The sequence below is a fragment of the Eucalyptus grandis genome, chromosome 8 (genome assembly GCF_016545825.1).
Source record: "Eucalyptus grandis isolate ANBG69807.140 chromosome 8, ASM1654582v1, whole genome shotgun sequence".
Lineage (NCBI taxonomy): Eukaryota > Viridiplantae > Streptophyta > Magnoliopsida > Myrtales > Myrtaceae > Eucalyptus > Eucalyptus grandis.
This window is the reverse complement of record NC_052619.1, coordinates 38045994-38190172: the sequence shown is the minus strand read 5'-3', so window position 1 is coordinate 38190172 and position 144179 is coordinate 38045994. Positions and strand designations below refer to the sequence as shown.

At 38.9% G+C, this 144179-nt stretch overlaps 3 protein-coding genes and 4 long non-coding RNA genes across 19 annotated transcripts; 2 read left to right on the top strand and 5 right to left on the bottom strand.

Moving 5' to 3' along the window:
* The first annotated feature begins 7045 nt into the window (after positions 1-7045).
* Positions 7046-9519, top strand: LOC120285845 (UPF0481 protein At3g47200-like). Its single transcript, XM_010025418.3, has 2 exons — positions 7046-7105; positions 8209-9519. Exons 1-2 carry the CDS (start codon positions 7082-7084, stop codon positions 9487-9489), a joined length of 1305 nt encoding a protein of 434 aa, XP_010023720.2. The 5' UTR covers positions 7046-7081; the 3' UTR covers positions 9490-9519.
* A 119-nt stretch (positions 9520-9638) lies between these two features.
* On the bottom strand, positions 9639-15397 carry LOC104414346. Of its 4 annotated transcripts, none has more exons than XR_005545896.1 (3): positions 15293-15397; positions 11006-14237; positions 9639-10068 (listed from the first exon to the last, which is right to left on the bottom strand). It is a non-coding gene; the product is annotated as an uncharacterized LOC104414346 (long non-coding RNA). The 4 variants fall into 4 exon arrangements; XR_005545895.1 differs by adding an exon at positions 15115-15149 and having other exon boundaries at positions 9672-14237; positions 15293-15384; XR_001980335.2 differs by having other exon boundaries at positions 9672-14237.
* Positions 15398-35295: 19898 nt separating this feature from the next.
* Positions 35296-83053, top strand: LOC104417119 (UPF0481 protein At3g47200). 7 transcript variants are annotated; one of them, XM_039301056.1, is made up of 2 exons: positions 35296-35457; positions 81781-83053. In XM_039301056.1, exons 1-2 carry the CDS (start codon positions 35434-35436, stop codon positions 83035-83037), a joined length of 1281 nt encoding a protein of 426 aa, XP_039156990.1. In that variant the 5' UTR covers positions 35296-35433; the 3' UTR covers positions 83038-83053. The 7 variants fall into 7 exon arrangements, 6 of the variants coding, with proteins under 6 accessions (XP_039156990.1, XP_039156987.1, XP_039156985.1 ...); XM_039301053.1 differs by lacking the exon at positions 81781-83053 and adding an exon at positions 37491-38932 and having other exon boundaries at positions 35299-35457; XM_039301051.1 differs by lacking the exon at positions 81781-83053 and adding an exon at positions 37482-38932 and having other exon boundaries at positions 35299-35457.
* Positions 61453-130648, bottom strand: LOC120287733. Its single transcript, XR_005545998.1, has 2 exons — positions 130592-130648; positions 61453-61721 (listed from the first exon to the last, which is right to left on the bottom strand). It is a non-coding gene; the product is annotated as an uncharacterized LOC120287733 (long non-coding RNA).
* On the bottom strand, positions 83290-87235 carry LOC120287734. Its single transcript, XR_005545999.1, has 2 exons — positions 86664-87235; positions 83290-83612 (listed from the first exon to the last, which is right to left on the bottom strand). It is a non-coding gene; the product is annotated as an uncharacterized LOC120287734 (long non-coding RNA).
* On the bottom strand, positions 123659-129425 carry LOC120287732. 3 transcript variants are annotated; one of them, XR_005545995.1, is made up of 5 exons: positions 129356-129425; positions 128254-128354; positions 127715-127886; positions 125693-125912; positions 123659-124096 (listed from the first exon to the last, which is right to left on the bottom strand). It is a non-coding gene; the product is annotated as an uncharacterized LOC120287732 (long non-coding RNA). The 3 variants fall into 3 exon arrangements; XR_005545997.1 differs by lacking the exon at positions 129356-129425 and adding an exon at positions 129277-129306; XR_005545996.1 differs by lacking the exon at positions 129356-129425 and adding an exon at positions 129063-129256.
* Positions 130649-132748: 2100 nt separating the features above from the next.
* Positions 132749-138280, bottom strand: LOC104414338 (purple acid phosphatase 23). 2 transcript variants are annotated; one of them, XM_010025410.3, is made up of 8 exons: positions 137716-138280; positions 137168-137359; positions 135901-136237; positions 135262-135479; positions 134941-135131; positions 134146-134427; positions 133497-133619; positions 132749-133190 (listed from the first exon to the last, which is right to left on the bottom strand). In XM_010025410.3, the coding sequence occupies exons 1-8, from the start codon at positions 137999-138001 to the stop codon at positions 133059-133061; spliced, it is 1761 nt and encodes a 586-aa protein (XP_010023712.2). In that variant the 5' UTR covers positions 138002-138280; the 3' UTR covers positions 132749-133058. The 2 variants fall into 2 exon arrangements, with proteins under 2 accessions (XP_010023712.2, XP_039156984.1); XM_039301050.1 differs by having other exon boundaries at positions 137168-137348; positions 137716-137851.
* Positions 138281-144179: the final 5899 nt, after the last annotated feature.

Below are 144179 nucleotides of genomic sequence, written 5' to 3'. Positions count from 1 at the left end.
TTTAAATTACCCTGTCAAGAACCACCCCACATTGGGGCAAGCTGGAGGTAAGACGACATCATGAGGTGAGGAAATTGATAGGAATATTCTTGCTCTCACTTGCATCAATCTTCAGGTATTGCTATTACATTGAATTTATACGGTAATTTAAGTGCCTTAGGATGATGAAGAGCAGTTCTTTCTCTATCCAACACACTTTATCCATTGCGTAGCCCCTTGAGACTGTAAATTCGTTTCATTTAAACCCAATTGGTGATCATCCCCCACACCGGGGCAATGCAAACAGCAAATGTTCAAGTAGCAGAATCCTGAGTGCCGACAAAAAATGAAAACTCCTCAAGAACCCAAATGTTAAAGCATTACGTGGTTATTCAAAAAAAAAAAAAAAAAAAAAAAAGGGGCATGAAAAAGCAGTGTGCCTGGTAAAAGCAAGGCCAATGCCCATAGAAAATGAAAGAAAGAGTCAAGATAAATGATTATCAATTGTAAAAGGGTGTATTCCCAATGGAGTGGTACTCAAAGAACTCAAATGCCAAGTTTTTATAGTACCTATGAGGAAAATCCCAATGGTGAAGAAGAAGACCGGTGACAATGCCAAGATGATCACCAATTCTCATCCCCCTATACACATGTTGAGCCTAATGATTCATTCACTTCTCAACCCATGAACTCAACCTACGTTACGTCCCTTACAAAGTCTCTTCAGATTAGGGCACCGAAATTAACGTAGGAATTCACATGCTTAAAAGCATCGCTCGAAGAAGTGTGAGCAAGGCCATTTCTATCTCATTCCGCAGGTTCCTTGACTTGTAAACCCGAAGGTGATTGCAAAGTATTGTTCTTTCATTAGCCTTGACTCGAAGAGTCCCACTTTGTTGAGCCATTGACCAAGCCTACGTTACAGTTCTGATAAAGACCTCTCAGATTGATAAAGTCGTACCGCTTGCGAGAATACTCGAACCCTTATTGACATGATGAAAGTAGGATGGAGTGATTCCTGTGATCCCACATTAATGGTCGGGACAAAATAGCCTTCTTAATGAGAGTGAGTGAAAGTCCTTTCTAACTGAAAGTCTCTCATTTGGTATTCTTGAAAATCCATGTCAGGAGTGAAAATTGTCTTAAATGATGATTCTCCCCAGTGGAAATTTGGTGGTGCAAATATGGTAAAACCATCATGCATAAATCTTGATGGAATTGATAAAAGCTTCAGTGGATTTTGGAGTGTGCTGAATTGCTTACTTCTTTGGCAAATGCATGTATTTTTGCTCTAATCATGTCTGACAGGTAACGTTTCCTTGAAGACCCAAGAGCTCTTGACATTTATGTGGCCTTTCAGAAGCCTCGAGGTGAGAAACCTCCATGAATACTTGAAGTACATCCTCGATGTTCCAAAATTTCTGTCTACTAAGAGGTAAGTGACCTTCACGAATATCCCAGGTTTGTCTTAGGTATTCCCAAATTCTTGATATATGCCTCAAAACTCTTGTCGTTAAACATTTCACTCTGGATGTGAATGCTTTCCGATCTTTTTCGTTATACCTTAGTCTGGATCTAGGTATTTCGAATCTTCTTAATCCAATATTCATCTCACCTAACATTGAGTGTCTATTGGTTAAGCCCCAAAATTCTTGACATCTCAGTCTGGATCTGGATGTCTCGAAACTCTTCGTTAAACATTTCACTTTGGATGTGAATATTTTTCGATCTTTTTCGTTATACCTTAGTCTGGATCTAGGTATTTCGAATCTTCTTAATCCAATATTCATCTCACCTAACATTGAGTGTCTATTGGTTAAGTCCCAAAATTCTTGACATCTCAGTCTGGATCTGGATGTCTCAAAACTCTTCGTTAAACATTTCACTGTGTATGTGAATGTTTTTCGATCTTTTTCGTTATACCTTAGTCTGGATCTAGGTATTTCGAATCTTCTTAATCCAATATTCATCTCACCTAACATTGAGTGTCTATTGGTTAAGCCCCAAAATTCTTGACATCTCAGTCTGGATCTGGATATCTCAAAACTCTTCGTTAAACATTTCACTCTGGATGTGAATGTTTTTCGATCTTTTTCGTTATACCTTAGTCTTGATGTAGGTATTTCGAATCTTCTTAATCCAATATTCATCTCACCTAACATTGAGTGTCTATTGGTTAAGTCCCAAAATTCTTGACATCTCAGTCTGGATCTGGATGTCTCAAAACTCTTCGTTAAACATTTCACTCTGTATGTGAATGCTTTTCGATCTTTTTCGTTATACCTTAGTCTAGATCTAGGTATTTCGAATCCTCTTAATCCAATATTCATCTCACCTAACATTGAGTGTTTATTGGTTAAGTCCCAAATTTTTTGACATCTCAGTCTGGATCTGGATGTCTCAAAACTGTTCGTTAAGCATTTCATTCTGGATATGAATGCTTTCTGATCCTTCTCGTTATACCTTAGTCTGGATCTAGGTATTCCGAACCCTCTTAATCTAATATTCATCTCACCTAACATTGAGTGTCTATTGGTTAAGTTCTCAAATTCTTGACATTTCAAGCTAGATCTGGATGTCTCAAATTTTTTCTCCGTTTAGGCGATCGTAGAATGGTACGGGTCCTAGACACAACCAAGTAATGCCATACTGGGCGACCGTAGAATGGTACGGGTCCTGGGAAAGCAGTCTCTTTGTAAAGTCATGTTACTATTCTAGGCGACCGTAGAATGGTACGGGTCCTGGACATGTAACACCAACTATCTCGAGTTACTCTATCCTCCCCGAAGGTAAGTTACTCCAGGTAAGTTCCTTTTATCATTTGGCATTAGCATTTCCATGCATCATATAAATTGCATTTCAAAAAAAAAAAAAAAAAAAAAAAAAAAAAAAAAAGGGGGGGATCCATAGTCTCGCCAAAATATCATCCATTGCATGTTCATGGTCAAAATTTAGGTATCATATTGTCTTTGAATGCAACCTCTGCGAGCTCACCTTCAAAGAGGGGCAGCTGTTGACACCTAAATTTTGACTAATCATGTAGTAATTAATTGCATAGAAAATTAGGGAGTAAAAATTGCATATAGTAAAATTGCATTTCATGTAGTCGCATTTGCATTGGTACTAAGAGGACAACAAGAAGCAAGGGCTCGCGGTCGATTGCATGCACAAAAGGATGGTCTCTCTTTCGCTGGTCTGAACACGCATAAGAAAAAAATGAGGAAAGAAGCTCTCGCACGTCCATTGTCTATTCCTCATCAATGCATGCACATGCATACACAAATTCGATGGACGTGCGGATTCGGCAGAAATCTTCAAAGAAGCAAAAGCAGCTCACAACATATTATATAATATGCCCATATTGTGTTATTATAATATGCCCATAATATTATATAATATGTCAGCTTTGATGGCGCAATGAAAATTCACCGTAGAAGAAACCTCCTCATTAATGCATGTACATACACGCACGAAATGGGGGATGTAAGAAAATCCTACAGGCGCACCGCAAGAAGATTTCCTTGCTGAAGAGCGGAGTGGTGGCCGAAAGAAAGGTCTGGAAAAGAAGATAAAAAATGGCAAAGTTCAGCTTAAATTCAGGAAAAGTTGCGGCTGCATCTTGTCACAATAAAGTTGGCAATGGACGGCCTATAAATAAGACCACAGAAGCCGCGTCAAGGGGGAGGAAAACGAGAAAATTGAGACGAGAGGTCTGTGAGGGGGCAGAACGAAAAATTTCCTTGAGAGAATTGTGAGAGCTATTTAAAAAGAGAGCCAGGAGAGAACCTGCAAAAAGAAAATATGAAGTCAGGGGGAAGAGATTAAAAAAGAAAGGAAAAAAGCAGAGAGAGAGACTGCAGAGAGTGAGACGTGAGAGAGAGGAGATTAAAAAAGAAAGAAAAAAGCAAAGACAAGACCCCTACTGTTCATCTTCTCCAGGAGTTCTTCGCTGCTAAATTTCCACCGGTTTCTGCTCCTACGCCCGCGCCCGCGCAGCAAAACTCCGCTCGCCGGAGCACCACCAGCAGCCGAGCCACCGCACCGCCATCGCCCGTGCGAGCACCACCCACGAGCTCGCGCCGCCCTCGTCGCTCCTGTTGTGGTCGTGACAACCCGACAGCTCCAACCGCTCGAAGTTCCCCCATTCCGTGACCGTCTCCCGCACAGGATCTCCACCGCGAGCCTCCTCGCCGCACCACCGAGCCCGATCCGCCCCGCACCACACAGATAGCGCTCCCTGCTCCTGCTGCCGTGACCATCCCCCCTGACCATCATCGCCTGCACCACCGGAGTCGCCCCTCGCCGCGACACGAGCTCTGCCCACCGCTGCTCCGCCAACTGCGACGCCTTGCTCGACTCCGCGACGCTCGTCGCTCCGCGGACCACCGCGCCACTCCGCCTCTCCCCGCTACCACGCCCGAGCCGAGTCGACGCCCCTCCGAGTCGCCCTGCCGTTGCCGAGCCGCTCCATCCTCTGCCCCAGCGCCTCCGTCCCCCTCATTGCGACCCAACGCCAACGACCACCGTGCTCGCCTTTCTCCGAGCACCACCGCGCCGCAACCCGACCGCCCGAACCAGATCTGACCGCTCGCGCCGCCACCCAGCCTGGCCCACTGCTCTCTCCCCGACGAAGCCGCTGTTGTGCAGATCCGAGTCTCATCCGAGACTTCCGCCCAAGTGTCGCTACTGTTTCGTCCGAGTCCGCTGCTTGCCAACGCCGCCGGTCCGCCCTCGCCGGAACTCCGACGTCTTCCCCTTGCCAAAGCTCCGACCGGTGTTGCCCCTCTCAATTGATTGTAGCAGCCAAGCCGTGCGTGAAACAAAAAAAAAAAAAAAAAGCAAAAAACAAAAGGGGACATTAGGTAGTTTTTTATTATTATTATTATCTTATTATTATTATTTTTATACAGTTTATAGTTCGTTTTTATATATTTTTAGTGTGATTATTCATTAATGCATGATTGAAGTCCCAATGTGAAATAACCCATCAAATTAGGGATTAGGAGTCCGATTTTCGCGCCCGAAATCCGACTCATAATCTCTTGCAAAATCGACAATTCAATCTCATGCCCGAGATTCGATTCGCGATTTAATTTAAAATTGACCGACCCGATCTCATGCGCGAGATATGGTTCGTCAATTTTGGGTGTTAATCTTATCTTTGATTGAATTGGATATCGGGTTATTTGAATTAACTTTTGTTTTTGCATAAAAAAATTCAAAAAAATGCGAGCTAGATTAGGGCTAGGGTTAGCATATTTAGTTATTCCGTTTTTTTTTAAAAATAAAAATCCAAAAAAATGCATTCATGATATTAGTTTTTTAAGAATTGCACGTGTCAATTTAGGATAGGATTTTTTTTTTTTTTTAAATTTTCATAACAAAAAATCCCCCAAAAAAATTAATTAATTTAGGATGCTAGTTTTTAGGTTGCATGTTTAATTGTGTGCAAATTTTTAAAATTTCGAATTTTACATATATAAAAAAAAACAAACAAAAATCATCATGCATATTAGAATAGAATTGCATGTCTCACTTTAAGTTTTTTAGGATAAATTGCATTTTTAGGAATAGCAATATCATGTGCACGTCATGTAGAATTGGGCTCATTTAATTAGAAATTGCCCGTCATTATAATTAGGCCATTTTGATTTGCATATTTAATTATTGCATGTTCATTAAGAAAACACAAAAAAATTATTTTACTCATGTCGTGTAGTTTAGAACACATTGTCATGCCATTCCATGTTAGATTAGTAGCATGCATTGCATATTGCATGATTCTCATCAAACAAGTAAAAAACCAAAAGAAAAAGAAGAAATTGCCTGTTAATTAAAAATCATATCGAGGTCTGTTGATGTGAATTTTGATCTAACAATGCAGATGCTTTCGTTGCTATGAGGTAAGTCCTGCAATTTATTCATCGCTTTCTCGGGTGTTAAATTGGTGGATTGTGCACCCGCATGATCATATCACATGTTAGGAAAATAGATTTAAAATCAATCCAAAACTGCCTGCAAAAAACATTTTTGAAAATAAAAGAATGGTACCGAAAGGGCATTAGAGAAATCTAGTGTAACCAAGTCCCCGAACTCACAATCTCTGGTTCGTAGGAGTGAAGTAATTCTCCCATTACTTTACTTGGGTTTCTAATCGACCCACCAAAAAGATTAGTGGCGACTCCATGATAAACATCATTTGCATATTAAGAACTTGAACCTAAGTCGCGAATTGGTATGGGCTTGGGAGAGCTCGAGTTAAGTCTAGGTTTAACAATCCATTAGCCGAACCCTTAGGTGGTCCCACCCGCTTCGGGGAGGTCGCGACAACTTGATATTAATAATGCAACTTGTGTAAAGACTTGCCAAGTTATTTGAAAGTCAATTTTTGACGTTTTCCAAGTCTTCTTAGTCTTCTCCACTCTTTTTATTTTCCTTGGTCTTCTCCACTCTTCAACTTCCATGAATACGCACTGGCACTCGTCTCAACGGGTAATTCAAATATAAGCCAACGCTACCCATTCCATCGTTCCTACCAATTGGAAATAACCCTCCCTTTAATTCCTGATGCGCAAACCAATTGCACTCGGTTTCACATGGCACAACGCAACTTGTGGAGGACTTCATATGCCGATCGAAAGGAATATGCCGATACTTAATATTTAAATCCATTATGGGTGTACAAGTTGTCTCCATGATGAATATAATTATAATATCAAACCAATAGCTATAATGTAGGACTCTTTCCAAAAGTTGAGAGAGTTCATGAAGTTTATTTAAAATGGTTCAATTTTTGTATAGGATGATGTAACTTGTGGAAGACTTTATAAGTCGTTCTCATAAAGTCCATTTTTGACATTTCCTTGTAAGACTTTATCAGCCCTTGCCTCTTCATCAACTTCGAAGAACCTTCGATTTATTGTAGTACCTTCCATCTTCAAAAGTCTTAACAATGAAGGTTCTTAAAACGTGTTTGAGTTTGGTATAAAAGGGTTTGTGTTTGCAGCAGTCTCATTTTATCTCTCCTTCACTGAAAAACAATCCGACAAGAAGAGAAGAACTCGACTTGCGTGATACGGGCTGGTCTAGCTTGGCAAGAAGAATGAGCAACCACCAACTTAATCAAGTAAGTTGAAGGATTAGACCAGTCTTTTGCATTCCATATAATGGTCCATTCAATTAACATGATTATGGAAAGTTTGTGAGCAGCACTTCATTTACTCATTTACTCATTTACATACAAATACTAATTTGTTAGGGACCAAATTGGTTATTTAAAAAAAAAAAGTACATTATGGAGGAAAATTAAGGAGAGGCAATACTTCATGGATCATTTTTTGTAATTTTTTCCCGACTATCGGTGTGCTATGTTCAATGTCATCAACGTGTGTTCAACTATGGTGCTTAGTCAACCTTTTCCACCGGTATTTCATACGGAAACACGGAATTTGTCATGAAATTGCGTTGGGAGATTAGTTTTTTGTTTACCAATTTTTTAAGAGCTTTTTCTTTTTTTGTTTTTTTTCAAAATGTTCGGAGAGTTTAGAAATCAAACAAGTCACAAAAAAAAGTATGATGACCAAATTTGACAATCGGCAATATTACACACAGGGAGAGTTTTTGTACGTTGCCTATGCTTTATTATGGAAAACTTTGCTTGCATGTAAAGACAATTATCATAATGAGATATAAATATTTTTAAGCATACTGAGAGTGAGGGGAGGAAAACCTAAATACTAGTGGGATCATTAAGGTGGTTAGAGAGAATAGCTCTTACATTACTCACTAAGCAGAATAGCTAAAAATTTCTCAGGATTACTCTTTTTACATCCATGTATTTAATATATATGTATGTATCTATGTTGTATGAATGTACATATGCAATTCTAAACTCTTCCTTGGGATATGCTAAATAAATTACTGCATAGTTATTGATTAGTGCTCCTCCATTTTTTATTTACTGTTTTTGCAAATTCACTGATAATGGTCCAGTGTTCAATATGTGATCTTGACGAAATCTCTTGCCAGCAACATGTAGAAGCACCAGTTACATACACGACATAAGCTTGTTATAACGATCATAAGGTTATATCAACATACTAAGCTGTATAGCAAGCCACAACGCAGCTTAATGAAAGGGAAGCACATGAAAATTTAAGAACACGGAAAACTATCTTCTTGCTTTATGACATGCTTATTATCACATTAATTGTGTTGTAACCAATACAGTATGCTAGAAACAATGGGCGATCTGGGATACAAGATCATGCCTTAATCTACATCGAGGATATGCTCTGTGGCGTGCCTCCAACCCTGCCAGAGCATAGTATATTTAGGGTTCGTCCTCAACTGCGCAGAGTAAACAACAAAGCCTATGAACCAGAGATTCTGGTCGTCGGCCCTCATCACTATGGAAATGACAAATTCAAATCCATGGAGGAGCAAAAAATGCGGTACGTGCAGCAGTTGCTTCAGAGGAGAAAAGAGGAAAGCATTGACCGGTATATGCCGACTCTAAGAGAACTGGAACAGCTGGTGCGTAATTGCTACGCGGAAACCATCAACCTCTCCCAAGAAAAGTTCCTAGCGATGATGTTTATTGATGGTTGTTTCATCGTTGAGTTGTTCCGTAAGTACAATATGGAGAAACTGAGAAACAAAGACGGCCCGCTTATGGAGGCAGATTGGATTCGATACTGCCTCCAGCGCGATTTGTTGCTGCTCGAGAACCAACTCCCGCTTTTCTTCTTGAACAAGCTATATGACCTGACTAAACGTTCGGACGAGCCTCGTGAGCTCATCGATATAGCCACCACGTATTTCGATTTTAAACTAGGAGACTCGGGCCAATGTCCGACACTTCGCGAGAGCAAACATCTTCTTCATCTAATGCACACATGCTGGACTTCTGGCTTGCCTAATGTGCCCCGGCTATCTGGCAGAGCCCCGCCAACGAAAGAGAAACTCATGTTCATGTCCTCAGCAACGGAGCTCAGGGAATCCGGAGTCAAGTTGAGGGCAGTGCGAGGGCGACACATGAAAGACATCAGATTCGAGAATGGCAAACTCGAGATACCGGTCTTGATTGTACAGGACCACACAGAGTCACAATTTCGAAACCTAATTGCGTATGAGCAGCATCGTCAAGGTGGAGGCATCAGCTACTTTACAGATTATGTGACCCTCATGGATTGCCTCATAAACTCTTCAAAGGATGTTGAGGTGCTTCGCCGTGCAGGGATTATTAAGAACTACTTGGGTGATGACGAGGTAATTGCACAGATGTTCAACAGGATGGGTGACTACGTCACTCTACCCAATTTCTATTACTCCGAGATCTTCAAGACTGTGAATGCGTATTGTAACAAGAGAAGGAACGTTTGGATGGCAAAACTAAGGAGGGAATATTTCCATAGTCCTTGGGCTTTCTTATCCGTTCTTGCAGCCATCGTGTTGCTCCTTCTCGCGGCAGCACAAACAGTATTTACTATTCTTTCTTACACAAAGTAAAGTTAAAGGTGATTAATGCCGGTTCATATATTTCCCCTGGACCATCTACTTGTGTTCTATAGCCAATAGTATTATCTTGGTTTTCCGATGAGGACGAACCACATGTACCTAAAGAAAGATAATGAAAAGTCTATATGCTTTTAATGAGGTCCACAAATCTCTCTTCATTTGGAACTAGATGATTACAACAGAAAACAAAACATGACATTAGCAACCAAGTTGGTATATGGTTCAAAAAGAAAAGAAAAAAGAGGTACAACCAACTTAGATGATTATCATAGATATGGTAGGATCGCCCTACGAAGTCTCTTCTTCCAACAAAAATATCCAGCTGGTTCTCTGATCATGCTTGACCTAAAAAAAGAGTTGCAATTCAACTTAGACTACAGCTAAGAAGAACACGCAGCAGCTTCGTATCTCTGAACGATTTGATGGAATCCACATCAATAGTAGGAGAAGTTCTCCAAATGATATTATCAGCAACCTCTGAATCAGGATGGATACTCCCATAAACAAAATCAGCCTTTGGACTGTCTCCTGATCAAGCTATACTTGCATTAATAGAAAGGCCATGCTACTCTGTAAGAAAACATCAAATCAATGAGCTTCATAACATCAGCCTTATTTTGCTGATAAATTTGTCTAAAACAGCCCAAGTGAGGGAAGCAATTGTTCCATGGGAAGCCTTATCAACCAAAATTTAATAACAGAAATGCAGGTATAATTCCTATTGGGATGGTCTAAAGCACATTCATTCATGTCGGCCAACAAAATATGCAATTAGCAAGGACGTAAGTTTATTCACTCCTTTCTCTGCACATTTGATTTCATGCATTTAATAACAAAACTAGAATTAGCTTAAAGTCTCTAAACACACTCAATAAATAGTACCTCCACCAAGCACTCATCCTTGTAACATCATTTTCCAAATTGCACGACACATCTCTCCTTCCTACCAAACCAACCACAATATACCCAATGACACAACAACATCACATGACCAGCATATTGTACATCCATCACAGGTTAGAAGCCACAGGTTAGCAGGTCCAATAAGTCTTAAAAGCAAACATGTACATGAAATATGTATAATAACCCCATGTGGCAATTCTCATGTGATTAGTATGCTCATAGGAGTTATTGAATCTTCATTCATATCTGACCTAGAAGACACTTCCTCCCTTGCCGCTTTTGGCATTTGTTTTTCATTTGGTGTTTGACCATTTGTTTTGGTTGTCAAAGCAAAATATAATCCATCTCTTCCGATGAGCATGTAAGAAGAAGAACCACAATTTGTAAAGGTAAGAAATGCAATATTGAAGGGTAATAAAATACAAATCACAAACCAAAACCTCTTCACAGGAATCTTGATGAGGCAAAAAGGCACTCACTCTTGTAAGGGCAAAACCAAAGAGCAAGAAAAACACCAGAAAGGCGGGGTGGACAGAATCAGAAAAAACAACAGACAGCATAAACAACAATGTATTTGGAACAATTAGAACTCGTACTCACTCACCTAAGTCAAAGCAAAGCTCCATTTGGATCAATCCTGGTCAACAATTGCGGATTTGGCAAGGAACTGAGAGAGAAAAAAACACAAACAAAGAATCCTAAAATTTTGTCCAATTTGACTTAAGCAACCAAGAGAAAGCCCAAAACAGCACCACTGTGGACCTGTGGTCCAGGTAAGCTATCAAAATGAATAGCTACTAAAGACACGGTTACTCACAGTGGTTTAAGTATATGCTTTTACCAATTGGGCATTGTAAGCAAAATATTAGTGTAATTAAACCAAGGATCCAAGGAAAACAACAAAGATGGAAAGGGGGGCATATCATGGGTACAAAGCTAATTTTCAACTTAACCGAGGATGTTAAGGATTCTTGCTAATGTGTAAGACTTCAAGTATCAGGAAGAAGCGATGCAATCACAAAGTTGAAAGGGAAAAGTTATTCATATAATATACTACATGACATAGTATATTAATTAGTTGAGTACCCTCACTAGATAAAAGGGACAACTTGAAGCCTCAAGAGAATATAATCTGTTGGAGAACAAATACCAGCTATTCATTCCATCTGAAGAAAAGGAGGCCGCAGCATTCCATAATAGAAGCAAACAAAGAAAAATTTTCCACTCTTTCGCTGAAATTAAAGAGGCTGGTCCTACACTCAAGGCTCTTAGGCCCATTATGCTTCAGAAATCAATCTTACACCAAACTGATGAGGAACTGTAAAATTGCCCTTACTCTTTCTTAATGTTCTGCAGTCAGTCTCCATCCATGCAAGATGAGCACAAATACTAGATATTCATTCGATCTGAAGAAAAGGAGGCCACAGAATTCCATAATAGAAACAAAGAAAGACAAACTTTCCATGCTCTTTGGCTGAAATTAAAGAGGCTGATCCTACATGCAAGACTCTTGGGCCCATTACGCTTCAGAGATCAATCTTACACCAAATTGATGAGGAAACTGTAAAATTGCCCTTACACTTTCTTAATGTTCTGCAGTCAGTCTCCATCCATGCAATATGAGCACAGGGACAAGATGACCACTGACATAGAGAAGAAAACCTCCATGTGAAAGCTGCTTACCAATAGAAAAGCAGTTTCACTCTGGAGTCACCCATTAGAAATTTTACAACTGGATCCATATTTCTCCTGTCAAATGAATAACTAAGACCAAATAAATTAACAATAAATATTAAAGCTGGGCAACCTTTGTCACACACGCACACACAAAAAGGTTATCAGGATCAAGATGCTAAGTAGGATCCTTTCGAAGTCTTCGAGATCAGATCAAGATCATAAGATCCTACATATTTGAAGTGCTAAATTCTTGCTTAAATCATTGCAATTAGATGCATATTAACCTTAAAAAGAGGGATAGTGAAGCTTAAAGGTAGCATTCTCATGTGAGAGATTACTCTGGTTTAAATTTTTGGTTGCCAGTTTTTCAACTAACAATTAAAGCACCATGTCAAAGATGGAAAAGCATAAAATCTCCTCGCCCAAGTTTTTAAGGTGTATTAAATAGGATCACAATAAAATAATCACCATAATAATCAAGAACAAGACTGCCAAGAAATTACTTTCCTGCCTTTTCCTAATTTCTAATCCTTTATTTTGTCCTTCTCTCTCTCGGAATACATACTGTCTCTTTCTTTATTTCAAAGGATAAAATATTATTTACCTCAATCTGGGACACACACTCCAATTTAACACCCCCACCACATCTCTCTAACGAACCTCACTTTCACTGGCTATTCTAGGTTTTTCAACTGTTTAAAGTTTAAGGTAAGTTCTAATCAATATACATCCAAAGATATTATGCTACTAGGCCAAGTCAAATCGTGCACCAATTTCTCAAGGATGTTAGAGGTCTCTCTCATCTGGTTGCAGAAGGACAGAGCTTTGTCTCTCTCATCTCCAAAGGACGGCACAGTTCAAAAAGCCAACAGTGGTCAATGCCCATCTCATAATTTATTCAAGACTGAAGAAGATGAAGAAATGGTGTCTCTGCACTTCTTTGCTTTCTACTGTTCATTCATCTTCATCCCTTTTTCTTAATTCTCCAAGCCTTATATTTTCCAAATGGAGCCTGAACATGATTAAGAAGAAAGTGGCACATGTGCTAGGCAACGGAGGCCCAATTTCATATTTGCTCCAGCTAAAAAGGCAGAATTGCCTTCTAAAGCTTGAATAGTGGAATCGTAGTTGGGATGGCCATCCTAAGATACAGATCACAACCCCCACAGACTACCATTTTTCTTAGAATCCAAATTGTTCAAAGTTTTTGAGTCGTTGGAACGAATGATCGTGATCCTAACAACCATGCACATACACACGCATGTGCACACAGAAAAGAGTCTTGTGATGGTGTGAAAGAAAGTGCAAGAAAGGAGGAGACTGCAGGTCAGATTGAACAACATACGTGGCCCCAAACCCCCACAGCCAATTTCTCAGAGCAAAACAGTGAAAAATCATCAACAAAGGGCCTTTTGAATACTGTAAGAAAAGTGGATGACAAGTTAGAACAATGTTCTTAGATTACATAAGAAACATCAACTACCTTTCACCAATTCTCAACTCTTTACCTGCTTTCCTCAGCACAATTAAGTCTGCTTTACATGGCTGGCTATTATATGGAATTATCTCTGCCAGGAGTCCGTTCAGATAGCTTCTTTTGGGAAGGTTCAACACTAGCCCTCTTCAACGATATATCCGGAATTTGCATAGGCACCATGCAAAAGCTGAGGAGACAAACTGTTTGACCATGTCGAGAAAGGCAAAGGAGAAGAAAAGGAGGAGGAGGAACAAAAAAGAGGCCAAAGCTGAGAAAAAATGCGATATGCCCAACAAAATCACAAAATGTTTCACATGGCCAAATTGCATGAAAATATTATAGAGTAATTTTCCTCAACTTGTGTTAAGCAAGGTGACAATGAGAAGAATGTGTTATGAGCATTCAAAAAGAAATGCTGTGAAAGTAAATAGGCATTCAATGATGTAAATCCTTTGTCAAAGCTGTTGGTGGCCAAAGGTGATGTTAAATTAAATATCCATATCAACACTGAAAAAATCCTTCATAATATTTCCGTGTAATTCAGCCACTTTTGAAACATTAATTGGGATTTTGTTGACATTTTGCTCAGTTCTGCCTCTTTTTCCTTCCTCCTCTTCCACATTTTCTTCTCCTTTCTCTTCTCTTTCTCTTTTGCTGCACCATCCTGTGAAGTGGAAAAATCCTGTGAAGTAGAAAGATCAAATCAAAAATTTAAAATCAATGGCCAAAACGAAATGCTTAACTGTGTTAATAGAGCAAGATGAGAAAGCAAAGGCGAACTCATGTAATAAACACTGCTGGCAGAACAAGTTGCACATGCATTTTACCTGTATGACATTTCAGAGAAAGAAATAACGCTTAAAATCTAAACCTACCTTCCACTCATTGAGTTTACCTCCTGATCAAACTCAGGTTCATTCTCAATTTTAACAGCAAATCGGTCCAGAACCTAGAACCTATCCTATCGGGGCTCGTTCCCAATTCTTGAAACTGGGAACCAACCCTTGTGGACCCTAGAACCGACTTTGAAACCGAACCTGCCAGTTTCAAGCTGGTTTCAGGTTCCACCGGGAACCAGCCACTTCTTTTTTTTTTTCATTCTTTTTTAGTTTCATTGCAGCTAAGTTATGCTACAATATGCGGCAAACCATATCAATCCTATGAGAAGTTAGTTACCCGCCTGTCCTACAACAATTCAGAATCCATGGACACATAACTTCCTTGATCATCAAACAAACATACACAGTTGCAGGCAAAAACCCAAAGAAAGCTTCATGAAAGATCACAACTACCAGTAATCTGAAACAACACTTTATGAAAATGACTGCCACCACTTTTGATCAAAGAATTTTCACTTGTCCTCCCTTGACCAAACAACGTTAGAACATAGAAAGGCAGAAAAAAAAAAAAAAAAAAAAAAAAAAAAAAAAAAAAAAAAAAAAACACCAGTTAATCATTCTTTAGCTGAGCAGAGCATGTCCACAGGTAAAATCGTGTAAAAATCACTTCAAGTCCAGAGCTCAGGTGGATTGCGAAACCAAGAATGAAGAGCCAATTACCCATCGACCATCTCTCCTTCCTCGCGTATCCAAGACTCGAAAATGGAGACAAGAAAACCATTAACAGATAGCAACCATGTAAAACACATCGAGACGCACCGTGACAAAACCAAACCAGACGAAACAACGGGGAGAATTAGGGCAAATAGGTAGCAAGAGGCGAGAGGCAAATTGTTACCTGAAAAACCGTCGAGACCGAGAGTGAGCGCGACGGAGCGACGAGCCCGGAGGTAGCGAGTTAAGGGGAGAGAGAGAAGAGAGGGGTCATGAGAGAAGTCTGGAGTCTGATTGAGGTTTTTATTTATAATTAAAAAAGAAGAAGATTTAAATGGGTAATTTCACACCTAAAATAGAAAACCGGACTGATATCCACTTATTCAAGTTTTTAGGAACCGAAAATTAGTCCCGTTCGGTCTAGGCAATTCTGATTCGGACAATTCCATTTGCTCGTCTCTACTGCTAACAACGATACTTCACTCTTTATCAAGCTTTCGTGTTTAGCTAGGTGAAGGTACATTTCCTAAAAACTGTCAAAACATTATAAATGGTTAAAAATTCAGACCGGACTAAATTGCCATAAAATTAAAGATTAATATTATGAAAAAATATTAAATTAGTACGCTTGTGATAAATTTATTCAAAATTAATTTTGGACCACAAAAAAACTTAAAATTAGTACATCTATGATGAATTTATCTCAAACTAATTTTTTAACCACAAAATACCCCAAACTGATGCATTTATAACAAATATATCATCAATTACTTTCTATTAAATTGGATTAATATTACGAAAAATTATAAAACTAGTACACATGTGACAAACTGATAGCAGAACCTCAAACTGTTATACCCGTTAACCATCACATGTCGTTCTACTTAGCAATTTAATAGTAAAATTTAATAAAAACTAACGTAGTTTTTTGTGATATGAACTTTAAATTAAAGCATATCAGTCGGGACAAGTCATGGGACCTAATCCTTAAATGTTGAAGTAGTAAACACAAATGCTCCTCTTAAAGGGTAGAATTGAACCATGGATCACTCCCAATAATGATAGTAAAAATATCAGAAAAGTAAGCATATTAAGTGCGTAAAATGTCGAGAGTTTGTCCACTCGCCCACATTTACCAAAGGCAAGCTCATATGACGGTGAAATTTAAGACAACAATCAAAATCTTTTATATGTGTACACCTCCAGAATAGGCGTTGCCGCAACCTCGTACACTGGTTTTTGTGACGTGGACTTGGCGAAAATTTCATCAAACTCGTAGGTGTTTCTATTCAGTTACTCTTCCCCAATTTCAGCATTTTCAGCTAATCATAATAATACATAGGACTTAAATCAGTGCATCACGCAAAAGAATAAACCACCCGTATATTGCCAATGCGTCTTTTGCTTTCTAGGAGCAATATACAAAAATTGCTTAAAGAGTACTTTTTTCTTCAACTTTTTTGCTCAAATATAAATGTTATGAAAAGTTTGCATTTGAAGGTACGTGTCAACAGTTAAATATTCTAAAAATTTTGAAAGTTTCAAATTAAAAAAAAATGTCAAAAATTGTGAATCGCTAGATTTAGATTAAATAAAAAGTAAAACAATTTAGATAATTACCAAACGAGTCGCTTGCAATCAATAGACTATACATATAATGGAAATAGGACTTGGATGATTGACATACCCTTGTAAATTATCTTTTCTTGAGTTAAATGCCAGTAAAAAAAAGTAATACCTTTTAAGTAAATAGAACAAGAATGAACCAACAAGGTGTTTTGGCACAGATGGTAAGAAAGTCTGCTATTTCTGTGACCTTAGTTTTGGGCCTTGTTATGATTACGCTAGGAAGAAAACTTTACGCACCAGGTTGATGAGGGGGAGGGCAACCTTAAAATTGTCGCGGGGGGTAGCTAGTCGGGAACCATTTAACGTGAATCTTCAACTTAAGGTGGTGATGAACTATAATTCACCTTAAGGTGGTGATGAACTATATAACATTTCTTGTAAATTGTTGGGTGATCCCGAATCTCAACGAGGCTCCATTTGTTTCATGAAAAAATCACGTTTCGAGAAAATGTATTTTGAGAAGCCATTTTCAAGAAAATAACCATATTTTCCAATATTTGAGTGAAACCTGAAAATAGAGAGGAAAATATTTTTCATTATTCAGTATTTTATTTGATTTTTTTTTTGGGAAAAATTACCCACAAAAAAATCGAATTTTAATTTTTTAATAGACCAAAAAATTATTTTATTATTTATTTATTTTTTAAGAAATTGAATATTTAATTATTTTCTATTTTTTTAAATTGATTTTTTATAATTTATAATTTATAATTTTTCCTTTTTTCTTTCCTTTTCTTTTCCTTTCTCCTACTTCCTCCTCTTTTTCCTCTTCCTTCCTCCGTTGCCATGTGCCACGGCGATGGCGGCCGCCCGATGATTGACCAAGACACCGAGTGGCTAGCTCAAGGCTTGGTCAATCCAAGCTAGCTTGAGCTTTGACCAAGCCTTGAGCTTCACGGAGGGCGGCAATCTCATGGCTTGCCAGATCACGACAATGGCCGACCAAGGAAGAAGAAAAAGAAAAGGGAAGAAAAAGGAAAATAAAAGAAAAAACATAACAATAAAAGGAAAATGTGTTTGGTGAAAGAAAGTGAGGTGGAAGAACTTATGGAAAATGCAAGCGCCAATTTCAAGCCATCCACTCACAAAGGCGCTTTGCTCCCTGGAAATAAGCTTAGGCAAGTAGGGTTTTAGGTGATTGGCGATCACCTTAGAAATGATTTTATAGGCATAATTGCATAGGCTTATGGGATGGTATTGGTCTAGTCTTTCAAGGTGTGGTACCTTGGGGGTTAGGGAGATGATGGTTTTATTTAAATCTGGTGGCATTACTCCAGATAGAAAGAATTTTCTGCACTGATGAAAAGATCTCGTCCTGGAGCATATCCCAATTATTTTGATAGAAAAGTCCATTCAAACCATTTGGGCTCGGAGCTTTAGTAACCCCCAACTAGAACGTAGCATGTTGAACCTCCTCCCTGGTGACAGGAGCTGTCAAAGACATGTTCATTTTGTCAGTAATAACCCGTGGGCATTGATTCAGAAGAGGCCCATAATCACGATATCCCACTGTCTGATATAGATTTGAAAAGTAATCCGTTCTCATTCTTCTTTAAAAGCAAGGGATCGCGCACCCAACCATGATTGTTGTCCTCTTGCATACTGATCTTATTGCGTTGTCTCCTTTGAAAGGTAGTTGCATGGAAGAATTTAGTATTTTTATCTCCCCACCTTAGCCAGTTGATCCTAGAGCGCATCGCCCAATACTATTCTTCTTGTTGCCATAATTTCTGATTTTACTCTTTCAAGTGAGTAACCAACGGTGCATCATAATGATCATGGGTTTGATTAACATGACTTTGAAGTTGCTGGTGCAAAGCTGCAAGTTGATGATGTCCCTTGGAGAATTTCGATCTACTCCAATGAGCTAGTGCGAAGGAGACCGCCTTTAGTTTGGATGGAAGGGTGGAGTTCGGTAACTGTGTGGATCTCCATGACCGAGCAACGATTTCACAACAATCCGGGTCTTGGATCCATAAAGTTTCGAAAATGAAGGGCCGATGTCGTCGATAGGGTAAGGCTTCAGTGATTAAGAGCAAGGGGCTATGATCCGACCCTACAACAAGTAAAGCAAATGCTTAAACTTCAAGGAAGGTGAGACGCCAATCCAGAGTACACAGAGCCCTATCCAATCTTTCCTTGACAAAGTCATCACCAGCTCTATGATTCATCCATGTAAAGGTACATCCCTTACTTTCTATGTCCATGAGTGAACAGTCATGTAATACATCTCGAAAAGATTGCATTCTATGAGAACCGGGCAAGTGCTTACCTACTTTTTCCCAATGATAGAGTATTTCATTGAAGTCACCGACACAAACCCATGGTAGGGTGTTAGAGGCGCTGTTAAGTCGCAGGGTTGCCCATAGCAATTGGCATTGCTGGAAAGTAGCCGGAGCATGAAGGCAGGTGAGTTGCATTGGAGTACCTCCCATTATATTAGTGCATATGACATCAAAAACTCCGAGGTAGAGCATTCCAAAGTTATAATAAGCTGGTCAGTCCAAAATAAAGCCAACCCACCAGCTAAACCAATGGGGTTGAGCAGAAAAGAGCTAGGATACTTGACTCTCTTTTGCAGTCATTTGACTACGACCTCTTGGTTTTAAGTTTCCATCAAAAAAATAATGTCGAGCCTCTCTTTAGCCACTAAGGCCTTGAGGGATTAAACTGTTAGGGGATTGCCCAGACCCCGACAGTTCCAACTCAAAAGTTTCATTTATCACTTGGTGGCTTTTTTGGGCAAGCCACCATAGCCCATTTGCCTGCTTCTTCGGCTTCCAAGATGGGAGTATCCATGAGTTGTGTCTTATCAAGGTCTTCGTGTTGATTTAGTCGTGATTCATAAGGATTATACCTCTTCAATTTTCTGGTTGTGCTTGCTTTGGTATTAATTATGTTGTACTTCGTCTTCTTGGGGTGAGAGGAGCCCACTGCTAGGTCTTGAGGATGCTTCATCTTGGCAGAAACTAGATCTACCGCAGCTGTTGTTGGAGGTTCTGAAGGCTAACCTGCAGGAGCGGGACGCTGGATGAATTTGTTTGTACTTTAGAATGAGAGGCAAAGCTGGCGGCTGACGAATTCCCTTGTTTCTATCAACATTGGGAGGCTGCACCGCGACCAGTTGAGGTGATGGTGGGGGAGTTTCTGGGATGACCTCTTCTGAAGGTTCAAGTATGTCTTGCGGCACGTAGAAAGTTTTCCAGTATGGACTATGTTCCCGAACTTCCGCCTGTAACCATTGGCCATACGCCATTTTTTCTTTGCTTGTCATCTTAGCTTCATCAAAAGGATAATCCTTATAGTACATAGCATAGTGTCCAAGCTTGCCGCAGGAGTAACAAAAATGTGACAGGCGTTCATATCGAAAATCTATCCATAATGTTTTTCCATTAATTTTGATCAATTGGCCTGTCATCAAAGGTTCCTGCACCTTGAGTTCGACCTTGCTTTCCCAGCTCGGAGGGAAGTACCCTCATTATTTTCTATTCGGACTTCCAGTACTTTGCCTATGTGTCTAATAGTCTTTTCTATCATATTTTCAAAACACCATTCCAACGGAAGACCAAAGACTTGCACCCATAATGCGCAAGTGGAAAAATTATAACAATGCAGTGGCGTGTTGGGGTGTGGGTTGCACTAATCATGTTGTGCAAAAGCTAGTCAGGAACCATTTAACGTGAATCTTCAACTTAAGGTGGTGATGAACCATATAACATTTCTTGTAAATTGTTGGGTGATCCCGAATCTCAACTGAGGCTCCATTTGTTTCATGAAAAAAATCACGTTTCCAGAAAATGTATTTTGAGAAGCCATTTTTCAAGAAAATAACAATATTTTCCAATATTTGAGTGAAACTTGAAAATAGAGAGGAAAATATTTTTCATTATTCAGTATTTTATTTGATTTTTTTGGGAAAAATTACCCACAAAAAAAATCGAATTTTAATTTTTTTAATAGACCAAAAAAATTATTTTATTATTTATTTATTTTTTAAGAAATTGAATATTTAATTATTTTCTATTTTTTTAAATTGATTTTTTATAATTTATAATTTATAATTTTAATTTTTCTTTTTTTCTTTCCTTTTCTTTTCCTTTCTCCTACTTCCTCCTCTTTTTTCCTCTTCCTTCCTCCGTTGCCATGTGCCACGGCGATGGCCGGCTGCCCGATGATTGACCAAGACACCGAGTGGCTAGCTCAAGGCTTGGTCAATCCAAGCTAGCTTGAGCTTTGACCAAGCCTTGAGCTTCACTGAGGGCGGCAATCTCATGGCTTGCCAGATCACGACAATGGCTGACCAAGGAAGAAGAAAAAGAAAAGGGAAGAAAAAGGAAAAGAAAAGAAAAAACATAACAATAAAAGGAAAATGTGTTTGGTGAAAGAAAGTGAGGTGGAAGAACTTATGGAAAATGCAAGCGCCAATTTCGAGCCATCCACTCACAAAGGCGCTTTGCTCCCTGGAAATAAGCTCAGGCAAGTAGGGTTTTAGGTGATTGGCGATCACCTTAGAAATGATTTTATAGGCATAATTGCATAGGCTTATGGGATGGTATTGGTCTAGTCTTTCGGGGTGTGGTAGGGGGTTAGGGAGATGATGGTTTTATTTAAATTTGGCATTACTCCGGATAGAAAGAATTTTCTGCACTTTGATGAAAGATCTCGTCTGGAGCATATCCCAATTATTTTGATAGAAAAGTCCATTCAAACCATCTGGGCTCGGAGCTTTAGGCCGTTCCCTAGAGGATAGTTTGAACAATCCGTTTGGCAACCTTGATTTCTCTTTTGGAAAGCTTGAAAGTTTATGGATGGATTGAAATCGAAGCTAAAAATTTTAGCTTCTCTATTCAAGTAGAAATAGAAATTATTTCTATCCATCCCCCTTCTTCCTTGAGCAAATATCGACTCCTTCTCTCCTCACTACCGTAGCTTTCCCATTCCTTCTCCTCACCTCAAACAAAAAACCCTAGCGACTCCGAAGCTGTTCATCCTCGCCGTCGCCACTCATCTCGCCGTCACCGTCGCCCTCGCCGCTCATCTCCACCGGCCAATTTGCTCCGGTTGTCCCGTTCGAGCCGCCTCATCCGTCCGCGTCCCCAGTTGCGCTCCAGTCGCCATCGCCCAGTAGCCGTCGCCGTCGCCCAACTCCAGTAGCCGTCGCCCATCTCCGTCGCCGTCGCCCATCTCTAGTCGCCGTCGCCCAACTCCAGTCGCCGCGCCCATCTCCAGTCATCGCCCATCTTCGTCCACACTGCGTCCCCTTCCGCTCTCGATATCGCGGATCCAGTCACCCAACTCCAGTCGCCGTCGCCCATCTCCAGTCGTCGCCCATCTTCGTCCGCGTCCCCTTCCGCTCTCGATTCCGCGGATCTAGTCGCCGTCGCCCATTTCTGCTTTCGATTCCTCACGAGGTTCGATCGATTCTTCCCTTTTCGCCTCTTTCTTGGTTGTTCTGTGCTTGTTCTGTGCATGTGCTCTGCAATTTGTGCTGCGAGTCTAGGCTGCTCTGTTTCCGTGCATAATCAATGTGTTGTCTCTGTTCTTGTTCATTTCTTCGGTTTTGGGGGTACTTGGCTTCAACCCTTTCTTCAACACCCTAGCTTCTGGGCTTTAACTAATTTTGCAGTTGATAGTTCTTGTGTTATGGGACTTGTGCTTCTACAACTTGTTGTGTCAGTAGAATGATTTCTCATGTCAAATACAAGAAGGTCTTGCTACAATTATGGTTGGATCTACCCTAACATGATCATGATTTTTCCTGTTATGTTTGACTATTAAATTTTGGGGATGTGTGGGAGGGTTAATTACTATTTTCTTTGACTAGTTTCAACTTTGTCTATAGGCGGCGCATCATCCCAAACTTCAATCCCTTGTTCCGGCCAGAGGTGGCCCATTCGAGAGCATAGGGCAGCAAGGCGAGAGGTTTCTTCCTGATCTTGATCGTCCATGAGGTCAGGGGCACGTGCCTCTCACCAGAGAGCCTATCTTGGAGAAGAAATTCACATGCAGATGGGTCGGGGTACAGCAGGAAGTAGTGACCGACAATATGGAAATTCCAAGCAAGCGATTGAAGATATACCATTCATGAGAGCTGGGTCGAGGTGATTGAAAACTGAATCCCACCTACCAGCAATGAGGATGGCGAGGATTGGGTCAATGTGAAGAGGGGTGAAAATTGGGAGGGGAAGGTGATGGAACCAGGTGGAACACTTCTAGAACAGAAGTCCGGACAATTGAGAGCAACAACTGTGGAAGAAGCGATGAAAGGAAATACCGGGTTGAAAAATAGGGGAAGAGACGAAGGTGGAACAAGAATTGTGAAGTTAGGGTTTAGGGTTTTAAACTACCATGAAGGTAGAGAAACGACTCTACATTTCGAGAGAGAGTATTAGCTTCCACGAAGGTTCAATATTATGGTTTAATTTCATGAATCGAGGTCTTGTGACATAAATTCAAGGTCAATTTAAAGGCATTAGGTTATCCTAAGCAAGAGTAATTAGTCAAATAAATTTATTGCAATGTTAATTGAATTCAATTTCAATCAATTTGCAATTATGGGTAAAGAATTGCAAAATTGTTCATTTTAGCCTTTAATGCTTGATTGTATGTACCCATGGTTTTGGTCTATTGTTTTTCACAATAATCACTCAATTAAGTCTATAGAGAACATAGATTGCATTTATGGAGTTTAATTTGCTTAATTTGATTTAAATCAAACAATTTCTCCTTGAATCGAACAAGTTTTCTTTCCAAGTTAGTCCTTGAGGAACCAAATCACATAAATTTTGAATCCACAAGGACCACCTGAACACGATCCAGCAAGAACCGACCAAAACTGATCAAGAACCGATCAAGAACCGATCGAACTAATATGAATAGGCTTGACAAGTCTGACCAATCGCCGGTGAGGCAAGCCGGTTCGGCCCCTTGCCGGTCGATTCTAGACCTCTAGTGACAAGTTTCAAGATCCTTGCTTCACGAACTTTGCTCCCATGCCTTTGCATTTTCAAGATTTTATGATTACCCCATAAATTTCGGAAATTTACGATTTAGTCCATAATTAGACCCTTAAGTGCAATTCTCATTTTAAATCCTAATTTTTGAGAATCAGACCCATCCGATTGATCATATGACACATCTTAATGGTGTGTAGCCTTTTTAAAACTTAATTTGGCCATTAAATCAAGTTTTTGACCGTCGGATCAATCCGATAGCCAAGATTTGCCAATTTGGGATTGGGATAAAAGGGATTTTCTCTCCAATTTGAAAAGGAGGGCACATTTTCTGCAGAATTTTATCTTTCTAAAACGGAACTCTCTCTCTCTCTCTCTCCCTCTCTCGCCAACTCTCTCTTCCCTCCTACGCGTGCGGCCACCGCTCGTCAACGTACGCCCCCATGTCGGTGGCCTTGCCGATGCCTCCGCCACCTTTGACATCCCTCTCTCTCTCGTGGAGGTGATTACAGCTCCCTTCAACCCCGGCAATTGTTGCTTGCTCCCATCCGGCGGCTTCTTCACAGCTGCGGGGAAGACCGACATCCACGTTGATCTTATCTCCAGCCGGTTCATTTACTTGAACTGGCTCCTATCTGGTGGCCATTGGACTCCCAGCCACCGTTGATCGGTTCGTATAGAGGTCCCCAACCCTCTAGTGGTCGGGGTTTGAAGAGTTGGTCACCCGAGCATCTCCGGCGACCATTTCCTTCAATCAGCATTGAAGACCTGTCCAAATAGAGACCGATTCTGCTCATAGGCTGAACCGGCCGTTCAACCGCTTCCTTTGACGATCCACAGTAATCGAATCTGTTCATCGAAGTTTTGATCATGCTTTGACAACGATCACTTTGTCCGATTGTGTTCAAAATCAAGGAAAATGAGAAAAGATAGATTCTCAAACTCGAATTCAATAAAGCGAGATTGGCATATCCAATCGGGGCTAAGATTCAAGATTAGATCCATATAATATGCTTTGCTTTAATGATAATAAGGTTGTTTGATGATTTGCTGAGATTGAAGTTCATTAAGGATTGGTTTGTGGTTGATTGAGTGTGATTAATGTTGATATGCGATTTTCGTGCTTCTGTGCATAGCTTACTATTTGGCTTAAAATGAGGTATTAGATGAGCTTATTTGACCTCAACTCATTCTAGGCTTAGAAGGTACACTTCGATATCTTCAATTTGATAGGTCGAACATCCCGAATAGAGATATTTTGACCCTAAAAAAATACCTCTGAATCCAGTTGATTCTGCAGTAGTTTAGGTTGATTTTTTGTTCTGGTTTTATACCCATTTTTTTTTTCGTGTTGATTTTTGTGTTCTGAAATTGGAGAAGTTTTCTCATGAGATTTGTTCCAAATCATCTCAAGTATAACATATATTTTTTCTAGATTTTTTGGAGGTGTTTTGATTAGGCAAAATCATTTAAAACCGACTGCATGTTATTCAACCCTGCATTGCATCCAAATTGAGTTTGTGTGAGTTTGAGCTTGTAGATGAACTAATTAGGTTTGACAATCTTCATTAGACTTGTAATGCATGTTTTAAGGATTCTAGGAAGGTAAGATTCATATGGATCGCTCGTCATTTGGTGTGTCAATTTCATACTCAAATACATTTAGATACTGCTGCAATTAGGACATTTCATGATATGCATCTGTTTTAATATTTTCACCTAGATTTGTGTGATCTCCATTAGGTTTTGACATCTTAACAAAAAATGTTCGTCATTTTGCACTCTGCATATAAAAATTTTCATTAGATTTTTCAAACGTCATTAGGTAATCAAAATCAAGTATGTTCTGTGATATTTGTATTAATTTCGAGGCTTATCATAAAGTCACTAAAACACATTTATTAGGGTCTCTTAAAGACCAAATCATGCATCAATGCTTCGTGACTTTTGAAGTGTGCATTACAAGCTTAGCGTCCATATGTGGTACGTCATGATTGAACATCATTTGGCATGTGAATGTCATGTGTTAATTAGGTTAGTTGCATTGGGAAAACATCAAACACGTCATTTTAATTCGAAGTCATTTTGCATTGCCAACGACTCGTATAATTCTTTCATATCCTAACCTAGGGTTAGATGTTTACCCAAATCATTTGTCACATCTAATCCTTTGTTGTATGCGAATAACATGCCACTTATGCATTATTTAAGTGACTTTAGAAATCATAAATGCATATTATGTATTGACTTGTTAATGGCTAACATGCACATTTTTACGTATGCCAATTTTTGAGTATCGAATTGACCTCGATTGAGTTTCGACCCTTCTAGGAAGTCATAGGACTCATTTAGATCTTTTGAAAGCCACTAGTTTTGCGCAATTTCCTTGTCGTTAGGACCACTTCCCTTTTTCTTTTCTTTTTTAATTTAGTCTAGAAATTTGACTTAGATTAAATTCGGAACTCTGTTTTTACCCCTGTTTGGTCAGTCTTTTGCTATTTTTGTGTGATTTTTTCGGTAGGGATTCTTGAGTTGAACTCTTAAAAACTTTTGTTTGTCACATTTTGGACTATGTTGTGGTGAAATTTTATATTTTTCAGATTCTGTTTGATAGGTTAAATCTCAGTCTCATTGTTACTTTACATTGCTGTGTTGTGAAAATTCTGATGCGACATCGAACTTCATGAATTTTTTTAAAAATGCTTACCTAACTCATTTTGGAAAACTTTCTCAACAAAGTTTGTTCCTTATGATGTCGTGCATATTGTGTAATTTTCTTAAGGACAAATCATCAATGGGTCCTTTCCAATTTAGTTGATTCTGTTTGTCTTGTCTGTGATGTTCTTTTGTAAACCCTTATTGTGATTTCCTTTTAGGATTTTTTAGGATGACTTACATGTGGAATTAGGATTCATCATCTTCATGAAATCCATTCCAAATTCCTTGATCTTCATTGTCAGAAATTTTCAATAAATGAAATGACTTTTTGGTCACATTTTCTACAAAATTGATTTGAAATGTTGATGTTGCATACTAAATGAATTTGGTACATTTGATGCTTCCAACATCAATGTTTAGAATCCTTTAGACCTTTTGATTTGACATTGGAATCTTTATGGTCTGGACTGTATTTAAAATGCATGTAATGTTTGTGAGTGCATGATATAGGAGTCCCGGACTAGCCTTGATAATTAAATGTGTTCCATACTTGAGATGTCCCTTTGTCGTCTTATTTTTCTTTCTCGACATTTCGAACATATACAAACCTTTTGAAACATTACATAAACCACACACATGCATGAAACCATCTCATTTTTAGAAATGCTTGTGATTGTAATGGGTGCATGCCCATTGAATAAATCCCAAGGGCTTGCATGCATGTTTAATTATTGGTGATGCATGTGATTGTTAGATCTATGTTGAGATATGATGCTTGATTCCGTGGTAAATCTTGGGATTCACCTCAAACATATCTTAGGGACTTATAAGCATTAGTGGCTATGCGAGAACACAAATGGTCTCTCATGGCTTTAAGTCATAAAAATAAATGGGTTAGACGTCTAGAGGGACCGATGTATGAATTGCAAAGGCTGACACGAGGCCCTATTTGTTCATTTGTATATCCGATTTCATTTGTTTGGTTGTTCTTGATCATTTTCTGTGTTTGTTGACTGTTTTGTTGTGAATAATTGTTTCTTTCTATTGTATGTACCTAGTTATAGTTCCTAGTTTAGAACTACATTAGGCCCTTGAAGGTGGAAGCTCATCAAGACATGAAAATGGTGAAGGTCGATGTCCACTCCGATTTTTTTTTTTTTGTACTCATTTTCCCGATATATATTTTGGGTTTTTCATTTGTATAAACACCCGACGAGTTGCGAGTTCTTTTCTTTTCTTTATTTCCTTTTAGCTTTAGGGTTGCATGCTAGGTTTCCTACTTCCCTTAGTGCTTTACTTGGTTGTTTACTTACCGTTTTGTCTTTAAATTCAATTGTGTGCTTTCTTTTCTATTTCGTAGACATAGAATTGCATGAAAATGACCATCCACGCATGATCATTTAGTTTAGGTTCATTGATTTCGAAAAAGTAAAAAGACACGCATGATCACCTTAGGCAACACAACATACTGTTAGACATCGAAAGGGTGCTAATAGAAATATTAGCGTAATCCAAGTCCCAAAACCTAGATATTTAGTTGTGTAGAAGTCGAGGGATAACTCTTGACCCTTGATTGAGTTTTCTAGCCAACTCCCCAAAAACGACACTAGTGACGACTCCCCTTTTTATTCGGTTGTTTAAACAATTAATTAATAAATAAACCCGTTGTGAGGGATATGGGCCTCAACAAGGTTTACCGTGGTTTAGCATACTTGATGTGGCAGTAGCCCAAAGAAAAAAGTGATGCCATCCCTATGGATGAAACATATTATCAAGAAGGCTATCATAGTGAAGGTATCCCTAAATTTGATATCCATACTTGACCTTCTTCCCTAAGGTGTGTCGCATGTATAGGTATGAGTCACGACATCTTCTACTGTATGTAGGGTACGAGTTTGAGAGAACTTGTGGCCATGATCGAGCGAACTCACAAATGGTTCATTCTGAAAGGTGGGTGATAACGTTTTTGTGGATGTGAACTATGAGGGAACTTTCATGGTCAAATTACTCCTAAATTCGATTTTCCCCACATTCGTTGGAGGCTTGCGAGGAAGGTCGGGTCGTGACAGCTTTTTTTGTTTTTCAATGGAAGTACTTCTCCAAAATGATTTTTTTTTTACTTGAAAATTGGGTTGCTCAAAAGGTCAGCACACGAATATGGACCACATTAATTACTAATTTGACTTTTGACCCAAAAAAATTATTGATGTGACTTGTGGAAAAACTTGCCAAGTTAAATTAACTGAGTCGATTTTACGTTTTCCTAGTCTTCTTAGGCTCTGTTTGGTAACCATCCAAACAGTGCCTCATTCTGATTTTTTGTTCCCAGAATCATTTGGGACGAGAATTGCGTTTGGTAAATTTTTTGTTTCCGGGAACAAATTTGTTCCCCAAATCAGTTTGGGATGAGAATCAAGAATAAAAAAAAAAAAAAGTTGATTCTTGTTCCGGGAACAAAATTGAGAATCAAAACTCTTCTTCTTCTCTTTTCTTCTTCTTCATCCACCGCCATCCCGTGACCATCGCTCGCCGCCGGTTGCCACCGCTCGCCTCCGCCCACCGCCAGTCGTCGGCGACTAGTCCGGCAAGCTCGCTAGGCTAGGGCGAGGTCCGGCGAGCTCAGCGGTGGCCAAGCGAGCCTTGCCCAACTGCCGGCGAGGCCGAGCTGACGAGGGCCGGTGACCGGCCTGAAGAAGAATTAGAATAGGAGAAAAAAGAAAAAAAAAAAAAAAAAAAGAAAAAAAAAAAAGAAAAAAAAAATGAAAAAATTATAAAAATTATTTAAAAATTAAAATAAATTGATTTGGAACAGAATCAATGAACACGGTACCAAATGCAATTCTATTCCAGAATTAGAAATTTTGTACAATTACCAAACGCGTTCTTTTACTCATAATCAGTTTCCGAGAATAGAATAAAAAATAATCATTTCCAATTAGAATTTGTTCCCAGGAACAGAATTGTTACCAAACGCGCCCTTAGTCTTCTCTACTCTTAGTTCCATGAACACGCACTTGCAGTCGTCTCAGCCCTCTGGTAGCACAGCCTAAGGATGGATAGTGATTGATAAGAATGCTGATGGACGACACTGCCCACTTCATCGTTCCTACGAAGCCGTCAGCCTAGAAAAAAGCGTCCCTATAATTCCTAAAAATGGGGGCTTCGTGGAACTCTGCTCCATCTGGAAAAATAAAGAACCTTGCTAAAGCTAACCCCACCGTTACACCCTATGAATAACGGTGTCTTTTTAACTACAAAGTGTCATGGAGATGCAATTGGCAACCAGAGACTATTTGTGAAATAGAAAGTTCTCAGATAAGGACACTAATTCTTTCTTCTAGAAAGGAAATGAAACCAATAAGAACTAATTATTGTGGGTGACATTTTTTTAATCTTTGAATAACTACTTAAATATAAAACTCACTGGAGGAGTGAGTAGAAAGTATACTAGACTTTTTTTCTTGATTAAGTTTGTCATGTTTTTTATTTAGTCTTGTCTAGAGTTATTTAAAATTAGACCACATCAAAGTGATTTTCTCATCAATTTCCATTTGTCGATGACTTATTTTTGCTGAATTGAGAACGCAAATTTGTATTCTATTATGTGGAAATCATGTTTGATATCATTCTTTTTTGTAAAGGTGGGGAAAAAATTAAAGTGTGTCATGAAACCAGTAAAGCGAAGAGAAAAAAATAAGAAGGACAATGTTAGCCTAACGGCTGTAAGTGCTTTAAACTAATTGTGCATTTTGAGCCTATGGTATCATTTTAAAAGTAACATGGTACAAAACATTTGATTAATTAATAATTCAGCTTAATTAGTAGAAGATTGCTGGCATTTTATGGAAGAGAGAAATGAATAATTTTGTTTAATTAAAAGGTTCATATTGATTAAAATATATTTCACATGAGAAACTTCAAGTCCATGTAGCAAATTTGAAAGGAAAATTTTAATTCTGAGTAAAAGAGAGAGAGAGAGAGAGAGAGAGAACAGATTCCACTCAAAGTCCCACCATTTCCCAAGGAAACCGGAGGGAAATATGGGGAAGACTACACCGTTGCTCTACCAAGCTTTTTCCAAAAATAAACTATATATATTCAATGGCCAACCCCTTTTTATTTTTGATAATTTAGGTGGACAAGCGCAAGTAGGCCAATTGAAGGCCCATCAGAACAATTTATAAACCCTTGAACTCATTAAGTTAGGGTCTTTGCCTGTGAAATTTGAATTTGTGACTTTCAGTTCCTAACTTGGAAATCTACGGACCCCCAACCAATTGTATCGATCCATAGGATTGGGCCAGCATGTTTATTGTTGAAAGTGTAATAAGTCGTCTCCATCGTGAAGGAAAATATAGTATCTAGCTAGTAGCTGAAACAACATAATCTTTCTAGATTTTCTATGGAGTTTTGTAAAGTGGTTGATATTCGCATAGTACAATGCAACTTGTGGAAGACTTCATACGTCGTTCTCCTAAAGTCAATTATTGATGTTCCCTTGTAAGTCTTTCTTAGCCATTTACTCTTCATCAAGTTCCATGAACTATCAATTTATTGTAATACCCAAAATAGTTTGCACTTAAATGGTAAAATCTGAACACGTGGCTTGGAAATCTCCTGACGAGCTGATCAAGTGGTTGGCTTTCACATAGTACAATGCAACTTGTAGAAGACTTCATATATCGTTCTCATAAAGTCAATTCGTGCCATCTCCTTCTAAGTTTGTCTTAGCCCTTTGCCTCTTCGTCAAGTTCCAAGAACTTTCAGTTAATTGCAATCCCTAAAATAGCTTACACACAATTGATGGAATGTAAACACGTGCCTTTCAATTTCCAACTTGGAAATTTCCTGATGTGCCAATCGATTGTGCATCGAGGATTGGACCGGCATCTTCATTACGTTTGTTATAAGTGTACAAGTAGTCTCCATCGTGAACAGAATTATGATATTTAGCTGGTATCTTCAAAGCAGGACTCTTTCCAAATGGTCGGTTTTCACTTAGTACAATGCAACTCGTGGAAGACTTCATACATCGTTCTTATAGTCAACTTTTTTTGTTTCCTTGTAAGTTTTTCTTAGCCCTTTGTCTCTTCATCAAATTCCACGAACTATCAGAGTCAATTTTTGTTGTTTCCTTGCAAGTCTTTTTTAGCCTTGTGCCTCTTCATCAAATTCCATGAACTATCAATTTATTGTAATAATTAGAGCAGTTTGCGTGTAGTTGGTGGAATTTAAACCTGTGACTTACAAGTCCTAACTTATATATCTCTCGGCACTCCAATGAACTGCGCCAATCCAAATAATAGAGCAATGCAAATTATGAAGGAACTCATACATCGCTGTCAAAATGTCAATTGTCGATGTCTCCTTATAAGTCTTTCTTTGCCCTTTGCATGTTCATCAGTTTCCACGAACTTTCAGTTTATTGCGATACGCATCCTCAGAATTGTTAATTACCAAGGTCGATGTTGATGAATGAAAGATAATTCTTACGATGATATGCCAATAGCATATCGAAGACGGTGGGGAGGAAAACCGATCACTGGGATCAATAAGGCAGATAGAGACGGTAGCTCTTACATTATTCACTAGCAGAATAGTAAAAAATTTCTCTATTGCTCTAGTGTGTTGTATGTATGTACATATTCAACTCTAAATGCTGCTTTAGTGTATTACAAAATGAATTATCGCATAGCTAATAGCTATTGATTAGTGCTGCTCCATTTTTGGTTTACTGTGTTTGCAAATTCACTGAAGATAATGGTCTACTGCTGAATATGTGATCATCATGAAATCTCTTGCCAGCAACGCTTTTGATGCTCTAATTTACATACACAGCATCAGCTTATACTAACAATCATAAGGCTTAATGAAAGGGAAGCACATGAAAAACCATTTTAAAAACACGACAAACTATCATCTTGCTTTACAACATGCTTATTATCACATTAATCATGTCGTAACCTATTTATACATAATGTTAGACACAATGAGCAATCCGAGACGCAAGATGATGTCTTAATCTACATCAAAGATATGCTTTGCGGTGTGCCTCCAATCCTGCCAGAGCATAGCATATTTAGGGTTCGTAATCAACTGCACAAAGTAAACCACAAAGCCTATGAACCGGAGATTCTAGTTGTCGGCCCTTATCACTATGGAAATGACAAGTTCAAATTCACGGAGGACCAAAAGAAGCGGTACATGCAGCAGTTGCTTTGGAAAAGAAATGAGAGTCTCGACAGGCATATGCCGACTCTAAGGGAACTGAAACAATGGGCGTGTGATTGCTAAGCAGAAACCATCTATTGCTCCCCAAAACAGTTCCAAGCGATGATGCTCATTGATGGTTGTTTCATTGTCGAGTTGTTCCATAAGTTCATTACGGAGGAATTGAGAGACAAAGACGACCCGCTAATGAAGGCAGATTGGATTCGATACTGACTCCAGCGTAATTTACTGCTTCTCTCGAACCAACTCCCGCTTTTCATCTTGAACAAGCTACATGACCTGACTAAAGGTCCGGATGAGTATCTCGAGCTCATCGATAAAGCCACCAGTTATTTCGACCTAGGAGACTCGAGCAAGCCGATATCCGACTCTTCACGAGAGCAAACATTTTCTCCATCTAATGCACACATGTTTGACTTCTGGCTTGCCTAAGGTGCCCGACTAAAATGGCAGAGCCCCGCCGATGAAACAGAAACTCGTGTTCATGTCCTCAGCGACGGAGCTCAGGGAGTCCGAAGTCAAGTTAAAGGCAGTGCGAGGGCGGCACATGAAAGACATCAGATTGAAGAACTGGAAACTTGAGATACCAGTCTTGAGTATACAGGACCACACCAAGTCACAATTTTGAGACCTAATCACGTATGAGCAGCATCATCAAGGCGGAGACATCATCTACTTTACCAACTACATGACCTTCATGGATTGCCTCGTAAACTCTTCAAAGGATGTCGAGGTATTCCGCCACATAGGAATTATCAAGAACTACTTGGGCGATGACGAGGTGGTTGCATAGATGTTCAACAAGATGGGTGCCTATGTCACTATCCAATTTCTATTACTCCGAGATCTTCAAAAATGTGAATGTGTATCGTAACATGAGGAGGAACGTTTGGATGGCGAAACTGAGGAGGGAACATTTCCATAGTCCTTGGGCTTTCTTGTCCGTTGTTGCAGCCATCATATTGTTCCTTCTCATAGCAACTCAAACATTATTTAGTATTCTTTCTTAGAGAAAACAAAAATAAATGTGATCAATGCTGGTTAATATATTTCTTACAGTTTATTGGAATACGTAAAAAGTTTACATACAATTGGTGAAATCTAAATATGTAACTTTCAGCTCCTAACTATAATCTCTGAACGAGTTGTTCAACTGCACCAATCCAAAGAATTGGGCCAGCATCCTTATATTTGCGACTATCACAATTGTTGAAGTACTCTTCGTCATGAAGGCAATTGTGGTTTCTAGCCAATACGTAGAACGTAAGGAAAAGTACCAAAATAGTCATAAATCTTTTGTATTGGTACCAATTTAGTCCTAAACTTTTTAATTGGACCAATTTAGTCCTAAACCTTTTCACATCAATATCAATTCAGTCCATCCAGCTAATTTAAGTCAGAAAATGCTGGCGTGGCCACCGGCGGTCTTATGAGGTGCCACGTGGACAAATTTTATAATTTTTTTATATTATTTTTCAGATTTTTAAAATTTTTTTTTTTTTTTTTTATTTTCTTCTCTTTTTTTATTTATTTATTTCTTTTCTCCTTACCCTTGGCTGGGGAGGTCGCCGGCTGGCCAACCATCGTCGGCCATAGGCTAGTCGGGGTGAGGGGCCCCATGCCCTCACCGGCCATTGATGAGGGCCGCCGCGCCCTCGCCGGCCACAAGCGAGGGCCGAAACCCTCGCCCGTTGGTTGGCAAGGGCCTCTGCGCCCTTGTCAGCCACAAGCAAAGGCGCGGCAGCCCTCGCTCGTGGCGAGCGAGGGCGTGGTAGCGGGGCATCTTGTCTCCTCCAGCTGCGAAGCATCTCTCCCTTTTTCTCTCAATCAAGCTCAACAGTACTCTCTCTCTCTCTCTCTCTCTCTCTCTCTCTCTCTCTCTCTCTCTCTCTCTCTCTCTCCTGCCCGCACGCATGCACGCACGCTTCCTTCCACAAGTGGTCTCGTCTTGCACGAGACATGTTTGTGAGAATGCCGACACGAGCCCTAACCACCATCGCTTCCTTCGCCGATAGCTATGAGGCTTGAAATCGCAAAGGACCACACCCTCACCTAGATCTGGGTGAGGGTTGCCGCACCCTTGCCCGCCACGAGCAAGGGCTGTTGCGCCCTCGCCTGTGGCTGACGAGGGTGCAAAGGCCCTCGCCTGGATCTGGGTCGGGGCCAACGCCCATGCCCGTGGTCGGCGAGGGCGTGGCGGCCCTCCCTAGTGGCCAACGAGGGCATGGGGTCCCTCGCCTTGACCAGCCCGTGGCCAGCAATGGTTGGCCGGTCGGCGAGGTGTAAGGAGAAAAGAAAAAAATAATTTAAAAATTTTGAAAAAATATAAAAAAATTATAAAATTTGTCCACGTAGTGCCACATAAGACCACCGGCAGGCCACGTCAGCAATTTTCGGCTTAAATTAGCCAGATGAACTTAATTGGTACAAATGTAAAAAGGTTTAGGACTAAAATGGTCCAATTAAGAAGTTTATGATTGAATTGGTACCAATGCAAAAAGTTTAGACTATTTTGGTACTTTTCCTGCAGAACGTAGGATTCTTTCCACGTGTTCCATGACGTTTTGTGAAATGATCAGTTTCTACATGGTACAATGCAACTTGTGGATGACTTCATGCATCTCTCTCCTAAAGTCAATTTTTGGCGTTTCTTTCTTAGTCTTTCTAAGACTTTCGCATCTTCATACAATTTATCTACAACCAGATTGATGGACCAAAATAAAAGGTGTTTGATTTTTGTATAAATAGATGGTGCATGCGGAGTCTCATTTTATCTCTACTTCCCTGAAAAACAATCCCACAAGAAGAGGACTGGATACTACGTGATAGGAGCTGGTCTAGCTTGGCCAGAAGAATGAGCAACCACCAACGTAATCAAGTAAGTCTTTACGAATTTCCCTTCCCTTTTCTAATCCTTGACTGTTGTGATTATTTACACTGAGGGAAAAAAAAAGGGAAAATTATCGGTAGACAAGTTTTTAATAATTTTTTATTTTTTTTAATTTTTAATTATTTTTTTCTTTTACTCTCTCTCTCTCTCTCTCTCTCTCTCTCCTCCTCCTCCTTCTCCTCCTCCTCCTCCTTTTCCTCCTTGCAACCGGCCGTGCGGAGGGCCGACAACTAGACTCAAGTGGCTAGCCAACGGTGAGCTCGCCTTGCCGTCGCTAGGCAAAGGCGAGCTTGCCTAGCCATCGACGAGCTTGAACTTGTTAGATCTTGGCAAAGGCGAGATCGCTTAGCAATTGCAACGCTCGTCTTCACTAGATCTAGCGGAGGCTCGACTTGCCGGTGGTTGGGTGTGCTCGCTCTCGCCCAAATCCAATGAGGGTGAGCCTCACCGTCATTGGGCATGACACTTAGAAGACTAAGAAAGAGCGAAGAGTACTCATTGACAAATCTGTGGACGACATTGCCGAACATGGACAGCCTCGAGTTCATGGCAGCAAAGAAGCCCTTATTTTGGTTCTTCTTTGGACTCCCCATCCCCTATCTCTCTCTCTCTCTATAGCCCGCCCAACGACGGCGAGGCTCACCCTCGCTAGATCTAGGCAAGAGCGAGCTCGCCTAACCACTGGTGAGGTAGAGCTTGTCGATCCACTGGCAAGGCTCACCCTAGTAGATGCCTAGGCAAGCTCACCCTCGCCTAGCGACGACGGGAGAGCTTGCCATTGGTCGGCCGCTTGAGTTCAACATCTTGCCCTCCCCTATTGCCAGTTGCCGAAAGGAGGAGAACGGAAGGGGAGGGAGGAGGAAGAAAAAAAATAGAGAAAAAAATGAAAAAAAAAAAAGAAGAAGAAAAGATTAAAAAAAAATTAATTAAAAAATTCAAAACATAAAAAATTATTAAAAAATTGTCCACCAATGTCGGCCAGCATCCATGTTAGCACCCGTTGGCCAAATTTAGCCGGATGGACTGAATTAGTACAATTGAAAAAGATTTAGGACTTAAATGACAAAAAAAATAAGTTGGCACAATTGCAATATATTTAGGACTTTTTTGATAATTTTGCCCAAAGAAAAAATTGAAGGATGAGACCATTTCTTTGTAATTCCAAATTATGGTCCATTAATTAACATGATTTTGGGAATCACTAAATTAAATTATACACGTTAGATCTTCTTCGGGGCACTGAAATTACGTTAATTGACACTTCGTAATCTAACAAAGTCGCTCATGCATCAACTTTGTCTTCTCTTGATTCAGTTACCAAATACTTTCATCCTTCTAGAGAGAGGTACACATAATTTCTAGACTTATGCCTGCCATTTAATCAGCACCGAACCTAGGGGGCCACCGGGCCAGTGGTGGCTGCCTCCCTAGGTCCAAAAATTCCTTATATTCTTAGGTAGAAATTCCAAAAAAAAAAAAAAAAAGAAAGAAAAAGAAAAAAGAAGAAGAAGAAGAAGCATTTACTGGAAGCTTGTCTGGCCTTCTCTAACCTCATATTCTCAATTCCCACGCGTTTAATGATATCTCTGTATTTTATCTTGGTTCAATTTCGTTCCAATAATTCTTCTTATGTAGTTTAAAATTATTCAATGCGGTTCTTATGCCTTCAACATGGATGGCAAGTAGCTGACGATAAGGACACACAAAATAAATTTGAAATTCAGATTAGTGTCTAAAAGATTGCTGGAGAGATGAAATTTGGGGACTCATGTTCTCAAAACTATTCTAGAGAGCCCCCCCCTCCGGGGGCATTTGGAGATTACTTTAAGGATCATATATTTCCCAAAAAATAGTATGATGACCAAAATCAAAAACTGGCAAGAGTATATACAAGGACAGTTTTCGTAAGTAGCCCTTAATGAAAGGGAAGCACATGAAGAACCATTTTAAGAACATGAAAAACCATCATCTTACTTTACTCCGTGCTTATTATCACATTAATTATGTCCTAGCCAATACAGCATGCTGGGATCTATGACCGTTCCATGGTGCAAGATCATGTCTCAATCCACATTGAGGATATGCTTCGCGATATGCCTGCCACTTCACCAGAGCATAGTATATTTAGGGTTCATCATCAACTGCGCGAAGTCAACGAGAAAGCCTACGAACCAGTAATTCTAGCCATCGGTCCTTATCACTATGGAAATGGCAAGTTCAAATTCATGGAGGAGCAAAAACTGCGATACTTGCAGCAATTGCTGAATAGGAGACAGGAGGGAAGCGTCGACAGGTATGTGATGACTCTCAGGGAACTGGAACAGCAGGCGCGTAATTGCTATGCGGAAACCATCGACCTTTCCCAAGAAAAGTTTCTTGCAATGATGCTCATTGATGGCTGTTTCATCATTGAGTTGCTTCGTAAGTGCATTTTGGAGAAATCGAGAGACGAAGACGATTCAGATAGGCTTCGATACTACAGCTGCCGCTATTTAGACGATCCACTTAGGGAGTCAGATTGGCTTCAATACTACCTCCGTCGCGATTTACTGTTGCTCGAGAACCAACTTCCTCTTTTCGTCTTGAGCAAGCTATATGACCTGACTAAAGGTCCGGACGAGCATCACGAATTCAACGTAGTCGCCATCGAGTACCTTACATGTGAAGAAGGAGGCCCCGACCGAAATTGGACGAGGGGCAACTGGGAGCATCTTTTGCATCTGTACTACGGGTGGCGCACTCATGGCTTGCCTGAAAAGCCCCTGCCACACTGCACACTAGTCATGCCCTCGGCGATTGAGCTAAGGGAGTCAGGAATTAGGTTTAGGGCTGCGAAAGGGCGCCACCTGGGCGACATCAAATTCGAGAATGGAACACTCGAGATACCGGTCTTGGATGTAGAGGACGACACCGAATCAGAATTTCGAAACTTGATCGCATACGAGCAGCTTCATCAAAGGAGAGACATCTATTACTTTACGCATTACGTCAACCTCATGGATTTCCTCATAAACTCTTCAAAGGACGTCGAGATACTTCGCTGCACAGGGATTATTAAGAACTACTTGGGTGATGACAAGGCGGTTGCACAGATGTTCAACAAGATGTGTGACGAGGTCCTTATATTTGGTTCCTATTACTCCGAGATCTTCCAAAATGTGAAAGCACATTGTGACAAGAGGAGGAATGTCTGGATGGCAAAACTGAGGAGGGAATATTTCCATAGTCCTTGGGCTTTCTTGTCTGTTGTCACAGTCATCGTGTTGCTCCTACTCACAGCAACACAAACAGTATTTACTGTTCTTTCTTACATGAGGTAAAGTTAAATGTGATCAATGCTGGTTCATATATTTCCCCTGAACCATCTACTTGTGTTCTATAGCCAGTAGTACTATCTTGGTTCTCCAATGAGGACGAACCACATGTTCTTAAAGATAGTGAAAAGTGTTTGTGCTTTAAATGAGGTCCACAAATCTCTTCATTTGGAACTAGATGGTTACAACAGAAAACCAACAGGACATTAGGAACCAAGTTATAATATGGTTCAAAAAGAAATGAAAAAAGAGGTAGAGCCAAGTTAGACGATTAAATAGGTATGGTAGGATCACCCTACGAAGTCTCTTCTTCCCACAAAAATATCCAACTGGTTCTCTGATCATGCTTGACCTAAAAAAAGAGTTACAATTCAACTTGGATGACAACTCAGAAGAACACGCAGCAGCTTCGTATCTCTGAACGATTTGATGGAATCCACATCGATAGTAGGAGAAGTTCTCCAAATGATATTATCAGCAACCTCTGAATTAGGATGGATACTCCCAAAAACAAAATCAGCCTTTGGACTGTCTCCTGATCAGCTATGCTTGCATTAATAGAAAGGCCATGCTACTCTGTAAGAAAACAGCAAACCAATGAGCTTCACAACGTCAGCCTTATTTTGCTGATAAATTTGTCTAAAACAGCCCAAGTAGAGAAGCAATTGTTCCATGGGAAGCCTTATCGGAACAACATTAAATTCTCATAGAAATCAACCAACATTTAATAACAGAAACGCAGGTATAATTCCTATTAGGATGGTCTAAAACACATTCATTCATGTCAGCCAACAAAATATGCAATTTGCAAGCAGGTAAGTTTGTTTGCCTCCTTCCTCTGCACATTTAATTTCATGCATTTAATAACAAAACAAAACTAGAATTAGTTTTAAGTCTCTAAACACAGACTCAATAAATAGTCATCCACCAAGCATTCATCCTTGTAACAACATTTTCCAAATTTCACAACACATCTCCTTTCCTACCAAACCAAGCACAATGCCCCTAATAACACAACATCATGTGATCAGCAGATAGTACATCCATCATAGGTTAGAAGCCACGGGTTAGCTGGTCCAATAAGTCTTAAAAGCAAACATGTACATGAAATATGTATTGTAAAGGATAATTGTTTTCTGATAATCAAAATAAAAAAGGATTACAAATACATATATATATTATGTGTGTGTTTAACCCTACTCATAACTAAGTTACTATTTTACCCTTATTACTCATAATATTTCTCAACACTCCCCCTCAAGTTGGGATATAGATATCAAATAATCCCAACTTGTTACATAAGACGCTCACTCTATTCCCTAGTAGAGATTTCATAAAAATGTTTGCGAGTTGATCCTCCAACTTTGTGTGTTGAAGAATAATGTCACCTTTATGAACTTTTTCTCGTACAAAATGACAATCAATCTTAATGTGCTTAGTTCACTTGTGGAAGACTAGATTAGATGCAATATGAATAGCGGATTAATTATCACAATTCAACAATGATGGATTTGACTGTGACATTCCAATCTCTGATAATAACATTATCAACCATAGTAATTCACTTGTCACATGTGCCATAGAACGATATTCAGCTTCAACGCTTGATCGGGAAACTACATGTTGTTTCTTGCTTTTCCATGCAACTAAATTACCCCCAAGAAACACACAATAACTTGAAGTAGATCTCCTATCCACAGGACATCCAGCTTAGTCCGCATCAGAAAAGCTTGCAGTGTTTAGATGGTTATAATTCTTGAACTGTAGTCTTTTACCTGGCGCTCCCTTCAAATATTTGACGATCCAAAGTATAGCATCCCAATGAGTGGTACGAGGAGAACTTGTGAACTAACTTACTACACTAACCGTGAAGGATATATTAGGTCTTGTAATAGTAAGATAGTTTAACTTACCAACTAATCTCCGATACTTTGTTGGATCATGTAGTAATTCTCCATATTTTGCATCAAGTTTCATATTGGAATCCATAGGGGTATCGACTGGCTTTACTCCAAGAAATCCAACCTCGCCAAGGATGTCCAATACATACTTTCATTGCGATAAATTGGGGATAAGTACACTAATAGTGCCATAAGTTGTGTACGGCGCTCACTTTGGTGCCAAAAGTTTCCGTCGGATCACTTAAGTGCCAAAAAATTTGAAAAACAATCACTTTGGTGCCATCGCCGATTTGGTTGGCCAGAAATCCGACGTGGCAGTTTTTATTAATTTTGACGCCGACGTGAATCGCCGGAGAATACAATCAGCATACAAAGAACAAAACGATACCATTTACCGTTTTTCCCCAAATAAGAAACCCTAAATCCTCAATTTCGATTAGAACCGGAAGTTGAAAACCCTAAATCCCCAATTCGATCATTTTGAGTACATACTTCGATTTTCTCCCAAAGTTATCAGCTCGCTCTTGCAAATGGAGGACAAAAGCTTCAGCAGTGGCTCACATTCCTATAAGAAAAGCGAATTAGATGGTGAGTATTACTGTTATTGTGGGTTACCGAGTCCGAGAAGAACATCTTGGACTCAGTTGAATCCCGGGAGAAGATTCCATGGGTGCGGCAGATATAGAGAAGGCTCGAAGTGCCAATATTTCAAATGGATTGATAGAAAATTCTCTGATTGAGCGACAGAGGTGATATTGGAGTTACTTGAAGGCCGAAATCAATCTCCACCTATGTTAATGGACGAGTTGGAGGATGTCGACTCAATGCAAGATCAAATGAAGGGTTTAACATCTCTAGTGGACCATTTGAAGAGGGAGGTTTCAAGGCTGAAAATCGAAAGAAACTTTTATCAAGTGTTGATTGTGTTCTTATTCTCTTGGGTAATTTATTCAAATGTAAAGTGAGTAATGAGAAGAAGTTTGTATGTTTACCATAGTCGAAGACGTGGAATATGCACTTGTATTGGATTATTTATAACTAAAATGTGTTTTTTGGTTTGCTGCAATTTTTGTATGGAGCAGAATGTTTTGTTGTTGTAATCTATTGGTAGAAATGCAAGGTTGGACTTGGAATGCATTAGTTGTGAGTATTTAAAAGTTTTGTTGTTTAGTTGTGTATTGTCAATGTTTGTTTTGGTTAGTTTTTGCTTCAAATATAATGGTTTGCTGCATTTTTTATTTGGTAATAGTTTGCTGCATTTAAAGCTTTTAGTAATGGTTTGCTGCATTTTTGTTTGGTAATGGTTTGCTGCATTTTTATTTGGTAATGCTTTACTGCATTGAAAGCTTTTAGTAATGATTTGCTGTATTTTTCTGTTTGGTAATGATTTGCTGCATTGAAAGCTTTTGGCAATGGTTTGCTGTATTTTTTATTTGATAATGGTTTGCTGCATTGAAAGCTTTTGGTAATGATTTGCTGCATTTTTTTTATTTGATGATGGTTTGCTGCATTTTTATTTCGCAATAGTTCGCTAGTTTGCTGGTTTGCTAGTTTGCTGCAACTGCAAACTATGGCCGAAATTAAAGGATGGTGGCAAATTCACGATTGACCATTTCAGTGCCATAAGTTGTAAATAGTGATCACTTGAGTGCCAAGTTTTTATAAAAGTGATAATTTAAGTGCCAGTCGCGATTACAAAGTGATCACTTATGTTGCACAAGTTTTTTAAAAAATAACATGTTAGTGTCAAACGTCACATTCCAAATGCACCTTGTTCTTGCACCAGTTGAGTTGCTGGTGCATCTTTTTACACCAGCCCAGGTGCAACAAGATGTACCAGCACCCAAAGTGTTCTTGTAGCAACACATATAATCAGAACCCCACAAATTCATTATAATCCACAACTTTAACCAACAATGCTGACAGCAACAGTACAGCAACAACAACATTGCAGTAACAGCAAAAATAAAATATACAGCAGCATAATTGACTTGCTAGCATTCTAGCTGAAACCAACACAAGGGAAAATGAATAGTCATTCCAGTACTTGCTATTAACATTAATTGATTGTTTACAAAAGAAAAGAAAAGCATGTCTAACTTCCCTCTCTAATCATCGAAAGTTCAACACTCTCTTACAAAAAAACAATGGCATTGCAGGCAACAACTACCATCATTCCAGCACACTCCTAAAAAAAGAAAACATGAAAAAGACCATGTCCAGCATCACATGAAAAAAAAAACCATGTCCAGCATCACATAAAAAGAGACCATGTCCAGCACCCTCCCATCAGTCAATATTGACAACACCTTGATCTCTTTTTTCCTCTTGGAGCTTTGAATTGATTCATAATCCGAGCACTTTTTCGAACTGGATGTGCAGGTTCTTTAACTGGGCTTTCTGTCACCTCATTTTCCTTTTTCTTGTTTTTGACTGCGGCTATTTTTGTTCTACCACGTGTCATGTGTTGGTCCATATCATCACTACTGCTCCCAATCGTTGGTTGAGATGGAACTGGTGCTGGGTTCTTTTTGGATGATTGTTTCGCAGCTGTACCCGATGTCTTATTCTTCTTTGGAGGACTCTTCTTTGGCTGCGCCCTTGATTCTTGAGTTGGCCCACCTTGAGAGAGAAGTACCTCAAGTTCTCCCGGCTACAAGAACATAGTGATATTGTCAACCAAATGAATTGAAATACAACAAATTAAATGCATGAGGCCTATAAATTTTACATTCAAAATAGTCATTCCAGTACGTTCATCTGTGTAAATCCCATAACTATATTGCCTTAATCTTTTTCCAATAGCCCATCTTGTTCGCTGTGGTGCATCATTTTCAGCAGCAATAATCCTTGTAGTAACCTCTGCAACTTGTGCAGTTGCTCGTTTTCTCACCTGAGAAACACATGACAAATGTAAATTTTAGCCCATAAAAGACCAAACACAGCGATGTACAACTTACAGGATATTTTTTTCTTGTTTGCTCAACAATGGACTCAGTTGTTGTTGTTGCTGTCTGCCCATTCCAATCCCTATCCTCGCACTTGAGCCTACAATGGGCCTTTTTTCTGGCCCTTTAGTAGGCCTTACAACAATGTACTATATTAGGATTATGACCAATAGCACTATCGAATAAGAACTGTAAAGTTACTAAGACAAAGAGGATACTTACCTTACAACATGGCTTTCTGTTTGCCCTTCAGTAGGCATTACAGCAGGGCCTTCTGTCCTCCCTTCAATAGGCCCAATAAGAAACTCTTCAGTAAGTTCTGTCCCTGGCACTAAATCAGCCATTACATCTTGCTGTTGATGCTGCTTTTTCAGCTCACAACCTTTCTTATTGTGCCCTTCCTTACGGCAATAGGAGCATTTCATCTTTGATCCAGTCCTACTCATCCTTTGACTTGATGCCTCTTCCTGCTGCATTTTTCGTCTCTTTTTTTGCCTTCCTATTTGCTTCTTCAGTGGTAAAGGTAGAGGGCTTTCATGATTTGTTGGCTCCCAAAATTTGCTGCTTCTGATAGGCTGCATCATGAATTGGTATGAAGCAAGGTATGAGCTTTTTTTGTACCAATCATGTAGGTAATCATCTGGGTTTTCTTGCTTCATCTGAATAGCACAAATGGCATGGGCACAAGGAATTCCATTCAGTTGCCAGGCTCGGCATGAACACTTTCTTCTATCCAAGTTGACAGCATACTTATCCTGATTTTGAATAATCTCATATCCATTATCTCCATTCCAAACTGGATAATAGAACCTACTAGCAGCAATATTTTCATCAAATCTCTTCACAATCCTAAGGCCACAGTCTCTACTCCATTTTGTACCCTCATCTCTTTGCCTATGCAATCTAGTCATAACCATAACTCGAATATCATCAAGCATGCTGATGATTGGTTTGCACCTGGCCTCTAAAATTCTACCATTGAAAGCTTCACTAAGGTTGTTATCAATGATATCGCATTTGAACTCTTCGCTGAAGAAGGCCCAACACTAGTGCTTAGCTTCTGTCTGGAAGAGTGCATCAAAACCTTTCTTTGTCAGCTGCAACAATCCTTGTTTGGCTAATCTGAAATCAGCCATATTCGTACTCTTTGCTATCTGCCAGAACTGCTTCTGCAGCCTATTTCCTTTGAAGTTCCTTGACCAGTTTGCATATATGTGCCTCACGCACATTCTATGCTCAACATGTGGCATCAATTCAGCCAATGCAGAAATAAGTCCCTACAAAAATTCAAACCAATAAATACAAGTCAAGAAAAATATGCAAGTGACTAATATTAAAATGGAGTGAATTAATTGACATGAAATTACCTTCTGTTGGTTGCTCATGAATGTCCATCCTCTCCCATCGGTTATCTCAAGGTCAGCCATTAAATTTTTTAGGAACCAGGACCAAATATCCTTGTTCTCTATCTTTACCACCGCCCAAGCTATCGGGAACATTTGATTATTGGCATCTCTCCCCACAGCAGCCAACAACTCCCCCTTGCATAAACCCTTTAAAAAGCATCCATCAAATCCTATAACTCTTCTACAACCAGCCAAGAAGCCCCGTTTGCATGCATCAAAACAAACATAAAATCTATCAAATCTAGGCCCAAGATCAAGGAGTGGCCTCTCCACAACCTCTACATATACCCTACTAGATGGGTTTTGAAACATACATTCACCAGCATAATCTCATACCTGTGCATATTCTTCCTTATACCCACCCATCAATATCTTCATCACCCTCATCTTCGCTCTCTTACATTGATTCATCGACACATTAATCCCCACTTGCTCCTTCACTAACTGTTGAAATTGATGACTCTTGATCTCGGGCATTGCTTTGATAGTATTGAAAAAATGCTTTGATAACCACACACTTGTTACCCTTTTATTGTTAAAGATAATTGGACAAGTATGCTCCTCCTGAAAGGACCTAATCTGGAATGACCCATTCTTACTAAGCGCAGCATAGAGTTTCCACGAACAATTAGGTTGTGAGCACTTAGCTCTCACAAATTCCTTCGTGTTTCTAATGAATTTAACGCTCCTCTGTTCACCAATTGAGTTCTTCACAACAGCTTCCTTGAACTGTTTGGCATCATCAAATCTCATGCCCACCGACAAAACAGGTTTATCAACAGTCGGATCATAGCAAGGGTACTTACTTTTTCTTCGAGGAGCAGGTTCTTCATCATCATTGTCAAGCTCATTTTCCGAACCAGCAACTTCATCGCCACAGCTTTCTTCATCTTCACTTCTATTACCCTCAGCTGGATCTCCATCTCTATTTACTGGCTCGGGCCTTTTTGCTGAAGCTGCAAGTTTTTTTCTCAGAAATTCCCTTTGCTTTTGTCTTGACTGTGCAAGTTCATCATCATCTTCGTCACTTGGGAAATTTACTAAAGCCAAACATTCATCTTCCGATTCACTAGATAAAGCAATTTCCCATTCTAATCCAATGAAGTCTTCATCACCCACATCTTCACCCAAATCTTCATCCAAGATTTCAGGACATCTCCCTCTTTGTTCATCTCTATCAATATGATTTATCTCCCTATCATTTTGCCCTCCATCTAACCTAAACTCATCCCCAACCTGATTACTCGCTTGAATAGGATCCCTCACTTCTCCTCCTTCAGTGGTGGTCTGCTCATCCCCATCCTCATCCTCATCCTCATCCTCACTATAATACTCAACATATACCTTGACTTCTTCACCGTGAAGATAATGGTAAATGATATCCTTAATACCATTATCGTCATTAAAAAATCTCAACCCATCCTTCAATTCTTTCCCGGGAACACAGTAATGTAGTTTTTGCACTTTGCATCGTAAAAAATATACCAAATCCCTCATAAAATCAATATATGATGGCTTCCAAATATTGACATAAATAGTACCTTCATTTCCACCACAATATTCTCAATCTTCAGTGCCAATAACAAACTCTCCATCATAGCAAACAATGACACCTACCTGATTTGCGTCCATGTCGATGCTGCACCCAATGAAAAAAAAGGAAAAGAGTCATTGTCGTTTTGTTGGAAACACATGACAGAATCGGCAACTTCACATGCAGGTTCTTGTCGTTTTGTTGTCAAGGAACAAATGCGACTAAAATCTCCCCAATTCGGTGCATTTACAGAAACAAAAGAAACCGAATTAAATAAACAAAGTGAGGTTCCCACCACCCATTTTTCAATTTAATCACATTCACATTCGGTCCCCCACAAAAGCAGTCTAATTAATTAAACAAACAAATTCGGTCCCACCACTGTTTCCATCCGAGTCAAGCCCCTCCGCACCCTGTTTTTCTATTCGGTCCCCACAATAGAAAGCGAACGAACGATGGAAGAATCAATTTTTCTATTTTGTCCCCATAAAAGTGACATCCCCACCACTTTTCCCACTACTTTCCCCTTGAGTCGAGCCCTCAATTTGCCCTCCGTGCCCTAACTTGCCCATCGGAACCCTAAATTTTTCGCAAAATTGATCCACGTAGAGAACATGACAAACCTGAACGATCGTGAACGACGGCGCAACTACAGCGATGGCCGAGCGATGGCGGGCTAGCGAACGGCGGTGGGTGAACGACGGTGGGTGAGCAAGGTACAACCGGCGTCGAGGAGAACCATATACGAACCCTATTTTACTCTCTCTGCAACGACATCGTTTTTTGCTATGGAGCAAGGCGGCGTCATTTCTTATGTGAATCCACGATGGATGGCAAGAAATGACGTCGTTTCTTACGAAGAAAGGAAAACAGCGTCGTTTTATGCTATCCACCGTGGACAATCTCAAGGCACATCGATTTTTTTTTAATATAAATGCCACGTAATTATTTTGGCTGGAATTTCTCGCCGGTGATACCAAAGTGATCGTTTTTCCTCCGATTTGGCACTTAAGTGATCCGACGGAAACTTTTGGCACCAAAGTGAGCGCCGTACACAACTTATGGCACCATTAGTGTACTTATCCCCGATAAATTGATACCAGCATGTGAATAGGATACTTCAATACCAAGAAAGTATCGAAGTCGTCCCAGATCTTTAGTATTGAATTCTTTATGTAGAAATTGCTTAAGTTTTTTAATACCACTTGAATCACTGCCAGTAATGATGATATCATCCACATATACAACTAGAAGGATACAACCAGTCGAAGACACAGAGCTAAAAACTGAATGATCTACCTAACACCTCTTTAATCCAAATTTGATAACGGCATCACTAAATCTACCAAATCAAGCACGAGCAAGTTATTTAAGTCCATACAAAGCTTTGTGTAAACGACATACCACATTCTCTCCCTGAGCAATAAACCCAGGCGGTTGCTCTATGTAGACCTCCTCAGCCAGATCACCATGTAAAAAGGCATTTTTGACATCCAATTGATAAAGGATCCAGCCAAATTGCATAGCCAATAAAATGAAGACACGGACAGAGGGAATTTTGGCCACGGGAGAGAATGTGTCATTATAATCAACATCATAAGTTTGAGTATACCCTTTCCCAACTAATCATGCCTTCAATCAATCAAGAGTACCATCCGGGTGAACTTTAATAGTGAAAACCCAACAAAAACTAACAGGTTGCTTATCAATAGGTAATGAAGTAAGCTACAAAGTTTTCTTATGAATTAGTGCCCGCATTTCATCTTCCATGGCATGATGCCAACTTGGATGAGCAAGAGCTTCAGCAACACTACTAGGCATAGAAATAGAAGACAACAACAAGACAAAGACAGAGAAGGTAGGAGATAAATGATCATAGGACAAACAAATTGAAATAGGATGACGCGTACTAACACAATCAAAAAGACCAGAATAATGATCAATAGGACAACCAACACAAGAACGTGTACCTTTTCAAGAAGCCATGGGCGGATCAGGATCAAAGGCTGGCACTGCAACTGATGGGAGAACAGATGAATCAGGTGCTAATGAAGGCTATACTGTCATAGTTGGAACCGTACTTCATTAATGATAAGTGCGGTCAGCAAACTGAAATTTTCTAGAGGTAGCTGGAGAGATGGAAGGCAGTGGAAGCATTGGTAGTACACAATCATCATTATCATCAGGTGTCTGTGGAACATTCTAAGAAGAAAAATATGACTAATCTTCAAAGAACGTCACATCTATAGACACAAACATACGACAACAAGTAGGACTATAACATTTGTATCCCTTATAAGTTCAAGAGTATCCCACAAAGACACATTTTTCAGTATGAGGATCCAGTGACATCCTAAAATTTCAATCATGTTTTCAATTAAATAAATTGGACCTTTTATTGATGTGCCTATAGTGCTATCCTCTGAGCTGAGCTGATCACTCATGAGATAACTAGACTATCTGGGGAAGCCATTAAGGAATTTTAATGTAATAGACTTGAGAATTCAACCGGGAATCGACTACTCGACCGTGCTCATCTACAAAGATCATTACAATACAGTTAAAAATCGATTAGAGATCAACAATAGGTCGTTTCAACTGAGATAGGTAATCAAAGTGTGGGTGATGCCACCAGATTGCAAAATTATCGTCGATCAGTACTAGACTGATTTTTCTATCGTTTTGGTACCCTATGTTGGCATTTGAAACCTCGAGATTTTCACGACCACCAAGGGTCACCAATGTGTCAAAGATGTATATTGTGACTCAAATTAAATCGAACACTGATCAATTGCACTAAAAATTTTTAAAAGCTATTAGGGAGGTTAGGTTATGCTAAAATCGCGCCAGATTGAAATTAACAGCAAATTTGAATCCGATTTCAGAAATTGAAAGTTTTGTCATGTCACGAGTCATTTTAGGAACGTCGACTCATCCTTTGAAGATTTTTTTGCAAACCGAAATTTTTTGTGAAAATTCAATTTAGGGCCGTTTTTTATTGTAAAATTCAAGGGACCTTTTTTTATCACGTTTTTAGGATACAAGTTGGTTCTATTGGCACGGAAAAATGTCAATTTGATCGAGGACTCGATGGTAAATTTATGGGGATTGAATTGGATCAATTCAAGAAGGAATTGAAGGAGATTTGGTTCAAATTGGAGAGGGATGCTTCAAAATTCGTAGCCCCCCTTGGTCCTCAACCTTTGGACCCTTAGGAAGCTTGCCAAGGAAGCCTTGGTAGCTGTAAATGGTTGAGGAGGCTAGCCGGCCATGGTCAAGGGGACAAAGGGATAGGAGTGTAACTTGAAGGACCCTTCAAGCTTGGCTGTCCCTTTCTTCTCCTTCCTTCAACTTGCTTTCTTCATTTCCAACCCCTAGAAGCTCTGAAAGTTGTAGAGAAGCCGAGCCCCAAGCCCCATTACCATCGAGCAATTCGCTAAGCCACCGGACCACCGTTTCTCACCCGTCGCGCCTAGCTGCGAGCCCACCTACTCGTCGTGCGTCACTTCGCCGTCCCACCTACATTCGAGCCTCCTACTCGTGTCCCCTGCCATCCCGAGCCTCCTAAGGCCACCGTCGGAGCCGTGCCACCACCATTCAGCCGTCGAAGTCACCCGCCTAGGCCGTAGCAGGTTCGCCGATCCTGTCTTGCCAAACCAACTACTCATTTCTGTCCCTCGGCCTACCATCCAGAATCCGAAACCCACCAAGTCCCGTGGGCTTTGAGGCCCGTTTCCAAGCCTTTCCCGGCCTCGCTTGGTGTTGTCACTTTGGAGTTTGTCGATCATCTCGACCTTGCCGTCGCCGTGAACTTATCGGATTTCAAAACCAATGAGTTTACTCACTAATCTCCGCCTATAGAGTTAATGATGCGTAAGAGTTGATTAGTTTAGGTTAAGCTTGGATTAAGTAATTAGTTAGAACAGATTAGCAATTTAATTATTTGTTTATGCATGTTAAGATGTTAGAGTAGTGTAATTAGAGACTAGATAAGTTGTAGTATTTATCTAGATTGGTTCGGAAATTTTCCGGGCCCGTTTCAGTATTTAATTAGGCTTTTCCGGCCTAAGTTTCTATTTATGGTATTTAATTATATTTATTTAATTAATTTTGATAATTATATAATTATTTATTATTTTTCGGAATTTATATCCGGATAGTCGATGACCGGAATTTCGTGTTGATTGCAATGGTGTGTTTGGTTTATTTATCTGGATGCTAATTTGTGCTATTTGAAGGATATTTATAATTTTGTGAATTTATTCCAAAATTGGGTAATTTTGGTATTTAATTAGAAAATACCAAGCGTCGGTTTACAGCACCAAAAATATGTATGTATGCTATTATATTTAGTGAGATGTTAAAAAATAGAAATTATTGTATTTTGGCTAAGGTCAATCGTGTACTAACATACGATTATTTTATCGAGTATAATAGAGATTAAGTATCGCACAGCTTTGGTGAGCATTATCAATATACTATATCAACCTGCAAGCCTCGATATATCAGTTTAGGGCGAGCAGTATACTTTAGCAACTTTTGGTGAGTTATATTAATTATCAGCTTTTGGTAAGCTGTACTATCGATCTCCAGCTCAGGGTGAGCAGATCTTGATATGATCGAATCTTATAGATAGTACTGAATGGGTTGACTAAGAAATGGTATTGATGGTATGGAATCGATTAGATCAATTGATCAATGACTCGATTTGATTTGATAATTTGAATTGAATTGAAGTGATTGGTCGATTATATGAATCGTACTGACTTGCAAGAGGAGTCACCTATCTCTTGTGTGTATAAGTAGCCTTTAGGCGTATTTCCTTCCTAGTCGAAGTTTAGGGGGTGAACATGCTGAGATATTGTCTCACCTAGGTCTAGGATAACATTTACAGGTCCTTAGATGGTTGTACCTCCCGAACATTTTGGCCAACCGAAGAAGGTTATTGAACAGCACTCTCAAATTCCCCTCCTTAGGAGCCAATGAGTTTGGGTCTACGAACTCGTAAGATCCACTGTCTGAGTTGATGCAAGCTTATCCCATAAGGTACTCTTATCAATTCAGATCGTGGTATCGTTACGGGCAAAATGGACCTAAGGAAGGCCCCCTTCTAGAGTCTGAGATTCCTAAGTTGGTGTTGGAGATCGCTTTTGGTGAGGGCAAGACTGACCCTCCTAGTGGTTCAATGGTAGACCGAGTCTTTCGAATCCATGGTCCCCGGAGTATTTAGTTGAAGATTTGAATGCTTAGATGATCTATAGCCCTCTACCCTTTTTGTAGACTTTGTATATATCGGCTAATATTGTATGTGACTTAGTTTTATGTGTATAAAGGTGTGATGTGGTTTTCGAAAATTGTGGCCTTACTTTTTTATCACATCTTCCTGTTGTATGGGGATTTAATTATCCATTTCCGCATATGCATTAAAATGAATGGATTAGCAACGCGTCCTAGGACGTCACAATTTAATCAACTACCAAGGGATGGGCACGCGCTTGGAAGATTGGGGCATGACATCCAGTTTATCAAGACCTGGAGTAAGACTATGTACAAAACAAACACACCCAAAGACCCGAAGAGGTAAGGAAAAGAGAGGACAATTTAGATGTAAAATTGAGAATGGTGTCTTCCCTTGAAGAACAAAAGTTGGAAGCCTATTAATTAAATAACATGCCGTAAGAACAGCATAGCCCTAAAAATGTTTAGGTAGATGCATATGAAACATGAGGCAGCGGGCGACATCAAGAAGATGGTGATTTTTACATTCAACTATGCTATTTTGTTGTGGAGTGTATGAGCATGACGTCTGATGAATAATACCATGAGATTCTAGAAAGGGCTGAAACCAGAAGTTGTATCAAGGTATTCTCTAGCATTATCTAACTATAAATGTTTGATAGAGATATTATACTGATTCAACACTTCGAAATAGAACAATTGAAAACAATGAAAAATCTCTGTATGATCTTTTATTAAGAATAACCAAGTCATTCAGGAAAATTCATCCACGAATGCAACAAAATATATGAATCCAGAGACATCAAAGACATCAGACACACAACATGGACCCCATACATCTAAGTGAACCAACTCAAATGGACTAAACACACGACTCTGAATATGGGAAGGAAAAGAAGCTCTATGATGTTTACCAAACTGACAAACTTCACACTGAAAGGAACTCACAAACTTAGACTTAAGAAATAGACGTCGGAAATAGGTTTGGTCATGACAATGCATCCGATATACATCAGTGGATATTTGTTTCACTGTAATGTTTGTTTCACAGCTACGATAGCTAACACCTTCTTATCAAGGTAGTATTGGCCATTTGATTCATGTCTCCCACCAATCATCTATCCAGTCCTCAGATCCTGAAAAAAAACAACGGGAAGAGAAAAATGTCACAGAACAATTTAGTTCTTTGGTCAACAAGCTAATAGAAATCAAATTATAAGGAGATTTTGATAGGTGAAGGACATATGACAAAGAAAGAGAGGGACTCAAATGAGCAACTCCCATACCAATAACTTGAGACTGTGAACCATTTGCTAATGTAACTGAATTCGATAATGAAGGAGATATATAGTGAAAAGAAGACAGTAAATTTGAGTTACCAATCATGTGATTGGTAGCTCCAGAGTCTATAACCCAAGAATCAGACGATGCAGACAACAAACACGATGAACTACCTTTAGATGTTTGTGCCAGAGTTGCAGTAGGAGTTGAAGATCCTATCACTTGTTGGGAGCGAACCAATGTATCATACTCAGCACATGTTAATGTAACTGAATCGGGGTTTGAGCTTTGGGTGAAGTGTATAGCAATAAGCTTTTGTATGTCCAGCTCTTTGACAATGATGGCAATAGCGGGAACCATGACTATTTCTAGAATTAATGGTATCACGAGTCCCAACTCCCCCTTCACGGCCTCCACGACTTCCACTGCGAACAACACCGCATCCATGGCCTCGATAACCACGACCTTGATCTCCGTCCACTAGAACCATGGGAAAGCATAAGCACTAATCTCCACTACCTGCGTGGAAGAACTCTTCTCGGGAATTGTAGAACGAAGAGCCTGGGAGAAGACTTCATCTATTGTAGGAAGAGAAGAACTCTGAGATGTAATATGCTGATGAAGAGATGAATACTCAGGCCCTAATGACTTGAGATATACTATTACCCTCAAATCCTCTTCGTGTTTAGCCAAAACATCTGGATCGTTCAAGGTAGCAAGATAAGTATCCAATCGTTGGCAGAGAGTGGTGAACCAAGCATAATGATTTGACAAAGATTGATCTCCATGCTAAATATCAAATAACTTTTCCCACGTGTCACATACTCGCATAATATTATTTTTCCCTGAATAGAGTAATGCGCACTTACCCCCAAATTGCTTTAGCAGAGTCACATTGAATAAAGTGAGGACTGACCTTAGGGTCCATGCTATTCCACAATAGGGTTCGAATCATCACATCTCTTGCAATCCAATCAGCAGCTTTACTCTTGTTAGACGGTATTGTAGACGTGAGATAGTCCAGTTGTCTGGTGGCAGTAAGATAGACCTCAACCGCTTTAGACCAGGATGGATAATTAGTTCCATCTAACTTGACATATGTTAATTGAAAATGACCAAAAGGAGATCCAGAAGTCAATCCAGAAGTTGATCCAATGGTCACCATTAATGAATAATGATTAAGCCCAAGAAATGAACTTCACAGTTGCCAATACTTAATTCCAATAATTCAATCAAATACACAAAAAAAAAAAAAAATCTGAACAGAAAGGCCTCAATCAAATCACTATATCAGCAGTATACTTATTCTCAATATCTCCAGCATCACTTTCAAGTGCGAAACAACAACTCTATCCTCTATAATAGCCATCAAATCTATCCTCAATAATGGCCACTTCTAAAAATTTTGTGCAGTACAAATAATAAAGTGGGTCACCGTCCACCACCATAAAATATCCATCATTCGTTGTTTCTAGAAGCCTTTCCAGCACCCCACAGCCAGCACCAAAGTTGGAAGAATTACTTTAACATTAATAAATAAATAAGTGACAAAGTTGTCCAGTAACTCACCACTGTTCAAGTTCCACAATTCGAGAAGTCATGCCAAAATGATATCACAATGAAGACAAAGGAATCCAACATATGCAAAGCTCCATTATATCCATCATGGGTGGTGAAAAGCTCCATTGTATCATTATCGTGGGTGGTGATTGTGTTAACCAAGGGCAGCAACATGGAGAAAGAGTGCTTGGTTATGACTCGGTAAGATGGTACTCGACAACTTTGACCAATAACAAACTTTGCTAACCCCTTAGCTTTTGACTGAATTTGGGTGATCCCATGACGATCTTCTTCAATTATCAGACTTTGACTTTTCAAAATCCACAGCCAAATTTTCCAATTGTCTATCCTCGATGCCCCTGGGTCTATCAAGGAGAAAACTGGTCGGACGGGATCGATCGGATTGGACCAAAGTAGAAACCATATAGGTCACCGGAGTTGCAAGGAAAACACTGATGTCGTAGGGGTGCAAGAAGCTCTTTGGCGGATGATTGTCGCTAGAAAGATTGCTCTGTGGTGATTGAACTATGGATCCGTCTACAAGCGTGGCCAAAGCTTCGTTGTCAATGCGGCTAGACTAGAGAAGTAGCGTCATCAAGGTTGAGGCGCAATAGGGCTTGCAGTAACAGCGACGGCGTGGGTCTCTCGTATATCTTGTCTCTGAAGCGCAAAACCAGAACGAGAGAGGACGATCGCCAAAACATGGATCAAGAAGCGTCGGTCAAGGAGTTCATGGGTCGCCGGCTGGAAACGCGGCCTTTTCCGGTGATGGATCAATGTCGCCAGCCAGAGGCACGACCTTTTCCGGTGACAGAACAGTGGTTTCCGGTGATCTGGCTACTAGGGTTTTCATTTTTTTAAAGGTGCGACTTTGATACCATGTAAAGGATAATTGTTTTTTGATAATCAAAATTAAAAGGGTTACAAATATATATGTATGTGTGTGTGTGCGCGCGCGCGCGCACGCTTAACCCTACTCATAATTAAGTTACTATTTTACCCTTATTACTCACAATATTTTTCAACATGTATAATAACCCCAAGTGGCACTTCTCATGTGATTAGTATGCTCATAAAAGTTAGCTGAATCTTCATTCATATCCAACTGATAAGACAATTCCTCCCTTACCGCTTTTGGCATATGTTTTCTTATTTTGTGTTTGACCATTTGTTTTGGTTGTCAATGCAAACTATAACCTATCTCTTCCGATGAGCATGTAAGAAGAAGAACCACAACTTGTAAAGGCAAGTTACGCAATACTTAAGGGTAATAAAATACTGATCACTACCAAAAACTCTTCACAGGAATCTTGACGAGGCAAAAAGGCACTCACTCTTGTAAGGGCATAACCAAAGAGCAAGAAAAACACCAAAAAGGGGGTGAACAGAATCAGAAAAAACAACAGATAGTATAAACAACAATGGATTTGGAACAATTAGAACTCGTAATCACTCGCCTAAGTTGATGAAAGCTCCATTTGGATCAATCTTGGTCAACAATTGCAGATTTGGTGAGGAATAGAGAGAGATGAATACACAAACAAAGAATCCTAAAATTTTGTCCAATTCGACTTAAGCAACCAAGAGAAAGCCCAAAACACCACCACTAGAGTCCAAGTAAACCATCAAAATGAATAGCCACTAAAGAAATGGTTACTCACAGTAATTTAAGTAAATGCTTTTACCAATTGAACATTGTAGGCAAAATATTAGTGTAATTAAACCAAGGATCTAAGGAAAACTACAAAAATGGAAAGGGCAGCATATCATGGGTACAAAGCTAATTTTTAACTTAATTAAGGATGTTAACCATTCTTGCTAATGAGAAAGACTTCAAGTATCATAGAGTTTAAACAAGCAGGGTAAAATATGGCTCACTTCCATACATACATATAGGGATGAGCATCGGTCTAGAGTCAACCCTGGACTAACCCTAGACTGGCCCAATCCTGTTAGTCCTGGTCTGGTTCCTAGGGAGATCGGGTCGGTTCTTAGTCCTAAGATTCCTAAACAAGCACCGTACGGGTTGGTCCTCGATCTTGGGAGTTTAGGGTCGGACCAACCCCGATTCTATATATATTATATATCTAATATATTATTTATAATTTTTTTATATAGAGAAAACCTTAAAATAAATGGCGTCAACAACATTAAATAGCTCTTTAGTAAGGAGTTTAAGTAATTTTACACTATTTTTTTAATAACTTAGATCTTTTAATGTCTTTTACGGCGTCAAAAGCCATAATTTACAAAGGAGAAATATGTTTTTTTGAGGAGTTCCCACGGCATTCAAAAAGGCATAAATAGCTCCTCACAACATCCTCCTCTAATACTCGTTCTCTTTTGTCTTATTTGTCCTCTTAGTCTTTAATTTGTCAAAATCGAAAGAAATAACTTCTTTATTCGCCACTTGACACTCGCCTCCCTCGCTTTGAGTCACTCGTGCCGCTCGCTACTCGATGCTCCCCTGGCTTGTTGCCCCCCTGCTTGATGCTCAACGCTCACCCCACTTGACACTCATCGCTCGCCTCTCTTAGCTGACCTTGCTCGTCACTGAACCCATAAGGTTGGTTTGGTCCTCGCTCGCCTTTTCAAGGAGTACAAAAAATGAAAGAAAAAATTATCGGTTGGTCCTGGGTTGACCCAAGAATCGGACCAAACCCATTGGGTCGGTCCGATCCTTAATTACCTTTTTAAATAGTACAAAAATGAAATAAATAAATTATCGGTTGGTCCCAAGTTGACCTTGGAACTAGATCAAATCCACTAGGTTGGTCCGGTCCTCGGTCCCAAGCTCAATAGAATCGGTCCTCAGTTCCAAGAAGTGAGGACCAGCACTGTGCGGGTTGGTCCTAGGGTTAAGGGGTGAACCCCAGGTCAACCCGGACCATGCTCACCCCTACATACATACATACATATATATATATATATATATATATATATATTCAAGAAGAAGTGATGCAATCACAAAGTTGAAAGGGAAAAGTTATCATATAATATACTACTTGACATAGTATATTAATTAGTTGAATACCCTCATTGGATAAATTGGACAACTTGAAGCCTTAAGAGAATATAATTTGTTGTAGAACAAATACCAGCTATTCATTCCATCTGAAGAAAAGAGGGCTGCAAGATTCCATAATAGAAGCAAACAAAGACAAATTTTCCACATTCTTTCACTGAAATTAAAGAGGCAGGTCCTACACTCAAGGCTCTTAGGCCCATTATGCTTTAGAGATCAATCTTACACCAAACTAATGAGGAACGGTAAAATTGCCCTTACTCTCTCTTAATGTTCTGCAGTCAGCCCATGCTAGATGAGCACAAATACTAGATATTCATTCGATAGTAAGAAAAGGAGGCCGCAGAATTCCCTAATAGAAACAAACAAAGACAAACTTTCCATGCTCTTTGGCTGAAATTTAAGAGGCTGATCCTACTCTCAAGGCTCTTAGGCCCATTATGCTTTAGAGATCAATCTTACACCAAAGTGATGAGGAAACTGTAAAATTGCCCTTATACTTTCTTAATGTTCTGCCATCAATCTCCATCCATGCAATATGAGCACAGGGACAAGACGGACACTAACATAGAGAAGAAAAGCTTCATGTGAAAGTTGCTTACCCAATAGAAAATTAGTTTCACCCTGGAGTCGCCCATTAGAAATTTTTCAACTAGATCTATTTTTCTCCTGTCAAATAAATAACTAAGACCAAATAAATTCACAATAAATATTAAAGCTGGGCAACCTTTGTCACGCGCATGCGCGCGCACACACACAAAAGTTATTAGGATCGAGATGCTAAGTAGGATCCTTTCGAAGTCTTCAAGATCAGATCAAGATCATAAGATCCTACATATTTGAAGTACTAAATTCTTGCTTAAATAAATGCAATTAGATTCATATTATCCTTTAAAAGAGGGATGGTGAAGCTTAAAGGTAGCGTTCTCATACGAGAGATTACTCTGCTTTAAATTCTTGGTTGCCATTTTTTCAACTAACAATTAAAGCACCATGTCAAACATGTAAAAGCATAAAATCTCCTTGCCCAAGTTTTTAAGGTGTATAAAATAGGGTCACAATAAAATAATCACCATAATAATCAAGTAGAAGGCTACCAAGAAATTACTTTCCTCCCTTTTCCGAATTTCTAATCCTTTATATTTTCCTTCTCTCTCTTGGAATACATATCATCTCTTCTTGTCCCTTTCTTCATTTCAAAGGATAAAATATTATTTACCTCAACTGGGACTCTCTCTCTCTCTCTCTCTCTCTCTCTCTCTCTCTCAAACCTCACTTTCACTGGCTATTCTAGGTTTTTCAAGGTAAGTTCTAATCAATATACATCCAAAGAAATTATGCTACTAGGCCAAGTCAAATTGTGCGCCAATTTCTCAAGGATGTCAGAGGTCTCTCTCATCTGGTTGCAGAAGGATGGAAGCTTTGTCTCTCTCATCTCCAAAGGACAGCATGGTTCAGAAAGCCAATGGTGGTCGATGCCCATCTCATCATTTATTCAAGACTGAAGAAGAAGAGATGGTGTCTCTGCCTTTCTTCGCTTTCTACTATTCATTCATTTTCATCCCTTTTTCTTAATTCTCCAAGCCTTATATTTTCCAAATGGCGCCTGAACAAGATTAAGAAGAAAGTGGCACATGTGCTAGGGGATGGAGGCCCAATTTCATATTTACTCTGGCTAAAAAGGCAGAATTGCCTTCTAAAGCTTGAACAACGGAATCGTAGTTGGTATTGCCATCCAAAGATACAAATCACGACCCCCGCAAACTACCATTTTTCTTAGAATCCAAACTGTTCAAAGTTTTTGAGTCGTAGGATTGAATGATTGTGATCCTACAATCTGGATCGCAATCCTAACAATCATGCACACACACACGCACATGCACACAAAAAAGAGTCTTGTGATGGTGCAAAAGAAAGTGCAAGAAAGAAGGAGATTACAGGTCAGATTGAACAACATACTTGGCCTCAAACCCCAATAGCTAATTTCTCAAAGAAAAACAGTAAAAAAACATTAACAAAGTAACTTTTGAGTACTGTAAGGAAAGTGGACAAGTTAGAACAATGTTCTTAGATTATATAAGAAACATCAACTACCTTTCAGCAACTCTCAACTATTTACCTAACTTTCCTCAACACAATTAAGTCTGCTTTACATTGCTGGCCATCATACATAATTATCTCTACCAGGAGTCCACTTAGATAGTTGTTAGGGAAATCCCTTATGATGTTTTGAAGATAACAAAATAAATCAAAGGCTACTAACGTGTTTAATGGTTGAGTAACATACTATGCAGATGATATAATGTGTAAATGATTTTATCAAAGTTTATACTTGGAAAACCAAAAGACAGACTCTATGCTGAAGCTAAATATGTTCAGACTATGTCCAGACCTTAAGGCTAAAACTGTTCAAAAGCAGAATATGTTCAGACTTACGTTCAAATTGTAAAGTCTATTATAAAGATTTCCAGACTTCTGTGTCAAAGTCTGAAGACTGCCGGACTTTTGTGTCAAAGTCTGTTTTACATTAGTAGTCTGCCCTCTCTTACAAATTCCAAACTGAATGCAAGTGAAGAAGAAAGACACTCAGACTCTACTTCAGTCTGAAGACACTCAGACTCTATTTTAGTTTGAAGACACTCAGACTTTACTTTAGACAGAACGTAGCAGATTCAAAATGAAGCGGATTCTGAACGAACCAACTTGACAGAACGTAACATAAGCCCCAAACATATAACGGCTAGTGATCTGGTTTGGATTCTATATCAAGATAGATTTGATTGACTTAATCTAATTGATTGACAATTGGATCTTGAAACAATAACTTTCTAAACGAATAAGCTCTACTTATGGAAACCAAGATTATGTTTGTGTGGGCGATCATAATCAATTTGGGATTTTACTTCTATCACTCAACAGTTACCAAATTTTCTAGATATAGATCTGTCCAATGGGTAGATTGGAAGACGATCCTCTAGATACTGTCCAATAGCTAGTTTGGAAGTGGATGAGTATTTAAGAAGATCAAGGACCAATAAGCAAGTAAGAAACGGACTGTAAAATTTATAATTCCAAAATCTAAGCGACCTTCAATCATACACTTATCTTTCGTGAGCTTAAACATTTGTGATCGTGAGAGAAATACCAAAATAGTGACTTAGTGAGATAGTGTGATCTGTTTGCACTCAAAATTGTAATCTCTTGTTGATTACATAGTGGAATCCAGCCAGAAGGCTATTAGCGTGGGAGAGTGGATGTAGGATTGATCTAAGCTGAACCACTATAAATTTTGTGTTCTTATTCTCTTCCTTAAACTCTTTATTTTGTAGTTAAAGTCTGAACTCGCTCAAAGTCTGTTATTCTTCAAACTCAGTTTTAAAAGTGAAATATTTCTACTGCTCTTTGTGAAAATTTTCTTACACCTATTCACCCTCCTCTAGGTGTTATTACTAGCCCCATCAATAGCTTCTTTCAGGAAGGTTCAACACTAGTCCTCTTCAACGATATATTCGGAATTTGCATAGGCACCATGCAAAAGCTAAGGAGACAAACTGCTTGATCTTGTAGAGAAAGGCAAATGAGAAGAAAATGAGGACGAAGAACAAAAAAGAGGCCAAAGCTAAGAAAAATGTCCCTAGGAAGAGCGATATGCTCAACAAAATCCCAAAATGTTTCACATGGCCAAATTGGATTAGAATATTATAGAGTAATTTTCCCCAACCTGTGTTAAGCAAAGTGACATCGAGAAGAATGTGTTACGAGCACTCAAACATAAATGGTGTCAAAGTTAATAGGCATTCAATGATGTAAATACTTTGTCAAAGTTGTCAGTGGCCAAAGGTGATGTTAAATTGGATATCTATATCAACACCGAAAAAATCCTTCATACTATTTCTGTGTAATTCAGCCACTTATGAAACATTATTTCGGATTTTGTTGACATTTTGCTAAGTTCTCATTCTTTTTCCTTCCTCCTCTTCCACATTTTCTTCTCCTTTCTCTTCTCTTTCTCTTTTGCTACACCATCCTGTGAAGTGGAAAAATCCTGTGAAGTAGAAAGATCAAATCATAAAATTAAATCAATGGCCAAAATGAAATGCTTAACCGTGTTAATAGAGCAAGTTGGGAAAGCAAAGGCAAACTCATGTAATAAATACTGTTGGCAAAACAAGTTGCACATGCATTTTACCTGTATTACATTTCAGAGAAAGAAATAATGCTCAAAATCTAAACCTACCTCCGTTCATTGAATTCACCTCCTCATCAAACTCAGGTTCATTCTCAATCTTAACACAAATCGTTTCCGAGTCTAGAACCTAGAACCTATCCTATCAGGGCTCGTTCCCAATTCTTGAAATTGGGAACCAACCCTTGTGGACCCTAGACCGACTTTGAAACTGAACCTGCCAGTTTCAAGCCAGTTTCAGGTTCCACTGAGAACCAGTCACTTCTTTTTTTTTTTTTCATTATTTTTTAGTTTTATTGCAGCTAGTTTATGCTACAATATGCAGCAAACCATATCAATCCCACGAAGTTAGTTACCTACCTGTCCTACAACAATTCAGAATCCATGGACACATAACTTCCCTGATCATCAAACAAACATACGCACTTGCAGCAAAAATCCAAAGAAAGCTTCATAAAAGATCACAACTAACAGTAACCCGAAACAGCACTTCACCAAAATGACTTTTCGCCACTTTTGATAAAAGAATTTTCATTTATCCTCCCTTGACCAAACAACATTAGAATATAGAAAGGCAGAAAAAAAAACCAGCTGATCATTCTCCAGCTGAGCAGAACATGTCCACAGGTAAAAGTGTAAAAATCACTTCAAGTCCTGAGCACAGGTGGATTGCGAATCCAAGACAGAAAAGCCAACTACCCATCGACCATCTCTCCTTCCCCGCGAATCCAGGACTCGAAAATGGAGACAAGAAAACCATTAACAGATAGCAACCATGTAAAACACGTCGAGACGCACCATGACAAAACCAAACCAGAGGAAACAAAGGGGAGAATTAGGGTAAATAGGCCGCAAGAGGCGAGGGGCGAATTGGTACCTCAAAAACCGTCGAGGCCGAGAGTGAGCGTGACTAAACTACGAGCCTCGAGGACGTGAGTTGAGCAAGAGAGAGAGGGTTCGTGAGTCGAGCGAGTTGAGAGAGAGGGTTCGTGAGTCGAGCGAGTTGAGAGAGAGAGAGAGAGATCGCGAGCTAGATGTCTGGAGCCTGATTTTGGGTTTCGTTTATAATTAAAAAAAAAAATTAAATGGGTGGTTCTGCATCTGAAATAAAAAAAAACCTGACCGGTGTCCACTTATTCAAGTTTTTAGGAACCGAAGATCGGTCCGGGCGGTTCTGATTTGGACGATTTCTTTTTGCTCATCCCTACGGCTAACGACAATACTTCACTCTTTATCAAGCTTTCATGTCTAGTTGGTGCTGGGAGAAGGTACATTTCCAAAAAACTGTGAAAATATTATAAAATGGTAAAAAATTTCAGGATGGAGTAAAGTGCCATAAAATTAGGTGTTAATATCACGAAAACCATCAAATTAATACGTTTGTGATAAATTTATCCAAAATTAATTTTCAACCGTAAAAAACTTCAAATTAGTATATATGTGACGAGTTTGGCCAAAACTAATTTTTTGATCATAAAGAATCCCAAACCGGTATGTTTGTCACAAATACATCCTTCATTAGTTTTCGTTAAATTGGAATAGTATCACAAAAAACTACAAAACTACTACCCATGTGACAAACTAAGCATGAAACCTCAGATTGTTATACCCACAACTATCACTTGTTATCTGACTCAGAAATTTGACAGTAAAATTTAACGAAAATTAAAAGATGATAAATTTGCCATAGGTATACTAGTTTGGGTTTTCTGTGGTCAAAAATGAATTTGAAGTAGATATATTATGACTATACTAGTTTGGGCATTTTCATGATATTCTAAATTAAAGTATATCCAGGAAGAAAAATCACGTCAGCTAGGACAGGTCATGGGACCTAGTCCTTAAATGAAGTGGTAAACACGAATGCTAGTTTTAAAGGGCACAGTCTAACTAGGATCTCTACCAATAATGACGCTAAAAATATAAGAAAAGGAAGCATATTAAGTGCGTAAAATGTCAAGAGCTTCTTGTCGCGACCCAATTTTTCGAGGGTGATCCACCTAGGGTTTGACTAATGGATTGTTAAGCCTACACTTAACTCGGGCTCTCCCAAACCCATACCAATTCGCGACTTAGGTTCAAGTTCTTAACATGTAATTGATTTTTAACTAGGAGTCGCCACTAATCTATTTTTGGTGGGTCGATTAGAAACCCAAGTAAAGTAACGGGAGATTCACTTTACTCCTACGAACCAGAGATTTGGGTACGGGGACTTGATTACACTAGATTTCTCTGACACCCATTTCGGTACCATTTCTTTTATTTTGAAAAAAAAGGTTTTACAGGCAGCTTGAATTGATTTTAATTTACTTTCCTAACATGTGAGGTGACCGTGCAGGTGCGCAAACCACCAATTTAACACCCAAGAAAAGCAATCAATAAATTGCAAGACTTACCTCATAGCAATGAAAGCATATGCACTGTTAGATCATAATTCACATCAACAACCCTAGATATGATTTCTAATTAACAAGCAATTACTCAATTTTTGTTTTCTTTTTTTCAACGAGAATATAATCCATATGCAATGCAATGCTTCTAGTCTAATATGAAATGATATGGCATGGCAATATGTCCTAAACTATATGAATGAGTAAAAAAACTAATGATTTCTTAATGAACATGAAATAATTAATTATGCAATCTAAATTAACCAGAATGACTTAATTCTAATGACGTGCAATGCAATGCAATGCGATGACATACAAAATTATTTCAACTAAAATGACATGCGACATGCAATTTAATATGCGAGCTATATGTCACGCGACATTTATTGAATGACCTAATCTAATGACGGGCAATTCCTAATTAAATGGACCTAACAACAATCAATAAATGACGTGCATTTCATGAACCTAATTCTATGTGACATTGGCATTTTTATTTTCCTAACAAAAACATGCAATTTATCTAGGAAAGATTATTTACCTATAATTGATAAACATGCAATCCTAACATGCAATGACGTGCAAAGAATGCCATAATTCAACATGATATATGCATGATGTTTTTTTTTTTTTTTTTTTTTTCTTTTATAAAATTCGAAATAAGATTGCAATTCTAAATATGCAAGATAACCCTAAAACATGAAATATTCTAAAGCAAATCTAATCCTAACTCAAACATTTTTTTGGATTTTTTCTTTTATGAAAATAAGATTGACTCAACCAACTTGACGACAACAAATCAAACAAGATTAAGATTGATATCCAACATATATACTAGAACTTTTACCTACAACATATAAATATAGAAAGCTTGGTCTAGATAATTAATACATTGATAACAGAGCTCTTGCACCAAAGTCAAACCGTCCAATGGAGATCTTATCAAGAATTCTAGAACTCCATCGTTAAAACGGAAGAGCTATTTGATCGGTGGGTCAAAATAGTTTTGATTGATCACTCAATGAGTCGATTAATTCCACATCATCGACTCTGTTTTGTGAATATTCCTTTAGTTCCCGAAGATTAATTCGCAAAAATTCTATTTGTAAAAAAAAAAAAAAAAATCGAATATATATGGAGTAAATAGGAAAATGGGATGTTAACTTACTACATATGTACTCGTATAGCTGAATTCGTTTTATCTTTTCAAAGAACATCAAAGTTAGATAAGTGGAAAACTTAAACTTCTTATCTAAATTACCGTACAAGTTCGTGGTTTCTATCTTACAAACCTTTAACTTTTTCATTATTTGATCTTATTCCCTTTCTTATCTTAAAAACCTTTTAACTTAACTGTTATGATATTATTCCCTTTTCTCGACGATTGCACTTTTTATCAGTCCACATTTATTATTAATAATTACATGTTTGCCAAATATATATAATTAAAATTACTAATAACCTCTTCATACATTGCATGAATCCATTTTAATTTTTCAAAAACATCAATGACGGACAATTAAGCTTTTTATCTAATTAATGTAAACGATAAAGTAATATGTGCAGGGGAAATGGTAAAAGAATTGAATTATGTGATGGTGTATGGCCCAATCACAAAGTTTTATTTTACCCAACTTTCTTCTTGTTTATAGTTATCGATCCTTAAGTACCACACGGTGGGACCATGCAAAATTCATACATAGTGACCTTTGAATGCAATATGGACAGTTTGTTTAGCACTCATGTCATATTTACATTTATCGGACTATATGAATGTCAATAAAACAAAAGAACAAGAGGAATTTGTATTCAAGTATATGTGTACATGTGTATGCACAAGTTTTACATTATCTCGAGCATTTCCATAAACAGAACTCTCAAGTAGATAAAACTGTTCCAATATTCCCATATGAAGTTTTTGCACGAGAACTTTCTTCATCCATTTTTTGAGGTAATTGTAGAAGGAAATTTTCAAAAAAAGAAAAATCCACACTTTTTGGAGATGATCATCTCACGACAATGCCAAATGAAGCGACAAGCAAGCTCATCAGCCACATCAGGTTGGATCATAGAATTACGGTAGATGATGGGGACGCGGGTTTCAACTCTCGACCACCTTGAGGAGGATTGCTAGTTTCATATTACAAGAAAACGAGGAACAAATTGAATTCACTGAGTGTGCCGTTAGTGTCAGCTTTCAATTGTAGAGATTACAAAACTTGAAAGATTTGTGGTACAATTAAATTGAAAACAAGTAATGAACATTTTCTTCAATAAATGGAACTCTGCAGAACCAAATGCAATTGGCTGTATATGAGATGCTGCAAAAGAAGTAAAGAAGTGAATGATCCCCATCTTGAATAGCAAATGGAATTAGACATGCAACAAATTTCATGAAAGGCAGTGCAAGGGCGACACGTGGAAGACATCATATTCAAGAACGGGTCTTGAGTGTATAAGACCACACCGAGTCACAATTTCAAAACCTAATCACGTATGAGCAGCATCATCAAGGTGGAGACATCAGTACTTTACGGATTATGTGACCATGAATTGCCTCATAAACTCCTCAAAAACGTTGAGGTGCTTCGCCGTGTAGGGATTATTAAGAACTACTTGAGTAATGACAAGGTGGTTGCACAGATGGTCAACAAGATGGATGACTACGTCACTTTATCCACTTTCTATTACTTCGAGATCTTCAAAATTGTGACTTTGTATTGTAACAAGCCGTGGAACGACTAGATGGCAAACTGAGGAGGGAATATTTCCTTAGTCCTTGGGCTTTCTTGTCCGCTCTCGTGACCATCATATTGCTCATTCTTGCACCAGCTCAAACATTATTTAGTATTCTTTCATACATAATGTGATCAATATTGGTTCATATATTTCTCACAGTTTATTGAAATACTTAGAACATTTTACACGCAATGAGTGAAATCTTAATATGTAACTTTCACTAGAAACTTGATAATCTCTCAACGCTTCTGATCGCACCAATCTTAGAGCATTAGGCCAGCATCTATCAGAATTGTATAAGTTATCTCTGCCGAAGGCAATTATATTTTCTAGCTGGTTAGGTAGAACGTAGGGCTCTTTTACGCTAGGCTCTTTCCACGTGTTCCATGAAGTCTCCTAAAATGATCCGTTTTCACGTAATACAACCCAACTTGTGGATGCAATTATGCAAGTTATCACATCTATCACAATTGTACAAGTTATATTTGCCGTGAAGGCAATTATAGTTTCTAGCTCAGTAGGTAGAACGTAGGGCTCTTTCACGCAGGGCTCTTTTCACGTGTTCCAGGAAGTTTCCCCAAATGATTCGTTTTCACGTAGTACAACGCAACTTGTGGATGAGGTCATCCGTCTTTCTCCTTAAGTTAACATTTGGCATGTTCATCCAATTTATCGCTGCATCCTCCACTCTCACATCTATTTGTGAGTCTAAGGACTACCTGCAACGTGGAAGAGAGACGTGACCGAGGGGCAGAGGCGAAGGGGAATCACCTCCTCTTCCTTCCTTTCCTTTTCAGCATTTTCTCAGCCTCGGTCCTCTGATGTAGACAACTATCCCCACTAACTAGGGGTGTGCAACCGGATTAGGTATACCCGGTTCCCGGACCGGCCCACCCAGAAAACAGGGTTAGGAATCGGTTCCCGTTGAAACCAGTTCCCAAAATGCGGAATTGGTTTAAACTGTTCCACGAACATATTCCAAGTGATTACCCACCTAGAAATCCGTTCCTAGACCGGTTTTGAAACCAATTCCCGGACCGATTTTGTAAGTAGAGGTCCAAAACCTTTTTTTTCCCTTGATTTCTATTCTTACTTCCACAATTACACGACGTTTTTCCTCTTGGCTCTCTTAAACACGCACGGGAGGACATTCCTCTTCCTCACTTGCTTCCCTCCCTAATCAGCTCCCTCTTGCACCATCCAATGGACAGACGGTGTTCGTTGCCAATTGTATCACATGGATTGGCTCATCTAATTTCTCTTTTGTAGGAGGAGTTATGATTGCATAAATGAGTAACTTCATGTAGTAGTTGTGGGAATAAGACTAATATTAGCCCCATATTTGTTGCTAATTCTTTGTCTTGTGATTTTATTTATTATAATTAGTCTTGTGGATCCTTAATTTTTCGTTTAGTCAAAAAGTTCATGTATTTATTTATTACAAGTGCTTAATGTTTCAATACAAATTAGGAGATTTTCGTTATTTTCTCACGTATTAATATAAAACTCGAAGTCGTATAAGATATCGGAAAATTGCAAGACAGGTTCTAGTGGAAATAGGGTTGACCCTAGAACTGAATTGGAAAAACGGGGTGGGTTAGGTACAGGGTTCAATACAAACATAGTTGAGTATAGGGTCCAAAAAAGAGGAACCGGTTATAACAAGATCAGGTATAGGGTACAGGGTCCAGGTTTAAACCCTACCCACCCTGGACTTGATCACCTCTACCACTGACTCTAACATCCTCGCTTCACGAGCCACACTTTTGTCATTGTTTCTCCCTCTCAAAAGTGGTTGACAGAGGTGAAATGGAAAGTGGGTCACTTTTTAATACTAGTAGACCCCACAAATTCCACCTTCTCTGTCTATCATTATTTACCCCTCTATGGGAAAAAAAAAAAAAAAAAGAGCAGGAGAGGATGGGGAGCCATCAAAGTGAAAGCCCTACTACTACCCCTAGATCTCTGTTTTTTCCCCTCTATATAAGAGCACTTCATCAGTAGGATGTGAAGAGAGTGGAGAGAGTGGACTGAAGAATCTCCTTTTATTTGAACTCTCTTTTTTCTCTGGTTTGCTAATCGGGGGTCCTCTTGAGCTTGACAACATGAGGCCTGTGCTCCCTCTACTCCTGTTTGCACTCCTCTGCTTCCAAATTGCAGGTATACACCCACATGCTCTCCCTCTGCCCCAAACCCAAAACATTGCAAGTAATAGGGGTGGGCATGGTCCAGGTTAGATCGATCCACCCCTAACCTTAGAATTAATCAACACAGTGCTTGTCCTCAATTCTTGGGATCGAGGACCAACTCTATCGAGCTTGAAACCAAGAACCAGACTGAACTCATTAGGTTCAGTCTGATTCCAAGGTCAACCCAGGACCGACCGATAATTTACTTATTTCATTTTTTGTACTATGTAAAAAGGCAATCAAGGACCGACCGATCTAATGAGTTTAATCCGGTTCCAAGGTCAATACGGAACCAGCTGATAATTTTTATTTCATTTTTGTACTCCTTGAAAAGGCGAACGAGGACATGACTAATTCTATGAGTTCAGTGACGAATGAGGTCAGCTAAGAGAGGCGAGCAATGAGTGTTGAGTGGGGTGAGCGTCGAGCGTCGAGTAGGGAGCAACAAGCCAGGTGAGCATCAAGCGACGAGTGGCACGAGTGATTCAAAGCGAGTGAGGCGAGTAGAGAAGTTGTTTCTTTTGATTTTGACATTAAAGACTAAGAGGATAAATAATACGAAGAAAACGAGTATTAGAGGAGGATGCCATGAGGAGCTATTTATGCCATTTTGAACGCCGTGATGACTCCTCATGTTTTTCTCCTTTGTAAATTATGACTTTGACATCGTTAAAGACATTAAAAGATCCAATTTATTAAAAAATATTGTAAAATTACTTGAACTCCTCAACTCCTCACTAATTAGCTATTTAATGTTGTTGACGCCATTTATTTTAGGATTTTCTCTATATAAAAAATTATAAATAATATATTAGATATAATATATAATGTATATATAATCAAGGTTGGTCCGGGTTGGACCAACCCAATCTCCCTTGGAACCGGACCAAAACCGATAGGGTTGGGCTTATCTAGAGTTGGCCCAGAGTTAACCCTAGACTGATGCTCACCCCTAGCAGGTAATCCTTGGACTAGTTAGATTAGTCCTAAGTGAGGAGAAGAGAGATGTGACGGACGCGGCGCGAAGGCAAGCAGCGTGGTGAGTGACCGGTTGCTTGTGTCATGGAAGCTTTAGGTCACCAACAAGGGTGATGAAAATGGATCGTCATCTTCCCTGCGCTTCTGTTTATTTTAAATGGATAAAAAACTGATTATAAGTTCTTACTCAATTTTGAGACCCATTTAAATCATATTCAATTTTTGGACCCAGTTTTAGGGTTTTTAAAAATCTTTTATCCATATACAATCCATATAAATAAATATGAGCCCAAAAATGGGTTCATCACTCATTTTAACACCCCTATAGTAACACCCCCTGTGGTAACACTTAAGATCCTTCACAAATGTTAACAAAAATCCATGAAGAATTTTAGAATGGTTAATTTTCGGATAGTAAAATGCCACTTGTGGGATCGTTCTCATAAAGTCACTTTTTAATGTTTTCTTATGTCTTTTGCCTCTTCATCAACTTTCAGGAACTTTTAGTTCGTAGAAGTAACTTCCACAATCAGAATTGTTGACGACCAAGGCCAAAAGAGATGAATGAAAGTGTGTTTTCTTTTGTGGGGTCTCAAGTAAAATGTGTTTGTATATGGTTTTAAAGGTTGATGTTTGGCGGAGTCTCATTTTATCTCTACCCATATAACTGAATACACAATCCCACGAAAAGAGAAGAATTGGTCTAACTTGGCGAGAAGAATGAGCAATCACCAATTCAATCAAGTAAGTCATCATGAATTTCCCCTCCCTTTTCTGATCCACCATTGTCAGATCATCTTTGTAATTTTTCCTATTATATTGATTTGTTTAAATTCGATGCCAGCTCCACATGTTAAATTCCGGTGCTTAGTTAGCATTTTCCATTAATAATCACACAGAAATACAGAATTTGTCCTGAAAATTTATTCGGAAATTAGGTTTTTCATTGGAGGTGGCCGCCCCCCGCCCCGCCGCTGGGGGGAGGGGGGTGGGTGGGGCCAGCGGATGTTTGGAGATTAGTTTAAGGGTCATATATTTCCCAAAAAAATAGTATGATGACCAAAATCAAAAACTGTCTAGAGTATATATACAAGGACATTTTTCGTAAGTAGCCCTTAATGAAAAGGAAGCACATGAAGAACCATTTTTAAGAACATGAAAAACCATCATCTTGCTTAACTCCATGCTTATTATCACATTAATTATATCGTAGCCAATACAGCATGCTGGGATCTATGACCATTCCATGGTGCAAGATCATGTCTCAATCCACATCGAGAATATGCTTTGCGGTATGCCTCCCACTTTGCCGGAGCATAGTATATTTAGGGTTCGTCATCAACTGCGCAAAGTCAACGAGAAAGCCTATGACCCAGAGATTCTAGCCATTGGTCCTTATCACTATGGAAATGACAAGTTCAAATTCATGGAGGAGCATAAACTGCGATACCTGCAGCAATTGCTTAGGAGGAGAAACGAGGGGAGCGTGGACAGGTATATGCCGACTCTCAGGGAACAGGAGCAGCCGGCACGTAATTGCTATGCGGAAACCATCGGCCTCTCCCAAGAAAAGTTTCTTACGATGATGCTCATTGATGGCTGCTTCATCATTGAGTTGTTCCGTAAGTGCAATATGACGGAACTGAGAGACGAAAACGACCTGGTTATGCATGATTGGGGGGGGATTCGATCCAGCATTACGCGCGACTTACTGCTGCTAGAGAACCAACTCCCACTCTTCGTCTTGAGCAAGCTATATGACCTGACTAAAGGTCCGGACGAGCATCGTGAGTTCAGCGAAGTCGCCATCATGTACTTCGAGTTTGAACAAGAAGGCCCCGGCCGAAATTTGACGATTGGCAACTGGGAACATCTTCTGCATCTATATCACACGTGGCGCACTTGTGACTTGCCTAAAACGCCCCGGCTAAACTGCTTACCAATCATGCCATCGGCCATTGAGCTAGGGGAGTCAGGAGTCAGGTTTAGGGCTGTGCGAAAGGGCCAACTGAGCGACATCAAATTCAAGAACGGGACACTCGAGTTACCGGTCTTGAATGTAGCGGACGGCACCGAATCAAAATTTCGAAACCTGATCGCGTACGAGCAGCATCGTCAAAACAAAGACATCGACTACTTCATCGACTACTTCACGGATTATGTGACCTTGATTGATTGCCTCATAAACTCTTCAAAGGACGTCGAGGTGCTTCGGCATGCAGGGATTATTGAGAACTACTTGGGCGATGACAAGGTGGTTGCACAGATGTTCAACAAGATCGGTGACAACGTCTGTGTAGACGATTCCTATTACTCCGAGATCTTCCAAAATGTGAATGCACATTGCCATAAGAGGAGGAACATTTGGATGGCAAAACTGAGGAGGGAATATTTCCATAGTCCTTGGGCTTTCTTGTCCGTTGTCGCAGCCATCGTGTTGCTCCTTCTCACAGCAGCACAAACAGTGTTTACTATTCTTCCTTACACAAAGTATAGTTAAATGTGATCAATGCTGGTTCATATATTTCCCCTGGACCATCTACTTGTGTTCTATAGCCAATAGTATTATCTTGGTTTTCCAATGAGGACGAACCACATGTGCTTAAAGAAAGATAGGGGAAAGTATTTATGCTTTAAATGATGTCCACAAGTCTCTTCATTTGGAACTAGATGATTACAACAGAAAACCAACATGACATTAGCAACCAAGTTGGTATATGGTTCAAAAAGAAAGGAAAAAAGAGGTACAACCAACTTAGATGATTACAATATATACGGTAGGATCACCCTACGAAGTCTCATCTTCCCATAAAGATATCCAGTTGGTTCTCTGATCATGCTTGACCTAAAAAAAGAGTTACAATTCAACTTGGACTACAACTAAGAAGAACACGCAAGAGCTTCGTATCTCTGAATGAGTTGATGGAATCCACATCAATAGTAGAAGTTCTCCAAATGATATTATCAGCAACCTCTGAATCAGGATGGATACTCCCAAAAATCTACTCCGTAAGAAAACAGCAAACCAATGAGCTTCATAACATCAGCGTTATTTTGCTGATAAATTTGTCTAAAACAGCCCAAGTGAGGGAAGCAATTGTTCCATGGGAAGCCTTATCGGAACAACATTAAATTCTCATAGAAATCAACCAATATTTAATAACAGAAACACAGGTATAATTCCTATTAGGATGGTCAAAGCACATTCATTCATGTTAGCCAACAAAATGTGCAATTAGCAAGGAGGTAAGTTTATTCACGTCCTTTCTCTGCACATTTGATTTCATGCATTTAATAACAAAACTAGAATTAGCTCGAACTCTCTAAACACAGACTAAATAGTAAATCCACCTAGCATTCATCCTTGTAACAATACATTCCAAATTGCACAACACATCTCTCCTTCCTACCAAACCAAGCACAATGCACCCAATGACACAACAACATCACATGATCAGCAAACAATACATCAATCACAGGTTAGAAGCCACAGGTTAGTAGTCCAATCAGGGTTAAAAGCAAACACATACGTTAAATATGTATAATAATTCCACATGGCACTTCTCATGTGATCATTATGCTCATAGGAGTTAGTTGAATCTTCATTCATATCCAACCAAGAAGACACTTCCTCCCTTGCCACTTTTGGCATTTTTATTTGGTGTTTGACCATTTCTTTTGGTTGTCAATGCAAAATATAATCCTTCTCTTCCAATGAGCATGTAAGAAGAAGAGCCACAACTTGTAAAGGTAAGAAACGCAATACTAAAGGGTAATAAAATACTAATCACAAGCCAAAAACTCTTCTCAGGAATCTTGACGAGGCAAAAAGGCACTCACTCTTGTAAAGGCATAACCAAAGAGCAAGAAAAACACCAGAAAGGGGGGTGAACAGAATCAGAAAAAATAACAGACAGCATAAACAACAATGGATTTGGAACTGTGAATTTGCCCTTACTCTTTCTTAATGTTTTGCAGTTAGTCTCCGTCCATGCAAGATGAGCACAAATACTAAATACACATTCCATCTGAAGAAAAGGAGGCCCCAGGATTCTGTAATAGAAGCAAACAAAGACAAACTTTTCACTCTTTGGCTGAAATTAGAGAGGCTGATCCTACACTCAAGGCTCTTAGGCCCATTATGCTTCAGAGATCAATCTTACACCAAACTAATGAGGAAACTTTAAAATTGCCCTTACACTTCTGCAGTCAGTCTCCATCCATGCAATATGAGCACATGAACAAGACGGACACCAACATAGAGAAGAAAAGCTACATGTGAAAGCTGCCTAACCAACAGAAAAACAGTTTAACTCTGGAGTCACCCTTTAGAAATTTTACAACTGGATCCAAATTTTTCATGTCAAATAAATAACTAAGACCATACAATGCACAATAAATATTAAAGCTGGGCCACCTTTGTCACACACACACAAAGGTTGTCAGGATTGGGATCCTAAGTAGGATCCTTTCAAAGTCTACAAGATCGGAGCAAGATCGTAAGATCCTACAAAGTTTAAGTACTAAATTATTGCTTAAATCAGTGTAATTAGATGCATATAAACCAACAAAAGAGGGATAGTGAAGCTAAAAGGTAGCGTTCTCATGTGAAAGAGTACTCAGTTTAAATTCTTGGTCACCAATTTTCAACTAACAATTAAAATACCACATCAAAGAAATTAAGATTATGTAAAAGCATAAAATCTCCTTGCCCTAGTTCCTTAGGTAGATTGAATAAGATTACAACAATCGCCATAATAATAAAGAAGAAGGCTCCCAAGAAATTACTTTCCTGCCTTTTCCCGAATTTCTAATCTCTCTTTTGTAACACATATTCTCTCTCTTGTGATACATATCATCTCATTCTTTATTTCAAAGGATAAAATATTATTTACCTCAATTTGGGACTCTTCTCCCTATCCTTCATAGCAAACCTCACTTTCACTGGCAATTCTAGGTTTTTTAACTCTTTAAAGTTTAGAGACAATTCTAATCAGTACATATCCAAAGAAATTATGCTCCTAGGTCAAGTCAAATCGTGCGCCAACTTCTCGAGGATGTTAGGGGTCTCTCTCATCTGGTTGCAGAAGGACATAAGGTTTGTGTCTCTCGTCTCCAAAGGAGAGGACGGTTCAGAGAGCCAACGGTGGTCGATCTATTCATGTTTAGCATACTAAACTTTGGCTCACCCAATACTAAAAAATAAAATGCAAACTTCAAATTAGTCACAATAAAGATGTTATGAATGGGGCACCCTAAGATTGGATTGGTCACCCTTAGATAAAAGTAAAGAGTACTTCTTCTCTACTTTCTTTGCTAAAATTTATTATATTATAAATGTTTTAAAAATTTGCACGTGAATTTACGGGTCAAAATTAAACTATTCTAAAAGTTTTGAATTTAAAAAAAAAAAAAAAAAAGGTCAACATTTGTAAATTGCTAGATTTAGATTAATTAAAAAGTGAAGATCAATTCAGATAATTACCATACTAGTCACTTGCAATAAATAGACCACACATGGGGCGCGGATTCCTCATGCCATGAATCCATGCCCTATCCAACAGTGCAAATCGGTGTAATTTGTCGTGCCAATTTACTAAGGAGAGAAGAAAGGAATATTTTTTTTTACATTCGCATAATTTTTCATTTCACCTTAGAAACCTTTTTTGACATGTTTCATATACGTCAAACTAACCTCAAGAAAAGTAAAGTTGTACAAAATAAAGCTAAACTTGTTCTACAAGGATATTCTTAAGAAGAAGTGAAATTATGATGAGAGGTGCGCTCAATGGGTGATTCGCATCTATTATTTGCTAGACATGTTATTATGATTCCATCTTATTTCAAATGAATGTGATAGTATATGTCTAGATTACTTTATTAAATATAAAGTTCTATGTAAAGCAATCACCAGGCTTTGAAGATCCTAGATGATAAAATTGTGCTTACAAGCTCTAAAAAGCTTTACATGGTCTCAAGCAAGCTTCATACTTGGTATTAGATATGATGCAATTTCCTAATTGACAACAGTTTTCTAAACCATCACAGGACAATAACAAATTCAAAGTACATTAAAAATGCAAGTGAAAATATTGTATAGATCTAAAGTGAAGCCCTTTTTTTATACACATGATCCGCCACCTCCTATTCTAGTTTTAGAGCTGTGAGATTTTGTAGGGCCAATATCAATTGTTTTAAAAGCTGCTTTTAAAATAGTTGATAGCGACAATTGATAGTGGTTTCATAAAATTTCACAAGAACATCTTTGAGGCATAGAATACACCATAGTCATATCTAATTTCGATCCCCACATCGATCTCAGAATTGTTCAGGAACCAACCATTTTTCTCAATTGGTTGAGCGCCACCCCCTCTTCAATCTTCTATGACGACATGGGTTGTGGCCTTTGCCTCAAATCTGGGTGAGGATTGTCTTATTGCTGCAGACGCTGTAGGTCTGGGCTAGGATTGTTGCCATCGTTATTGGACGGGCGAGGGTCGCGAGTGCCGGGGTCGCAGACGACCTTATGGGCAAGTGGTAGGGGCTGCCACTTCGCCTAGCTCACTCACCACATGCGCGCGCACACGTGCTATTTTCTTTTTCCAGCACGCGAAGGTGGTGGCAAGGGCCACGTTGGCTTTGGCTAAGTCCGAAGAGGGGATGCCGGCCCCTCGCCGGTGTAAAGGTGGCCGCCACAACGCCACCGCCTCAACTGGAGCCACCACTGTTTTTTTGGACTTCGGCTTTTCCTCTATTTGATTCTTCCTCTTTTTCCATTTTCTTTTTCAGATTTTTATTTTTCTAAAATCTTGAGATGAATTTTATCATTTAATTTACTTTAATATTTTTTCCTAAAATGGTTGACATGGCAACCACATCATTGCCTCTCTCCTTGAAAAACAATAAAAGATTAGTTTTTTTCATTAACTAAATTGGATGGAGTAATGGACGGAGTAAACGAAAAGATTTGGTTACACCAATTTAACGAGTTTTAAATTTTCATTGCACATTTTAAAATTTTTTAGAATCCGATTGCACTTTCATGACAAGTTTTAAAAATTTAGTGCACTTATCGCTATATTTAATTGTTATAGATATTGAAGTTGACGGAACATTTTAATCCTTAAAAAAAAAAAATGGGATATGTTCGGTAGAAATCCTAAAACTTGTCCAAAAAGTGCAATTGAGTTCTAAAACTTACAAAAAGTTCAATCAAGTCCTAAAACTTCTCAAGTTAGTTCAATTGAGTCCTAAAGTTAACACCGTTAGCTTTTTCCGTTAAAAATGCCGACGTGTCATTTTAAATTATTTTTTATTTTCCACGTGGATTTTTTTAATGATTTTTTATTCATTTTTTTTAATATTTAAAAACTAAAAAATTAGATTTATTCATTTTATCTTATTTTCACCAAAAATTAAAAAGAAAAGTTATAAATTTTATTTTTAAAATTGTTTTAAAAAAATCAGGCTCTTCTCCCCAACCGCCGCCGCCCATCGCCGGAGGGGCCGAGCGACTGGTCGTCGGCCCTGGCGGGGTGGCCGCCCTCGCCGACCCCCGGGCGAGGGCCGGCAACCGTCGCCCGCCCTAGGCAAGGCTCGCCCCGGATCTGCGAGCCCGCCGGCCCCGAACGAGGGCCGACGAGGCCTCGCCCGGGCGGCGATGGTTGCTCAGCCCTGGCGAGGGAAGGCAACCGTCGCCCGCCCCGGGCGAGGCCTCGCCAGCCCTCGCTCGGGGCCAAATGCCCAGGCGAGCCTCGCCGAGATCCGGCGAGCCTCGCCGGCCCGAGCGAGGGCCGACGAGGCCTCGCCTGGGCGGGCGACGGTCGCCGGCCACCCCAAGGCCGGCGACCTTCGCCCCCCTGCAGCGATAGGCGGCAATGGAAGTCCACCTGCCCTTTTTTTTTTTTTTTTTTGAATAGTTTTGTTTTTTTTTATAATAAATTTAGATTTTCCTTTTTTAAATAAATTTAGATTTTCCTTTTTAGTTTTTAATCTAATTTTTAAAGATTTGGAATAAAATAATTTTAAAAAGCCATTTAAAATATGACGTCAGCGCCACGTCAGCAATTTCCGTTAACTTTCTTGACGGTGTTAATTTTAGGACTTAATTGAACCAACTTGAGTTTTAGGACTCGATTGAACTTTTTGTAAGTTTTAGAACTCAATTGCACTTTCTGGATAAGTTTTAGGACTTCTACCGAACATATCCCTAAAAAAGTCTAAAAGGAAGTTCAACGTTGAACTCAATGCGCCATGTTTTATTCTAGCACCAGGCGCAAATGGAAATATTTCATGCTAATTGAATAACAATTCAGAACAAAATAAGATTTATATACTAAATATACGACAAAGTATGTTTAGCTCCTAATCATGATATGTCATGGCCAATGGGAAGAACCAGGCTCCAAAAGATGGAGAAGGTCACCAGCTAATGATCATACTAATTGGGGAAAGTGGTTTGTATGGACAAAGGCGAAATTAAAGAGCTTTCACCTACAACATATAAATATAGAAAGCTGGGTGATAGTGAATATAGAAAGCTTGGTCTAGATAATTAATACATCGATAGCAAAGCTCTTGCACCAAAGTCAAACCGTCCAATGGAGATTTTATCAAGGATTCTAGAACTCCATCGTTAAAATGGAACAGTTGTCTGATTTGGTAAGTCAAAATAGTTATAATTGACCACCCAATGGTCGATTAATTACACATCATCGACTCTGTTTTGTGAATATTCCTTTAGTTCCCGAAGATTAATTCACAAAAATTTGATTGAAAAAAAAGATAAAAATCGAATATTTATGGAGTAAATAGGAAAATGGGTTATTAACTTACTACATATCTACACATATAGTTGAATTCATTTTATCTTTTTTAAAGAACATGAATGTTAGATAAGTGGAAAAATTAAGCTTCTTATTTAACTAACTGTACAAGTTCGTGCTTTCTATCTTACAAACCTTTAACTTTTTCATTATTTTGATGTTATTCCCTTTTTTTATCTTAAAAACCTTTTTAACTACACTGTTTTGATAGTATTCCCTTTTCTCGATCAATTTGTGCTTTCTATCAGTTTACATTTATAATTAATAGTTACACGTTTGCCAAAGATATATAATTAAAATTACTAATAACCTCTTTATACATTACATGAATCCATTTTAATTTTTCAAAAAACATCAATGACGGATGCAATTTGAATAAGGCAATTGTTTAACAACAAAGATCAAAACATTTAGAACAGTTTTCATGGAGATGGCATAGCCTAATTTCATACACAAACTAATCTAAAAGGTATAACTAAATAATCACAATCATGTTTATATCAGGAAATTTCAGAACAAGCATATAAGGACAGAAAATTTGAGTAATACCCATTGACAATCTAACTATGGAAAAATTTCCTAATATGTACAACATGATAATGAACAACTTTCATGAAGAAAGTTTTCTTGAACGAGCTACACGTGAATTTACAAAAATCAAACAACAAACAACAGCACATCAAAAATCTGTCAAGACAACAGGACATTCAGCTAATGTCACGAGGATTTGTCATATCAAAACATGTCTAAAAATCATCAAATTTACACACAACATGACCAACATGATGAAAAGAAATTTTCATTCAAAGGCCTAGTTCAGATTTCAAATAGAAAAAATGGAACAAAAATATCAAAGGTCTGTTTAAACAGGGGTTAGAACAGGGTCCGAATTTGACCCTTTTATCCAGATTGTAGTCTGACTTTGAAAAAATGGAAAATTGGTCCAAACGATGAGCGATTGGCATGAAATCAGTGGCATTAGAAACTTTTAAGCGTGCCTTACGTCTTCCTAGAAGAGCTCAAGTCCAAACTAGGTCAATTTGGTATCTTAAGATCGAGATCTTTAAAAGTGTTCGAATTAAAAATTAAAAAAAAAAAGGTTAAGAAAGACTTAAAAGGAGACATCACAAGTTGACTTTATGAGAGCGACTTATGAAGTCTTCCACAAGTTACATTGTACCATGCGAATACCAATCAACGGCTTATTGGCCAGCAAGGTCGGAAAAGATGAATGAGAGTATGTTTTCTTTTGTAGGGATACCGATTTAGTTCTAAACTTTCAAACATTACCAATATAGTCATAAACCCCCACACAAAATTTTAATGTAATCCTTCCGATCAATTGCCACTAGAAATTGTAGACGTGTCGATGTATAAGTTGTACACACATCAATATGCAATGTAAGACGACTAGCGATGACTGAACGCCATATTGGCAATTTTCAACAACAATTGACCAGAAGGACTATATTGGAATTTCACGTAAATATTGATGACTAAATTGAAAAATTTAGATAGAATGTTCATTCATACAAAAGGGGTAGGATTGATGGGTAATTATCCTACGTATAAACCGTCCCTCTAATTCCTGGACTTGTGGGAACTAGAAAATAAAGAAACTTTGCAAATATGGACTACATATGTTTTTTCCATGGATAACCCCTTCCTTTTTCTGATAATCTACAGGGATGAACGCAAATGATAGGCCAACTGACAGAAGGCCCATCGAAACATTCCATGAGCCTTTGAATTGGTTATATGCTGGTAGCCTAACCCAAAGCATTTTCCATGCATTTGGTAGAATCTGAATGGTTGTGACTTCCAGTTCTCAACTTGAAAATTTCCCGACGCTCCAACTAACTGTGCTCATGCAGAGAATTGGGCTGGCATAATTATATTTCCATATACTACAAATATAACAAGTTGTCCGCATCTTGAAGGCAATTATAATATCTAAGCATTAGCTACACCATAGGATCCTTTACAATTGTTTAAAAAAAAAAAAATCCATGAAGAATTTTAAAATGGTCAATTTTTGGATAATAAAATGCAACTTGTGGAAGACTTCATATGTCGTTCTCATAGTCATTTTTTAATGTTTCCTCATGACTTTTTTAGCCTTTCTTTTGCCTCTTCGTAAACTTCCAGGAACATTCCGTTTATTACAGTAACTTCCATGAATGAAAGCGTGTTTTCTTTCGCCCGGGGGCTCGGTCTCTAGTAAAATACGTTTGTATTTGGTTTTTAAAGGTTGATGTTTGGCGGAGTCTCATTTTATCTATACCCATATCACTGAAAACACAATCCCACGGATGGAGAAGAATTGGTCTAGCTTGGCGAGAAGGATGAGGAATCACCAATTCAATCAAGTAAGTCATCATGAATTTCCCTTCCCTTTTCTGATCCTCCACTGTTCGATCATTTTTGTAATTTTTAATATATTGATTTGTTTAAATTCGATGCCAGCTCCAAATGTTTTATTCCGGTGCTTAGTTAGCATTTTCCATTAATAATCACACTGAAATGCAGAATTTATCCTGAAAATTTATTTGGAATTTTTTTTTTTTTTTTTTTTTTTTTTTGAGGTCGGCGCCTCGCTGTGGCGGAGTGGTTTTTGGTTGGGGGGGAGGAGATGTTTGGAGATTAGTTTAAGGGTAGAGTATAGACAAGGACATTTTTCGTAAGTAGCCCTTAATGAAAGGGAAGCATACAAAGAATCATTTTAAGAACATGAAAAACCATCATCTTGCTTTACTTCATGCTTATTATCACATTAATCATGTTGTAGCCGATACAGCATGCTGGGATCTATGACCGTTCCATGGTGCAAGATCATGTCTCAATCCACATTGAGAGTATGCTTTGCAGCATGCCTCCCACCTCACCAGAGCATAGTATATTTAGGGTTCGTCATCAATTACGTGAAGTCAACGAGAAAGCCTATGACCCAGAGATTCTAGCCATCGGCCCTTATCACTATGGAAATGACAAGTTCAAATTCATGGAGGTGCAAAAACTGCGATACCTGCAGCAATTGCTTAAGAGGAGAAAGGAGGAAAGCGTCGACGGGTATATGCCAACTCTTAGGGAACTGGAACGGCAGGCGCGTAATTGCTATGCGGAAACCATCGACCTCTCCCAAGAAAAGTTTCTTGCGATGATGCTCATTGATGGCTGTTTCATCGTTGAGTTGTTCCGTAAGTACAATATGAAGATACCGACAGACAAAGACGACCCGGTTCTTCATATATGTGGGATTCCAAACAGCATTAGGCGTGATTTACTGCTGCTGGAGAACCAACTCCCACTTTTCGTCTTAAGCAAGCTATATGACCTGACTAAAGGTCCGGACGAGCATCATGAGTTCAGCGAAGTCGCCGCCATGTACTTCAATTTTGAGCTAGGAGGACCCGGCCAAAATTGGACGATTGGCAAGAGGGAACATCTCCTGCATCTATATCACGGATGGTGCACTTCTGGCTTGCCTGAAACGCCCGAGCTAAACTGCATACCAGTCATGCCCTCGGCAATTGAGCTAAGGGAGTCAGGAGTTAGGTTTAAGGCCGTGCAAGGGGGCCAACTGAGCGATATCAAATTCAAGAACGAGACACTTGAGCTACCGGTCTTGTATGTAGAGGACAACACCGAATCAAAGTTTCGAAACCTGATCGCATACGAGCAGCATCGTCAAAGCAGTGACATCAACTGCTTCACAGATTATGCGACCTTCATGGATTGCCTCATAAACTCTTCAAAGGACGTCGAGGTGCTTCGCCGCGCAGGGATTTTTAAGAATTACTTGGGCAATGACGAGGTTGTTGCGCAAATGTTCAACAAGATTGGTGACCATGTCGCTATATCCGATTCATATTACTCCGAGATCTTCCAAAATGTGAATGCACATTGCAACAAGAGGATGAATGTCTGGATGGCGAAACTGAGGAGGAAATATTTCCATAGTCCTTGGGCTTCCTTGTCCGTTCTCGCAGCCATCGTGTTGCTCCTTCTCACAGCAGCACAAACCATATTTACTATTCTTTCTTACACAAAGTAAAGTTAAATGTGATCAATGCTGGCTCATATAGTTCCCCTGGACCATATACTTGTGCTCTATAGCCAATAGTATTATCTTGGTTTTCCAATGAGGACGAACCACATGTGCTTAAAGAAAGACAGTGAAAAAGTATTTATGCTTTAAATGAGGTCCACAAATATCTCTTCATTTGGAACTAGATGATTACAACAGAAAAGCAACAGGACACTAGCAACCAAGTTGGTACATGGTTTAAAAAGAAAAGAAAAAAGATGTACAACCAACTTAGATTATTACAATAGATAGGGTAGGATCACCCTACGAAGTCTCTTCTCACAAAAATATCCAGCTGGTTCTCCGATCATGCTTGACCTAAAAACAGAGTTACAATTCAACTTGGACTACAACTAAAAAGAACACGCAGCAGCTTCATATCGCTGAACGATTTGATGGAATCCACATCAATAGTAGGAGAAGTTCTTCAAATAATATTATCAGCAACCTCTGAATCAGGAAGGATACTCCCAAAAGCAAAATCAGCCGTTGGACTGCGTCCTGATCAGCTATACTTGCGTTAATATAAAGGGCACGCTACTCTGCAAGAAAACAGCAAACCAGTGAGCTTCATAACGTCAGCCTTAATTTGCTGATAACTTTGTCTAGAAACAGCCCAAGTGAGGGAAACAATTTTTCCATGGGAAGCCTTATCGGAACAACATTAAATTCTCATAGAAATCAACCAACATTTATAACAGAAACGCAGGTATAATTCCTATTAGGATTATCTAAAGCACATTCATTCATGTCAGCCAACAAAATATGCAATTAGCAAGGAGGTAAATTTATTCACCTCCTTTCTCTGCACATTTGATTTCATGCATTTAATAACAAAACAAGAATTAGCTTAAAGTCTCTAAAGACAGACTCAATAAATAGTACATTTACCAAGCATTCATCCTTGTAACAACAATTTCCAAATTGCAAAGCACATGTCTCCTTCCTACCAAACCAAGCACAATGCACCCAATGACACAACAACATCACATGATCAGCAGATAGTACATCCATCACAGGTTAGAAGCCACAGGTTAGCTGGTCCAATAAGTCTTAAAAGCAAACATGTACATGAAATATGTATAATAACCCCATGTGGCACCTCTCATGTGGTTGGTATGCTCATAGGAGTTAGTTGAATCTTCATTCATCTCCGACCAAGAAGACACTTCCTCCTTTACCACTATTGGCGTTTGTTTTTTTTATTTGGTGTTTGATCATTTGTTTTGGTTGTCAATGCAAAATATAATCCATCTCTTCCGATGAGCATGTAAGAAGAAGAACCACAACTTGCAAAGGTAAGAAACGCAATATTGAAGGGTAATAAAATACTAATCACAGACCAAAAACTCTTCACAGGAATCTTGAAGAAGCAAAAAGGCACTCACTCTTGTAAGGGCATAACAAAAGAGCAAGAAAAAAACAACAGAAAGGGGGGGGGAACAGAATCAGAAAAAACAACAGACAACATAAACAACAATGGATTTGGAACAATCAGAACTCGTAATCACTCGCCCAAGTTGAAGCAAAGCTCCATTTTAATCAATCTTGGTCCACAATTGCAGATTTGGCAAGGAACCGAGAGAGATAAAAACACGAACAAAGAATCCCAAAATTTTGTCCAATTCGACTTAAGCAACCAAGAGAAAGCCCAAAACAATATCACTGTGGTCCAGCTAAGCTATCAAAATGAATAGCTACAAAATAAACGGTTACTCACAGCAGTTTAAGTACATGCTTTTACCAATTGGGCATTGTAGGCAAAATATTAGTGTAATTAAACCAAGGATCTAAGGAAAACTACAAAAATGGAAAGTGGGGCACATCGTGGGTACAAAGCTAATTTTCAACTTAATCAAGGATGTTAAAGCTAATTTTCAACTTAATCAAGGATGTTAAGGATTCTTGCTAATGTGAAAAACTTCAAGTATCATGAAGTTTAAACAAGCAGGGTAAAATACGGCTCGCTTCCAAGGATATATATATATATATATATATATATATATATTCAGGAAGAAGCAATGCAAACACAAAGTTGAAAGGGAAAAGTTATCCATATATTATACTACTCGACATAGTATATTAATTAGTCAAGTACCCTCACTGGATAGAATGGAAAACTTGAAGTCTCAAGAGAATATAATCTGTTGGAGAACAAATACCAGTTATTCATTCCATCTGAAGAAAAGGAGGCCGCATGATTCCTTAATAGAAGCAAACAAAGACAGATTTTCCACACTCTTTTGCTGATATTAAAGTGGCTGATCCTACGATTAAGGCTCTTAGGTCCATCATGTTTCATAGATCAATCTTACACCAAACTGATGAGGAACTATAAAATTGCCCTTACTCTTTCCTAATGTTCTGCAGTCAGTCTCCATCCATGCAAGATGAGCACAAATAATAGATATTCATTCCATCTGAAGAAAAGGAGCCCACAGGATTCTGTAATACAAGCACCAAAGAAACTTTCCACACTCTTTGGCTGAAATTTAAGAGGTTGATCCTACACTTAAGGCTCTTAGGCCCATTATGCTCCAGAGATCAATCTTACACCAAACTGATGAGGAACTGTAAATTTGCCCTTACTCTTTCTTAATGTTCTGCAGTTAGTCTCCATCCATGCAAGATGAGCCCAAATACTAGATATACATTCCATCTGAAGAAAAGGCGGCCGCAGGATTTTGGAATAGAAGCAAACAAAGACAAACTTTCCACACTTTTTGGCTGAAATTAGAGAGGCTGCTCCTACACTCAAGGCTCTTTGGCCCATTATGATTCGGAGATCAATCTTACACCAAACTAATGAAGAAACTGTAAAATTGCCCTTACACTCTTAATGTTCTGCATTCAGTCTCCATCCATGCAATATGAGCACAGGAACAAGACGGACACCAACATAGAGAAGAAAAGCTCCGTGTGAAAGCTGCTTACCCGACAGAAAAGCAGTTTCACTCTGGAGTCACCCATTAGAGATTTTACAAGTGGATCCAAATTTTTCTTGTCAAATAAATAACTAAGACCATACAATGCACAATAAATATTAAAGCTGGGCAACCTTTGTCGAACACATGCACAAGTGCGCGCACGCGCACACCCAACCACACACAGATGTGTGCATGTGCGCACACACACACAAAGGTTGTCAGGATTGGGATCCTCAGTAGGATCCTTCGAAAGTCTTTGAGATCACATCAAGATCGTAGGATCCTACAAGTATTAAATTCTTGCTTAAATCAGTGTAATTAAACGCATATTAACCTTCGAAAGAGGGATGGTGAAGCTAAAAGGTAGCATTCTCGTGTGAGAGAGTACTCAGGTTTAAATTCTTGGTCACCAGTTTTTCCACTAACAATTAAAGTACCACATCAAAGAAATTAAGAAAATGTAAAAGCATAAAATCTGCTTTGGCTAGTTTTTTAGGCGGATTGAATACGATCACAACAATCGCCATAATATTAAAGAAGAAGGCTGCCAAGATATTACTTTCCCGCCTTTTTCCGAATTTCAAATCTCTCTCTTGTGATACATATTCTCTCTTTTGTGATACATATCATCTCGTTCTTTATTTCAAAGGATAAAATATTAATTACCTCAATCTAGGACTCTCCCCGCATCCTCCATAGCAAACCTCACTGTCACTGGCAATTCTAGGTTTTCATCTGTTTAAAGCTTAGAGACAGTTCTAATTAGTACACATCCAAAGAAATTATGCCACTAGGCCAAGTCAAATTGTGCACCAACTTCTCAAGGAGGATGTTAGAGGTCTCTCTCATCTGGTTGCAGAAGGACATAAGGTTTGTGTCTCTCATCTCCAAAGGAAGGCACAGTTCAGAGAGCCAACGGTGGTCGAGGCACATCTCATCATTTATTCAAGACTGAAGAAGAGATGGCATCTCTGCACTTCTTTGCTTTCTACTGTTCATTCATCTTCGTCCCTTTTTCTTAATTCTCCAAGCCTCATATTTTCCAAATGGAGCCTGAACATGATTAAAAAGAAAATAGCACATGTGCTAGGTGACGGAGGCCCAATTTCATATTTGCTCCAGCTGAAAAGGTAGAATTGCCTTCTAAAGCTTGAGCACTGGCATCATAGTTGGGATCACGATCCTAAGATACAGATTATACCACTGCAGACTAACATTCTTAGAATCCAGATTGTTCAAAATTTGAGTTGTAGGATTGTATGATTGTGATCCTAACAACCACGCACGCACGCACAGAGAAGAGTCTTGTGATGGTGCGAAAGAAAGTACAACAAAGAAGGAGACCGCACGTCAGATTGAACAACATACTTGGTCCCAACCCCAAAAGCTAATTTCTCAAAGCAAAACAGTAAAAATCATCAACAGAGTCTTTTGAATACTGTAAGAAAAGTGGATAACAAGTTAGAATTATAATCTTAGATTATATAAGAAACATCAACTACCTTTCACCAATTCTCAATTCTTTACCTGCTTTCCTTGACACAATTAAATCCGCTTTACATGGCTCGCCATTATATGGAATTATCTCTGCAAAGAATCTGTTCAGATCATAGGCACCATTATAAGAAGCTTCTTTCGGGAAGGTTCAACACTAGCCCTCTTTGACGATATATCTGGAATTTGCATAGGCACCATGCAAAAGCTGGGCAAACAAATTACTTGACCATGTAGAGAAAGGCAAAGGAGAAGAAAAGGAGGAGGAGTAAGAAAAAAAAAGAGGCTAAAGCTGAGAAAATGTCTGTAGGAAGAGCGACATGCTCAACAAAATCCCAAAATGTTTCACATGGCCAAATTGGATGAAAATATTATAGAGTAATTTTCCTCAACCTGTGTTAAGCAAAGTGACATTGAGAAGAATGTGTTATGAGCACTCAAACAGAAATGGTGTCAAAGTAAATAGGCATTCAATGATGTAAATCCTTTGTCAGAGTTGTTGGTTAAATTGGATATCTATATCAACACCGAAAAAATCCTTCAGAATATTTCCGTGTAATTCAGCCACTTATGAAACATTATTTGGGATTTTGCTTGACATTTTACTTAGTTCCGCCTCTTTTTCCTTCCTCCTCTTCCTCATTTTCTTCTCCGTTTCTCTTTTCTTTCTCTTTTGCTGCAGCATCCTGTGAATTAGAAAGATCAAATCATAAAGTTAAAATCAATGGCCCAAAATGATATGCTGAACTGTGTTAATGGAACAAGTTGAGAAAGCAAAGCTGAACTCATGTAATAAACACTGCTGGCAGAACAAGTTGCACACGCATTTTACTTGTATTACATTCCAGAGCAAGAAATAACGCTCAAAATATAAACCTAGCTTCCACTCACCGAGTTCGCCTCCTGATCAAACTCAGGTTCATTCTCAATTTTAACAACAAATGGCTAGGATGATCAGTTCCAAGTCAGGAACCTAGGACCTACCCTGTCGGGACCCATACCCAATTTTTGAAACCGGGAACCGACCCTGTGGACTCTAGAACCGACTCCAAAACCGAACCTGCCAGTTTCAGGTTCCACTGGCAACCAGCCACTTCTTCTTTTCTTTTTCAGTTTAGTTCTTTTTTTGTTACATTGCAGCTTGGTTATGCTAGAATATGCAGCAAACCATTTCAATCCCACGAAGTTAGTAACCTGCCTGTCCTACAACAATTCAGAATCCATGGACACATAACTTCCCTGATCATCAAACAGACACACACACTTGCAGCAACAATCCAAAGAAAGCTTCATAAAAGATCACAACTACCAGTACCCTGAAAAAGAGCACTTCACCAAAATGACTTTCGCCACTTTTGATAAAAGGAATTTTCACTTATCCTCCCTTGACCAAACGACATTAGAACATAAAAGGCAGAAAAACACCAGCTGTTCATTCTCCAGCTGAGCACAACATGTCCACAGGTAAAATTGTGTAAAAATCACTTCAACTCCTGAGCTCAGGTGGACTGCGAATCCAAGACTCAAAAGCCAATGACCCATCGACCATCCCTCCTTCCTCGCGAATCCACGACTCAAAAAAATGAAGACAAGAAAACCATAAACAGATAGCAACCATGTAAAACACATCGAGACGCGCCATGTCAAAACCAAACCAGACAAAACAAATGGAAAATTTAGGGCAAATGGGCGGCAAGAGGCGAGAGGCAAATTCGTACCTGTAAAACCGTCGAGGCCGAGAGTGAGCGTAACTCGGCGACGAGCCTCGAGGTCGAGCGAGTTGAGCGAGTTGAGGTCGAGCGAGTTGAGCGAGTTGAGAGTGAGAGGGATCATGAGTTAGAGAAGAGAGAGAGAGAAGTCTGGAGTCTGACTTCGGGCTTTATTTATGACAAAAAAAATTAATAGGTAATTCCACACCTAATATAAAAATGCCAGACCAATATCCACTTATTCAAGTTTTCAGCAACCGAGCTGTTCCTGATTCATACATGTCTCTTTATCAAGCTTTCATGTTTAGCCGCGTGATGTCCATTTTCTAAAACACTGTAAAAACATTATAAAATGATTAAAAATTTCTAAAGTGCCAAAAAATTAAGGGCTAAATACCATGAAAACCCCCAATTTAGTACTCTTACGATAAATTTATCTCAAATTAATTTTTTTCCACAAAAAGCCCTAAATTAATATACCCATAACAAATTTACCTCAAATTAATTTTTTGATCACAAAGAACTTCAAACTAGTATATTTGTGTCAAATATGCCATCCATTAGTTTCCGTTAAATTTGATTAATGTTATGAAAAACTACAAAACTAGAAACTAAACATAAAACCTCAAACCGTTATACTTATTAACTATCACATATCATCCGACTTAAAAATTTGACGGTAAAATTTAACTAAAACTAAAATAAAGGAAAAATTTGTCACAAGTATATTAGTTTGAAGTTTTATGTAGTCAAAATATTAATTTGAAATAAATTTATAATTATATTAATTTGGGATTTCGTAGTATCCTAAATTAAAATGTATCCAAATTAATGTACCGAAAGCAAAATCATGTCAACTAGGACGGTTCACAAGACCTAGTCCTTAAATGATGAAGTAGTAAACATGAATGCTACTCTTAAAGGGCAGTTTAACCAGGATCTCTACCAATAATAATGCTAAAAATATCAGAAAAGGAAGCATATTAAGTGCGTAAAATGTCAAGAATTTCTTGTTGACACCTAAAATTTTGATTATGTTATTAATTAGGCCTTAATTTCTTTTATTTTTCCTTTTTCTAAATAATAAATAATAAATAACAAAAACAACAAAAAATCAATAAAAACAAAAAGAAAACAAAAAATGGCAGCTAGGCCCAGCCCCTCCTTTTTCTCTCCCTTTCGCGGGCCCAAGCCCAGCCTCCTTCTCCTCCAAGCCCGGCCCCCTTCTCCTCTTCTTCTTCCTTCTTCTCCCTTCTTCTTCCTACGCCTCTGCAACTCACGCGCTCGAAGGCAACCTACGACCGAGGAAGGTAGGCCGACGTCGGCCGGAGATGACAGATCTCAGGCGCCATTAATGGCCGCCTTCAATGCCGAGCACGCTTTGTCGGAGGAGCGAGGATGGGACGCCGGTTCGGCCTCGGGTGTCCGTTCGGCGTGCGAAGACCGGCGGTCGAATCCTCGTCGACCGGCCACCCCCTCGCCTATAAATAGCGGGGCACCACCTCCGTCGAAGGGCACGGCGAACTCGGAGATCTTCCCTTGAGAGACTTCAGGGGAGGATTAAAGAGCGAGCACGCGAGAGATCGGGTCGCGAAGCTTGAACGACCTCCCTCCGAGAGACTTCGGGGGAGGCCGGCAGCAAGCGAGCCCGAGGGGGGAGAGATCTGAGTGGGTGGAGGCTTAGCGAGAGGGAAACCGGAGTAAAGGGGGCAGATCTGAGCGTGAGGGGGTTGAAAGAGGTCAGCCGGAGGAGGGAGCGCCAGATCTGGGAAGCCGGAAGCTCTCGGCCACCTGCGACCGCTGCTCTGTTGCTGCTGTTCCCCGCCCCGATGCCGTGCCGTGACTGACCCGCCAACGCCACACCGGATCTGAGAGCTGAGGGACTGCCGTCGCTGCCCTGTCGGCGTCACCATCACCGTTCGCCACCACCAGGTATCCGCCGCCTCCGGTCGCGTCGTCACCGCCGCGTCTCCCCCCTTTTTCGAACCGTGCCGCCACTGAAACCCCCATCACAGACCCATTGTCGGTCGTCCTCGCTGAGCGGACCGTCGTCTCCACCGTCGTCGCCGTCGCCGCCCTCATCGCCGTCTATTCCGTCGTCGCCGCCGTCGTTGCCGTCTGCCCGGTGACGCCTCGGTCCCTCCCACCAGCGCCGCGAGCAAACGAAGGAGAGAGGAGGCCGGGAACCGGGTCAGTTCGCGGGTCCTTTCGACCCGGTTCCTCCGTTTCCGGGTAGGGTTTCCCCGGGTCGGACCTGCACTCGTCGGGCCGGTTTCTGAACTCGGGCCGGGCATCCTTTTTTAATAGGCCCAATTCCGCGTGTGTGTGGGCTGAGTTTTTTAAGAAAAAAAGCAAAACATCCGAGTCGGGCCCGCGTTGCGGGCCCGTGCGCGTTTTTGGTCGTCGACCCGGGTCGGACCCAACCCGCGGATCCGACCCGGTTCGTTTTTTTTAAAATATTATTATAATATAAAATAATATTTTTAAAAATAAAAATAATAATTTATTTTCCAAAAATCAAAAAAATAAAAATGTCCATATTTTCTCAAAAAGCCAAAAAGTCAGAAAAAGCCAAAAATGATTTATATTTTCAGAAAAAGATCCAAAATCCAAAAATACTTTTTTATGTCAAAAAAATTAGAAAAAAAGACTAAAAAATGTTTTTCCTTCAAAAAATGCATGGAAAATCCTCAAAATCCAAAAAGCTTTAGGGTTTAAACAAGATTAGGTACCGAAAGAGCATTAGTGATTAACTAGTGTAATCAAGTCCCCGATCCTAATTTCTCTGGATTACGCGAGCCGAGTATTTCTCTCGATATTTCGCTTGGGTTTAATCAACCCACCCCCAAACCGATTAGTGGCGACTCGTTTAAAATTGACTTATAGGTTAAAAACTTGGACTATTAAGTCGTGAATTGGTGAACTTGGGAGAGTCCCTTAATAAATTCAAATGAGCCATTAGCCTCCTTAGGCGCTCGTACACGATTGTGCGCCCCGAAAAAAGAGGTCGCGACATTTCTCCACTCACTTATATTTACCAAAAGCAAGCTCGTATGACGGTGAAATTTAAGACAACAATCAAAATCTTTTACATGTACGCACCTCCACAACAGGCTTTGCTCGTACGCTTGTTTTTGTGATGTGGACTTGGCGATAATTTCATCAAACTCGTAGGTGTATGTATCCTCGTTAGTCTTCCACAATATCAACATTTTCAGCTAATCATAATAATACATAGGACTTCAATCAGTGCATCATGCAAAGGAATAAACCACCTGTATATTGCCAATGCGTCTTTTGCTTCATAGGATCAATATACATAAATTGTTCACTCTTAGATAAAAGTAAAGAGTACTTTCTTTTTTATTTTTTTGCTAAAATTTATTATATTCTAAATGTTATGAAAAATTTGCATTTGAAGTAACATGTCAACATTTAACTATTCTAAAAGTTTCATAGTTCCGAATTAAAAGAAAAATAGGACGAATTTTGTGAATTGCTAGATTTAGATTAAATAAAAAGTAAAACTCGTTTTAGATGATTACCAAGCAATTCACTTGGAATCAATAGACCATACATATAGTGGAAATAGAACATGGATGATTGACACACCCTAGTTAATTATCTTTTCTTGAGTGAAATGCCAAAGACTTTGTAAGTTAATAGAATAGGCATGAACCAATAAGATGTTGGGTCAGATGGTGAAAAGTTTGGTCTTCTTGTGATGTTAGATTTGGGCCTTGTGAGGAGCATTCCTGGAAGAAAATCTTATGCACAGATAGATGAGAGGGAGGGTGACCTTAAACTCGTCAAGGGATGTGCAGCAGTCCTGGTGCGCGAAAGCCGATCGGAACCATTTGACCCGAATCTTTAACTTGAGGTGATGATTAACTATATAACATTTTTTTGTAACATGTTGAGTAATCCAGATTCTCAACTTAATATGGCTAAAAGGGAATTTCATTTTGTGTTAGTAAACATGTAAAGTCAATGATAAGCTTGAAATATCGATGGTAAGGCAACATGGGGTGCGGATTCCTCATGCCATGAATCCATACCTATCCACCGATGCAAATCGGTGTAATTAGTCGTGCCAATTCACTAAGGAGAGAAGAAAGGAATATATTTTTTACATTCACATAGTTTTCAGTTCACCTTAAAAAAAAAATTTGACATGTTTTGTATACATCAAACTAACCTCAAGAAAGGTAAAGTTGTACAAAATAAAGCTAACTTGTTCTACAAGGATATTCTCAAGAAGAAGTGATAAATTATGATGAGACATGTGCACTCATTGGGTGATTTACATCTATTATTTGCTAGATTCCGACTTATATCAAATGAATGTGATAGTATATGTCTAGATTTTTTTATTTAAGATAAAGTTCTATGTAGAGCAATCACCAGACTTTGAAGATCTTAAATGAGAAAATTGTACTTACAAGCTTTGAAAAGCTTTACATGGTCTCAAGCAAGCTCCATGCTTGGTATGAGAGATTATGTAGTTTTGTAATTGACAACAATTTTGAAACAAGTAAAATAGACAAAACTTTGTTAATAAAGAAGAAAGATGAATATATTTTGTTAGTGCGAACTTATGTAAATGACATGATCTTTGGTTCCACTAATGAGAAATGTGCAAGAATTTTCCCAAGTCTACGTAAAGTGACTTCGTAATGAACATGATGAGCGAACTTCTTCTTGCTCAGATTTCAAGTAAAACAAACAAAGCATAGAATGCTTATATATCAAGAATATATATATATATATATATATATATATATATATATATATATAAATTTTTAAAATGATCACTCTATGTTTGTCCTATTGGATTAGATATAGGAAAAATACGGTATAATATATTCTATCGAAATGTAGTATTCTCTGGCAATACCCCAATAATTCCCATCTAGTAGACATCATTAATGCAGAAAAAAAATTCTTATGCATGAGTTTTATTTGCATATTGGGTATAGGCTTAATAGGAGTAATTGAACTCACAATTAATGGCAAGTGACAAATAAAAACTCTCCTTTATACTGGATAAGTCCACCTACTTATTGTATAAGTGCAATCGAGTCCTTAATTTTTTTAAAAATATAATTAAATCCTAAAACTTATTAAATTAATACAATCTAGGTCATCTGTTAGCTTTATCCAAATTGGTAATTAGAAAAAGATGTTTGCCTGTTTTCTTTTTAAAGAATGACAATAATGTGGTTGTAACTTTAGGTATTATAAAAAACAAATAAAAAAGTTAGAAGGAAAAACTTCATTTCAAGATTTTTGTGGAATTGTTTGCTCCTGAATCTCAAGCTCTCTCCTTATTCCACCGGCCACTGAAGTAGATTGCTTCCGGTCTTCAAATCGAACACGACAGTCCTTGGAAAGTATGAATGGAGTTCATAACTCTCGATTTTTTTCTAGGATTTGAGCTCACTAAACCATGACAATAACAAATTCAAAGCACATTAAAAAATGCAAGTGAAAACATTGTATAGATTTGAACATGATCCACCTCCTCTTGTTATAGTCTTAGAACTATGAAATTATGTAAAATCACTGTTAATTGTTCTAAAAGTTACTTTTAAAATAGTTAATAGCGATAATTGATAGCAACCCCAAAAAATTTCACAAGAACATCTTCGAGGCATAGAATACACCGTAATCATACCTAATTTCAATCCCCACATCGATCTCAGAAATTGTTTGGGAACCAACTGTTTTTCTCAATTGGTTGAGCGCCAACCCCCCTCCCTCTCTCCCTCTTCAATCTTCTTTGACGACATGGGTTGTTGCCCTTGCCTCGTGTCCGAGTGAGGATTGTCTTCTTGCTGTAGACGCTGTAGGTCTGGGCTGGGATCGCTGCCATCGTTACTGAAGGGGCGAGGGTCGCTAGTGCCAAGGTCGCAGATGACCTTGCGGGCAAGCTCGCCTGGCTCACTCGCCACACCCGCGCGCGCGTGTTGTTTTCTTTTTCCAGCACGTGAAGGTGGTGGCAAGGGCCACGTTGGCTTTGGCTGAGTCCGAAGAGGGGATGCCGGCCCCTCACCGATGTAAGGGTGGTCGCCACAACTAGGGGTGAGCGCGGTTCCCAGGTTACCCGGGAACCGGAACCGAACCGGAGGAGGTCCGGTTCGGTTCCCGGTTCCAGGGACTGGTTCCGGTTCCGGTTCCCGGTTCCTTTTAGAACCGGAACCGGTTTCGAACCCTAGAAGAAAAGAACCGGTCCCCCCCCCTTTCCTTGTCCCTTCCCTTGCTTCCCCATCGTCACCAATCATCGCCTTCTCCACCCTCCGAAAATCGCAAGGGAAATTTGAAGGTCAAGACGGCGAAGAAGAGGCAAATCTCTGCGCTCCTCCCGCTCTCGCTCCCTCTCCCTCCCCTCTCCCTGGGTAGATAAGGATTCCCCGATTCCGCGTCTCTCGAGCTGATCGCGTGCGCCTCGGTCTTTTTCCTCGCGACTTCGATTCGGTGGCTGGGCCCTTCTTCTGATTTCGCGTTTCCTGAGGTGGGTATTCGTCAAGTCTTTGAATTTCTGCGGATTTCGTGCTCTAGGTTTCGAATGTTTCTTCCTTCTTTTTTTTGGGGTTCTTCGTCGCGTGGCTCTCGGCGGCTGCTGGTGGCGGCGGGGTCTGATTATTTGCGGGGGGTTCTTCGCGTGTTTCTCACCGGACCGGACTTTGCTTTGATGGGTTGTTTCTTTTTTTCATGTTCTTTTTCGGTTCTGCGATTGGTCGAACGTGGCGAGGGGCTGAGGATGAATTCCACGGAGCCGGTTCTGGATAAGGCTTCTTAATTCGGCGGCGTTTGTTATTCTAATTTGGTTAGGGGAATCGTGGTTTTCGATCGTGGATTGGTGTTTCTCTCTATTTCTAGCTTGTTGGGAGTAGGCTGTGTGTTTTATGATAGTCCGAGGAATTTGCATCTCTTGTTTAAGAGATGTGGAGTGTGAGAAGTATGTGGCCCTTCGGGACGTGATCGTGATTTCTTTGGTCGTCGCGACTCCAACACGACGATGGCGATGGTTTAGGATTGTGTCCTTTGTCGGGATTGTGGGCGCTAACCTCGCCGATTGGAAATTTATGTGATTTTGTTTGGGTTCTGGTTTAGGCTTCTATGGCTGCGACAGTTATGATTTCTCTTTCTTTATTATTTTTAGTCTATTAGTGGCACGGTGAGTTTCTTTCATGTGAATAGTGAATGCTTTGAGAATGATGCTAGGTTAGTTTTTGTGTTTCTCTGTTTCACCGTTGTTCGCCGGAGGTGGAGGCTATATGTTTGATGATAGCTGGAAACTTTGGGACTTTCATCTACAGTGTGAGAAATTTTGCACTTTTTGAGACACGATGTTGATTATCTTGGCCATTGCGACTCTTACATGGGAATATTGACAAAGCTTGATTGAATTATGTTGTAAATTTACGACTATTTTGGTGTCTTTTTCAATTTTCTTCTAATTATCCTTGTAGTAGTTTTTTGGTAACGTGCGCATACGTTATATTTTTTTTTGTAACGTGCGCGTACGTTATAGTTTTTTTTTTTGGTAACGTGCGCGTACGTTATAGTTTTTTTTTTGTAACGTGCGCGTACGTTATATTTTTTTTTGGTAACGTGCGCATATGTTATAGTTCAAATCTGAAAGAACCTGTTGGAACCTGGAAGCCACCCTGGAACCTGCGACAGGGTAGGTTCCCGGTGTTCTTGCCCGACGGATAGATTCCAGGGTTCCTCATTTTGAGAACCTGTGCTGAGTAGGTTCCGGAGTTCCAGACGGAACCGAACCGGAACCCTGGAACTGCTCACCCCTAGCCCCAACGCCACCGCCTCAACTGGAGCCGCTACTGTCCTTCTCGACTTCGGCTTTTCCTCTATTTGATACTTCCTCTTTTTCTATTTTTTTCAGATTTTTATTTTTCTAAAATCTTGAGATCAATTTTATCCTTTTAATTTACTTTAATATTTTTTCCTAAAATGGTTGACATGGCAATCACATCATTGCCTCTCTCTTCGAAAATTAATAAAAGATTAGCTTTTTCCATTAACTAAAATGGATGAAATAAACATAAAGATTTGGTTGCATCGATTTAACAAGTTTTAAATTTTCATTACACATTTTAAAAGTTTTTAGGATCCGATTACACTTTCACGGCAAGTTTTAAAATTTTTAGTGCATTTATCACTATATTTAATTGTTATAGATATTGAAGTTGATAAATCATTTCAATCCTATAAAAAAATGTCAAAAAGGAAGTTCAATATCCAACTCAATGCGCCATGTTTTATTCTAGCACCGAGCGCAAATGGAAATATTTCATGCTAATTGAATAACAATTCAGAACAAAATAAGATTCACATGCTAAATATACGACAAAGTATGTTTAGCTCTTAATCATGATATGTCGTGACAAATGGGAAGAACCAGGCTCCAAAAGATGGAAAATGTCACCAGCTTAATGACCATACCAATTGGGGAAAGTGGCTTGTGTGGACAAAGGCGAAATTAAAGAGCTTTTACCTACAACATATAAATATAGAAAGCTTGGTGATGGTGAATATCGAAAGCTTGGTCTAGATAATTAATACATTGATAACAGAGCTCTTGCGCCAAAGTCAAACCGTCCAATGGAGATTTTATCAAGAATTCTAGAACTCCATCGTTAAAACGGAAGAGCTATTTGATTTGGTGGGTCAAATTAATTTTGATTGATCACTCAATCAGTCGATTAATTACACATCATCGACTCTGTTTTGTGAATATTCCCTTAGTTCCTGAAGATTAATTCGCAAAAATTCTATTTGTAAAAAAAAAAACGAATATTTATGGAGTAAATAGGAAAATGGGTTATTAACTTACTACATATATACACGTATAGTTAAATTCGTTTTATCTTTTTTAAAGAACATGAATGTCAGGTAAGTGGAAAAATTAAATTTATTATCTAATAACTGTGATCTTATTCCTTTCTACCTTACAAACCTTTCTATCAAACAAACCTTTTCCATTATTTGATCTTATTCCTTCTTTTTATCTTAAAAACCTTTTAATTTCACTGTTTTGATATTATTCACTTTTCTAGATTGATTTGCACTTTTTACCGGTCCACATTTATAATTAATAATTACATGTTTGCCAAACATATATAATTAAAATTACTAATAACCTCTTTATATATTGCATGAATCCCTTTTAATTTTTCAAAAACATCAATGACGGAAAATTAAGCTTTTTATCTAATTAATGTAAACGATAAAGTAACATGTGCAGGGGAAATGATAAAAGAATTGAATTATGTGATGGTATGGCCCAATCACAAAGTTTTATTTTACCCAGCTTTCTTGTTGTTTATAGTTATCAATTCTTAAGTATCACACGGTGGGACCATGCAAAATCCATACATAGTGACCTTTGAATGCAATATGGACAGTTTGTTTAGCATTCATGTCAGATTTACATTTACGTGACTGCATGAATGTCAATAAAACAGAAGAACAAGAGGAATTTGTATTCAAGTATATGTGTGCATGCGTAAGGACAAGTTTTACATTACCTTGAGCATTTCCATAAACAGAACTCTCAAGCAAATAACTCCGTTCCAGTATTCCCATATGAAGTTTTTGCACAAGAACTTTCTTCATCCATTTTTCAAGGTAATTGTAGAAGGATATTTAAAATTTTTTAAAAAAAATTATGCGCTTTTGGAGATGATCATCTCACGACAATGCCAAACGAAGCAACAAGCAAGCTCATCAGCCACATCAGTTTGGATGATAGAATCACGGTATATGATGGGGATGTGGGTTCCAACCCTTGATCACCTTGAAGAGGATCGCTAGTTTCCTATCACAAGAAACCCAGGAACAAATTGAATTCACTGTGTATGCCGTTAGTGTCAGCTTTCAATTGTAGAGATTACAAAACTTGAAAGATTTGTAGTACAGTTAAATTGAAAACAAGTAATGAAAATAATCTTCAAGAAATGGAACTCCTGCAGAACCAAATGCAATTGGCTGTATATGAGATGCTGCAAAAGTAAAGAAGAGAATGATCCTCATGTTGAATAACAAATAGAATTAGACATGCAACAAATTTTATGAAAGGCAGTGCGAGGGTGACACGTGAAAGACATCATATTCAAGAACGGGAAACTCAAGATATCAGTCTTGAGTGTACAAGACCACACCAAGTCACAATTTCAAAACCTAATCGCGGATGAGCGGCATCTTTAAGGTGGAGACATCAAGTACTTTATGGATTATGTGACCTTCATGGATTGCCTCATAAACTCCTCGAAGGACATCAAGGTGCTTCGCCGTGGAGGGATTATTAAGAAACTACTTGAGCGATGATGAGGTGGTTGCGCAAATGGTCAACAAGATGGGTGACTATGTCATTTTATCCGATTTCTATTACTCCAAGATCTTCAAAACTGTGAATGTGTATTGTAACAAGAGGTGGAACATATGGATGGCAAATTTGAGGAGGGAATATTTTCTTAATCCTTGGGCTTTCTTGTCCGTTCTCGCAGCCATCATGTTGTTCCTTCTTGCCGCAGTTCAAACATTATTTAGCATTCTTTCTTATAGAAAGCAAAAGTAAATGTGATCAATGCTAGTTCATATATTTCTCAGAGTTTTTTGAGATACCTAGAACATTTTACACACAATGGGTGAAATCTTAACATGTAACTTTCCACTCCTAACTTGATAATCTCTCAACGCTTCGTTTGATCGCACTAATCTAGAGCATTGTGCCAATAACGTCATATTTGCATCTATCACAATTGTACAAGTTATCTCTGCTGTGAAGGCAATTATGGTTTCCAGTTGGGTAAGGTAGAACGTAGGGCTCCTTCACGTGGGACTCTTTTCACATGTTCCATAAAGTTTCCTGAAATGATCTGTTTTTACGCGGTACAACGCAACTTGTGGATGCAATTATACAAGTTATCACATCTATCACAATCGTACATGTTATCTCTGCCCTGAAGGCAATTATGTTTTCAAGCCGGGTCGGTAGAACGTGGGCTGTTTCACGCAGGACTCTTTCCATGTGCTCCATGAAGATTCCTGAAATGATCTATTTTCACGTAGTACAATGCAACTCGTGGATGCAATTTTACAAGTTGTCACATCCATCACAATTGTACAAGTTATTTCTGCCGTGAAGGCAATTGTGCTTTCAAGCTAGTGCTCTTTCATTTAGGGCTCTTTCATGTAGGACTCTTTCCATGTGTTCCATGAAGTTTCCTGAAATGATCCGTTTTCATCATGTAGTACAATGCAACTTGTGGATGAGTTCATCCGTCTTTCTCCTTAAGTCAGTATTTGGCTTGTTCATCCAATTTATTATTGTACCCTCCGTTCTCACATCTACTTGAGAGTCCAAGGACCACCTGCAATGTGGCAGACAGACGTGACCGAGGGGCGGAGGCGAAGGGGAATCACCTCCTCTTCCTTCATTTCTTTTTCAGCATTTCTTAGCCTCGATCCTCGGATGCAGACAACTATCCCCCACTGACTCCGACATCCTCGGTTCACGAGTCACACTTTTGCCACCGTTTCTCTCTCTCAAAAGTGGTTGACAGAGGTGAAATGGAAGGGGGGGTCACTTTTTAATATCAGCAAACCCCATTTCTTCTCCGTCTATCATTATTTACCCCCTCAGCAGGAAAAAACGTGGAGGAAAAGAAAGAGAGCCATTAAAGTGAAAAACCTTAAAAGACATGTTTAGTAATCTGTCAAATAATATTAATTTATATTCTTTTATTTTCTAGAATAGATTTAGAATAAAAATGTATTAAATAATTCTTTTTCGAGAATAAATTTTTATTTTTTTTATTCTCGGAAGTAAAATTTAAATCAGAATCAATAATAAAAAATTTAATTCTTATTCCGGAAAACAATTTTAGAATCAAGTCTATACTTTTTTTTTTTTATTTCCCTTTTTCTTGTTCTTCTTCCATTTTCTTTTTCTTCATCTATTACCACCACTGTGGTTGCCGTCCTCTGTCTACCATCGTCCAGTTGCTGGCAACCGGTCTGGCGAGCTCGCCGGAGGCTTGCTAGGCCAGGGCAAGGTCCAGGGAACTCGTCGAAGGCAAGTCTAGCCACCGGCGAGGCTCTCGCCCTAGCGAGGCTGAGGCTCGGCCAACCCCGGCAAGGCTCGGCCCAATCATGGCTGGCGAATGGCCTCTCCAAATCTAGGCGAGGCCGCTTGCCGAGGACTAGTGACGCTCCAGTGAGGTCGCCGGCCCTCGTATGGCCGAACCGGTCATCCGGGCCGGTGACGGTCACTTGAAGAAGAATAATATGAGAAATAAAGGAAAAAAAGAAATAAAAGAAATAAAATTATTTGAAAATGAAAAAAATGATTTGGAGTAGAAATTTTGAGCACGATACCAAATACAATTCTATTCCTAGAATGAAATTTTAGACAGCTACAAAACGGATTAAAATGCTTAAAAATTGTTTTTTTTTTGTAAGAAAATACTTAAAAATTGTTCTAACATAATAAAAAAATAATTTTTTATAAGAAATTATTTCCAATGAACGTTGTTACCAAACGAACCCTAAGACTAATCCCATATCTTTGTTTTTCCCTTTATATATTGGAGCACTTCATTAGTAGGATGTGAAAAGAGTGAAGAGAGCGGAGTGAAGAAGCCCTTTCCTTGAACTCTCTTTTTTCTCTGGTTTGCTGATCAGGGGTCCTCTTGAGCTTGATGACAATGGCGACGACGTTGAAGCCTGTGCTCCCTCTACTCCTGTTTGCGCTCCTATGCTTCCACATTGCAGTGAAATTGACGACAATGGAGTTCATAACTCTCGATTTTTTTGTAAGGATTTGAGCTCACTAAACCATCATATGACAATAACAAATTCAACGCACATTAAAAAATGCAAGTGAAAACATTGTACATATTTGAACATGATCCACCTCCTCCTATTATAGTCTTAGAACTATGAGGTTTTGTAGGACTACTGTTAATTGTTCTAAAAATTATTTTTAAAATAGTTAATAATGATAATTGACAGCGATACCATAAAATTTCACAAGAACATCTTCGAGGCATAGAATACACCGTAATTATACCTAATTTCAATCCCCACATCGATCTCAGAAATTGTTCGGGAACCAACTTTTTTTCTCAATTGGTTGAGCGCCAACCCCCCTCCCTCTCTCCCTCTTCAATCTTCTTTGACGACATGGGTTGTGGCCCTTGCCTCGTGTCCGGGTGAGGATTGTCTTCTTGCTGGAGACGCTGTAGGTCTGGGCTGGGATCGCTGCCATCGTTACTGAAGGGGCGAGGGTCGCTAGTGCCAGGTCGCAGATGACCTTGCGGGCAAGCTCGCCTGGCTCACTCACCACACCCGCGCGCGCGTGTTGTTTTCTTTTCCAGCACGTGAAGGTGGTGGCAAGGGCCACGTTGGCTTTGGCTGAGTCCGAAGAGGGGATGCCGGCCCTCACCGATGTAAGGGTGGTCGCCACAACGCCACCCCTCAACTGGAGCCACCGCTGTCCTTCTCGACTTCGGCTTTTCCTCCATTTGATTCTTCCTCTTTTTCTAATTTTTTTTCAGATTTTTATTTTTCTAAAATCTTGAGATCAATTTTATCCTTTTTATATACTTGAATATTTTTTTCCTAAAATGCTTGACATGGCAACCACATCATTGCCTCTCTCTTCGAAAATTAATAAAAGATTAGCTTTTTCCATTAACTAAATTGGACGGAATAAACAAAAAGATTCGGTTGCATCAATTTAACAAGTTTTAAATTTTCATTACACATTTTAAAAGTTTTTAGGATCCGATTACACTTTCACAGAAATTTTTAAAAATTTTAGTGCATTTATCGCTATATTAATTGTTATAGACATTGAAGTTGATGAATTATTTCAATCCTATAAAAAAATGTCAAAAAGGAAGTTCAATATCCAACTCAATGCGCCATGTTTTATTCTAGCACCTAGCGCAAATGGAAATATTTCATGCTAATTGAATAACAATTCAGAACAAAATAAGATTCACATACTAAATATACGACAAAGTATGTTTAGCTCCTAATCATGATATGTCGTGACAAATGGGAAGAACCAGGCTCCAAAAGATGGAAAATGTCACCAGCTTAATGACCATACTAATTGGGGAAAGTGGTTTGTATGGACAAAGGCGAAATCAAAGAGCTTTTACCTACAACATATAATTATAGAAAGCTTGGTGATGGTGAATATAGAAAGCTTGGTCTAGATAATTAATACATTGATGATAGAGCTCTTGCACCAAAGTCAAACCGTCCAATGGAGACTTTATCAAGAATTCTAGAACTCCATCGTTAAAACGAAAGAGCTATTTGATTTGGTGGGTCAAATTAATTTTGATTGATCACTCAATCAGTCGATTAATTACACATCATCGACTCTGTTTTGTGAATATTCCTTTAGTTCCCGAAGATTAATTCGCAAAAATTCTATTTGTAAAAAAAAGATGAATATTTATGGAGTAAATAGGAAAATGGGTTATTACCTTACTAGATATATACACGTATAGTTAAATTCGTTTTATCTTTTTTAAAGAACATGAATGTTAGGTAAGTGGAAAAATTAAATTTCTTATCTAAATAACTGTACAAGTTCGTGGTTTCTACCTTACGAACCTTTCTATCAAACAAACCTTTTCCATTATTTTGATCTTATTCCTTCTTTTTATCTTAAAAACCTTTTAATTTCGCTGTTTTGATATTATTCCCTTTTCTAGATTGATTTGCACTTTTTACCGGTCCACATTTATAATTAATAATTACATGTTTGCCAAACATATATAATTAAAATTACTAATAACCTCTTTATATATTGCATGAATCCCTTTTAATTTTTCAAAAAACATCAATGACGGAAAATTAAGCTTTTTTATCTAATTAATGTAAACAATAAAGTAATACGTTGATAAAAGAATTGAATTATGTGATGGTATGGCCCAATCAAAAAGTTTTACTTTACCCAACTTTCTTGTTGTTTATAGTCATCGATTCTTAAGTACCACACGGTGGGACCATGCATAGTGACTACATGAATGTTGATAAAACAAAAGAACAAGAGGAATTTGTATTCAAGTATATGTGTACATGTGTATGCACAAGTTTTACATTACCTTGAGCATTTCCATAAACAGAACTCTTAAGCAGATAACTCCGTCCCAGTATTCCCATATGAAGTTTTTGCATGAGAACTTTCTTCATCCATTTTTCGAGGTAATTGTAGAAGGAAATTAAAAAAAAAAAAAAATCTGTGCTTTTGGAGATGATCATCTCACGACAATGCCAAATGAAGCGACAAGCAAGCTCATCAGCCACATCAGTTTGGATGATAGAATTACGGTAGAAGATGGGGATGTGGGTTCCGACTCTTGACCATCTTGAAGAGGATTGCTAGTTTCCTATCACAAGAAACCCAGGAACAAATTGAATTCATTGAGTGTGCCGTTAGTGTTAGCTTTCAACTGTAGAGATTACAAAACTTGAAAGATTTGTAGTACAATTAAATTGAAAACAAGTAATGAAAATAATCTTCAAGAAATGGAACTCCTGGAGAACCAAATGCAATTGGCTGTATATGAGATGTTACAAAGGTAAAGAAGTGAATGATCCTCATGTTGAATAACAAATGGAATTAGACATGCAACAAATTTTATGAAAGGCAATGCGAGGGCGACACATGAATGCCATCATATTCACAAACGGGAAACTCGAGATATTGGTCTTGAGTGTACAACACCACACCAAGTCACAATTTCGAAAACCTAATCGCGTATGAGCAGCATCATCAAGGCGGAGACATCAAGTGCTTCACGGATTATGTGACCTTCATGGATTGCCTCATAAACTCCTCGAAGGACGTGAAGGTGCTTCGCCGTGTAGGGATTATTAAGAACTACTTGAGCGATGACAAGGTGGTTGTGTAGATGGTTAACAAGACGAGATGATTGCATAGATGGTCAACAAGATAGGTGACTACGTCACTTTATCCAAATATTTTTACTCCGAGATTTTCAAAACTGTGAATGCGTATTGTTACAAGAGGTGGAACATCTAAATGGCAAAATTGAGGGAATATTTCCTTAATCCTTAGGCTTTCTTGTTTGTTCTCGTAGCCATCATGTTGCTCCTTCTCGCCATAGCTCAAACATTATTTAGCATTCTTTTTTATAGAAAGCAAAAATAAATATGATCAATGCTGGTTCATATATTTCTCACAGTTTTTAGAAACACCTAGAACATTTTACGTGCAATGGGTGAAATCTTACTACGTAACTTTCCACTACTAACTTGATAATCTCTCAACCCTTCGTTTGATCGCACCAACCTAGAGCATTGGGACATTGGGCCAGCAACGTCATATATATATATTGTCTTATAGCAACGTCGTATTTGCATCTATCACAATTGTACAAGTTATCTCTGCCGTGAAGGCAGTTGTGGTTTCCAGTTGGGTAAGGTAGAACGTAGGGCTCTTCCCACATGTTCAAGAAGTTTCCTGAAATGACCTGTTTTTACGCAGTACAACGCAACTTGTAGATGCGATTATACAAGTTATCACATCTATCACAACTGTACATATTATCTCTGCTCTGAAGGCAATTATGGTTCCTAGCCGGGTAGGTGTGGGCTGTTTCACGCAGGACTCTTTCCATGTGCTCCAGTAAGATTCCCAAAATGATCTGTTTGTACGTAGTACAACGCAACTTGTGGATGCAATTTTACAAGTTGTCACATCCATCACAATTGTACAAGTTACTTCTGCCGTGAAGGCAATTACGTTTCTAGCTAGGTAGGTAGAATGTAGGGGTAGAACTTTTTCCACGTGTTCCATGAAGTTTCCTAATAATCTGTTTTCATGTAGTACAACGCAACTTGTGGATGAGTTCATCCGTCTCTCTCATTAAGTCAATATTTGGCACGTTCATCCAATTTATTGTTGTACCCTCCATTCTCACATCTACTTGAGAGTCCAAGGATCACCTGCAATTAGGGATGTGCAAAATATTTGAGAATCGCCCGGACCGCCCAGAAACGAGCTGAAATCGCCTGAAACCGACAGTTCTTGAGAGAACCGGTTTGGTTCTCGATTCTAATTTATGGGAACCGGTCCAGCCCCTGCCCACGGTGGATCCGCCCGCCCATCCATTCAAATCGGACCGAAACATTTTTAATATAAAAAATTACTAAAAGAAATCCTAGATCTCATCTCACTTCCTTCTAAACTCGGAAATCGCCTGGACCGTATTTGTAAGTTCGCTGCGTTTACTTCTCCCGCCGTTCGCATCTTCACGTACTTAAATTTTGTTTTTCTTTCTTTGGCTTACTTTGATGTCACGTAATCGTTTTATATCAAAACCAAAATTATTTCAAGCGTCAAAATTTGGTTCCATCATCCATCCAGAACCTGACCTGGACCGATGGTTCAGTTTTCGGATGGATAAAATACGTAACAAACGGATGGATCCTGGTTTTAATTTTTCGAAATTGATCTTTAGCGGGCGGTTCCCGGTTCTAAGTTGGGAACCGCCCGCTTGAATCATGCATACCCTTACTTGCAACGTGGCAGATAGATGTGACCGAGGGGCATAGAGGGGTGGGGGGGTAAATTCGCCTCCTCTTCCTTCCTTTCTTTTCCAACATTTTCTTAGCCTCGGTCCTCGAATGCAGACAACTATCCCCCCACCGACTCTGACATCTTTGGTTCACGAGTCACACTTTTGTTACCGTTTCTCTCTCTCAAAAATGACTTTTGTTACCGTTTCTCTCTCTCAAAAATGGTTGACAGAGGTGAAATGGGAGGAGGGTCACTTTTTAATATCAGCAAACCCCATTTCTTCTACGTCTATCATTATTTAACCCTCTGCAGAAAAAAAAAAAAAAAAAAAAAAAACGAGGAGGAAAAGAAGGGGAGCCATAAAAGTGAAAACTTCTGTTCGAAAAAAAAAAAATTAAGTGAAAACCCTAAGACTAACCCCATATCTCTGTTTTTCCCTTTATATATTGGAGCACTTCATCAGTAGGATGTGAAAAGAGTGAGAGAGAGCGGAGTGAAGAAGCCCTTTCCTTGAACTCTCTTTTTTCTCTGGTTTGCTGATCGGGGGTCCTCTTGAGCTTGACGACAATGGCGGTGATGTTGAAGCCAGTGCTCCCTCTGCTCCTGTTCGCGCTCCTATGCTTCCACATTGCAGGTATACCCACATGCTCTCTCTCTCTCTCTCACATATTGCAGGTAGTCCTTGGACTACTTAGATTAGACCTAAGTGAGGTGAAGAGAGATGTGACAGAGGCGTGGCAAAGGCAAGCAGCGTGGTGAGCGATCGGTTGCTTGCGTCGCGGAAGCTTTAGGTCACCAACAAGGATGATGAAAATGGATCGTCGTCTTCCCTGCACTTCTGTTTTTTTTTTTTCTTAAATGGATTAAAAATTGGTAATAAGTTCTGACTCATTTCAACCCATTTAAATCAGATTCAGTTTTTGGACCAAATTATAGGTGAGTTTTTAAAAATATTTTACTCACTTGCAATTCATATAAATAAAATATGAGTCTGGAAATGAGATCATGACACATTTTAACACCTCTATAATAAAACGTAGGATCCTTTATAAATGTTAGAAAAAAATCCACGAAGAATTTTAGAATGGTCAATTTTCGGAGAATAAGAGCCTGTTTGTTAATGTTCATTGTTTCTGTTTAAGAACAAAATTTCTATTTTTTTGTTTCAGGAAAAAAAAACAAAAACGCATTTATTTGTGTTTTTGTTTCAAATCTATTTTTTTTTATTCGTAGGAACACATTTAAAATATAAACAATAAACAAGAAAAACATGTTTCTTGTTTTTAGAACAATTTTAAGAATAAATTTTTCTCTCCTCTCTTTTTTTTTTTTTTTTTTTTTTTGGTTGATCGCTGGTCTCGCCATGGCCAGCGATTGGCCATCGAGGGCCGGCGACGCCATTGGGGCTGGCGAGCCTCGTCGTGGCTGGGCGAGATGACCGGCTCATTGGCCGGTCACTAGCCATGGCCAATGCCTGCGACCGAGCAAAAGAAGAAAAAAAGAAAAAAGAAAGAAAAAAAAATTTAAAATTTAAAAAAATTAAAAGAAACATAAAAGAGCATAAATTTACCAAACGTGTTTCTATTCATTTTTTTATTTCCAACAAGTTTACTAAACACTTTTATTCAAAAATTATTCCTCCGAACAGGAACATTTTTTTATTTATTTCTGTTTTTTAAAACAGAAATATTACCGAATGCGCTCTAAAGTGCAACTTGTGGGATTGCTCTCATAAAGTCACTTTTTAATGTTTCTTATGTCTTTCTTAGCCTTTTTACCTCTTCATCAATTTCCAAGAACTTTCAGTTCATTAAAGTAACTTCCATCTTCATAATTATTGACGACCGAGGTCAAAAGAGATGAATGAAAGTGTGTTTTCTTTTGTAGGTTAAATAAAGCGTCTTTGTATTTGGTTTTAAAGGTTTGATGTTTGGCGGAGTCTCATTTTATCTATACCTGTATCATTGAATACACAATCCCACGAAAAGAGAAGAAGTGGTCTATAGCTCGGCGAGAAGAATGAGCAATTACCAATCCAATGGAGTAAGTCATGAATTTCCCTTCCCTTTTTGGATCCTCCACTGTTAGATCATTTTTGTAATTTTTCCTAATATATTGATTTGTTTGAATTCAATGCCAGCTCTGCATGTTAAACTCCGATGCTTAGTTAGCATTTTCCATTAATAATCACACGGAAATGCAGAATTTGTCTGGAAAATTTATTCAGAAATTAGTTTGTTTATTTTTTTCTTCTCTGAGGTGGGTGTGGGGGCGGTTGGGGGTTTTGGTTTTTTTTTTTTGGGGGAGGGGGAATGTTTGGAGATTAGTTTTAAGAGGCAAATATTTCCCCAAATATAGTATGATGACCAAAATCAAAAACAGGCAACCGAATATACAAGGACAATTTTTGGTCACAAGCACATGAAACCATTTTAAGAACATGAAAAATCATTGTGATGACCTAGGTCCATTGTATAATATTATCCGTTTCGGACATTGAGTCTTCAACTGCTTTAAATTGCGTTATACAGATTAAAGGGACTAAAGCTTTTATAAACTAGCCGAGACTCCCTCCCTAAGCGATGTGGGACGGGAGACATGTCTTTGGCTTTACCCGCGTACTGTCAAGGCGATCTCAGTCCATCCCTCCATACTGTTTAAGATCTGGGCTGTCACGACCATCATCTTGCTTTACTGCATGCTTATTATCACTCACATTAATTATGTTGTAACCAATACAGTATGCTAGGAACAATGAGCATTCCAAGGTGGCAAATGATGTCTCAATCTACATCGAGAATGTGCTTAACAATGTGCCCGTCACTTTACCGAAGCATACTATATTTAAGGTTCGTCGTCAACTGCGCGAGGTCAACAAGAAAGCCTATGACCCAGAGATTCTAGCGATCGGCCCTTATCACCATGGAAACAACAAGTTCAAATTCATGGAGGAGCAAAAACGGCGATACCTGAAGCGATTGCTTGAGAGAAAGGGGCAGAGCGTCTACAATTATATGCAGACTCTCATAGAAGAGGGGACTCTCATAGAAGAAGAACAAAAAGCGCGTGATCACTATGCGGAAACCATCCGCCTCTCCCGAAAAAAATTTCATGCAATGATGATCATTGATGGCTGTTTCATCATTGAGTTCTTCTATAGGTATGCGATGAAAAGAGAGAAAACCTACTCTGAGCGGGGAAGACACGACATTCCGGAGGGACGAGACGGCTACGAATACTGTGGGGAATACGATGACACTGGGGAAAACGACTCTGGGGAAAACGACTCTACGGAGGGAAGAGACGAAAGCGCCTGCGAAAATGTGGAAAATGACTTTGCGGAAAACGACTATGACTACGACTCTATGGATACAGACTCTGCGGAAAACAACTGTGCGGAGGGAGGAGACGAAAACGACCCGGTTATGCAAGATCCGTGGATTCGAAACAGCATTAAGCGCGATTTACTGCTGCTAGAGAACCAGCTCCCATTTTTCGTCTTGAGCAAGCTCTATCGCTGGATTAAAAGTCCGGACGAGCCTGATGATGAGTTCATCGATGTCGCCGCCAAGTACTTAAAGTTAAAAACTCCCAGCCAAAGTCAGGAGATAGGTGAGACGGATCATCTTCTGCATCTATATCACAAGCGGAAAACTTCTGGCTTGTCTGAAACGGATCAGGTAGTGCACGTATCGGTCATGCCCTCGGCGGCAGAGCTAAAGGAGTCAGGAGTCAGATTTGAGGCTGTTGTGGGAGAATTGAAACTAGGAGAGATCAAATTCAAGAATGGGACACTCCAGCTACCGGTCTTGTATGTACACGACGACACTGAATCAAAATTTCGAAACCTGATCGCATACGAGCAACATCGTCAAGAGAGAGACATCGACTACTTTACAGATTACGTGAAGTTCATGGATTGCCTCATAAACTCTTCAAAGGATGTCGTGGTGCTTTGCCACGCAAAAATTATTAAGAACTACTTGGGCAATGATGAGGTGGTTGCGGAGATGTTCAATAAGATGTGTGTCAATGTCCTTTTACACAAATCCTATTACTCTAAGATCTACCAAGATGTGAATATGCATCATGGCAAGAGGATTAAAGTCTGGATGGCAAAACTGAGGAGGGAATATTTTCATAGTCCTTGGGCTTTCTTGTCTGTTGTCGCAGCCATCGTGTTGCTACTTCTCACAGCAGCACAAACAGTATTTACTGTTCTTTCTTATACAAACCAAAGTTAAATGTGATCTATGCTGGTTCATATATTTCCCCTGTTGCAGCACAAATAATATTTACTGTTCATTCTTACACAAACTAAAGTTAAATGTGATCAGTGCTGGTTCATAAATTTCCCATGGACCATCTACCTGTGTTCTATAGCCAATAGTATCATCTTGGTTTCCAATGAGGACGAACCACATGTGCTTAAAGAAAGATAGTGAAAAGTATTTATGCTTTAAATGAGGTCCACAAATCTCTCTTCATTTGGCACTAGATGATTACAATAGAAAACCAACAGGACATTAGCAATCAGCTTGGTATATGGTTCAAAAAGAAAAGAAAAAAGAGGTACAACCAACTTAGATGATTACAATAGATATGGTAGGATCACCCTACGAAGTCTCTTCTTCGCACAAAAATATCCAGCTGGTTATTTGATCATGCTTGCCCTAAAAAAAGAGTTACAATTCAACTTGAACTACAACTAAAAAGAACATGCAGCAGCTTCGTATCTCTGAACGATTTAATGGAATCCACATCAATAGTAGGAGAAGTTCTCCAAATGATGTAATCAGCAACCTCTAAATCACGATGGATACTCCTGAAAACAAAATCAGCCTTTGGACTGTCTCCTGATCAGCTATACTTGCATTAATAGAAAGGCCATGCTACTCTGTAAGAAAACAGCAAACCAATGAGCTTGATATCATCAGCTTTATTTTGCTAATAAATTTGTCTAAAACAGCCCAAGTAAGGGAAGCAATTGTTCCATGGGAAGCCTTATTAGAATAACATTAAATTCTCATAGAAATCAACCAACATTTAATAACAAAAACGCAGGTATAATTTCTATGAGGATGGTCTAAAGTATATTCATTCATGTCAGCCAACAAAATATGCAATTAGCAAGGAGGTAAGTTGATTCACCTCCTTTCTCTGCACATTTGATTTCATGCATTACTTACGAAAGGTACACGGGGCAGAAATGAGAAGATGTGGTGGATCACGGCCTCCAAAACTTATCACAAAATTGCAATTGAGTCCTAAAAACCAGGATTATCGTAAGTCTTTTGAGACGACTCGCTAGTGCTAGTCAAGGCCCACCTAGCCATCGGCGGGGCTGGGCATCGTGAGGCTTGCCCAGCCCTGGAGGTTTGGCCTCGCCAATGGCCGGTGAGCCTTGTTGGGAGGCCGGTGAGGCCCGCCTGCCACCGCTCAAAAGTGCCAAAATCGAGTAAAAATGATCACTTGAAATGTCAATCCGGCGAAAATCCGGTCAAAATGTTGACGTGGCACTTTTCCCAAGCAAACCGAGCTCAAAATAACGCCGTTTTGACGCGACGTGGCCAAAACGGCGTTGTTTTGGTCGACGTAAAAAAAAAAAATTAAATTAAATTTATTTAAAATATTTAAAAATAATAATTTTAAAATTAAATTTAGTTAAAATATTTTAAATTAGTAATTTTGAAATTAAATTTAGTTGAAATATTAAAAAAAAAAAATTTAAAATTAAAAAAAAAAGTAAAGGGGAGGTGGCTAAGGGCTAGGCTAATCCCTCAGCCGCCTCCCCCTTTCCTCTTTTTTAATTATTATTTTTTAATATTTCAACTAAATTTAATTTTAAAATTATCATTTTTAAATATTTTAACTAAATTTAATTTTAAAATTATTATTTTTAAATATTTTAACTAAATTTAATTTTAAAATTAATTTTTTAATTTTTTAATTTTTTTACCATGTTAATCCAAAACGACGCCGTTTTGGCCACGTCAACGCGCAAAACAACGTCGTTTTTTGTTGCGCGCTTTGCAGGAAAAACGCTATGTTGGCGTTTTGGCCGGATTTTTGCCAGAGTGGCACTTAAGTGATCCGTTTTTCTTCGAATGTGGCACTTAAGTGTACCTTCATAAGTTATGACACTTAAGTGTACCTTTGGCCAAAGTTATGGCACTTGAAACGTTCTTTTGCCACACAACATCACATGATCAGCAGACAGTACATCCATCACAGATTAGAAGCCAAAGGTTAGCATATCAAATAAGTCTTAAAAGGAAACATGTACGTGAAATATGTATAATAAGCCCATGTGGCACTTCTCACGTGATTAGTATGCTCATAGGAGTTAGTTGAATCTTCATTCATATCTGACTGAGAATACACTTCCTCCCTTGCTGCTTTTGGCATTCTTTTTTTTTATTTGGTGTTTGACCATTTGTTTGGTTGTCAATACAAGTTATAATCCATTTGTTCCAATGAGCATGTAAGAAGAAGAACCACAACTTGTAAAGGTAAGAAACGCAATATTGAAGGGTAATAAAATACTAATTACAGACCAAAAACTCTTCACAGGAATCTTGAAGAGGCAAAAAGGCACTCACTCTTGTAAGGGCATAACCAAAGAGCAAGAAAAACACCAGAAAGGGGGGTGAACAGAATCAGAAAAAACAACACAGTATTCAATGGATTTGGAACCATTAGAACTCGTAATCACTCGCCTAAGTTGAAGCAACCATTGTGGATTTGGATCAATCTTGGTCAACGATTGCAGATTTGGCAAGGAACCGAGAGAGATTAGAACACAAACAAAGAATCCTAAAATTTTGTCCAATTTGACTTAAGCAAAAGAGAAAGCCCAAAATAGCACGAGTGGTCCAGGTAAGCTATCAAAATGAACAGCTACTAAAGAAACGGTTACTTGCAGTAGTTTAAGTATATGCTTTTACCAATTGGGCATTGTAAACAAAATATTAGTGTAATTAAACCAAGGATCTAAGGAAAACAACAAAAATGGAAAGGGGGGCATATCACCGGTACAAAGCTAATTTTCAACTTAAACAAGGATGTTAAGGATTCTTGCTAATAAGAAAGACTTCAAGTACAATAAAGTTTAAACAAGCGAGGTAAAATATGGCTCGCTTCCAAGGATGTATGTATGTATGTCTGTATGTATGCATATATGTATATATTATGGAAGAATCGATGCAATCACAAAGTTGAAAGGGAAAAGTTATTCATATAATATGCAACTTGACATATTATATTAATTAGTTGAGTACCCTCACTGTACAAAATGGACAACTTGAAGCCTCAAGAGAATATAATCTGTTGGAGAACAAATACCAGCTATTCATTCCATCTGAAGAAAAGGAGCCCACAAGATTCTGTAATACAAGCACCAAAGAAACTTTCCACACTCTTTGGCTGAAATTTAAGAGGTTGATCCTACACTTAAGGCTCTTAGGCCCATTGCGCTCCAGAGATCAATCTTACACCAAACTGATGAGGAACTGTAAATTTGCCCTTACTCTTTCCTGTTGTTCAGCAGTCAGTCTCCATCCACACAAGATGAGCACAAATACTAGATATACATTCCATCTGAAGAAAAGGAGGCCCCAGGATTCTGTAATAGTAGCAAGCAAAGACAAACTTTCCACACTCTTTGGCTGAAATTAGAGAGGTTGATCCTACACTCAAGGCTCTAAGGCCCATTATGCTTTAGAGATCAAACTTACACCAAACTAATGAGGAAACTATAAAATTGCCCTTACACTTTCTTAATGTTTTGCAGTTAGTCTCATATTTTCCAAATGGAGCCTGAACATGATTAAGAAGAAAGTGGCATATGTGCTTGGGGACGGAGGCCCAATTTCATATTTGCTCCAGCTGAAAAGGTAGAATTGCCTTCTAAAGCTTGAGCAGTGGCATTGTAGTTGGGATCGTGATCCTAAGATACATATTAGAGCACTGCAAACTACCATTTTTCTTAGAATCCAGATTGTTCAAAAATTTTGAGTCGCAGGATCGTATGATTGTGATCCTACAATTTGGATTGTGATCCTAACAACCATGCACGCATGCATAGAGAAGAGTCTTGTGATGGTGCGAAAGAAATAACAACAAAGAAGGAGACCGCAGGTCAGATTGAACAAACATACTTGGTCCCAATACCAACAGCTAATTTCTCAAAGCAAAACAGTAAAAAATCACCAACAAAGGGCCTTTTGAACCGTAAGAAAAGTGGATAACAAGTTAGAACTATAATCTTAGATTATATAAGAAACATTAACTATCTTTCACCAATTCTCAACTCTTTACCTGCTTTCCTTGACACAACTAAATCCACTTTACATGGCTGGCCATTATGTGGAATTATCTCTGCCAAGAATCCGTTCAGATGATAGGCACCATTATAAGAAGCTTCTTTCGGGAAGGTTCAACACTAGCCCTCTTCGACGATATATCTGGAATTTGCATAGGCACCATGCAAAAGCTGAGGAGACAAACTGATTGACCATGTCAAGAAAGGCAAAGGAGACGAAAAGGAGGAGGAAGAAAAAAGAGGCTAAAGCTGAGAAAAATGTCTCTATGAAGAGCGATATGCTCAACAAAATCCCAAAATGTTTCACATGGCCAAATTGGATGAAAATATTAAAGAGTAATTTTCCTCAACCTGTTTTAAGCAAAGTGACATTGAGAAGAATGTGTTATGAGCACTCAAACAGAAATGGTGTCAAAGTAAATAGGCATTCAATGATGTAAATCCTTTGTCAGAGTTGTTGGTTAAATTGGATATCTATATCAACACCGAAAAAATCCTTCAGAATATGCAGCAAACCATTTCAATCCCACGAAGTTAGTAACCTGCCTGTCCTACAACAATTCAGAATCCATGGACACATAACTTCCCTGATCATCAAACAAACACACACTTGCAGCAACAATCCAAAGAAAGCTTCATAAAAGATCCCAACTACCAGTAATCCGAAACAGCACTTCACCAAAATGACTTTCGCCACTTTTGATAAAAGAATTTTCACTTAAGCTCCCTTGACCAAACAACATTGAGCATAAAAAGCAGAAAAAACACCAGCTGATCATTCGCCAGCTGAGTAGAAATGTCCACAGGCAAAATCGTGTAAAAATCACTTCAAGTCCTGAGCTCAGGTGGATTGCGAAACCAAGACTCAAAAGCCAATTACCCATCGACCTCCCATCTTCCTCGCGAATCCACGACTCAAAAAAATGGAGACAAGAAAACCATTTACGGATAGCAACCATGTAAAACACATCGAGACGCACCGTGACAAAACCAAACCAGACGAAACAACGGGGAGAATAAGGGCAAATGGGCAGCAAGAGGCGAGAGGCAAATTGGTACCTGAAAAACCGTCGAGGCCGAGAGTGAGCGTGACGGAGCGACGAGCCCCGAGGTCGCGAGTTAACGGAAGAGAGAGAGAGAGAGAGAGCGGTCATGAGAGAAGTCTGGAGTCCGATTGAGGGTTTTATTTATAATTCAAAAAAAAAAGATTTAAATGGGTAATTTCACACCTAAAATAGAAAACCGGACTGATATCCACTTTTTCAAGTTTTTAGGAACCGAAAATCGGTCCTGGTCGGTCTAGGCAATTCTGATTCGAACAATTCCATTTGCTCATCCCCTGCTGCTAACAACGATACTTCACTCTTTATCAAGCTTTCGTGTTTAGCTAGGTGAAGGTACATTTCCTAAAAACTGTACAAACGCTATAAAATGGTTAAAAGTTTCAGGGTGAAGTAAGTGCCATAAAATTAAGAGTTAATACCATGAAAAAGCATTAAATTAGTACGTTTGTGATAAATTTAGCGAAAATTAATTTTCAACCGTAAAAAACTCCAAATTAGTATACATGTGACGAGTTTGTCCCAAACAAATTTTTTGAATACGCACTTCATTAGTTTCCGTTAAATTGGATTATTACCACAAAAAACTACAAAACTACCATCCATGTGACAAACTAAGTATAAAACCTCAAACTGTTATACCCGTCAATTATCACGTATCATCCAACTTAGAAATTTGATAATAAAATTTTACTAAAACTAAAGAATGATAAATTTGTCATAAGTATACTAATTCAGGATTTTTTGTAGTCAAAAAATTAATTTGAGGTAAATGTAATATGACTATATCAGTTTAGGCTTTTTCATAGTATTCTAAATTAAAATATATCCAAACTAATGTATAGAAAGCAAAATCATGTCAGCTAGGACAGGTCGCGGGACCTAGTCCTTAAATGAAGTAGTAAACACGAATGCTAGGTACAGTCTAACCAGGATCCCTACCAATAATGATGCTAAAAAGTCAGAAAAGGAAGCATATTAACTGCGTAAAATGCCAAGAGTTTCTCCACTTGCTTATATTTACCAAAAGCAAGCTCGTATGACGGTGATATTTAAGACAACAATCAAAATCTTTCATACGTACGCAACTCCACAACAAGGCAAAAATAAATGTTCCTTCTCACAGTAGTAGGGCAAATAGTATTTACTATTCTTTCTTACACAAAGCAAAAATAAATGTGATCATATATTTCTCACGGTTTATTGGAATACGGAGAATAGTTTACATATAGTATGTGAAATCTAAATACGCAACTTGATAATCTCTTAACACATTGTTCAACCACACCAATCCAAAGAGTTTGGCAAGCATCTTTATATATGCATTTATCACAATTGTACAAGTTGCCTTAGTCGTGAAGACTATTATTTTCTAGCTAGCAGGTAGAATGTAGGACTCTTTCCACAAATTCCGTGAAATTTTGTGAAATGGTCCGTTTTCACATAGTACAATGCAACTTGTGGATGACTTCATATTTCTTTGTTGTAGTACCCTCTACCGTTGGAAGTACTGACGACCAAGGTCAATGGGCCAAAGAAAAATGTGTTTGAATTTTGTATAAATGGTTGGTGTATGCGGTAGTCTCATTTTACCTCTAGGTGATAGTAGTAATTTCATGCTAGGGAATTGTAAATTACAATAATATTTGAACAAAGGATTATTTAATTAGCATCCGTTTAAGTAAGGGCGCGTTTGGTTGCGTTTACTTTAAAAATTGTTCCGGAACAAATAGAAAAAGTATTTCTTCCTGGAACAATTTTTGAACAAAAAATACGCGTTTGGTAAACTTGTTCCGAGAATAAAAAATAAAAATTTGGATAATTTTTTTATTTCTTTTATTTTTTCTATTTTTTTTTCTTATTTTTCCTTTTTTTCTTTTTTTCTTTTTCATTTTTTTTTTCTTATTTTGGCGGTCGCCGGCGAGGGCCGAGCTCGCCTGTGCCGGCGCGAGGTCGGCCTCGCCTTGATCCGGTGAGGCCGAGCTCGCCCCACGCGCGGCGAGGCGCGGCCTCCGCCGCCGGGCGAGCTCGGCCTCGCCGGATCTGGGGCGAGATCGAGCTCGCCCGTGCCGGCGCGAGGTCGGCCTCGCCATGGCCGGGCGAGCTCGAGCCGCCCATCCGGCGAGGCGTCGCCGCGGTGGCTCTGGCGAGGCCGAGGCTCGCCGGCCGGGGCGAGGTCGGCCTCGCCGGATCTGGGCGAGCTCGAGCTCGCCCACCATGGCGAGGCCGACCCTCCCGGCCTACGGCGAGCGTCGGCCTCGCCGGGACGGGCGAGCGCCGGCCTCGCGGGGCCGGCGAGCCTCGCCGTGGCGGGCGAGGCCGCCGGCCCCTCGTCGGGCTTGGTCGCCGGCCATGGCCGAGGCCTACGACCTGGCCAAAAGAAAGAAGAACAAAAATAAGAAAAAAAAAAAAAAAACAAAGTGTTTCGATTTGTGTTCAAAAAAAAACACAAAATTTGTGTTTCTTGTTTGTTTTTTTTTGTTTAACAAAAAGAACAAACGCACACAAACGCGTTCTGTTCCTTTTTGCTCCCAGAACAGAAAGCAGAAATTTCTGTTCCTGGGAACAGAAATAGGGTGCAACCATGCAGGCCCTAAATGGCTGACAGGATGAGCCTCTCGGGCTTCGGAAATCCGGGCTAGAAAAGCCCAAGCCGAAATGCATCTCTAGGCGACAACGCAAGGTTTCTTATTCTCTCGCTCTCGCCATGTACTATCGCATGTTTTCACGCATCCAACCTGCTGATTCTTCCTCCATCGTTCTTCTCAACATCTGTTAGCATCGTCGCCCTCTTCTCTCTCGCTCTCGCCATGTACGATCGCATGTTTTAACGCAGAAAAAAGAGAAGAACTGGATACTGCGTGATAGTAGCTGGTCTAGCTTGGCGAGAAGAATGAGCAACCTCCAAATTAATCAAGTAAGTCCCGCGAATTTCTCTTCCCTTTTCTGATCCTTGACTGTTGTGATTATTCACACTGAGAAAAAAAGAAAATATAATGTTGAAGGATGAGACCATTTCTTTCAATTCTGAGGTATGGTCCGTTAATTAACATGATTCTGGCAAGCACTTAAAATTAAATCATACACATTCGATCTAATTCAGAGCGCCGAAATTACGTTAATTAACGTGTCTCAGCTAGACAGTCACTCAAGCATCAATTTTGTCTTCTCTTGATTCAGTTACCGATTGCTTTCATCCTTCTAGAGAGGGTTAATCACACAAATAATTTATAAACTTACGTCTACCATTTAATCAGTAGTACCAGGCCAGTGGCAGCCTTGCCTCCCTAGGTCCAAAAATTCCTTATATTCTTAGGTAGAAATTAATTTTTTTTTAAAAGCAGTCATTTATATGTTATTTAGCTATAAGCTTGTCTTACCTTCTCTAACCTCAAATCCTCAGTTCCCATCGCGTTTAATAATATTTCTGTATTTTATCTTGGTTGAATTTCATTCCAATTATTCTTCTTATGTAGTTTAAAACTATTCAGCGTGGTTCTTACGCCTTCAAGATCGATGGTAAGTAGCTCACAATAAGAACACCCCAATTAGTTTTAAAATTCACATGTTAGTGTCTAAAAGGTTGTCCTTGCTTGGTGGCTGGAGAGAGAAATTTTTGGGACTCAAATTCTTAAAAGAAGACCTTGATCCTTAGAATGTCAAAATTTAGTCCGGGAAGACACTTAAGTATCAAAAGTTAGGAAATATATATTTAAGTGTCAAAATTGAAGCAAAATGGATTAGTCAAGTGTTAAGGGTGAGAAAATCCAGTCAAAATGCTAACACAGCATTTTTTTTATGAGGCAAGTGAAAAATGATGACGTGGCTAAATAAGCAAAAAAAAAATGATGTTATTTTGCATGCTAACGTGGCTAGTAAGCTGAAATGACGTCGTTTCACTTGAATTTGAATTTGAATATAAATATTACCTAACTTAAATTTAAAACTGAAAAATTTTAAAAAATAAAAGGAGGGTTGGAGAACGGCGAGGGCTATGCAAGCCCTCCTCGCCGCCACCTCACCACTATCACTCGAAAGGGCCAGCGATGGTAGGGGTAGAGTCAATCGAGGTTGCTAGGCCCTAATGGTGAGGGCTCGTAAGCCCTCCCCTAGATCATACGAGGGTCGCCGACCCTTGCTTAATAGGCCAAGGGCCAACACCGGCTAGGGGGTCTTGTCGGATCTGGGGGAGGGCCGCAACCCTCGCCCCAAAGCTGGGCAAGGGATTGTAGGCCTTCACCACTAGTCGGCTGGGGTCGTCGAGCCTTGGCTAGGGGCCAACGACCCTGATCAACCCTTCCCCATCATTGCCGACCCTCGTCGGCGAGGGCGGTGAGGGCCGAGCCCTCGCTGTTTTGCAATCTTCATCTGTTGTTCTAAAATAATTTAATTTAATGAACATTTATATTAAAATAAAATAAAATAAAAAGGTAAAACGACATAGTTTTGGTTTTTCTTTATTGACTCAACTCTCTGACGAGTCATGTAGACGATTTATATTATTAAAAAATTGTCACGTATGATTTTCGACCAAGGTCACCAGACTTAGAAATCAGATATCCCAATTTAAAAAAAAAAAAAAAGTGACACTTAAGTATCCCAGTGCCAAGTTTGGCACCTGTCCTATTCTTTTGCCTTCCCAAAAGTCAAAACTCGTCCATAGAGCAAAAGGGGGTTCTCCGCTATGTAACACTGACAAAGACACGCGACCGACACGACACACCAACACGTCATTTCTAAAAAAAATGAGAATTTCGATACGTTCCGACACGTTATATATTAAATATATATATTTTTATATATAAATACAAAATAAATAATAATAATAATAATAATAATAATAATAATAATAATAATAATAATAATAATAATAATAAAGAGTACAGAATTAATTTATACTAAAAATATTAATCCAACATTTGTTAATATTATTCATTGTTTAAATTTGACAAAGATTAAATAGAAATTCAAAAATTGGAAATACAAAAAGTAAATTTGAAGGAACATGTCTTGTTTTCACACATTTGTCGGAGATTAGTGAGTTTCTTATAGTTCCGACAGAGTTCGGAGTTCATGATATAGACTAGCTTGGAGCTCCTTTGCAAAACAAGGTTCAAGAAAAATAAAAATCCAGGATAAAAACTCTCAAAGTACAACCAAAAGAAAAGGAAATAACTAAATTTACCATGGAAAATGTGAGAGATAACTCACAAGCCAATGATATAGACCAAAAGAGATAACTCGCAGGCAACACCTATGAGAGGCGGAAAGAAGCAAAAATAAAAATAAAAAGCACAACTTCAAGTCGGAGCAACGCTGGTGAAAAGAGGGGCGTTCCATCGTCACTGGTCAAAACTTATAAGTGAGAAACTTGAAAGTGAGAATTTTCTTCTTTCCCCTTTATTTTTGTTATTTTCATTATTTTTTCATAAATTTATATTTTGACCTCTCAAATATTGAAAATTATTAAAATTGACCCCATGCGTGTCGAATTTCGGACTCGCGTGTCGGGAAGAGTTGACCACGTGTCGGATTTCCCGACACTCGTTGACCGCGTGACGGAACGTGTCGGAGAGTGTCGAACACGTGTCGGAGTGTCGGATATGACACGAAGGCTTCCGGAGAGTGTCGGTGCTTCTTAGGATCTCCGAAGCTCAAAAGTAAAAAGCCCATACACCTGTTAATTTATTCTCGGAGCAATATTACAGGATTCATAATTTTTCTTCAGCTGTGCATCTGTTTGTATTGAATGTCCAAACCACGTGTTCAACCACGGTGCTTAATTTGCATTGTCAATCGATATTCGCACAAAAATACGAATTTGTCCTGAAATTTATTCAGAGATTAGTTTTTTTTTTTCTACTAGTTTTTGAAATTTAGTTTTAAGAATTATATGCCTTACGAAAAATATTAGGATGACCAAAAGTGAAAATTGAAATAGTTCATAAGAGGGCATTTTTTGTAAGTTGCCCTTAATCAAAGGGAAGCACATGTAAAACAATCATCTTGCTTTACTGAGTGCTTATTATCACATTAATTATGTCATATAGCCAATACAGCACGCTGGAATCTACGACTGTTCCATGGTGCGAGATCATGCCTCAATCCACATCGAGAATATGCTTCGAAGTATGCCTCCCACTTCGCCGGAGCCTAGTATATTTAGGGTTCGTTATCAACTACGCAAAGTCAACGAGAAAGCCTATGACCCAGAGATCCTAGCCATCGGCCCTTATCACCATGGAAATGACAAGTTCAAATTCATGGAGGTGCAAAAACTGCGATGCCTGCAGCAATTGCTTAAGAGGAGAGAAGAGGAGAGCATCGATAGGTATATGCCGACTCTCAGGGAACTGGAACAGCAGGCGCGTAATTGCTATGCGGAAACCATCGACCTCTCCCAAGAAAAGTTTCTTGCGATGATGCTCATTGATGGCTGTTTCATCATTGAGTTGTTCCGTGGGTACATTATAAGGGGGAATATTGAAGATATATTGGGGATTCAAAACAGCATAGACAACTTGCCTATGCATGAATGGGGGATTCAAAACAGCATTAGGCGTGATTTACTGTTGCTAGAGAACCAGCTCCCACTTTTCGTCTTGAGCAAGCTATATGACCTGATGAAAGATCCGGGCGACCAGGGTGGGTTCGGCTTTTACGCCAGCATGTACTTCAGAGTCCCCATACAAAATCCGAGGGCGATTGGCGAGGAGACGAAGCATCTTCTGCATCTATATCACACGTGGCACACTTCTGGCTTGCCTGTAACGCCTCGGCCAAATTACATACCAGTTAAATTCTCGGCGACAGAGCTGAGGGAGTCAGGAGTCAGGTTTAAGGCTGCGCAAGGGGGCGAACTGAGCGACATCAAATTCGAGAATGGGACACTCGAGATACCAGTCTTAAAAGTAGAAGACGACACCGAATCAAAATTTCGAAACCTGGTCGCATACGAGCAGCATCGTCGAAGGGGAGACTTCAACTACTTTACGGATTACGTTGACTTCATGGATTGCCTCATAAACTCTTCAAAGGATGTTGAGCTGCTTCGCCACGCAAGGATTATTGAGAACTACTTGGGCGATGACGAGGTGATTGCGCAGATGTTCAACAGGATGGGTGACTACGTCACTGTATCCATTTCCTATCACTCCGAGATCTTCAAAAATGTTAATGCGCATTGTGACAAGAGGAGATACGTCTGGATGGCGAAACTAAGAAGAGAATATTTCAATAGTCCTTGGGCTTTAATGTCCGTTCTCGCAGCCATTGTGTTGCTCCTTCTCACGGTAGCACAAACAGTATTTACTATTCTTTCTTACGCGAAGTCGAGTTAAATGTGATCAATGCTGGTTCATGTATTTTCCCTGAACCATCTACTTGTGTTCTATAGCCAATAGTATTATCTTGGTTTTCCAATGAGGACGAACCAGATGTGCTTAAAGAAAGACAGTGAAAATTATTTATGCTTTAAATGAGGTTCACAAATCTCTCTTCATTTGGAACTAGATGATTACAACAGAAAACCAACAGGACATTAGCAACCAAGTTGGTATATGGTTCAAAAAGATAAAATAAAAGAGGTACAACCAACAACCAACTTAGATGATTACAATAGACATGGTAGGATCACCCTACGAAGTCTTCTTCCCACAAAAATAACCAGCCGGTTCTCTGATCACGCTTGACCTAAAAAAAGAGTTACAACTCAACTTGGACTACAACTAAAAAGAATACGCAGCAGTTTCGTATCTCTGAACGATTTAATGGAATCCACATCATTGGTAGGAGAAGTTCTCCAAATGATATTATCAGCAACCTCTGAATCAGGATGGATACTTCCAGAAACAAAATCAGCCTTTGGACTGTCTCCCGATCAGCTATACTTGCATTAATAGAAAGGCCATGCTACTCTGTAAGAAAACAGCAAACCAATAAGCTTCATAACATCAGCCTTATTTTGCTGATAAATTTGTCTACAACAGCCCAAGTGAGGGAAGCAATTGTTCCATGGGAAGCCTTATCGGAACAACATTAAATTCTCGTAGAAATCAACCAACATTTAATAACAGAAACGCAGGTATAATTCCTATTAGGATAGTCTAAAGCACATTCATTCATGTCAACCAACACAATATGAAATTAGCAAGGAGGTAGGTTGATTCACCTCCTTTCTCTGCACATTTGATTTCATGCATTTAATAACAAAACTAGAATTAGCTTAAAGTCTCTAAACACAGACTCAATAAATAGTACATCCACCAAGCATTCATCCTTTTTAACAACATTTTCCAAATGGCACAACACATCTCTCCTTCCTACCAAAGCAAGCACAATGCACCCAATGACACAACAATATCACATGATCAGCAGATAGTACACCTATCACAGGTTAGAAGCCACAGGCTAGCGGGTCCAATAAGTCTTAAAAGAAAACATGTACATGAAATATGTATAATAACCCCATGTGGCACTTCTCATGCGACAAGTATGCTCATAGGAGTTAGTTGAATCTTCACTCATATCCAACCGAGAAGACACTTCCTACCTTGCCGCTTTTGGCATTTGTTTTTTTATTTGGTGTTTGACCATTTGTTTTGGTTGTCAATGCAAAATATAATCCATCTCTTCCGATGAGCATTTAAGAAGAAGAACCACAACTTGTAAAGGTACGAAACGCAATATTGATGGGTAATAAAATACTAATCACAAAACAAAAACTCTTCACAGGAATCTTGACGAGGCAAAAAGGCACTCACCCTTGTAAGGGCATAACCAAAGAGCAAGAAAAACACCAGAAAGTGGAGTGAACAGAATCAGAAAAAACAACAGACAGTATAAACAACAATGGATTTGGAACAATTAGAACTCGTAATCACTCAACTAAGTTGAAGCAAAGCTCCATTTGGATCAATCTTGGTCAACAATTGCAGATTTGGCGAGGAACTGAGAGAGATAAAAACATGAACAAGGAATCCTAAAATTTTGTCCAATTCAACTAAAGCAACCAAGAGAAAGCCCAAAACAGCACCACTGTGGTCCAGGTAAGCTATCAAAATGAATAGCTACTAAAGAAATGGTTACCCATAGTGGTTTATGTATATGCTTTTACCAATTGGGCACTGTAAGCAAAATATTAGTGTAATTAAACCAAGGATCAAAGGAAAACTACAAACATGGAAACGGCGCATATCATGGATACAAAGCTAATTTTCAACTTAACCAAGGATGTTAAGAATTCTTGGTAATGTGAAAGACTTCAGGTATCATAAAGTTTAGACAAGCAGGGTAAAATATGGCTTCCAAGGACACACACACACACACACACACACACACGCACGCACCCATGCACATATATATATTCAGGAAGAAGCGATGCAAGTTGAAAGGGAAAAGTTATTCATATAATATACTACTTGACATAGTATATTAATTAGTTGAGTACCCTCACTGGATAAAATTGAAAACTTGAAGCCTCAAGAGAATATAATCTGTTGGAGAACAAATACCAGCTATTCATTCCATCTGAAGAAAAGAAGGCCGCGGGATTCCGAAATAGAAGCAAACAAAGACAAATTTTCCCTGCTCTTTTGCTGAAATTAAAGAGGCTGGTCCTACACTCAAGGCTCTTAGGCCCATTATGCTTCAGAGATCAATCTTACACCAAACTGATGAGGAATTGTAAAACTGCCCTTGCTCTTTCTTAATGTTCTGCAGTCGGTCTCCATCCTTGCAAGATGAGCACAAATACTAGATATTCATTCGATCTGAAGAAAAGGAGGCCGCATAATTCCATAATAGAAACAAACAAAGACAAACTTTCCACGCTCTTTGGCTGAAATTAAAGAGGCTGATCCCACACTCAAGGCTCTTCGGCCCATTATGCTTCGGAGATCAATCTTACACCAAACTGATGAGGAAACTGTAAAATTGCCCTAACACTTTCTTAATGTTTTGCAGTCAGTCTCCATCCATGCAATATGAGCACAGGGACAAGACGGACACTGACATAGGGAAGAAAAGCTCCATTCGAAAGCTGCTTACCCAACAGAAAAACAGTTTCACACTGGAGTCACCCATTAGAAATTTTACAACTGGATCAATATTTCTCCTGTCAAATTAATAAGTAAGACCAAATAAATTCACAATAAATATTAAAGCTGGGCAACCTTTGTCACACACACAAAGGTTATCAGGATTGAGATGCTAAGTAGGATCCTTTCGAAGTCTTTGAGATCAGATCAAGATCATAAGATCCTACATATTTGAAGTATTAAATTCTTGCTTAAATCATTCCAATTAGATGCATATTAACCTTAAACAGAGGGATAGTGAAGCTTAAATGTAGCGTTCTCATGTGAGAGATTGCTCTGGCTTAAATTCTTGGTTGCCAGTTTTTCAACTAACAATTAGAGCACCATGTCAAAGATGTAAGAGCATAAAATCTCCTTGCCCCAGTTTTTAAGGTCTATTAAATAGGATCACAATAAAATAATCACCATAATAAGCAAGAAGAAGGCTGCCAAGAAATTACTTTCCTGCCTTTTCCGAATTTCTAATCCTTTATTTTGTCCTTCTTTTTCTTGGAATACATATCGTCTCTTTCTTTATTTCAAAGGATAAAATAGTATTTACCTCAATCTGGGACACACTCTCCAATTTACCTCCTGCCCCCTAACAAACCTCACTTTCACTAGCTATTCTAGGTTTTTCAACTGTTTAAAGTTCAAGGTAAGTTCTAATCAGTATACATCCAAAGAAATTATGCTATAAGGCCAAGTCAAATCGTGCGCCAATTTCTCAAGGATGTTAGAGGTCTCTCTCATCCGGTTGCAGAAGGACAGAAGCTGTCTCTCTCATCTCCAAAGGATGGCACAGTCCAGAAAGCCAACGGTGGTTGATGCCCATCTCATCATTTATTCAAGACTGAAGAAGAAGAAGAGATGGTGTCTCTGCACTTCTTCGCTTTCTACTGTTCATTCATCTCCATCCCTTTTTCTTAATTCTCCAAGCCTTATAATTTCCAAATGGAGCCTGAACATGATTAAGAAGAAAGTCCCACATGCACTAGGGGATGGATACCCAATTTCATATTTGCTCCAGCTAAAAAGCAGAATTGCCTTCTTAAAGCTTGAACACTGGAATCGTAGTTGGGATCGCCATCCTAAGATACAGATCACGACCCCTGCAGACTACCATTTTTCTTAGAATCCAAATTGTTCAAAGTTTTTGAGTCATAGAATCGAATGATCGCGATCCTAACAACCATGCACACACGCACACACGCATGCTCACACAGAAACGAGTCTTGTGATGGTGTGAAAGAAAGTGCAAGAAAGAGGAGACTGCAGGTCAGATTGAACAACGTACTTGGCCCCAAACCCCAACAGCTACTTTCTCAAAGCAAAACAGTAAAAAATATCAACAAAAGGCCTTTTGAATACTGTAAGAAAAGTAGATGACAAGTTAGAACAATGTTCTTAGATTATATGAGAAACATCAACTACCTTTACCAATTCTCAACTCTGTACCTGCTTTCCTCAGCACAATTAAGTCTGCTTTACATGGCTGGCCATTATATGGAATTATCTCTGCCAGGAGTCCATTCAGATAGCTTCTCTCGGGAAGGTTCAACACTAGCCCTCTTTGACGATATATTCGGAATTTGCTTAGGCACCATGCAAAAGCTGAGAGACAAACTGCCTGACCATGTAGAGAAAGGCAAAGGAGAAGAAAAGGAGGAGGAAGAAAAAAGAGGCCAAAACTGAGAAAAATGTCTCTAGGAAGAGCGATATGCTCAAGAAAATCCCAAAATATTTCACATGGCCAAATTGGATGGAAATATTAAAGAGTAGTTTTCCTCAACTTATGTTAAGCAAAGTGACATTGAGAAGAATGTGTTACAAGCACTCAAACAGAAATGGTGTCAAAGTAAATAGGCAAACAATGATGTAAATCCTTTGTCAGAGTTGTTGGTGGCCGAAGGTGATGTTAAATCGGATATCTATATCAACACCGAAAAAATCCTTCATAGTATTTCCGTATAATTTAGCCACTTCTAAAACATTACTTGGGGTTTTGTTGACATTTTGCTCAGCTCCGCCTATTTCCCTTCCTCCTCTTCTGCATTTTCTTCTCCTGTCTCTTCTCTTTCTCTTTTGCTGCGCCATCCTGTGAAGTAGAAAGATCAAATCATAAAATTAAAATCAATGGCCCAATATGAAATGCAAAAGGCGAACTCATGTAATAAACACTGCTGGCAGAACAAGTTGCACACGCATTTTACTCGCATTATATTTTAGAGCAATAAATAACACTCAAAATCTAAACCTGGCTTCCGCTCACTGAGTTCACCTCCTGATCAAACTCAGGTTCATTCTCAATTTTAACAGCAAATGGCTAGGATGATCGGTTCCAAGTCTGGAACCTAGGACCTACACTCTCAGGACCTGTTCCCAACTTTTGAAACCGGGAACTGACCCTGTGGACCCTAGAACCAACTCTAAAACCAAACCTGCCAGTTTCAGGTTCCACCGGGAACCAGCCACATCTTCTTTTCTTTTCAGTTTCATTCTTTTTTGGTTTCATTGCAGCTTGGTTATGCTAGAATATGCAGCAAATCATTTCAATCCCATGTGGTTAGTTACCTGCCTGTGCTACAACAATTCAGAATCCATGGACACATAACTTCCCTGATCATCAAACAAACACACACACACTTGCAGCAACAATCCAAAGAAAGCTTCATAAAAGATCACAACTACCAGTACCCTGAAACAGCACTTCACCAAAATGACTACCGCCGCTTTTGATAAAAGAATTTTCACTTAATCTCCCTTGACCAAACAACATTAGAATATAGAAAGGCAGAAAAAATACACCAGCTGATCATTCTTCAGCTGAGCAGAACATGTCCACAGGTAAAATTGTGTAAAAATCACTTCAAGTCCCGAGCTCAGGTGGATTGCGAATCCAAGACTGAAAAGCCAATTACCCATCGACCATCTCTCCTTCCCCGCGAATCCAAGACTCGAAAATGGATACAAGAAAACCATTAACAGATAGCAACCATGTAAAACACATCGAGACCCACCGTGACAAAACCAAACCAGAGGAAACAAAGGGGAGAATTAGGGCAAATAGGAAGCAAGAGGCGAGGGGCAAATTGGTACCTGAAAAACCGTCGTTGCCGAGAGTGAGCCCGTCTGGAGCCTGCTTTCGGGTTTCATTTAAAAAAAAAAATGGTGGTTCCGCATCTGAAATGAGAAACCGTACCGGTATCGACTTATTCAAGTTTTTAGGAATTGAAGGTCGGTCCAGGCGGTTCTGATTTGGACGATTTCTTTTTGCTCATAACAACAATAATTCACTCTACCATCACCTGCGGTGCCAGTTAAATATGGCTCCCATGATCCTTTGCGATGAGGAAATGAGCTCGAATCCGCTGGCCGCACGGGATCTTAAGTGTCACGTCGGGGTGGTGGGTTCTCCCGTTAGCGTATCCTGGGTTTCGCCGACTTCATTTGCTGACGGGGTTCTCGGTCATAAAAAAAAAAAAAAACAATAATTCACTCTTAATCAAGCTTTTATGTTTAGTTGGTGTTGGGCAAAGGCACATTTCCTAAAAACTATAAAAATATTATAAAATGATAAAAAATTTCAGGGTGAAGTAAAGTGCCATAAAATTAAGAGTTAATATCATGAAAACCATCAAATTAGTACGTTTGTGATAAATTTATCCAAAATTAACTTTCAATTGTAAAAAACTTCAAATTAGTATACATGTGACGAGTTTATCTCAAACTAATTTTTTGGCCACAAAAAATCTCAAACTAATATATTTGTGATAAATACAATTTTTATTAGTTTTCGTTAAATTGAATTAATACCACAAAAAACTACAAAACTACTACCCATGTGACAAACTAAGCATAAAAACTCAAACTATTATACCTATCAACTATCACGTGTTATCCGACTCAAAAATTTGATAGTAAAATTTAACTAAAATTAAATGATAATAAATTTGTCATAGATATATTAGTTTTGAGTATTCTGTGGTCAAAAAAATAATTTAAGGTAAATGTATTATGACTGTATTAGTTTGGGCTTTTTCATAGTATTCTAAATTAAAGTGTATCCAAACTAATGTATAGGAAGCAAAATCATGTCAGCTAGGATCGGTCACGGGACCTAGTCCTTAAATGAAGTAGTAAATATGAATGCTACTCTTAAAGGGTACAGTCTAACCAGGATCCCTACCAATAATGATGCTAAAAATGTCAGAAAAGGAAGCGTATTAAGTGCGTAAAATGCCAAGAGTTTCTCCACTTGCTTATATTTACCAAAAGCAAGCTTGTATGACGGTGAATATAAGACAACAATCAAAATCTTTCATACGTACGCACCTCCACAACAGGCTTTGCCGCAACCTCGTACACTTGTTTTTGCGACGTGGACTTGGCGAAAATTTCATCAAACTCGTAGGTGTATGTATCCTCGTTAGTCTTCCGCAATTTCAACATTTTCAGCCAATCATGGTAATACATAGGACTTCAATCAGTGCATCATGCAAAAGAACAATTTACCTGTATATTGCCAATGCGTCTTTTGCTTTTTAGGAGCAATATACGTAAATTGTTTACTCTTAGATAAAAGTATTTTCTTTTGAGGAGCAAAGAGTATTTTATTTTTACTTTTTTTGCTAAAATTTATTATATTCTAAAAGTTATGATAAATTTGCATTTGAAGTTACGTGTCAACATTTAACTATCATAAAAGTTTTGAAAGTTCCAAATTAAAAGAAAAATAGGTCAAATTTTGTGAATTGCTAGATTTAGATTAAATAAAAAGTAAAACTCGTTTTAGATAATTCCCAAATAATTCGCTTGGAATCAATAGACCATACATATAATGGAAATAGAACATGAATGATTGACATACCCTAGTTAATTATCTTTTCTTGAGTTAAATGCCAGTAAAAAAGTAAGACTTTGTAAGTAAATAAAAAAGGAATGAACCAATAAGATTTTGGGTCAGATGGTAAAAAGGTTTGCTCTTCTTGTGATGTTAGATTAGGGCCTTGTTAGGAGCATTCCTGGAAGAAAATCTTATGCACCAGAAAGATGAGAGAGAGGGTGACCATAAAATCGTCCAAGGATGTGCAGCAGTCATGGTGCACGAAAGCTAATCGGAACCATTTGACCTGAATCTTTAATTTAAGGCGACGATTAATTATATAATATTTCTTGTAAAATGTCGGGAAATCCTTATTCTCAACTCAATAGGCCTGAAAGGGAATTTTGTTTTGGGTCAGTAAACATGTTAAGTCGATAACAAGTTTCAAATATTGATGGTAAGTCGTAAAACATGACCCTTAGTTATAAGCTTGGTCGGTATTTGTAACTTATGAAAGAAATAACTATTTTACCATCAACAAATTCAATAACAGACTGGCACTTATTTTTAGATTTTACAAATAACCGCATAATTATTTGTAAGTGACCGATCATTTACCAATCTAAACATCCACCAATCCAGTAGTAGATTACCACTTGTTTTTAGATTTTACAAGTGGGCGCGTAATTATTTGCAAGATACCCATCAAATAATAATTTTACCATAAAAGACCTAAGCTTACTACTTATTTTCAGATTTTCCCTTAATTTTGTCCATCAAATAGTGTTGATTGATCACTCAATGAGTCGATTAATGACACATCATCAACTCTGTTTTGAGAGAATTCCTTTAGTTCCCGAAGATTAATCCGCAAAATTTCTCTTTTGTGAAAAAGAAAATTGAATTTTTAGGGAGTAAGTTGGAAAATGGGTTATTAACTTACTATATATACACACGCATAGTTGAATTAGTTTTAGCTTTTCTAAAGAACGTCAATGTTAGATAAGGAAAGAAAAAAAGAATCTTATTTTTTTTTTGTCTGATCCAATCCCATATATATTTTACAAGCTACTTTGTTGTGCAAAACCCTACTTCCTCACTTGCGTGTCCCCCTAGCTCATTAGAAGCTGGAGAATTAAACTCCCCACCTTATCCTTCCCAAATGAGAAGGGGAGCCATTGGGGCAATCTCTAGTAATTTAAAAACCTTTAACTTTTTCATTATTTTGATATTGTTCCCTTTTTTCAATTTTAGAAACCTTTTAACATTTTCACTGTTTTGATATTATTCCCTTTTCTCAATTGATTTATGCTTTTCATCCGTCCACAATTATGATTAAGTAATTACATGTTTGCCAAACATATATAATTAGAATTATTAATACCTATTTATACATTGCATGAATCCATTTTGATTTTTCAAAAAACATTAATGACGGACAATTAAGCTTTTTTATCCAATTAATATAAACAATAAAGTAATATGTGCAGGGGAAATGGTAAAAGAATTGAGTTTTGTGATGGTATGGCCCAATCACAAAGCCTTGTTTTACTCAACTTTCTTTTTGTTTATAGTTATCGATTCTGAAGTACCACACGTGAGCCCATGCAAAATTCACGAATCGCGTCAGGAGACAATTACGCGAGAAAAAGAGAAAGAAAAAGAAAAACAAAATCAAAGGTAATACATAGTGTACTTGAATGCAATATGGACGGTCTGTTCAGCACTCATGTCAGATTTACATCAATGTGAATACATGAATGTCAATAAAGAAATAGAAGAGGAGGAATTTGCACTCAAGTATATGTGTACATGTGTATGCACAAGTTTTACGTTACCTTGAGTATTTCCATAAACAAAACTCTCAAGCAGATAACTCCATTCCAGTATTCCCATATGAAGTTATGCACGACATCTGTCTTCATCTGTTTTTCGAGGTAATTGTAGAAGGAATAAAATCCATGCTTTCGGAGATGATCATCTCACGGCAATGCCAACCGAAGCGACAAGCAAGCTCATCAGCCACATCATTTTGAATGATAGAATTACAGTAGATGATGGGGATGTGGGTTCCAACTCTTGACCAGCTTGAGGAGGATCGCTAGTTTCCTATCACAAGAAAACCAGAAACAAATTGAATTCACCGAGTGTGCCCTTAGTGTCAAATTTCAATTGTAGATATTACGAAACTTGAAAGATTCGTGGTACAATTAAATTACAAACAAGTGATGAACATAATCTTCAAGAAATGGAACTCTGCAGAACCAAATGCAATCGGCTGTATATGAGATGTTGCAAAAGAAATAAAGAAGTGAATGGTCCTCATGTTGAATAACAAAAGGAACTAGACATGCAACAAATTTCATGACTCAGAAAGCTATATTTAAAAGATGAAACTATGGTTTAGAGAATCACTTTAACTGTTGGAGAACAAAGTTCAGGCCGTCGCACGATGAATATCTGATCGCCCGGTTTATCTTCCTTATACGCATCCTGATTTCTATGCCAAGTCCATAATGCATATGTTGAATTCACAATCTGCAAAGGAAAAAAGCAAATATATTCTGCTCAATTGAACTATGACGTTACCAAGGTGCAGTCAAAGAAAAGTAATACGAACTTTTTGTAATTCATGCTAGTCCATCAACTGATTCGAACTGAAACAAAATTTCTCAACTGGAAGAAGAAAAAGGGCACTTAGATTGTCTAATCCAACAGCTCTTATTCAAACTTACACTCAGCTTTTGTTAGATATGGAGTTCATAGGAAGAGATGCTTCAGACTGTGAGGAGACATGGATGTATCTTTTCAGCTTAGGAAGCATGTTTTAACATGGCAAGAGTCACTTACAGCAGCAAACTGAAGCCCAGCTCAGTAAAAGTCGCTGTGGCCTCTCCATAATGACATCCCAACAATGTTCTATGTAGACTATTCATACTGGTTAAAATCAGCAAGTGGATAGATGGTGATAATGATAATTTAAACTCCTTATAGGGTGCACATTGGTTTGGACAATTGGAATAAGTGTGAAAAAGGTGCATGACCTAAAATTTGACAACCGCACCTCAAGTATTCCATGTCCAAAGCTGCTTTCTCTGTACGCACTCCACTCAGGTTGGTTGCTCCAGCAAAATTTGCCTTTGGCGGGGCCATTGGAGAAATTCAGAGGACACAACCCTCCGAACTCGGGCGTGTTGTCCTCAGGTTTAGGACACTTTCCAGGGTCATCTGCAAAATCGACGTCAACTTTCTCGATATTGCCACCATCCCCAACTGTTATGTATAGAGGACCACATGGGTCTAGTGTATAGTTGTAGACTCTGTTCATCCTCTCATATGCATGAACCTGCAAACCAGAACTTACTTCTCATGCAACTAACTGATAATGATAAAGAGGAAGCCGCTCCACTTGACTTTTGTATAAATGAAAATCCAAGAATCCAAATTCTCCTCTCTTGCCACTTTGATCTATCTCTTTATTTTCTAATCTTTAGGCTAGTGGATTGCAATACATAATGAAAAGACATATGGTGAAATATAAATCTCAGGGTTGTCTGAGAAGAAACCGTATCTGGTAACAGAAAGAGAACATGTTGCTAGTCATATATGAGCATCACATGCAATAGCTCTGGTTTCAGTTCAACATTGTTTCAACTTTCAAGATTCTAAAGTTAAAATGAGGATTATGCTAGACTAAATAACAAGAACTCACAAGAGGCGAAAGCATCGCAATGCCGTCATGAAATTATCATAAGTTCTTTCCTCCTCACACAGGACAACAAGTGCACAGATTACAAGGGAAAGGAGCATTAAGTTTCAAAGTGCAAAAACTTTAAGCTTCCTCATGTTATGTACTTACATGGCCATTGAACACGATATCGACTTTGTATTGATAAAGAAGAGCTTCCATTTCTTGCCTCATGCATTCAAATTCCTGATAATGGGAGTTATAGCTATTGTACCACGGTGGATGCCAAGCAGCAACCACCCATGGGGTTAAGCTGCGATTCACTCGATGCAAGTCATCCATCAGCCACGAATACTGAGCGCCTGAAAGGGCGAACTTATGTCAAAACAGTGTCAGAAGATGAAAGTTATAAATCATCCATCAGCCGGGTACAGGGCTCTTCTTTGTACTGTGACTAAGTTGCAAAGTGTTGTGCAGGATTTAGTCATGTACCAGTTGTCTTGTAGTCGACATAGGCTCCAAGCATAATAAAGTGTATTCCTCCAGCATTGAAGGAGTAGTAGAAACTGCTGTTGGAACGACTCTCCTCCGATGGAATGGCAAATCTTGTTAGGTACGATTGGAAGGTGATCCCATCAACTTGGGGCTCAATTTCGTGGTTGCCTTCTATGACCATCATAGGCACTCTTGATGTCAATGGCTCCATGAACCTGAAATTGAAATTTACTCATTCTTGGTGCATTCAAACAAGGGAGTCGCAAGAGCATTATTATGTGCAGTTGCAGAGACCATAAAAATGAACGGACATACCAAATCATCCTTGCCATTCTACCTCTGCTCTAATCCATGTATAATGTAGATCAACAAACCAAACCATCAAGTATAAAAAGAGACAAAGAAGGCAATACTCATGCAGATACAACAATATCAAGTGTGAACTACATCTTAGAAGAAGTATATGGTATTCATATTGGTGCGGCAATGTTTGGTCTTTCTGACTTCAAAATTGTTTAGCACTTGCACCATGATGGAGATGCTTCATCTTAAGCTAGTATCACAAACTATACAGAATATTTGACTGGTCTCATAAAAACAGACCCCTGAAAGGATGTGAAGGCGCAGAGGATTTACCTTCCCCAGCCATCCCAGCGAGGTTGATATGTCTCTCTAATGGGTGCATTTGGAAATGAACAAGAGAAGCATGAAGCGCCTTGTCCCCCAGTGGTGAGATACTGGTTTGCATAAGTCAAGTCTCCAACCATCAAAACCAAGGCTGGATCATTTTTGATCACATGATCTATGGTTGTCGAAGAATTGCTCGTGAGACCTAAATCTCCAATAACCGCTATACGAGTGGGATATGCATTCGGACTGGGTGAGGGCATGGTCTTGAAGGAATATTCGTCGCTCATTGCTGGAACAGAACTGTCACCACACTTAAAATAATAAGTCGTAGCAGATTTAAGACCTGTGAAGGAAAATAAATTTCAGTAGAGCAGGGAATAAGTAACTTAAATTTTTATCAAGCAAACTGTCGGTATCATAAAATGGATAGACTGGTGTCAGCACCCGAGATAAAAGGATAAAATAAAAACCGGCACATGCCACATAAAATTCTTTTACATTTTAAATTGCAGGACAGCCTAAAGAAAATTTGTTTATTTGGTCAAAACCTAATGTTTGATGGAGGGTGAAGAGATCAATCTCTTTTCAATGCGATAGAACTATAAATGTATTAGTGTCTTCAGATTCTTCAAACTAACAATTGCAGTGAACACAGAAGGCAGAGTACTAAAGATCGCTTACGAGCTTTCTTCTTGTAGAGAATCATTTTGCTGAAGAAGTACTCTTTATCAGCTTTCTTCTCATAGTGAATAAATCAATTGCCATATTTAATCCAAACATAATTGTTGTGTAATTTAGGCTGGTCTTCATTGTGAAATTCTTATTACTCAAGCATTATCATACAAAATGCATGATCACCATCTTGATAACATGAAAGCAGCTTGCATGAAAAAAGAACAGGAAAAAATTGACGATAATAGGCAGCATGTGACGCTAAGCAATTACAGATAAGATAGCGTCTATCAACTGAAGCTTCTCATTCACCTTAAAGCATCTACCTGCAGAATCCGTTGAATTCGATTAAAAAAGATGGTCCCTAGACCTCTTTCAGAAAATGCTATCTTAGTTCCAGTTGCAAGGGTAAGTTCAAAAGTAGAGTGGAGCCAATTACAGTAAATGAAGGAATTCATCGCTCTCATTTAAGGAATACATAACACCAAAGGGAAAAAACACCGACAATCCAGATCATGTTTTCCCATGTGTCAGGAAAGAGTTTTAAGTTATGTAATGGAAATCAAAAACCTTATGTCGCGTTTCACCAATTTCCAGTTACCTTCAAGTCTGACGTGATGAATAATGCCAGAAGTGTAATTCAAGAGCCCCTCGAATGGGTACAGTTGACTGTAGACAGCCGACATGCCGTCTTGCTTGCTTGGGTACTTCCCACTCTCTGTGCCATACTGAACTTCACTGGCGACGGATGATGGATCGAGCGGCGTGACATTCTTGCCAATCTGAGCATCCCCTTGAAGACACGGATCAACTCATTAACCCGACCAACATCGACATCTATTCCGACTTCTTCAAACATACAAACAAATAGATTTCACTGACCACCCCTGTACTCGATGAACTCATGCGCAACGCATCACATTAGGTGTAAATGCAATACCAACTTGGTCATCGCAACAGTCCACATTACCCACATGAAGAAATGCACTAGATCACAAAAGCTAACCACTTGTCGAGTCTCTCAAGAAACACATTCCTAATTCCAAGAACCGTTAGAACCACACTCGAAGCTTGTACATATTCCTCACGCTGGACCACTCTGACTCCACAAAACTGACAAACACCCAAATAGTGAAGGAAATCGAGTACCTGTGATCCAAGAGACCCACATCGAGCTAGGATCGCTGGACAGCGCGAGCGAAATCTGCTCAGGGAACGAGGAAGTGACGTTCTTCTTGAGCCTCGGGTCATCCATCGGCAAGTCGTCGCTGCCCATGCGGAGGGACGGGTCGAGGCGGCGGGTGACGGGCTCGAACGGACCATCGAGGGTGGTGGGTATGGCGCCGCCGCCCTGCCCCATCACGGCCATCATGCCCGCCGCTTCCGCGAGCGCGAGAATGGCGATCAAATGCGTCAGCACTTCAGGGGCTTCCATAGTTTCAACGTTTCCTGCTCTGCCACCTACTCCTTTTCTCGAAGGTTTTAGCGTTGGAAAAGCAGGAGGGTAATCATAGTTTTCGTGCGAGGATTGAAGTGTAAGCCTTGGGATCAGCGAGAGGAATATGCCTTTGGTTTGGTGCCATATGCTTGTCTTGGTTTGGTGCCATGTAGTGGTGTTCCTAGGTTCGGGTGCCTACTGGTGATGTCTTAACCTGTAGTTAAACCTGACGCTCGTGGGCAAACCTCCACGCCAGAATTCAACAATCGCTTGACAAAAGGGTCAAATAACGCCCCCACCCTCTTATGTCGGATCCCGAGAGATTGCAGGCAATAGTGGATACTCTCGTATGGAATCTACGCCCCGCGCGGCCCGACTCTATCAATGGCGACTTGATTTCCCATTTCTTATTTATTGATAAGAGATAATCTCCAAAAAGAAATTTTGAAGTCCTTTTCCAGTGGGCTATTATTAATATTAAAAAATCCTTCCGTCTCTCTTTTGAAGAGAACCGAGACAACAATTCACTAAGAACTAAACCCAATCCAAGATCAATATCTTCTCCGAAAATAAACATATTGAAATCAACTTAACTCCGGTAACAACCAATCAATACAGTCTCGCAATAAGTAAATATAACATCGAAAACCAACAACAAATGCGGAAATAATCTCGGATTGCCCAAAAACTTTCACTAATCACTAAGAATAGTATGACACATAAAGTGTTCTTTTGCAGCCACACACTAGAAATTCAATATTAACAATACAATCGTATTTCCTCATAATAAATGTGAATTAATATAAATTGAACAAGAAAACTCAACCGCGATTGGAGAATTTGAAGAAAGTTCTTAACAAACAAAACCGATCAACTCATAGACTTTGATCTCATGAACAACATACTCAAATTTGAGATAATTTTGCCAACGTTTGGCCTTCGAATAAGGAGCTCAAAGCCATTAACTCACTTTTCTCACTCTCTCACTTACACGAAGCAACCTCCTATCTTTTCTTTTGATTTTTGACTTTCACTCTCCTTTTTTTTTTTTTTTTTTTTTTTTATCTTTTTGTCTTATGTTAGCAGGGCCCCACATAGAGGTGGACCTGGCCAATAGATCTCTCCCTCCACCTCATGAGGAAAATTCCATCGCGCCCGCTTTATTTCTACAAGAGTCAAGTTTCACCATGGGCAATAGTTTGGTCATGATAATGGATCCATTGATGCTTCAATCTTAAATACAACACCGAATTTTTGCTAAGATATATGGCATGTGTCATCACAATGCATAGCAAATTTCCTTTATTTCAAGCCTAACTTTGGTAGGAATTTTTGTATTCTCAAGAGTTCCCTTCCTCCTTCATGATAGCAATATACTTAGCTTTAGTCGTAGACAAAGTAACACATTTTTCCAATTTTGATAGCCTTGAAATATTCTCCCCACTGAAATCATGCAAACTGATGTGGATTTTCGAAAGTCAATGTCACTAGCATAATTAGCATTTGAGTAGCCACTCAACTTAGGCTTTTCATTTTCATAACACGAATAGAATCTGGAAATACCTCTAAGATATCTCAAAATTGATTTCATATAGTGGTTCAATCCTCTTTACTTGAATTTGAGTTAAACTTGCTCACAACACCACCTACATGAGCAATATCTAATCTTTTCCTTCTCTTTCTCACTTGTAGGACACTTTTCACTATTCAACTTAAAATTGCCTGCAAGTAGAGTACTTATCGGTTTACATATGCTTATGTTGAATTTTTCCAGCACCTTGTCAATATACTTTTCCTCGAATAGCGAAAGTTTCATATTCTTCCTTTCATTAATAATTCTCATGCCTAGGATTTGCTTAGCTGACCTAAGATCCTTCATTGCAAAAGCTTTACTTAGCTCATTTTTAAGCTTTTGATTTTCTTATTATGCCCTACAATCAACATATCATCCACATATAGTAGGATGATAAGAAAATCATTATTTGAAAATCCTTTCGTAAAGACTTAAGAATCAGAGTTGATCTTACTACATCCATGATCTTCTATGAATGATTCAAACTTTATATAACGTTACCTTAGCACTTGTTTGAGACCATATAATTTTTTCCTCAACTTGCATACAAGATACTCATTGTCTTCGACTTTGAAACCCTCTGTTTGCTTGATATATATTTCTTCTTCATAGACTCCATAAAGAAACGGCGTCTTTACATCAAGCTATTCAATTTTTAAATTCATGCTGGCGACCAACCAAAAAACAACTTGAATAGATGGTATATGTTACAAATGGTGAACAAATCTCTTCAAAATTAATTCCTTTCTTTTGAGAAAAAACCCTTAACAACAAGCCTAGTTTTGTATTATGTTTGTAAACTACTTTCTTTTGTATTCAACTTGTATACCAACTTATTTGTGAGTGATTCTTTACTCTTACACAACTTCACCAATTCAAATGTGTGATTCTCATGCAATGATTTAAGATTCTTTTGCATAACTTAATGCCACTCATTCTTTTAATTGCATGACATAGTCTCTTCATAAGTTTCTAGCTCTCTTGCATTGGTGAGTAACACATACTCATACGGTTGATATCTCTGTGAAGATCTAGGCTCTTTTTTAGATCTTCTAACTTGAGATGGGACCAATTGTTCTTGCTTAACTGGCTCCACTAGCTTAATGGGCTATTCTTGCTTAATTGATCATTCTAGCTCAATTATTTCACTTGTCTCAATTGAAGAATCAACATTATGTGATGATTCACCATTTTCATGATTCCCATGATTTTCATGTGCTTCTCCCCCATGATTTCCACCCCACAACAAAAGGATTTGGGCTAAAACTAACAAAATGTTGAGTTATATTCTTCGGTCTCCTTGGTTTGTCGATGTCTTCAATGGTTTGATATCCAAAGAAGACCACATCTTGGCTTCTAACTTACTTCCAACTAGATCCCACAAACTATAGCCAAACTCTTCATGTCCATAATCTAAGAATATATACTATTTAGAGTAGTCATCAAGGTTGGACATTTCATTTCTTGGAACATGCACGAATGCATAGCAACAAAACACTTTTAGATGTTTGTAGGAAGCATCTTCCTGCTCTGAACTCTTTGCGGGACATCTCCCTTAAGAGGAACTGATGGAGAAAGGTTTATTAAGTCCATTATTGTTCTCATTAATACACTGAATTTGATCATCCATTGTTCGATTCACCGTCTCCACTATTCCAATCTGTTATGGTGTTTTCTGAAGAGGCTTCTTGAGCTTAATACCATAATCTCTATAATAATGTTCAAATAGGTCTCTATATTCACCACCATTGTTAACTCACACACATTTCAGTTTCTTGTTGATTTTTCTCTTTCCATGTTAACATAAAATTGTTTGAAAGTAGCAAACATCTGGTTTATAGATTTTAAAGCAATATCCCACATTTTCTAGAGAAATCATCAATAAACGTCATAAAGTATAATGTACCACCAAAGATTCTAACTTCCATGCAACAACATCAATATAAACTGAATCGGTATATTTAATTTTGTGTGTAAAAAGGGACTATGAAATGAGAATCTATAACGCGTAAAATAGTGAGTACATTCTTTGAAATTTCCCTCCTTCAATGGTTGAAGATTCTTTCTAGTAAGAGTTTCAAGCTCTTTCTCGCTAAGATGACCAAATCTCATATGCCATAGGTCAATTGGGGAAATCTTCAATGCATTTATCTCTTTCCCAATCAACTTACCTTGCATGGTGTAAAGAGTGCATGTCTCCTTACCTTTAGCCACCATCATTAAACCTTTATTCAATTTTCATTTGTCATCATAGAAGGAATTGTAGAATTCATTATTATCTAATGCACTAGAGATCAAGTGAAGTCAAATGTTCGGAACATGTCTCCCTTTTTTTGGAAGCAAACTATGTCACGCCTTTTTTGGAAGCAAACTATATCACGCCCCGATCCTTGAGCGCGTGCTCATCCTTCTCTGGTCGATAATATTTTGCGACTTCTCAGGACAAATTGCCGACCCCATTCATTTTTAATATGCATGCGGAAGCGAAAATAAATCCCCTGACAATAACCATCTCGGGATAGAAAAGCAGAACAACACATTCACAAACAAACACACTTTTATAAACAACGGGTTTAGATACAAAACGAGTCTGGTCAAAAGTTTACAAGAAGGTCGGCTCTCAAAAACGAAGATATTGTCCTACGACATACTAGTCGAATCCTTCTGACCCCACCTCCACAGACTCTGGGGCTTTGGTCCTCCATGACCACCTTCTAAGGACTTGAAAATGGTTATACAATAACCAATGAGACAATGTTTCAGCAAGTCTACACGCTCTAAACCCCGATTATGATGGTAATACGCCTAGAGGCATTCTAACCACACCATCACGCATTTAGCATAGAGGGCTTACCTCGCCTCATTTCCACCCTGCAGATCAGTACAATCAAATACTCGACCAAACAATTCAATTCAACTTAACCATCAATCAGTCGACTCATTCAACTCCATGTCATTGATGCCATCTATGAATTATGTCGATTCAAACACTACTCACCTAAGTTGAAATAGATATATTCATATATCATTGCTCCCCAAAGCTTAAGTCTAAATTTGTTCACCGAAGCTGCTAGATCAACTATTGGTCACCAAAGCTACTAAATAACATGTGATCACCGAAACTGCTAAATAACTATAATGCTCGCCGAAGTTGATATCTATAGTGCTCACCGAAACTGCTAATAACATTTGCTTAGCAAAATAGCTATAGACCTATATTGGTGTTAATGCTCCTCGAAGCTATTATAGATCTATATTGCTCACCTAGGTTAATTTGGTACTCGAATACCACTTTCGGTGTCAACACCCGACACCCGGTATTTTCCAATTAAAATACCAATATTTCACAACCATCACTCAATTTCACAAACATAACAATCAATTGAACAAACTAACCACACTGCTACAATTAGTGCGAAATTCTAACAAATGTCTCTCTTGGTATAATTGTTGAATATTAATTAATTAATAATTAAATAAATTCCGAGAATTAATTTAATTTAAATATAAAATAATATAATCGAATAATATTTAATTTAAATAATTAATTAATTAAATGCAATAATTAATTAAAATTCTAATTAAGATTACACTAATATAATTACATAATTAAACTAATTAATCATCCATTAATCTAATCATGTACATAATCTAGTCAACCGTTAATTAAACTAATCTAACCACCTAAACATACCTAGCATAATCTAAACACCCCCTAAACATCATTAGCCTACTAAGAAGAGTTTAGTGCATAAACTCACCAGTTTATTGCGGAAACCGGTTCACCGCGACGATGGTGCGACGGCGGCCGAACTTGGGCTCATGATGACACCCACGAGTTTGGACCGGGCCTGAAATTGGCTCAACAAATCTCAGTCCAAGCTGAGATTTGTTCTGGATTTGGGCTGGACTTCAAGTGGGCTTCAAAGCTGGGCTGATCTGGGCTTGAGTTGAGCCGCGGTTTGGGCCTACTTTGCTAGCTTTAATGGACTGAACTATGCGGGCTTGCTGAAGGCTTGGATCCAACTGAAGATGGGCTTAACTGAACCTGTGGGCTGGATTGGAGCTGCAAATTTCGCGGGCTGGAGGAGATGGGCCTAGGGGTGAGCATGGTCCGGGCCACCTCCTAACCCTAGGACCAACCCGTACGTGTCGGTCCTCAATTTTTAGGACCGAGGACCGACCCTATTGAGCACGGGACCAAGGACCGGACCGACCCAATGGGTTCGGTCCTGGTTCGGTCAACCCGAGACCGATCGATAATTTTTTTTCGTCTTATTTTTATACTCCCTAAAAAAGCAAACCTACAAATTCAAATTACACATCTATCGACAATGCAACATTGTGCAACTAAACTATAAATACCAATACATATTTAGCAAATTTAAGATGACACAATAATAGAAATTTTGCACCTGCTAACCGCTCATCGAAATATGGGACAAGATGGAATGTTCTTGTAATCATCTATCTTTAATATTCATAACACCATATGCAAAAGCGTTTTCCTGCATTTGATCATGTAGAGTCCATTCAACCAAAAATGAGCTTCACACCACTTGACTAGCAAATTACCGTAGCAATGCAAAGATCTTTCTCTAC

Coding starts and splice junctions, on each gene's coding strand:
- LOC120285845 (XM_010025418.3), top strand. CDS start 7,082: ATGAGCAACCACCAACTTAATCAA. Junction 7,106..8,208: donor GCAACCACCAACTTAATCAA/GTAAGTTGAAGG, acceptor TAACCAATACAG/TATGCTAGAAACAATGGGCG.
- LOC104417119 (XM_039301051.1), top strand. CDS start 35,434: ATGAGCAACCACCAACGTAATCAA. Junction 35,458..37,481: donor GCAACCACCAACGTAATCAA/GTAAGTCTTTAC, acceptor ATTATGTCCTAG/CCAATACAGCATGCTGGGAT.
- LOC104414338 (XM_010025410.3), bottom strand. CDS start 138,001: ATGGAAGCCCCTGAAGTGCTGACGCATTTGATCGCCATTCTCGCGCTC. Junction 137,360..137,715: donor GTGGGTCTCTTGGATCACAG/GTACTCGATTTC, acceptor CGTGTCTTCAAG/GGGATGCTCAGATTGGCAAG. Junction 135,132..135,261: donor TGTCGACTACAAGACAACTG/GTACATGACTAA, acceptor TCGCCCTTTCAG/GCGCTCAGTATTCGTGGCTG.